The sequence below is a fragment of the Panicum virgatum genome, chromosome 6K (assembly GCF_016808335.1).
Source record: "Panicum virgatum strain AP13 chromosome 6K, P.virgatum_v5, whole genome shotgun sequence".
NCBI classification, from domain to species: domain Eukaryota; kingdom Viridiplantae; phylum Streptophyta; class Magnoliopsida; order Poales; family Poaceae; genus Panicum; species Panicum virgatum.
The window spans coordinates 47,721,638-47,858,961 of record NC_053141.1 but is presented as its reverse complement, the minus strand read 5'-3'; the positions used below and the strand labels follow the sequence as shown (position 1 = coordinate 47,858,961).

At 44.4% G+C, this 137,324-nt stretch overlaps 17 protein-coding genes, 2 long non-coding RNA genes and 1 pseudogene across 23 annotated transcripts in view; 8 read left to right on the top strand and 12 right to left on the bottom strand.

Annotated features, from left to right (window-relative positions):
- LOC120713099 (signal peptide peptidase-like 1) overlaps positions 1-512 on the top strand; it is a 2,695-nt gene extending 2,183 nt beyond the window's left edge. The window contains exon 4 of the mRNA XM_039999085.1: positions 182-512. Within this exon, the coding sequence (XP_039855019.1) occupies positions 182-298 (117 nt within the window). The 3' untranslated portion in view covers positions 299-512. The remainder of the gene's footprint in view (positions 1-181) is intronic.
- LOC120713098 lies at positions 423-2,984 on the bottom strand. Its single transcript, XM_039999084.1, has 3 exons — positions 1,813-2,984; positions 1,602-1,634; positions 423-936 (listed from the first exon to the last, which is right to left on the bottom strand). Exons 1-3 carry the CDS (start codon positions 2,903-2,905, stop codon positions 878-880), a joined length of 1,185 nt encoding a protein of 394 aa, XP_039855018.1. The 5' UTR covers positions 2,906-2,984; the 3' UTR covers positions 423-877.
- Positions 2,985-11,392: 8,408 nt separating this feature from the next.
- LOC120713096 (peptidyl-prolyl cis-trans isomerase CYP18-2-like) lies at positions 11,393-13,709 on the top strand. The gene is made up of 6 exons (XM_039999082.1): positions 11,393-11,566; positions 11,648-11,743; positions 11,880-11,941; positions 12,473-12,606; positions 12,892-12,976; positions 13,344-13,709. Exons 1-6 carry the CDS (start codon positions 11,495-11,497, stop codon positions 13,387-13,389), a joined length of 495 nt encoding a protein of 164 aa, XP_039855016.1. The 5' UTR covers positions 11,393-11,494; the 3' UTR covers positions 13,390-13,709.
- A 40-nt stretch (positions 13,710-13,749) lies between these two features.
- On the bottom strand, positions 13,750-14,430 carry LOC120713097. Its single transcript, XR_005691194.1, has 2 exons — positions 14,126-14,430; positions 13,750-14,051 (listed from the first exon to the last, which is right to left on the bottom strand). It is a non-coding gene; the product is annotated as an uncharacterized LOC120713097 (long non-coding RNA).
- Positions 14,431-26,226: 11,796 nt separating this feature from the next.
- LOC120713095 (probable UDP-N-acetylglucosamine--peptide N-acetylglucosaminyltransferase SPINDLY) lies at positions 26,227-33,161 on the bottom strand. Its single transcript, XM_039999081.1, has 19 exons — positions 32,772-33,161; positions 32,486-32,615; positions 31,994-32,383; positions 31,468-31,629; positions 31,204-31,379; positions 31,012-31,087; positions 30,427-30,555; positions 30,220-30,339; positions 30,080-30,148; positions 29,897-29,978; positions 29,589-29,683; positions 29,171-29,235; positions 28,852-29,050; positions 28,213-28,407; positions 27,991-28,085; positions 27,763-27,898; positions 27,474-27,691; positions 27,247-27,374; positions 26,227-27,029 (listed from the first exon to the last, which is right to left on the bottom strand). The coding sequence occupies exons 3-19, from the start codon at positions 32,360-32,362 to the stop codon at positions 26,617-26,619; spliced, it is 2,727 nt and encodes a 908-aa protein (XP_039855015.1). The 5' UTR covers positions 32,363-32,383; positions 32,486-32,615; positions 32,772-33,161; the 3' UTR covers positions 26,227-26,616.
- Positions 33,162-34,332: 1,171 nt separating this feature from the next.
- On the bottom strand, positions 34,333-35,947 carry LOC120713094 (40S ribosomal protein S25-2). Its single transcript, XM_039999080.1, has 4 exons — positions 35,806-35,947; positions 35,643-35,717; positions 35,410-35,544; positions 34,333-34,706 (listed from the first exon to the last, which is right to left on the bottom strand). The coding sequence occupies exons 1-4, from the start codon at positions 35,806-35,808 to the stop codon at positions 34,593-34,595; spliced, it is 327 nt and encodes a 108-aa protein (XP_039855014.1). The 5' UTR covers positions 35,809-35,947; the 3' UTR covers positions 34,333-34,592.
- Positions 35,948-42,427: 6,480 nt separating this feature from the next.
- Positions 42,428-43,786, top strand: LOC120713092. Of its 3 annotated transcripts, none has more exons than XR_005691193.1 (3): positions 42,428-42,967; positions 43,183-43,318; positions 43,428-43,786. It is a non-coding gene; the product is annotated as an uncharacterized LOC120713092 (long non-coding RNA). The 3 variants fall into 3 exon arrangements; XR_005691192.1 differs by having other exon boundaries at positions 42,431-42,571; positions 42,831-42,967; positions 43,183-43,786; XR_005691191.1 differs by having other exon boundaries at positions 43,183-43,786.
- A 724-nt stretch (positions 43,787-44,510) lies between these two features.
- Positions 44,511-47,319, bottom strand: LOC120713091 (uncharacterized protein At2g27730, mitochondrial-like). The gene is made up of 3 exons (XM_039999079.1): positions 47,045-47,319; positions 46,797-46,889; positions 44,511-44,740 (listed from the first exon to the last, which is right to left on the bottom strand). The coding sequence occupies exons 1-3, from the start codon at positions 47,186-47,188 to the stop codon at positions 44,720-44,722; spliced, it is 258 nt and encodes an 85-aa protein (XP_039855013.1). The 5' UTR covers positions 47,189-47,319; the 3' UTR covers positions 44,511-44,719.
- Positions 47,320-47,762: 443 nt separating this feature from the next.
- Positions 47,763-50,248, top strand: LOC120713090 (multiple myeloma tumor-associated protein 2 homolog). The gene is made up of 5 exons (XM_039999078.1): positions 47,763-47,781; positions 47,819-47,912; positions 48,547-48,636; positions 49,401-49,662; positions 49,816-50,248. Exons 2-5 carry the CDS (start codon positions 47,870-47,872, stop codon positions 50,114-50,116), a joined length of 696 nt encoding a protein of 231 aa, XP_039855012.1. The 5' UTR covers positions 47,763-47,781; positions 47,819-47,869; the 3' UTR covers positions 50,117-50,248.
- A 4,863-nt stretch (positions 50,249-55,111) lies between these two features.
- LOC120713089 (vesicle-associated membrane protein 727-like) lies at positions 55,112-57,969 on the top strand. The gene is made up of 6 exons (XM_039999077.1): positions 55,112-55,275; positions 55,437-55,678; positions 55,834-56,035; positions 56,128-56,248; positions 57,365-57,427; positions 57,515-57,969. The coding sequence occupies exons 2-6, from the start codon at positions 55,483-55,485 to the stop codon at positions 57,656-57,658; spliced, it is 726 nt and encodes a 241-aa protein (XP_039855011.1). The 5' UTR covers positions 55,112-55,275; positions 55,437-55,482; the 3' UTR covers positions 57,659-57,969.
- A 1,607-nt stretch (positions 57,970-59,576) lies between these two features.
- LOC120713086 (kinesin-like protein KIN-5C) lies at positions 59,577-66,087 on the top strand. The gene is made up of 22 exons (XM_039999072.1): positions 59,577-59,746; positions 59,878-60,007; positions 60,429-60,587; positions 60,698-61,047; positions 61,128-61,266; positions 61,372-61,469; positions 61,574-61,730; positions 62,486-62,555; positions 62,634-62,710; positions 62,805-62,939; positions 63,017-63,128; positions 63,218-63,304; positions 63,386-63,561; positions 63,663-63,824; positions 63,910-64,017; positions 64,120-64,278; positions 64,353-64,436; positions 64,556-64,761; positions 64,856-64,957; positions 65,177-65,286; positions 65,382-65,533; positions 65,633-66,087. Exons 1-22 carry the CDS (start codon positions 59,688-59,690, stop codon positions 65,822-65,824), a joined length of 3,024 nt encoding a protein of 1,007 aa, XP_039855006.1. The 5' UTR covers positions 59,577-59,687; the 3' UTR covers positions 65,825-66,087.
- Positions 66,088-66,194: 107 nt separating this feature from the next.
- Positions 66,195-66,767, bottom strand: LOC120713593. The gene is made up of 2 exons (XM_039999523.1): positions 66,733-66,767; positions 66,195-66,627 (listed from the first exon to the last, which is right to left on the bottom strand). Exons 1-2 carry the CDS (start codon positions 66,765-66,767, stop codon positions 66,195-66,197), a joined length of 468 nt encoding a protein of 155 aa, XP_039855457.1.
- A 305-nt stretch (positions 66,768-67,072) lies between these two features.
- On the bottom strand, positions 67,073-70,228 carry LOC120713087. The gene is made up of 12 exons (XM_039999074.1): positions 69,750-70,228; positions 69,612-69,676; positions 69,409-69,487; positions 69,203-69,221; positions 68,985-69,104; positions 68,579-68,648; positions 68,446-68,489; positions 68,131-68,172; positions 67,983-68,042; positions 67,804-67,871; positions 67,492-67,549; positions 67,073-67,399 (listed from the first exon to the last, which is right to left on the bottom strand). The coding sequence occupies exons 1-12, from the start codon at positions 70,052-70,054 to the stop codon at positions 67,298-67,300; spliced, it is 1,032 nt and encodes a 343-aa protein (XP_039855008.1). The 5' UTR covers positions 70,055-70,228; the 3' UTR covers positions 67,073-67,297.
- Positions 70,229-70,405: 177 nt separating this feature from the next.
- LOC120713088 (calcium-binding protein CBP-like) lies at positions 70,406-73,000 on the top strand. 2 transcript variants are annotated; one of them, XM_039999075.1, is made up of 5 exons: positions 70,413-70,977; positions 71,765-71,811; positions 72,224-72,399; positions 72,498-72,516; positions 72,616-73,000. In XM_039999075.1, exons 1-5 carry the CDS (start codon positions 70,623-70,625, stop codon positions 72,718-72,720), a joined length of 702 nt encoding a protein of 233 aa, XP_039855009.1. In that variant the 5' UTR covers positions 70,413-70,622; the 3' UTR covers positions 72,721-73,000. The 2 variants fall into 2 exon arrangements, with proteins under 2 accessions (XP_039855010.1, XP_039855009.1); XM_039999076.1 differs by lacking the exon at positions 72,498-72,516 and having other exon boundaries at positions 70,406-70,977.
- Positions 73,001-78,841: 5,841 nt separating this feature from the next.
- Positions 78,842-81,418, bottom strand: LOC120713085 (60S ribosomal protein L10a-like). The gene is made up of 6 exons (XM_039999071.1): positions 81,309-81,418; positions 81,130-81,168; positions 80,298-80,517; positions 79,854-80,019; positions 79,223-79,428; positions 78,842-79,131 (listed from the first exon to the last, which is right to left on the bottom strand). Exons 2-6 carry the CDS (start codon positions 81,132-81,134, stop codon positions 79,078-79,080), a joined length of 651 nt encoding a protein of 216 aa, XP_039855005.1. The 5' UTR covers positions 81,135-81,168; positions 81,309-81,418; the 3' UTR covers positions 78,842-79,077.
- Positions 81,419-87,428: 6,010 nt separating this feature from the next.
- LOC120713084 (probable uridine nucleosidase 1) lies at positions 87,429-91,495 on the top strand. The gene is made up of 9 exons (XM_039999070.1): positions 87,429-87,878; positions 89,174-89,289; positions 89,367-89,426; positions 89,891-90,073; positions 90,170-90,274; positions 90,350-90,446; positions 90,528-90,635; positions 90,758-90,893; positions 91,115-91,495. The coding sequence occupies exons 1-9, from the start codon at positions 87,815-87,817 to the stop codon at positions 91,221-91,223; spliced, it is 978 nt and encodes a 325-aa protein (XP_039855004.1). The 5' UTR covers positions 87,429-87,814; the 3' UTR covers positions 91,224-91,495.
- Positions 91,496-100,110: 8,615 nt separating this feature from the next.
- On the bottom strand, positions 100,111-103,386 carry LOC120713083 (fatty acyl-CoA reductase 1-like). The gene is made up of 7 exons (XM_039999069.1): positions 103,242-103,386; positions 102,941-103,132; positions 102,708-102,811; positions 101,862-102,064; positions 101,573-101,673; positions 100,646-101,492; positions 100,111-100,521 (listed from the first exon to the last, which is right to left on the bottom strand). Exons 2-7 carry the CDS (start codon positions 103,032-103,034, stop codon positions 100,365-100,367), a joined length of 1,506 nt encoding a protein of 501 aa, XP_039855003.1. The 5' UTR covers positions 103,035-103,132; positions 103,242-103,386; the 3' UTR covers positions 100,111-100,364.
- Positions 103,387-103,824: 438 nt separating this feature from the next.
- LOC120713082 (fatty acyl-CoA reductase 1-like) lies at positions 103,825-108,930 on the bottom strand. The gene is made up of 7 exons (XM_039999068.1): positions 108,520-108,930; positions 108,300-108,403; positions 106,184-106,383; positions 105,946-106,046; positions 105,068-105,837; positions 104,778-104,905; positions 103,825-104,350 (listed from the first exon to the last, which is right to left on the bottom strand). Exons 1-7 carry the CDS (start codon positions 108,608-108,610, stop codon positions 104,197-104,199), a joined length of 1,548 nt encoding a protein of 515 aa, XP_039855002.1. The 5' UTR covers positions 108,611-108,930; the 3' UTR covers positions 103,825-104,196.
- Positions 108,931-120,661: 11,731 nt separating this feature from the next.
- LOC120713835 lies at positions 120,662-123,325 on the bottom strand (annotated as a pseudogene).
- Positions 123,326-129,943: 6,618 nt separating this feature from the next.
- Positions 129,944-136,961, bottom strand: LOC120713834. 2 transcript variants are annotated; one of them, XM_039999820.1, is made up of 13 exons: positions 136,146-136,961; positions 135,888-136,049; positions 135,752-135,808; positions 135,403-135,569; positions 135,251-135,331; positions 135,103-135,186; positions 134,941-135,024; positions 134,504-134,854; positions 133,705-134,415; positions 133,535-133,600; positions 132,143-133,452; positions 130,417-131,896; positions 129,944-130,316 (listed from the first exon to the last, which is right to left on the bottom strand). In XM_039999820.1, the coding sequence occupies exons 4-11, from the start codon at positions 135,428-135,430 to the stop codon at positions 133,055-133,057; spliced, it is 1,803 nt and encodes a 600-aa protein (XP_039855754.1). In that variant the 5' UTR covers positions 135,431-135,569; positions 135,752-135,808; positions 135,888-136,049; positions 136,146-136,961; the 3' UTR covers positions 129,944-130,316; positions 130,417-131,896; positions 132,143-133,054. The 2 variants fall into 2 exon arrangements, with proteins under 2 accessions (XP_039855754.1, XP_039855753.1); XM_039999819.1 differs by having other exon boundaries at positions 135,251-135,569.
- Between the last annotated feature and the right edge of the window lie 363 nt (positions 136,962-137,324).

The following is a 137,324-nucleotide window of genomic DNA, read 5'->3' as shown; positions in this document are numbered from 1 at the left end:
GTAAGTGTTGCCTGGTTAAACAGTCAGGTGTGAGAAATCATTACCATTTTTTGTTCTGTTGAATTCTGCTTCTCTGACTTGGTCATGCCCATCACATAGCATTGAGTCATGGCCTTACAAGCTACAGCACCACGCTTATAACACACTTGATGTAGTTTCTGACAGAGTTTTTGGCTTTCAGGTGCCATCGACACTGGGGCCTGTCATGTACTTGTCATGGTTAAGGAACGAGCTGTGGGAGCTGTGGGAAGGATCTGGGCCGATTCTAAACGAGAAAGCTCGTTTGTTGGAGGTCTAAGATCCAAGAGGACCATAAATCATCGGCGCCCACCATGATGTAATCTAATTTGACATCACTTCAGCTCCTCATACAGAGGAGAGTATTTATAAGCTAGAATTGTCTAGTAATGTAAGTTTGTACGCTACTGTTTTCCTTGCAAGAGGAAGCATATATGTATCACCTAACTGCTTGTAATAGAAAAGTTCAATGCATTTCAGCTTATACCCTTGTATATGCCCTTGAGCGACTGCTTGAATGGTGTGAGGTAGCGCCGTGGCTGTTGCCATCAGTAATGAAGTGTCACTCATATTTTGCAAGATGGTTTTGATATGATATGATGCTCGTTTTTTTTTTTGCCACTTGGTTGTTGGTACACTAGTTATAAACCAGTCGCTAGTCAGAAGTGGTGTTTGGTAGAATTAATTAGAAAAAAAAGCAATGGTGGGTTTTTCACAGCATTTGCTGAAGAGTAGATGGTGGTAAGCATTCGCAGACTCCACTGGAGAAATGTGGAGCATGACTCAGCAACCGTTTGCCTTTACAAGATTATGAGGCCATTACATGCTCATCGTTTCACACTGCAACGCCTCAGAAGATTCATGTACAGCCATGGCCAGCGGAGTGACAACCAGCGGCAAAATTGTGACTTGGTCGACCTGCAAGCAAGATAGATAGTGTAGTTCAGGTATAACTGGAACAGAAGCAGATTGATTCTACTAGATATTAATTTTCTGAGCCTTGATGAAACTGAAGAACATTATTGGCCGTTAGGTGACTGGAGGGGATGACCAGCAATAATCTTGGTCTAGCTGGAGAACTAGGGTCTGTGACCTGGGACAAGTTTGAATTTGATGGAGCAGATTTCCTCGGAAACAAGTTTGAATTGCTACCCAAACACCACAAGAAGTTGAACCGACAAGCTGTTGCAGTGCGCTTTGCTTTGATACGCATGCTCATTTTCCTGAGGAGTGGGTACCACTACTTAATACTAAGACAGAAAGGAGCTGTGTCCATTCCCAAATAAACGGAGAATAGGATGCTTCTGGGACTTTGGGTTACAATCGTGATCTTTTACAGGCAAGAGAAGCAAGCTACTTGTGATTGATGAAGCATCTACGATGCAGCCAGCAGATCAAGACGGCTGGCTGCATTACATTACAGAGAAGGAAGAGGAGCAGCGTGTTGGGGTCAATGGCAGCCTTGCAGGGTGTGCTCTGTGTCCACTGTAATTGTAGGACGCCTCCACTGTCGATGGAGGTGCCGGAGGCCCAGACCACCCCTCTGGAAGACGAACGAAGCAGAGATTTTCATGCATTCGCACCTGATCCCTCATCTGCAGATGCCGTTCCCAGTGCTGCAGAACAGAAAACACACAGCATCAGCAGCAGATGGAGACATCGATTCTCCATCAACGAACATCATTTGTTGGCAATTAAAGCATACTGCTCAACCAGCAATATACTAATATGATATGGGATGGTGTTGTCACTCAAATGATGGAAGAAGCATTGAGCAATGGGTCTGGTCTGTACCTGGAGTGTAGAAGCTCACGTAGGGAACAACATTGTAGAATCCAGGGCCGTCTCCCACCTTGTTGATCCGGCCAGATTTCCGATCCACGGAGAAGAAGCCATCCACCGTCCCCACCAAGATGATGCCCAGGCCATGGGCAAATCCGAGCAAATCGATGACGGGGAGCAGCGTCCTGAGGTCAATCACTCTGCCTCGTGTCCATTCCATGGCAGTGGCACCTCCGCTAGACGACCAGAGGCAGAGCCTGTGGCCCTCCATCCTCGCGAACCCCAGGCCGCCGTCCTCCGTCGTGGTCAGCGCGATGCGCTGGTTATGGGACGCCTCCGGCAGGTGCACTACGGACATGGCGCGCGTGCCGAGGTCGTACCTGAGCACCCTGCTCCTCCTCTGGCAGACGAAGTAGAGCGCATCCCCGACGAGGGCGCCGCGCACCGCGTCGACGTGGTCGCCGCCGCCGCCCGGGTGCTGCTGAGGAGCGTAGGCCGGCTCGCCCCACGCGGAGGGCTCCGGCGACGAGTAGACGCAGGCGAAGGTCCCCTCGGCGTCCGTGCCCACCAGGACGACGCGGAAGGGCCCGTCGTCCGGGTCGTCCTCGCAGAGCAGCGAGGCGTTCCAGCTCCGCGGGCGCCGCGGCAGCACGGGGGCGGGCAGGTCGATGTGGCCGCGGTCGCCGGCGGCGAGCGGGTCCCATACGGCGAGGCGGATCGCCGCATGCTCGGCAGCCGCGGCGTAGGCGGCGCGGCGGAGGAGGACGCGGCCGGCGCGGGCGTCGAGCGCGTGCCAGCCGCGGCGGGCGGCGATGGGCGGGCACGAGGCCGCGGTGCGGACGAAGCGGGCGGAGCAGGCGTCGTCGGCGCCGGCGCAGGACACGTCGTTGCTGAGGAAGCCCAGCATCGGGGCGGGGCGGCGGTGGAGGCCGCGGAAGCGGCGGCGGAAGGCGGGGCCCGCGACGAGGCGGCACCAGCGCTTGCAGACGAACGCGGCGCGGACCAGGCGCGCGGGGTCGTCCGGCGGGGAGCGGAGGAGGATCTCCTCCACGAGCTCGTCCGCTAGCGCCGGCGGAGCGCGTGGCGGCGGCGGCGGCGGCTCCATGGTTGACTTGGTGTGCTGGTGAGTGCCGGGTGTAACGTCCTGCCTCCCCGAGCTCGGGCCGTAACAACCCTCACTAATGCATATTTGATTGCTTCGCACTGAATTGGACGCCGAAGCTGGGCCGGGCTTATTGGTGGATCGGAGCTAGTAGATGATAATTGCACAAAAGATCGATCAGTAACAGTAATGTCTCCCGAATAGACCAGCTAGTTGTTGGTGCAGACTGCAGACTGCAGGTGAGGACATTTCTTCAACCGTTCCTTTTGCTTTACTACTACTGCATTCTTCATGCTGATGGAGTTCCTTTCTATGATCACCACCGATTGGCCTTTTGTCAGAATCGAAAACAGAGGTGAAACCTGAATCCGAGAATGTACGCTAACCATCTAATGACTAAGAATGAGGTCTTCACCTGTGTTTAATTTGTAACTCATCTTTAACTTGTCGACTGTTTTAATTAATTAATCATCAACATAGGAATACAATTTCAGCTTTTCCCCGGAAAAATAAAGGGAGAAGAGAATGCTTCAGTTTCAGCGAATGACTGCGTACAAGAGGTGCTCCCAATGCAATTTTAGATGTTTGTAGTACAGTAGCTCAACCTAATGCTTCTTCGTTTAGGCACTTTACCCAGCCATCTTGAATATTTATATATGTAGTGATGATGTTTTTTTTTCGCGACCGTGCCTGAGCACGTTTTTCATTAAGAGGAGAGAAGAAAAAGTTACAAGAGGCCGAGCTCCAGAGCAAAGGAGCCGACCACAGAGTTCAGATTAGGCGATTACATTATTGTAGAGGTGCGACCTAGCAGCGTTAAGGAACTAGCAAGAGCTAAATCTAAATGTCTGTAACCCGCACGGGACCAAGCTGTTATCTCCTCTATAACAAGATACACGACCTCTTCAATTGTTCGGGTCCGATGATCAAAAGTTCTGTGATTCCTCTCCTTCCAAATCAACCAGCAAATGAGAACAACGAGAGAGTCAAAGCCGCGCCTATAGGTCTTAGGAATTTGTTTCCGGGCCTTGGTCCACCAAGTTGTGAAAAAATCAGTTGGTACATGAAGCAGCATCGTATCCCAACCGACCTTGCGCAGGACCTTGAACCAGACTCCCCGCGAGAATGGACATGCAACCAAAAGATGATCAATAGTTTCCGACGATTGGGCACATAACGCACAGGAGTCATCGTCCTACAGACCATGTCGTTTACGCCGAGCTGCAGTCCAGCATCTCTCGTGTAGCACCAGCCAGATGAAGAATTTGCATTTGGCCGGTGCACGGGTTTTGCGAAGTAGTTTTGCCCCCTCAATTGGGTGCTGTCCAATGAAGTAGGCCGAGTAAGCAGAAGCGGTGGAGAAAATCTTATCTGGCTGATTCTCTAGCAGCTGTACTTCCCGCGTTCGGTCCCAAATCTGCAAGTATTCCAAAAGAACTTGCACGGTCAGTCCCCCAGCGATATCACTAATCCATTGATCACCCTGCAACGCTTGAGCGACGGTTCGCTGCCTTTTGACCCGGGCACCAACAGCATTACAAAGGCAAGGCGCCAGGTCTAGCAAAGATTGCCCCTGGAGCCAACGGTCTGTCCAAAACAGTGCCTTGCACCCATCTCCAAGTTCAATGTAAATCGAGGCTTGAAACATGCTTTCGACAACGCGCTCCTCCTCAGCCGGGAGCTGCAACCACAACCTGTGCTCCTCGGTACGCTTCAACCAGAGCCACCTCATGCGCAGTGCATAACCAAACCGAGTCAAATCAACAATTCCAAGCTCACCAATCTCGGCCGGCATGCATACCCGAGGCCATGCAAGCAAGCAGTGGCCCCTTCTCGCCTCCTTGGCCCCAACAACAACATAGCTTTTTTTTCCAAGCAAGTTGGGTAGGCTAGAGATGAAACCCGAAAGAAATAAGTTCAAGGTTCAGGCACATTGATAGCTAGTCTCCAAGCGCTCCTATCCAAAGCTATCTCTCTAGAGATATTCCAATTCTTAAGGTCTCTCTTAACCGACTCATCCCACGTCATCCCACGTCAGTTTAGGTGTCAAAGAAAATTTCTCCTATAGGTGTCAATACATTTGATCACCCAAGGGGAGAGGTTTACTGCAAGGGCTATGTGTGTTGGTATGGCCGCAGTGGCGGAGCATCCGGTAGGGCAAGATATGGCAGTAGCCATACCTCAAATTTTGCTATGTGTATACATGTTTAACTTTGAGTTGAATTATTTAGAGAAGATTTTAACTCTTTTAGACATTAGAACAAGTATTGTACTGAATCCGCCATACCTCCATTTTGATCCATCCTCCGCTACTGTGTGGCCGAGAGCGTGCTCTTGATCAAAACAGTTCGTCCAGCCTTATTTAAAAGCCCTGCTTTCCAAGCCGAGAGCCTGTTAGCAACCTTATCGACCAACGGTTGTAGATCACTCTTGGACAGCTTCTTGAGACCCAGTGGTATGCCCCAGGTAACGGATGGGGAAAGGATCAATTTTTGCGGGGAAGTTGGTGAGAAGGGTCACCGTGGTCTCCAAATCACACTGAATCGGGGAGATCATACATTTTGAGATGTTAGTCTTGAGCCCCGAAGCTCCCGCAAAAATTTCTAAAATTTTTGACAGGAGCAAGACGTCTTGCTGTTCCGGAGCGAGGAAAACCACCACATCATCAGCATACATGAAAGCCCTTTCCTTGACCTTAGGATGTAGCACACGTAGAAGACCCTTGTCATCAGCCAATTTGAGTAGAGCATTTAATCCTTCCATGACGATCACAAAAAGGAGTGGTGAAAGAGGGTCCCCTTGACGCAGACCCCTAGCATAGCAAATCCTTCTGCCCAACGCCCCATTAAGGATTACTTTTGTGCTTGCAGATGACAGCAAGAGGGAAATCCAGTCTAACCACCGCCTTGAGAAACCAAGGTGCTGTAACAAACTGAGAAAAAACGGCCAATTCACTGTGTCAAAGGCCTTTGCAATGTCCACCTTGATTAGGGCACATGGAATCTTGGCCCGATGCAACAATCTGGATGTTAAGTGAACAGCCCTATAGTTTTCATGTATAAGTCTTGTCTGAATGAACGCACTCTGATTATGTCGGACAATGTTCTGCATGTCGGGTGCCAGCCGACGTGCAAGTACTTTAGTGAACAACTTGGCAAAACTATGTATCAGACTAATTGGCCGGTAGTCACGTATGGCAGACGGGTCTTGTTTCTTTCTTAGCAGAACCATATAAGCCTGATTAACCAGATAAAAGCTACGGCCATCCAGCGACCACAAAGCTGGGAAAGCTCTGAAAATGTCTCCCTTAATTATCGACCAAGCTGTTTTGTAAAAAAGGCCTGTGAATCCGTCCGGCTCCGGCGCCTTGTCCGACGGCATGTCAGCTATGGCCTGCCAAATCTCATCTTCACCAAAACAATGATCAAGGTTTGCATCTTCTAAAGGGCTCAGGTTTAGCTGCTCCAGGTTCAAATGACAGAGTTGTTCACATCTGGTTCCAAGAATGGTGTTGAAATGATTGAAAATAGCATCAGCCATCTCCTCATCTTTTACAAGCACAGTATCATCAAGGCATAACTTACTGATGTGATTTTTCCGACTTCTATGGCATGCCTGCAAGTGGAAAAACCTTGTATTGGCATCCCCTTCAGCCAAGTAAGCTGCCGAACCATGGTCCTTTGCAAGGATGCCAATCCCAAGGAACATAGCTTGGCCTTCCTACGAAGGGCCAACTCATGCGGTGCAAGGGACCTGCTATCCTGCGCCGAATCCAAACGAAACACAATTTCCTTTGCTATCGCCAACTGAAGACGAACCGACCCAATATTCTTGGCACTCCAACTCTTAAGAGCCTTGGCGGTGTTTCGCAACTTAAAATCTAAGCATCTGAAAGCGTCAATGTCCGTGTTCGACCATGGTAACGGCGCATTCCAAGCCTCCTCTACCACCTGAAGATAACCATCACACTTGACCCAGTAATTCTCAAAACGAAACCGCTTGAGATGAGGCAAGGAGCAGTCTGTCCTCAGCAAAAGCGGTGTATGGTCCGGGCATTCCGAAGCCAGGGCCGAGAGGTTGTGGTCCGGGAAGTCGGACACCCAATCCTCGGAAACAAACACGCGGTCGAGCCGCACGAGCGTCGGGCATTCGCGCTCGTTGGACCAAGTGTATCGTCGTCCCTTGAGGTGCAGCTCTTGAAGCTCCATGTCGTCCAGGAATTGCCGGAAGGTGCGCATCAAACGCCGGTTCAGTCTGCCGTTATTTTTGTCTTCGGCTTGGTAAATGAGGTTAAAGTCACCCCAAATAAGCCACGTGCCCGGGCAGGTTGCACGTATCTCTCTAAGCTCATCAAGGAAAAGACTTTTCTCATTTTCCGTTTGTGGGCCATATACACAAGTGCACCACCACGTTTCATTACTTAATTTGCAGCAACGTGACCTTAGCAGTTAAGCTATACGACCGAATTAAGGGGCAAGTTACCGACCATGTGTCTCGCCTCCAAGCAAGGAGGATTCCTCCGCACGAGTTTGCTAGCTTATTGATGAATTTGCTAGCTTATTGATACTAGTCATGATCTGAGTTTCAAATTCATTTTGCAGATAAGGAAGGGCATGGAATCGTTGGCGCTCTTCCCCAAACCAGACAGGAGCGGTCACCAGGCTCAACAAGCTGAAACTAATTCGAAGCCAGATGGTAGTATGTAGTTAAATAAAGTAGTAGTAATTAAGTAGGAGCTATCATGTAGTACTACTAAGTAGGACTAGTTCTTGTGCAAGCTGGATCAGTTTGTTCCCCCTTGTTTCCATCATTTCCATGTTCATGCATGTATCCCTATGCTATATATCGTCAACAGTACGTTTCAGTAATAACTTGTGCCTGCTACATTATTCGAGGCTTTGTTCGGCTGGCTATTGCTGGTTACTGGTGCTGATTTGCTGTGAGAGAAAAATAATGCTGGTTGGCTAGTGGCTGGTGTTGATTTACTGTAAGAGAAAAATACTGCTGGTGGCTGATAGCTGATGCTGATTTGGTGTGAGAGAAAATAAAGCACGTTTCTAGCTAGCTAGGGCATAGGAGAGGAACCCAAGAACCGAAACGTGATGAGGCAGGCTGGCCTGGATCTTTTTTGTTTGCACATCTACTATCTGCTCGATCATGAGGAGAATCAAAGTGCAGAGAACCAACTGCAAATCGCTTTATTTCAAAGGCAGCATGTACTATTAGAGATATAGTCTTGTAACCTTTATAACACGGCTGTGATCATATAGATTTGGCTGTTGTTGTACATTGTAAGAACCGCCCAATTTAACACTGCTTTAAGCAAACCGCCGGTCATCAACCATTAATTAGAGCTATCATAACTCCATCGACCGACATGATATTCACCTAAAATGACATCAAATCCGGCAGTCTCGGTACGTGCTTGCCACATGCCCAGGATTGAGCGCACATACCGTTTACAAGGGTATATCACCAAAAGATCATAGAGAGTAATTTTAAACATAAAGGAGTACAATAATTAAATTATTACAAGTTCGACATAGGAGGGTCCAAATCTGAAAATAAAAGGTTCAACATTCTAATTCAAGTTTGGTTCAAATGAAAGAGACATGAATGATAAAGTTTAGTGTTTGTCATAGTCTCCCAAGAACCCATCTCGCAGCGGAAACGATAAACTTGTAACAACTTGTCGCACAATCTTGAGTATCCTTTTCTCATGCACCTTCCCCACATGTATCTTCCCCTACATAGTTGCATGCACATCTTTCTATTAGAAAAGACCCGAAAACGATGCACAATTAAGATGGTTAGGTTCACTCTCAACCCAGAATGATATATATTTGAGGACAAATTTTAAACCTTAAAATGACATACATTTCAGGACGGAGGGAGTATATATACTACATAATGGCACCGTACCTAGGGGTGGTAATGGGTCATGGTCCTAGTGGCATCTTCACAGTCCAACAAGGCCCTTAAATTATTTAGTTCAAAATTGTATAAGATTAGAGCGAAGCCCTTTTAGGGCCTGTCCCTTACATTTTCTAGTTCAAAATGTTGGGCCCTTTACCACCCCTAACCGTACCACCTGCACGTATAAGTAATACGTGCTTTATTATTATATATTTCAGGTAGCTACTAGCAGGCACAGGTAAATCCGTAAATATATAGTGGCAATAAGGAGGGGAAGAAGCTATAGGCAGGCAAATTGTTGGGATGGATCATGCTTGGTCTTGGTCGAGAAGAGCCGGCGCGAGGCCGCCGGGGCGGTGGTTCTGGAGCAGGGCCTGGAGATCGTGGCCCTTGCCCTCCAGCTTGTCCCGCAAGAAGGCCACCATGAGTCCCCCCATGATGTTCCTGCAGAGCTCCCTGCTGGCGTGGTCATCCTTCCCCGGGCACCAGCGTAGCGGGAATGGGGGCTCGTCGTCGTCCAGCATGTCCACGTGCCCGCAATCCCTGACGACGAAGTGGTATCCTCCTGTACGTACGTGTCACTTGTCATGCATTGTGACCACTCATTGATCCGATTCCTAGGACGATCCGATCCAACGAGCATTGTCTAGATCTGTGTGCTAAGAGATCGATCGATGGATGCATGCATGAGGAACCCAACCGTGAATAACGAAGCACACCAAGGATCCACAAGAGACGACACGCTCGCGTCTGTCTGCTAGCTTTGTTTCGCTATTGGATTGTTCAGTCTTGCTTGGAAGCATGCAGGCAGGCACCGATCCGGCCAATTGAATACTACCAATAGGAGATGTACCTACATTTTGACGAGACACGCGTCGGCTCAAGATCCGTCGCGCCATCATGCAAACGAGAAACACGCGTAAGTCACTCTGTTCTGCTGGCTGCTTCTCTGTCATGGAAAGGGAAGCATCTGTGTAAAATAGATAATGTTTTTTTCCAGGTTCGTTAAGTAGTACTAAATGAGAAGAATAAACACCACAAACAGTTCAGAAAGTTTTTTCTTCGATAAATAATGCTATGCACAGTGCGTCTGATGCCTCCGGACAGACGATTTTTTCAAAATAAAAATGTTATTTTAGTGAAAATATTTTGTAGAAACAAATATCGAAAAACATAATTACGACAATATATAGCAGCCCGTCGGGCGGACGCATGGCGTGACGTGCTCCACGTATTTTTACATCTACTCCCTCCATCCCAAAAAAAATACAACTCTAGTTTCCCGGCTTGATAAGTCAAACAATTTCAAATTTGATAAATAAAACACTACCATTTGTGGCTCGAAACAGACTATATATAAAAATATATTACAAGACTTGTTATTTTAGGGATGGAGGGAATATATCATTTTCCATTCAATTCTCTCACCAGATCTCTCATTCTCCTCCACCGCTTCTTCTCCACTTTTTTCCATGAGCTAGGACTGTCCCACACTCCCACATTTGCATTGTAGTCATTTCTAACTTTCCATAAATACCACAATCTGGTGAGAATCTGAAAAATTATTACTCAAGATAGTCGATATAGTGTCGTATATATTGTCTCCACTCCACAAGAAGGCAGTAAATCTGTTCTCAAAGGAGGGTTAGAAGAGAACCAAACATCTCTAGCGAAAGTAGATAAAAAAAGAGATAAAAATCAGTTTCAGTTAAGCTACAAGTTTTATTTGCAAGAAGCATCAATCTAAGTACCGAAACAGGAAGATATAGCCTCCCAGCAAAGGTCTCGATGCAAGGAGGGAGAGATACCGGCTATCACATTAACTGTATATATACCAAAAAACGGTGTCAACGGATATATGTTTGCAAGTTCATGTTAGAAGAGCCAAAGCTTGAAAAGAATCCCTGATTGTACCATTTAGAAATTCCTCTTCAGATTCCAGACCCCGTCTTTGGGTTTCCAAGATGGCAAGATGTGAAGCGGTGGATAGATATGATATATATAGAGGAAAGCTAAATCTCACTCGAGTGATTTGGATGCTCTCCTCACTCGATTTTTTTCCCCATCTACACCTTCTTCTCCAACTCCGGCGAGGTTAGTGTTCGGGTTCGGGTTCCGGGTTGCTGGGCGGCGGCGGCGGCGGCGGCGGGGGGGGGGGGGGGGGGCTGGTCACCACCGGCCTTAGGAGGGCCGGCGGTGGTGGTGGGCGCGGGGGCCGGCCCGGGCGACGGAGGAAGGCGGTTGGGCGGGGCCAGGGCGGGGCGTCGGCGGCGTGAGGCGGAGGCGCGAGGTGGTGGCGGGCCGAGTCGGCGCGGCGGCCAGCGCGGGCGCGCTAGGGCTGCGCGCGCCGGCGCCGGGGGGTGGCGGCGGGGCTGGGCGGCGGGGTGGGCGGCGGGTGGCATGGAAGGGGACAAGCTGGAGGTAGAAGATGAAAGGAGGTAAAAGATGAAGGAGAGCTCTTGGATATTAATTCATTGGTCCAAAAAATTGAGTGAGAAGAGGGGATACTTGAGGGATAGATACTTGTAACTTGAGGGTTGTTTCTGCAATGTAAACGAAATATCTCCAAAGCCCCCTGTAATCACCTCCCGATTACCGCGCGCCCCCCTAGTTCCCTCTCCCTCTCGCTCTCCCCGCGCCGCCGCCGCCGCCCAGTCCCACCTCTCCGTGCCCAGGATGTGGGGAAGCACCGACGGCGGCACTCCGGAGGTCACCCTCGAGACCTCCATGGGCGCCATCACAGTCGAGGTACCATCCTTCTCTTCTACTTCTCGATTCATGCTGATGCTTCCTTGTTTACTGAATCTCGATACCCTACTCGATCCCTAGATGTACTACAAGCACGCGCCCAAGACCTGCCGGAACTTCGTCGAGCTCGCGCGCCGCGGCTACTACGACAACGTCATCTTCCACCGCATCATCAAGGTTTCCCCTTTTTATCCCCCCCCCCCCCCCCTTTCTTTCTTTCGCTCTTGAGATCCTCTTGCTTGCGTGATCTCATCCGAATCCGAATCCGATACGGTTTGCTTAATGAGTGGATGCTGTTCTTATACCTGTTTAGGATTTCATTGTGCAAGGTGGGGATCCTACGGGAACCGGCAGAGGTGGTGAGTCCATCTACGGGTGAGCAATCTGTACACTTCCCCTGTTTTGGTGGATTACAGTGTTTCTTTAGTCCAGCGAATGCTAGCTTGCAGCAGCAATACATGTGTGTAAAGATTAGTGCTGTAAAGATTCGCTACTCTTTTTGTACCCTGTATTTGGTGGAGTTTAAATAATGTGTAGTGCTGTAAAGATTCACTACTCTTTTCGTACAACATAACATTTCTGTGGCCATGTTACCACTGATTTTAGCCCGCTAGTTATGTGTGCTATCCTTCAATTGCAATGTGCCAATGTCACTCTAGTCGAAGCAAATGCTAGCTTACAGCAGTAAGACATGTATGCTCTGTATTTGGTGGAGCGTTAGCATACATTATGCTGGGAAACATTAGCTACTCTATTTCTTGGGGAAACGCTATTTAGGCAGCCTGTAAATCTAGGGCCATCTGTAAGATGAAATTGTGTGTGCCACTTTTGTTCTTTAGTTGTCGAACTCTTGATCATCCTGTCTAAGATTGGTGTGCTTGCTGCTGTTTCTTTCTTTAATTGTAGAGCAAAGTTTGAGGATGAGATAAAGTCAGAGTTGAAGCACACTGGGGCTGGAATTCTGTCCATGGCGAACGCTGGTCCAAATACAAATGGGAGCCAGTTCTTCATAACTCTCGCGCCTTGTCAGTCACTTGATGGTAAGGCTAGGAACTTTGGTACCACCATTCGCATCTACGCGTTTTGCTTATCTGCCTTATTTGAACTGTGCTGGCCTTTTTTCACTTGCGAGCTTGAAAACATTGCAATTCTGTATTTCAATATTCAACTTGAGGAGGTTTTGCATCTTAGAATGTGGAGTGTCAAAAATTGCTCACGTCTGGATTTCACGTGATAGATATATAGCACTTGCGTTGATTTTTTTTTCTTAATCTCACTGTTTGCTTGCAGTTTCATACAATTAACATGATGCTGTAATTTTACAGGAAAGCATACAATATTCGGGAGGGTATGCAGAGGAATAGAAATTGTTAAGCGCCTTGGAAGTGTGCAGACTGACAAAAATGATAGGTAATACTTGCATCTGATTTCTCCTCAAGAAAGTATTTTAGTGTACTGCATTGCCGCATTGGCATTACAGCGTGTAGTGTGCACGAAGAGGTTCTGTACATGTGTTAATTTTGTGTCTTTAGAATGGAAATGGCACGTCACACAGTTGCTTCCTTACTAAAGAAGAAGAAATGCATGTGTATTATGAAGTTAACATTATTATCGGATACTTGATGTACATAGTAGGTAAAACCCTATATACTCATGCATTCACTTGTCAGGAACTCTTATTTCTCCATTCAATCTAGCAGTGAAACTTGTGTATCCTGCTGTTTTGCTCCCTGTTTGTTTATCCTTGGCTGAGTTTTCTTACCTTTGTTGGTTTCAGGCCCATCCATGAAGTGAAAGTCCTTCGAGCCATCATTAAAGATTGAATCATCACGTGCAGTTCTAGTTTGGCGAGGCGAAATGTGTTTGTGTTAGCTTAGGTTTAATGGTCCTGCAAGCGGTGCCACTCTGGAAAAGATTGAGAAGCTGCATGGTTCCCGGCTTGTACGACGGCCAAGTGACGAATCTCATCTGCCTGACCTGAAAAGCTACCTTATCAGTAGATGATTATGTTGCGGGCACATTGTATTAGCATGGAGTTAAAGCGGCGACATACATGACTTCCTGATCTCTACTATGCTGTGTTGTGTTGTGTTTGTCTCACGAATATCAATAATATTGCCTACTAGAATATGCGGTTTTCTTTTTTTTTAAAAAAAAAAGTTGCTGACTGAGAAAGGTGGTCATTATGCGAATTTGATAGGGGTCAAGTTTGATCCAAAGTTGGTAGGAATTTACTTACTATTACAACTATTCAGGATTGGTGAAACAGTAACCCTGGGAAGTTACTCTTAATAAAGTGATTTGGGAATTGGTCACTTAATTGAGCCGGATGCCCGGGTGCTGGTCTTGGCCATTTCAGAGGAGGGAACCGGACTACTCGGCTGCAGGTGTTGTACATCCTCCAAGAGATCAAACACCAGATATATAGCGCCAAATTTCCTTGGCCGGTCGACGGCGTCGGGGACCACCTCGCCGCCGTCCGTCCCTGCACTGCACCAAATTAAAACCGGCCGGCACGACGTCCTCCGGATCGGAGCCACTGGCAGCATCTATCACCACCCGGCCGTCCTGCTCGGCGGACTCCACAGCGTCCGATATGATCCTCCGGCACCACCTGGCCCGTGGACTCCACAGCCGCCGGCACAGCGTCCACCAGCGCCTGCTATCGCCGCCGTCCCGCCCACTCATCCATTTAGGTCAGAATATAATGGATCCAGAGCTTGGTTCACGAATATAAATGATTAGCATAATGCCCGTGTGTTGCTACGGGTAATATAATAGATTTACGTAGTATCATAATTTGCTTTATTCAATTTGTTGACATTATAATTAATAGGTAATCATATTCGTGTACTACTCGGACAAAGTTAAAATAAGTATCGGATATGTATAACCCTTATGTACCATGAAGCAGACCACCTACGCATGGCCCAATTTGGCCCATAGAGCAGACAACCTACGAACGGCATCCATCGGCAGCTCACAACTGTCATGTCCCCCCTCCCCTCAAAAAAAAAAAACTGTCATGATCCCGTCGCCTCATCCTCTCCCCCACCGCTCGTCTCTCTCGCCGAGACCAGTGCCACATCTCGTCTCTCTCTCCCCCGATGCCGGTCGCCGAGCCGAGGCTGCGCAACAAGTGTGTCCGCGCCGCCGCCACGCGCTTCCCACACGCGGACACGCCGACGCATCTTCGCTCTTCCTCTCCCCAGTCCCAACGCCAAGCGCCGATGCCGTGCGTCTCGTCCTCTCTCTCCCAGTCGCCGGAGGCCGGACCGCCGGACGTCAATGCCCCGGGCCGCGTTTCGATGCCACGCTCCGCACGCCCGTTGCCGCCTCCGATCAGATGACGGCTGCGGGATCCGCCGTTGACGCCCCAACGCCGAGCCAGCCTCTTGGCGCGGCAAACCGAAGAAGAAGAGGAGCACCGAGCGGATGCGCACGCGTTCAGGCCCACACGTCATTGATAGGTGACGGACCAAAATCAACAATAATACCGTAGAAACAGTCTGCTCTTTATAAGCAGGTATAGATATAGATAAACACTGTGCTAAATGCCTAAATCTGAATACGGTTTTCATTCGATCGGTGGAGCAAAGAAGCAGTCATCCAAACTTGTTGACTGAGGAGTCGATCATTATGCAAATCTCATAGGATTTGAGTTGAAAGATGAGATCCAAAGTTGCTAGGAAATTACATTTACAACTATTCAGGATTGGTGAAAAAGTAACCCTGGACGTGACAATATTTTTACAGAGAGATGCCTGCCTATCTGAAAAAACAAGTCTCAGCACCGCCGATGCCATTGAGATAACAACCTATATGCATGACAACTAAAGTCTCAACAACTGCTTTGAGCTGGATTTTGTACGCTTAGTTCTGGTAATAAAGCCGGGAAAGCTTCTCTCAAAAAATATGACAACATACAACTCATAACAAACTTATTTTTAATTGGAAAAAGTCCACTTTTGGCCCCTCAACTATTGGGTTTGTCCAACTTTGACCCCCAACTACGAAACCGGGCACAATGGACACCCGAACTTTCAAAACCAGATTAATTTATACCCTTAGATGGATTTGGGTGGTATTAAGCTGATGTGGCGGCGGTTTTGGACAGGTGGTGCTGAGGTGGCTGACAGGTAGGGGCCGAGGCCCACGTGCCACCTTGACCGCCGCCAAGGCGCGCCCACGGCGCGGCACTCAAGCCCGCGGCGTGACGCCAACGACGGCCCGCGAGGAGAGTGGCCAGGGAGGCTGGGCGGAGGCCGAAGAGCGCGCGCACGGCATAGCCTAGGACGGAGCAAAGCTCACCAGGGGCTCAGGCAGAGGGAAGCTGCAGCGGAGGAGCGGCGCAGAGAGCAACGGCGGCGACGGGCGGAAGCCGACGGCAGGGAGGCGCTGCAGGAGGGGGCCAGCGCAGGAGCTCGGCACGGCTAGGAGGAGGCCAGCACGGGAGTAGAGCAGAGCAAAGCGAGCACTGCCGCCTACTCCAAATCCACCCATAGCCACCTAGAGCAGAGCAAAGCGAGCACTGCCGCCTACTCCAAATCGGCCCAAACCACCCCACCCCGAGCCATTTCCTCACACATGGAGAACCCACGCGACCTTGCTCATCTCCTCGACCACTCGCCCGAGCTCCTCTCTCGCCGGAGAAGCCCCGCGCAGGCCGCATCCACCATTGCCTCCTCCAAAGTCGCCTTCCGCCCCCTTTTGAAATTTGCCCACTCCACTCCACGGAATTTTTATTCCTCTTGCGTAGAGCAACCTCACAACCTCCTCTACACATCCCGCACGCCGGCCAGCCGAGTCCCCCGTTGGGGAGGCCCTGCGCCGTCAACAAAGGCACGTTGCAACTTTGGTTCTATATCCAACCATCTATTCCAAATATAACGTACCTCATTCTTCTCAAAGCAAAGTTGTATCACTTAGTATTTTTCAGCCATTGTGGTCTAGCAAATCCACTAACAAAATTTATTTATCATTTGGACAGTGTGCATTAAACACTGAGCATGCAAAACAACAATTTATGCAGATTAAATTAGAGATTAACATGCACATAATATAAAATAAAGTTTGCATTTTGAACCATTTGAAGTGACATTCATAGTACAGCACCAATACATGGCACTTTCAATCACTTACATTGATAGTCTGACACACTAAATGCTATCGCTTGGCCATTTTGCTTGTACAATTAGGCCACAAAATACTATAGTTAACCCACAAAATACTATAGTCAGCTGTCCAAAATACCATCTAACCAATTTGCACATACTAGAACAAATCATCAACATGGAGAATATCATCATCACAAATTGGAGCCATCACAAGTTGTGTAAAGCTGCCAATAACATTGTACTCTTCAACCCCCACAATTGGTCCTATGTTGCTGCCATCATTCTTCACTTCTGTAACAGAACCGCCCAAATTAAACCGGCTTAAGTACGCTAACTATCATCTTAATGGTTAATCAAGCTACCATGCACTTAAAACGGTGTAATCCGGTCGTCTGTCGGGTTAAGGATCGAAAAACACTGGAAGTCTCGCATGAAGACGAGCACAGATGATTACAAGCAGACAAAAGTTCTCAAATTTAATTTACAATGCGGAGTTTTACAAATAAGTTTACGTAAAATATCAGAGTTCAAAATGCAGCAGAAATTAAATAGAAGTTTAGTTTGAAAACCATGATAACTACGATGACGTGAGGACGTCACATCGAGCCCACCAATGTGAATTCTGGTTAGCTCCAACCAGCAGTAGTTACATAAAAATAGGGTGACAACAAACCCTGAGTATACTAATACTCAGCAAGACTTATCCGACTCGGGTATACTTAGCCCACTATCTAAACATGCAAAACTTTTTGGCTCTGGAGTTTGTTTTGCTGAAAGGCTACTAATACTGGATCCTTACTTTTATTATTTTAGCTCAATTTAAGTTTATCATGTACCAACTATATTTGCCTGACATCTAAAGCAAGCATGGTTGATCACATTAATCTTTACAGAGTACCACAAACATATCTCATCATACTTCTCTTCTCATTTTCACTTCTTTACTACGATGTGACACAGTGATCAAGGTTCTCTTAACCGAGAGAGACGGCGAATCGATCTGATTTAACCTTACAAGGTGGATCTAACTCACACGACACGTGCAGCCACGCCGGACCACATATGTCAACCGTTCCCATCATTACCCCGACGTCTGAATCACGCCTGCCAAAACCCGGGTGAAGGGTCCCTCACAGCGAACTCCCAGAGAACTAGGAGACGACATACACTCCAACACCTGCCATCATCCCACTCCCAGAGTAGCAGGTCGCGATTCAAAGTATCGTTGCAAATCAGGTATTTAGCTTACCGGTTTCGACTACCTCCTACTTCCGGCATGTGGTTAGTACTGTTCAAACTCGGTCAGCAATGCCAACAACGGTACAGTCCTCAATCGACACAGGCGGACCCTTACTTTCCACCCATTTCATATCCAGAACCAATTCATCTCCGCCCGATCTTCATTTCTCTTTCCTCATTGAATCATTCTCAAACCACATTGCCACAAGTAACAAGATCTTAAATCTCGCGAGTGACAGGAATCACTCGACTTCTACTGAGATCCTACTTAGCAGAGCATTTCTAACGACACCTGCATACTAGTAGAGACTCATAGGTACCTAGGGAGAAACATGAATACTAGGGTTTCATACAACTCCTAGTAACGTAAATGCACAATACTTAAATAATAACATTGAATACTAAAATTAAGGATTATGCTCCGGGGCTTGCCTGGGTTTGACACAAAATCAGTTAGTTAGCTTGTAGTCTTGCACCGGCTTGACATCATCCCAGTCCAAGCATGCACTCCAGTCGGTCCTTCCGTCTTCTGGATTGGTCCACCCGTGCACCATCTTCTGGCTCAGCTTTAACATTGCCCTCCAGTTCCACGTGCCACACATTTAGCGTACCTAAATGATATGCAACGATGCAAATGCAATGCAATTAAAGGAAAGACATGACTAGGCAATCATTTATCAAGCAAGCACCGCATACACACTCAAAAGGCAAACTGGGTTGGTGCTACAACATGAGAGTTCATTCAAGTATTTTAGCCTGAAGTGTTTCCTACTAAAAAGCATTACTAGCTTGCTTAGAAAAGGCTAAGCAAGGATATAAAGCAAGAAAGAACAATTTATTTAACCAGCAAGGCATAAAAGTAAAATAAATAAAAGCAACCCATGAACTAGTTCTCAAGCGGTTAACATAACTTATACATGACTAACTTAAATTGTTGGAATTAACAAGCAATCATGATTTTCCAGCATTTATTGATAACATGAGGTAATTAAATTAACCCCAACATGACATACAAGTTAACTTAAATCAAATCATTGCAAGCACTCACCAAATAAGGATTAGCCAAACCTGTCTAGCTAACAAGAGTTAATATACTTCACCCAGAAATAACATAACTTGATGGATTGAAACATGCAGAAAGGAATTGCTTAGCAATGCTTTTGTAAAAAGAAGCTATAGCTGGAAACTAAACAAATACAAAAACTTAACTTGCAGCCATGTTTTATTAACAAAAAAATTAACTGGCATGATAAAATATTGGTAAAGAGTGTAACAAAAAATTATTAACATTTATCGGTGACCGAAAATATTTATTTTAGCCCTAGGATGGAAATTCAACAATAATAGGTCCACAAACATGCACCTAGGCTATGCACCTGAAAATTTTCCAGTGAAATACACATGCAAAGAGTAGGCTACCACAAAATTTTCAGGATTTTTAGACAAACAAAACAGCAGATACAAAATAAACTAGATTAAACACAACCCAAAATTTTAGTAGGGGCAAAATTGACATTTTACATGCATGAGTATTTTTCCTCTGTAGATCTTGATTTAAGAAACCTAACAAAATTTATTTTTCATTTTTTTTTATTTTTCTATGATTTTTAATTGAATTTAGAAGTTCACTGTTTTTAAAACTAAAAAAAGAAAAAGAACTTTGCAAACAGGCCCCTGGAAACTTGCATTGGAGACCCTGGAAATATTTGGGGCCTTGCAATTCGCCCTTGGCCAGCCAAAACAGGGGAGGGGCGCAGGGAGGGCGGCGCCGGCGGTCACCGGCGGCGAGGGGACTGGGGTGGATGAGGTAGAGGGGACCTAGGGCTACCTCTGGGTGGTTTCGGCTCGAGCGGAGGTGGCCAGAAAAGGGCACGCTGGCGAGGACAGGGGACGGCGGCGGTGGTCCACGGCGGCGGCGGCGCTCCAGCGTGGCTGGGCGGTGGTGGCCGGGCCGACGAGCATCAGCGGGCGACGGGGAAGCTCGCTAGCGGGTCAGTGGGGGTGGAGGAGGGTCGGACAGGGGAGCTCCGCGGCGAGCTCGGCGGGGGTGGCAGCCATGGCGTGCGGCGCGTGGCTCTGCAAGGCCGGCGAAGCCGGCGCGCTCGGCAACCAGCACTGGATGGCGCTCCCGCGGCCCGTGACGGCAGTGGTGGTGGCGAGCTCGGCCGGCGCGGCGGCGGCGCAGCTCGGGCGCAGGCAGGCGGCCATGGTGCGCGCACAGGCGGGCAGCGGCGCGGCGATGGCATTTGCGCGAGCAGGGGGTCTCGGCTTGGGGTTCTGGGGAGTGAGGAAGCGAGGGGAAGGAGAAATCGAAGTTGGCTATGTAGACGATTTGAGCGGCGGCGAGCTGCACCGGCGCGGCGACGCGTGTCTGGGGACCGACGTCGAGACGGCGACGGCATTGGCGGCGTGTCGAGCAGAGCACTCGCGGGGGCGCGTGGCGAGCGCGGGAGAAGCCAGGGCGAGCGGTTTTGGGCGATACCGGGGGCGCAAGAGGTGGATTTGGGCGGGGCACGGCGCGTGGCCGACCAGTGGCCGGCGCCGGCGGCGAACGGCGTCGTCATGGCGAGAAACAGAGAGGGAGGTGAGAGGGAGATGGTGGTGCGGGTAGTTCTGTAAATTAGATCAAAGTTCAAAATTTTCTTTTGTAAACTCAATTTTTCTCCATTTTCATGGCCTCAAATGAAAAACTTTTGAATACGAAAGTCATTCAAAATTTTGAGATCTTCAATTTTTGTTTCAGGCAAAACTTTATTTGAGATTTGGTTTGAAAGTTAAATTTGAATTCTGGATGATTGTGCATAATTGCCATATTCCAGTTTAATTTAAATTTTTCTTCACTTTTTTGTATAGAAACTTGAAAATACTTGAAAAATACTTGAACATGAAAGTTGTTCCACATTTAAAATGCTACCACTTTGCTTTTGGGAAAAAAATTCATTTGAGCTATATTTAAGAAATTATTTTAAAAGCAGATTGGTTTGAAATTTGAAGATAGTTTAAATCTTTTTAAACCATGATTCAATGCTAATGATGATGTTAAACATATGATTAATCCTAATTACTTAATAATTAACACCTGGGGTGTTACAACAGTTTTCTTTCATTTCTGCTAATAAAAGAACAGCCAATAAGATTGGCAATAAATGACAGCATCATGTAGAATTTTCTAGAGTGCAAATTTACATACTTTTGCTTCTTTTTTCTTTGGCTCAGCAGTTTTAGTTGGCTTACGCTTACTCTTCTGCAATTTTTCAAGCCAACTTTTTTGCCTTCTTGAATTCTTTGACTTGGCCTCCTTTTTATTCAATTGTGCAGTAGTAAACACTTCATCTTTTTGCTACACATTTGGCTCAACATTTTCTTTGTCATTACACGGATTATTCAAGGAAATAGTAGATGCATTGAGTTTATCCCCCAGCTGTGTACTCAAACAATCAAGTCCATCTTCCAGCAGCAAACAATAATCTGGATAATCAGCTGCTTTATATGCCAAATTGAGAAATTTATGGAAGAGATTTTTGCATCGAAGTTGAGCTTCTAACTTTGGATTTTCCACCACATTCCTTCCTTGACTACCTTGTATACATCGATTGCGAGCTTCTCTAGTCCATCTCTTCAGGACATAATATGTTGGCAATATCTTTATATTCATCAGATCAAGAACTTTCAAACCATGTGCACATAATATTCCTGTTCTATTGAATATTTGACAGCTGCATGATGCTGTTTGATTCAAAGGATCGCCAGTCACTATGCGCTCTTCCTCAAAACTCAAATCACCATGAAAACTCCCAATGGCAATAGCATATTTATTTTCATCCAATACTCTACTACATGCAGCCATGGATCTTTCATACTGACCTTGGAAAGTTTAAAAAATAATTGGAGTGTAAACTTCACTAGCTTGTAGTAACATAGGTGTGCACATTTGTCTTCGTGGTATGTTCTTCCTTGCCTCAAATTCAGATTGCAATTCCTTCTCTCTTTTTCTTGCACTGCCCTCTCAAAATGCTTCAAAAATCTGATTATATCATAACCTGATTTTAAATGATTCTTCAATGCATTGTTGAAGCTTTCACTTAGTTGTGTACTTCTCACTCCTAAACTGAAAATATCTCTCATATAACATCCTGCCCATTTTTCTTTGACCATGTAGATACTATCTAACTAAGTTTGCTTGTGCACTTTCGATCTTATGATGTCAAATGCTTCTTGAAATATTGTTTTGTCCTCGTAGCCATACATACATGCACTGAAATCAGACAGAATATGAGATTCTTCATCTTCATTTTCACCTTTATCTTCTTGTGTGTCTTTTTCTTCAGCTTCCTTTTCACCTTCACCTTCTTGTGTGTCTTCTTCTTTTTCCTCATCCTTCTTTAGAGATGGATGTTTGACAGCGTTCTGCATTATATAAAAGGTGCACAACTCATGATATGACTCTGTGAAAACTTTAGGTATTGCTTTGGCCATTGCTGCATCTTGATCTGTATAAATAGTTCTAGGTTGCTTTCCATTATGTGCAGCTAGAAGAGTCTCAAACAACCATACAAATGAGTCCTCTGTTTCATCAAATAAGATTACAGCACCAAAAATAGTAGTTTCTCTGAATTGATTGAGCCCAAGAAATACCCCAAATGACCTATATTCTTTATTTGTGCCAAAAGTAGCGTTAAATGTGACCACATCACCAAAATATGCACAGTCAAAGATCATTTTGGCATCAGCCCAGAAAATATTTATTATATGCTCCTCACAATCCAATTATAAAGCATATTGAAATGATGGGTCTTCGGCAATTTTATCATGAAAGTACTTCAACATACTACCAGCTTGTCCAAAAACCAACTCCCTTTGTCGTTTTCCACGCAAATAATTTTTACGATCATAGCAAGTGTAGCTAAGGTTAAGTGATCCACCAACTTGACGACTAGCCAATTCATGTGCATCTTTTGGTCTAATTCTAGAATCATCAGCAACCTCAATTTCTAGAGCTTGTAGTTCAGAAATTTTCCTTTGTGATGCCATCAAATGGCGGGTCTCTGGCAAGTGAAGAAAATGATTGTGTTCAAGCACAACATCAGTGACTTCATAATTTTCTACACCTCGATCCAATACAAGAGATATCTGAGCTTTGCAATCGGCTCTTGTCTCAGCTCTAAAACACTTTCTCACATTATTTGTTTGCCCTTTTCTTCGATGACCCTCATTGGAACAAACAAATCTGCATGAAGTCACCTTGCCATCATAGCTGCTTACATTTGCGTATCTTTTCCTCACATCAAAGCCTGTTCGACCCCCATATTCCACCCAAAACTTCCAAGCCTCATCTGGATTTCTGAATCTTAAGCCAACTTGTGGAGTTACTTTCTCAAGTTTTGTCATTGCTTTCCACAACTCTCACAATTGCAGAAATGTGATCCAAAATCAACTAAATCAGATAATTATCCTACCACAAAATCGAACCAATTAACCTTATATAGTCCAGGGAATCACAAATTGGTATGGTTTGGCTTAGACATATACTTTATGGGAAGAAAGAAATCTTACTGATTCAGCTGATGGCGTCTCATCGACGACCCCACGCACCTTCCTCTTCCTGCCGCAGGCCTCCCTCTCCTCCCTTCTCCTTTCTCCAGGCGTGCGGGAACAGGACAGATGCGGGCGACCGGGCGCGCAGGAGACATGCGCGTGCTCGGAAGCCGGCGGCGCGCTGGAGGCGGCGCGTGCGCGCCGGGCGGGCGGGAGACCTGCGCGCAGGCGGTGGCACGCGGGAGGCGGCACGTGCCCGGGATACAGCGCGCGCTCTCCCGCCGCCTGGCTTCCAGGCTTTTGTGGTTGAAAGCGATGGTTGGATAAAATTTTTTAACCGGAAACTTTTCTAGCCTTTGGATCTGCAGTTTACGGTAGATTTGGTAGGTAAAGTTAAGACGTGCCTTTACCAAGCCAAGGCACTGAATCTGCGTCCTGGCCCCCCGGCAAACCTCAAAACTGGAGCCCGCCAATGACCAAAATGGATTCGCATGGGTGCGCTGATCGTGATGCTCTCCTTGGTTTCTTGAGTTTGCAGTTCCACCGCCAGGGAACGCGCCTTGCCACCGGGAGTGCCGTGGTGACTGCACCGCCGGGTTCACTGCCATGTTCTAGCTCGCCGCCACCAAGCTCCTGGCGGACACGGCCCCGAGTGGGTGGGTGGAGAGGCTGATATGGTCCCGGGATCCTGCCGACCCTGCCACCACCGCCCGAGGAGGAGCCACGCCGAGCTTGCATGCAGGCGCCGAGATCCTGCCGCCGCCCGCGCCGTCAAGGCGAAGCGCCAAGTTCGCATGCGCCGCCAAGGCCGAGGAGAACGGCGGTTGGGGCCAGCGAAGGAAGTTACGGCCCCGCGCCGTCGTCGCCCTCGCCTGCACGCTGCAAAGATCCCGCCGCCACCGCCGCCCGCAGCGCCAAGGAGGAGCCGCGCCGAGCTCCTGCGCTAGCCGCCGAGATCCCGCCGCCGCCTGAGACATGCCGAGCTCGCGCGCGCGCCGCGACCGCCACCGTCGACGCTACTGAGGCCGAGGAGAGCTGCGGCTGGGGCCGGCGGAGGAAGCTGCGGCACCGCGCCCTCGTCGTGGTCGTCGCTGGCGTCGGGGAGAAGGAAGTAGTGCGTCCACATGGCCAGTTTCGTCCACGTCATGGTCAATGTAGTCAAAACCGCCGCCACATCAGCTCAATACCAACCAAATCCGTCTCAGGGTATAAATTGATCTGGTTTTGAAAGTTCGGGTGTTCATTGTGCCCGGTTTCGTAGTTGGGGGTCAAAGTTGGACAAATTCAATAATTGAGGGGCCAAAAGTGGACTTTTTTCCTTTTTAATTCAAGTATACCTAAGATACAACCTCTAAAACAACAAAGTCATTTGGTGTGACGTCACTTCCATTTTAGCTAAATCACCCTCTCTGAAATATAGAGATAGAACTCAATTTGAATTCTTGACCTTAGTAGTAAAATCAGATTTCTCTTCTAACTCCTAGTATCCAAATCTAATTTGAGTTCACATTCTTTAAGACCTTTGTATATTCATGATGCATCTCCATATAATGTTCATCAGGAAGGCACAACCACTCTCTATCTCCAACACAATCAATCAAATAGGCGAAAACCCAACAACTAGAATATTATGAGCAGCAAGGATGGTAGTAGCTACATGATGATCATCTTGTTCATTATTCTTTTTGCTTAGGTAGCATTTCCTGCCCGTGTTACTGCAGTTGACTATACTCCACTAGATGAGAGGAAAACCTACTTGAAATTCTGTGTCCAGTCACTTTGCCATTTCAAAATTTGATATTGCTGCATGAACCAAAAGCCGGTAGCTTATTGTTATACCAAGAGGGAAAAATGCGAGGCCGTTTGCCCTGTGTGCAACCCAAAATGCCCACCTACACCATTTCCTTAAATGGTGAAGTAAGGTCAACAATTACATGCAACAACTGATGTTGCCATTGGATTGGCAAATAATAAGAGATTGTACGTTTGATCTTGAATCCAAGTATTGAGCCAAATAATCGATTGGCAAACAAGAAATACAATTAAAAATTGCCATTGGATTGTTTTCTGTATTGTCCTATTATTCTCTAACATTCGTGCTTCATTGTTGCCTTCTTGTCTTTTGCTACTCAATAACATGTGGACCAAGGCCGCAAACCCGGGTTCCACTGCAGAAGTGCAGATTGGTTGGGCTGTGTTTGGTTGTCTCCCGTAAAATTTTTGAATAGACATCTTTCTATATTTGAAGTACTAAACATAGACTAATCACAAAAATAATTACAGAAATCGTCTGTAAATCGCGAGACGAATCTAATAAGCCTAATTAATCCGTCACTTGAGGTTATTTACTGTAGCATTGCTGTAGCAATTTAGCATCTAATTACAGTCTAATTAGGTTCATTAGATTCGTCTCGCCATTTACAGACAGCAGTCGCAATGCGCTTTTTATTTCGTCTAGATTTAAGTCTCCATGCAGGTGTCGGAAATTTTTTTTTTGAAATTTTGATTTATGCAACCAAACACGGCCTTGGTTTATGCAAAGCGGTGCATGTTCAGCCTACACTTGGTCCAGGCACGGCACATTTAAATCGATGGTCAGATGCTAGCACAATTAAATCGATGGTCAGATGCTAACACATTTAAATCGGTTGGCTAAACGGCCACCGCTCGGCCAGCTGCCGCCCGACCTCCGCGCCGCCAGCCCAATCGCTCAGCCTTCCCACAGGTTAGCAGGCTCATAAAAAAAAATGGTTACATGGGGACTGTGACTGCCTATTGAAATTGCCTCGGTTAATCGACTCTATAAGTTGTTTCACTGTCATATTTCTACTACATATACAACCAGTGCCTTTGTTCTTTTGCTTCTAAAGTGTTGCCACTCAAGTTACCATACCATGAACCTACACAGGGAGTAAAGCTCTACAAATCAAACTCTAAGCTTTCCCCCGTTGAATTATCTTACATTTGCTACACGTCACAGGTTACCGCAGATTCACAACCAACTGGCACATGTGTGCTCTTATGTCCATTACCAATGTCCATAAATCAGACACCCAGCCGCGAGCTCTCTAAGCACAGATGTCACCAACATCAATCGTGCATCCCAAGCTACGGTAGATCAGTATTGGCCCGCATCAATGGAGCGCACCATCCTCTTGGTCATTGGCTGCAATGGCCATTTGCTTCACATTTTGCAGAAGCAGGTGAACTCGCAACATTTGCCATTATTGGGGGCTGCTTATCTTCCTCCACAGCCGCATTTTCTTTCTGTGCTTTCAGATCCGCAAGCTTCTCGGCGGGCTTGTCCGAGTCTTGCTTATTGACAATAGGATGTTCCTGTAACAGCTCTAAGCGCCTGAGAGATGGCACATCCCCATCACAATACCTGCGCCACATGTTCCTGTATGCAGCTTCCAGGCCACGTGTGAACTTCTCTCCATCACAGACAGGTGACTTCATCATCAGCTCTCGGAGGCTCATTCTCAGTTCTTGCAAGGCATTTACATCTGATGCCAAATCCAACGCTAAGCTGACATACTCATCTTCTGTTTTGGCAACCAGCCTCCCCAACCCTGCAAAGCAGGGAAAAAAATGTCAATCCATAGTTCATAAAGATAATACCCGTGTGACAGTGGAAAGAAAATGGCCTAGTATGATAGCTATAAGATTTTACTAGTAGCCGCTTCGGTTAACACTATCTATGTTGTATGTTGCGACAAAACATGCTAGATACAGCTAAAACAAAAAGGATAAGCACAATTGATGAGCAAGTAGCGTACAGTTACTTACCAACTTTACTGAGTAGGCTAACACCAACATTATGAGCATGAACTGCACCAGCCATTGTAACACATGGAACCCCCATGTATAAGGATTCACATGTAGTGGTAGTTCCAGCATAAGGAAATGTGTCCAGGCTGCACAAGCAAAGAAAAGAAAATTTTGATACTGTTTAGAGCAACACCAATAATGCTGTTTACAAACTCAGCCTACAATCGTGAAACAACTGTGCTCACCTGATGTCCATCAAGGAATATGCTTGCATGTGATCATGGTTCAGATGGATGAGTGGCAACAAATCGACTCGCAATGACTCCAAACCCAATTCCTCTAGTGTTGATAAAAATTTCTGCCGTATACTGTCACAGCAGAATGGCTTGCACTTAACCACAAGCCTGGAGTTTGGGACAGCACATAATATTCGGGCCCAAACTTGCAATACCTTCGGTGTAATCTGTAAAGGAAAAATAAATTAACTGAGTGATTCAAAAGAAAGGTAAAAGCTTTCAAGTGTTAATGTGCCACCTTTGCTAGATTGTTAAAACTCCCAAAAGTTATGAAACCATTTGAAATTGCTGGAGTTGGACAAACAGGACCAGCTTCCGGGGAGGGAGTGTAACAAAGAAAGCTTTCTGGAAGCCGCACCAACTCTTCAACATGCCTGAAGACAATTGCTGCCATGAGTTTCTAAGTATCTGAGAATAGAAAATTACATGCTGGAATAACTGTAGCTTCAAGATAAGCGTGTCTTACTTTTGTTTTGTACTTGATGGATCAGCCAATGAGTCTGTGATTCTGTAGTCAATTGTTGGCAAACCTGTTGTATTAGGGTAGCCAATCCAGGTAACCTGTGAGGACATAGAGGTCAAGGTTAAAACAAATCCTGCTCATCACATAAAGAATGAATGTTGCTCCTGTGAGAACAGTTCTGAAAATAAGGGAGGAAACAGATAAGTATCATGCAGCACAAAATACCTGAATAGGAGCAGGTCGGCATGCCAATGTTCCTAACTTATTGTTTGCTGTATGACCAGTAAGCTCCACAAGTATGTCCACTTTATCCTCCCTTACCAAGCTAGCAACCTTCTTTTCATCAATACCATATATATCTCTCCACAATCCACCCTTTTTCAACACCTTATCCTTGAATCTAAGTGTCTTGGCATCTGCCTAAATAACAATCAATGAAAGAAAAAATGAGTGAAAAAGGACAGGAAGAAAACAAGGAGCTTGCATGCTCCAAACAGACTAAGCTGCACAGCCCTTAGGTGCCAGGAGAACCATAAATAAATAAAACAAATTTCTCAGCAACACAAATAACACCTGAGAGAAACTAAGATGCCACTAGCATGTGGCACTATACTCCACCAATCAACCTCGCATTGGATGTTATTTTTAAATTTACATAAATATAGAACTGTTGAGCTAAATTTTCTTGCATGAAAATAAGTTCCTGACGGTCAGTAGATATCTTCTGTTTGATAAAAGGGTTATTTTCTATACTTCATTTGACATAAGGTTTGGTTCCTAATAAAGAAAGCAAACTAATAGATTGATGGCTCAGTGCATACAATCCAGAACATAGGTAAGAAGAAAAGGAATAGTTGTCTATACCTTCACAACACCGGAGTAGACAACCACCTTGCAATTTGTGTAGTCATGATGTGTAAGCGGAGCTTCAATGAAGTAGGACACAGAATGAGTAAAGTAATCAGGAGACACATAGCCGATGATCAGTGGACGATCAGCAATTTTAGAGTTATCCCAACTAGTATCTTGTGGATACAATTTCATAAAGCATTTCCCCCACTCCCTGTATATAAGAAATAAAAGACAGTGAAGAATCCTGCCGACTTATAGCTCATGGAAATAAAAGGCCATGCTAACATAGATATGTCAAGTCAAGCCTATTGTGAACAGTGAATAATATGACCTGTGAGCTTCATAAAGCTTGTCATCTGAGCCCTCATCAATATAGTTCATTGCAAGCAAACGGTTCTGTAAAATGAATTAGCATGTAAGTTTACATAAGGGATAAAAGTAGGGCAAAGTAAGCTATATGGTCAGCGGTTGGAAAAAAAATACAACCATAGATTTCACTTAAGTTATAAAAAAACAAGCCAGATAATTCCTAGCAAAAGCAAAGCTTAAGTGATGAAATTCATTCCAGAATGATAAAGAGGTGATATTATTTAGATGTGCGACATCTGCATATGGTTGTTTACCAAACTGGGCAAATTCATTTAAGACTTACTAGTGATAACTTCTCAAAAAATCAAGTTAATGTTATAATAACATAGAGCAGACCCAAAACAAATTTCAAAAGCATTATCGAGGCCAGAGAAGAGTACCTGACCAGCATTTCGTGAATCAGGATCAATCTGAAGGCATCTCTCATAAGCTTGTATGGCTAAAGTAATAATTCCAGCATCTCTATAAAGAACACCTAGGATGACAAATTGACAACAATGGTGAAACGTCAACTCAGATGAATAACTGTAGAGTTATCTTGTATTTTGGAGTTGGAAAAAAAGGTACAATATCACCAAAAAGGCAGGCAGAAAGTCATATATGATTACAAGGTGATTCTTGGCTGGAAATCTAAATCAAACATGACACAATTTAAATGTTTCACTTGGTTTGGTTGGTTGTTCATTACCTAGATTATTATATGCTTCAGCATATGTGGGATTTGCAATTATGGCCTTCTCAATCATACTTGCAGCAGCATCCATCTTGCCCTGTATGAATATAACCATACTTCAGTAGGCTAAAAGTGCAAATTGACCAGAAAAGCAAAATAAGAGTTGTGCAAGACAAATTTGATAACAGAGGAACAGACCTGAACAGTATAAACAACTCCAAGGTTATTTAGTGACTGAGAGAAATTTGGCTTAATTGACAGTGCCATCTGAAAACATTAAAAAATCATATTAGTTCACGAAATAAACTTAACAGAAGAGTAAAATCAATTTCACTTACCTGATAACATTCAACAGCTTTGTCAAGGTTATCCCTATCCTTGTATATTACTCCCAAATTGTTGCATGCTTCCGCACAGCGCGGATTGAAGTGCAGAGCAAGCTCGTAAAAGACATTAGCCTTCATACGTACTCAGGAAAATTAAGTGTCAGCAAAATGCGAATGTTAATGCTAGAATAGAATTAATGAGATTGTCTTATGACTAACCATCTCAAAATTCAACATTTCACCATATGCAACGCCAAGATTATACATGGCATCAGCATAGTGCCAATTATAGAACAGAGCTTTCTTGTAATATGCCACACCTTGTTTGATGTCGCCTTCAATTTTTACCTGATGATTTCCAAATGATTTAAATAATAAGTGAAGATACATGAGAGGTGCCAATAATCACCAATAAATGTCGATTATCATATATAAGAACTTACAAAACTAAAATAATTGCAACATTGAAATTAATGCTGCATAGGTGATGTTCCTATTAAGGGTGGTCAAGACCATTTCTACATTGCCAAATTTAATCTGCAGAAAATCCAAGATGTGTGGACAAGCACTTGTTAAGAGTTAGGTTTGCTTTGAGGAGGAAAACGGATTTGAAAAGAAAGACTTATTTTTACAGAAGGCTTGAGTAGTGGAGTTACAGGTCAAGTAGGTCAGGTATGATCACTACAAACTCGAGAATTGCACAAAAGAAAGGGAAAAAATGGCAAGCAATAGGATGAACACAGCACACACACAAGAAAATAAATATTCTGAGCTGGTTGAAATAATAAGGGGAAAGGTCTGCACCTTTGTTCCCAAGTCAGTTAGTGCTATTGCCATATTATTCTTTGCAATCTCAAAGTTGGGAGAAATAGTCAAGCACCTGCAACACAGTAAGATCACAACAGGAGCATTTCAAGATGTTATTATTGCTGTAAACTACTTAGGAATACTAGAATACTTGATAAATTGATATCTATAAAAAAAATCAAAATTTACCTCTCATAGCAGGCAATTGCTGCTTCTAGTTCTCCCCGATTCTTATAGATAACTCCCATGTTGCAGTAGGCCTCGGCATACAATGGCCTCTCCAATGCCGCTTTCTCATAACAAGTAAGAGCCGTATCAAATTGCATCATCTCTGAATAAACCACTCCAAGGTTGTAATAAGCAGGCTGCATCAGTAAGATGAAGGCATCATCACAATATAGAAAGACAATGATAGCAATATAATATAGATACAGGTTGGTGTGATCATGATACCGCATAGTGGTTGTCTACTTCCAGAGCTTCACAGTATTTTTGAATTCCTTCCTCTGTATTTCCCGCAAGCTTCAAGCTAGTTCCAAGATCGGTCAACACAATAGCAAGAAATTCTGAAGCAGGTTTGTAGGAAGGATCTGCTGTCCGAGCTTTTTGATATGCCTGTCCAATGAGACATTTAGCAAGTGAATAAAACAGTAACAGCAGCAAATTCAAAACTTTCTTCAACATATTTAATTAGGAAAAGATGGAAGAAAAGAACAAAGTCAAGGTACAAAGAAGATAAAATGGCATTACTAGATTTAGAGAAGTGTAAAACTGTAGGGTCTATAACTGGCTATTTGCCTTTAAGTCACATAGACTAAGTACGGTGTTCCATCTAAGACATCTTGTGCTCAGAACAACAACATATTACAAACAAGGTGTATCTTTTCTGCCACATGTCAGCAATTCACCATAACAAGAAAGCCAACAAATAGAAAAGGGAATGTGCATAACATAATGAGCCTCGCAAATAGCCAAATACCTCTGCAGCTTCAACCAAGTGACCCTCATCTTTGTAGATCATCCCACAATGTGTGAGAGCACGCGCGTTTTCTGGCTCAATTTTCACAGCCTCTGTGAAGCACTCAATGGCCTGTCTTGGTAGGTTCTGCGCCTGAAGGCAGATCCCTTTCCCAATAAGGGCCTCCACATTGGCACCCTCCTTCTCAAGCACAATGTTGTACAACTGGATCGCATCGGCAAACTTATTGCGCGACCGGAGGATGTTGGCATACCGCAACGCCTCCTTCCCTTCCAACTGCTGCTTTGCTGGAGAAGCACCCCCATTGCGGTCAGGGGCAACGCCGTTGCTCTCCTTCCCTTGAACAGAGTCCATCCCGGGCTGCCCCATGAATTAGAGTCTCCTTATTACCTGTGAGAAATTGCGATAATCGATCATTTTCTAGGTTTGCCAAGAAACCGAACTGGAAGGCACGAGTAGGGGGAAAACGAGACAATTGAGGCAGGGACTAACCTGGCGTGGGGCATGGGGGGGGGTTCAAACTGAACCCCCAGTACTCTTGGAAAAGGAACTGCACCAAGAAGTCTTATTGTGTGAAGCAATGTCGATCTTGCGCGCCCAAGACGAAGAAAATGAAACCTAACTGAACCATGGAGGAATGGATTGTATTATCAGGGAAGCAGTACCTCGCAGGACAGAAAGACTAGATGAACGAAGAACGAGAAGTAAAGATTTGGTCTCGATTGCGAAACCCAATCATCGAATAAGAAACCCATCCAAGAAAGCTCGGATTACTTACCAACGACCCCCCAAGGTAGGAACCAATCTCCGTCCAGAAAGAAAGATTCCAACAGAAACTCCACTAGGCCAGGAGCAGAGCAGCGCCCTGCCGGAGTCCTTGAGCTGCCTTGCGGCGGCGGCGCCCGCCCGGCCCTCAGCTGCGCTCGGCAGGGAGCCAAGACAAGCTCTGGACCTTCAGAGCAGCCCCGCGCGCCCGGAGCCGGGAGTGGCAGGCCGCGCTTCACCGCCCTCTCGCGGCGCCAGCATAGAGGGTAGCGGTGATCGCCGCCGCGGCGAGGATTTCGGCGGCGGCGGCGAGGGTTTCGGGGAGTGGAGGTGCCGGTGGGGGTAAAGGGGGGAAGCGACGGCGTAGTACTGCTGATCCTTTTGTGTTTAGGCCCCTCTCTTTTTCGGGAAATTCTTGGTGCTTTGCCTTACGCTTTGGCTCGTGCGCTCGCTTTGCTTGATTTGGGGGGGCTTTTCGTACTGCGAGCTAGAGCCCTCCCCTCTGCATCGTGCAGGTGCAGCTTTCTTTCCCAGCCATCTTTTCACTGCCACTCCTTGTGGTTTTGCGTTATTTGTTTCTCTTCTGATGATGACATATATTTGGATTTGATTATTTTCTTTGTTCTCTCGACCTGTTATCCTGAATTTTCTATATACTATGGTTAATGGTTATGCGAAGATAGAGGACTTTTAGCCAAGTCTTTGCGATGTGTAGTTTGGTTTGTTGTGTGTGCTCAAAAGCCATATTCACTCTGTTCGCTGGGCTGGAGCTAGTGGCTAGAGTGGTGTGAGAGAAAAATACTGTTGGCTGGCTGGTCGCTGGAAGCTGATGCTGGAGCGGTGTGAGAGGAAAACACTATTGGGCTGGAGGCTGCTGGAGCTACCGAACAGAGTGATTGAATTGGAGATTGTGTTAGTAGTGGTAGTATAGAGCTAGCTATTTACTACCGCTTTGAATTGCTGACTTCAAATTTGTTGCCTTCCTTAGTAGCCATTTCAGCGCACCCGCTCACTCTACCTAACATGGTCAAATGCCGCTTTGAATCAAAGAACGTTGCTACAGATACAACTTACATCATCTATAATTGTTTTGCTACCTTTGTTATTATCACATCCATGCACCCAATTCATTCTTCTCTCACAAATGATGGCTGCCTGAGAGAAACTCCAACAGCAACACAGAAGTGTTTTCTGAATTGAGTTTGACCCTCTCCAGCTCAAGTTGTCTGACCATAGCATTGGCTTTTTTATTTTGAAATAAACATTGCAGCGGCTTTTATGAACATAACTTTCAGATGACAAAACTCTGATGGGTCTGGAGCAAATCTGCCTTATTGGGTGAAATACGTGCACAATGCAACCCGTCAACAAGCAAAATCAGCTAGCAAAACCAAGTAATTCAGAATGCAGCACCTGATCTCAGACAGAAAAGACAAGCATTTTGACCAGCGGGCCAACGAAGCAGAAGGCGTAGCTTAGCAACAATGGTTTAGATGGAAACAAGATACACACCAACAGCTACCACGCATCAAGGGCATATCAACACAAATTTCCCAAGCTGTGTAGGCATCTCAGATCTCACAATGGGAAAGCCTTGGGATTAACAGTAACAAAACACTGAAAAAACATACAGCTATTGATGCAAGGCAACTTATAATAGGCAAACCATAGTACTGAACTAATTCGCAAAATCTCTGAAATGTTTCAGCCACATGGAGGTACTCATCATAGGTAACATAACATTAGCAAACTCTTAACAAAGATGACAACTGTTCTAAGGCAGAGGAGCTCCTCCTACAGAGGGCAAACAAAGGCATTACAGCTTCCCCAATCCTTAGGTGTTGGTTGCCCTGGTGTAGATCTGCTGGCTTGAGTGCACTGAGACCATTCGGATGAGGCCACGAGCCATCAGGTCCTTGATGGCCCTCCGAGCCAGGGAGCCATTGATCTGCAAGTCAAAGGCAGCATAATTTTAATTACGGAAGGACAAGTCATTGCAAAACATTTATCCAATTCAAATGCCTCTGTGATGAGAGGGTAGAAGTTCAATGCACTGCAATGATCATACAAAATGATAGCAGACGCACAAGCTGAAATGTCCAATCGTACCTTGCATACACCAAGAGTAGGACAATAACTACTAAACTGAGTTTATAGACTCGTACCAACTGTAGGACACAGAGAGTAGTACATGCAGTGAAAGCAGATCGGTAAACACTTGGTAAAACCAGCAGACTATAATACACACACAAGTTTGCACAGCACATTTGATCAAAGTAGCATGTCGGGCACACTTGAGCAGTTGGAAGTAGAATATACACACTAGACAGAAGACAGCACCTATGGCTTGCTCAAGACTTGATATCAAACTAGTGGTCCGCGATATGGTTCACGACATTGCAAGCTGACACAGTACATCTATAAGAGACAGGGACATTGCTGCTATGCAATCGGCCATCAGGCATCAACCGCTATTTATACATAGCGACTAGTCATCAGAGTACAATTTATAGTCCTTGAGAAATTGCAAATTGGCATCATTTTTATATACATTAAATTAAATTAATCGACAGGAAATTGCAATTCAACCATGATCGAGGTTATACAGCAGGATTGCACACACAGTAGAGATCTGGAACGGGGGGATTTACCCTGAGACGCTCGGAGAGGACGGAGGGGGTGATCTGCTTGTACTTGGGCACCTCCGAGAGCAGCTTGTCGTAGGTGGCCTGGTCGAAGAGCACCGCGTTGTTGACCTTCTCCTTTTGCTTTCCCTTGCTCCACTTCTGCAAAAATCAACAAACGCGTACGACGCTATGAGAACCTCTCCCCCAGAAGAGATCCCTCCCTGACTATAAATAAAATCCGAGAGACGAGCGATCACCTTCTTCTTCTGCTTGCCGCCGCCGGACTTGGCCGGCTTCGAGGACGGCGGCGGGGCCTTGTCCTTCTTCGGGGCCTGCAACGGGGCACGCGAGCAGATTAGACAGACGAGCGGAGTAATCAGCTGCGCCCAATGGCGCCGAAAGGAAAGGGAGACAACGCACCATCTCGGCTCCGGCGGCGGTGCGGCGACGGCTGCGGCGGCGGGAGGGAAGGGAGCGAAGGGGCAGTGTCTGCGGCGCCGGCGCTAGGGTTTTGTGGAGTGAGGCGGGGCGGCATTATATAGCGAGCTCGGTGCATCGCGGGCTAGAGGCCCAACTCCAACGTCCGGAAAGGTGCAGCCCGTCTCTCTTGTCCAGTTGGTTCTTCTATTGGGCCGTGCCATCGGAAGTTGGCAAGCAGGCGTCCCCGATGGCAGTTGCAACTCTCCTCATCCATCTCCTGGTGTGTAAGTTTTATACGTTGGAGCTCTTTTTGCTAAGACAGCATCTTATGACATGGCATGACTAGCACCATCCTAGAAGGCTAAACGTTAGAGCTGCCCTTACGTGTATATATACCATAAAGTTCATGATTACCTTGATATCTATTTATCTATCTATCTATACTATAAAGAATTAAAACAATTAAAATCTTCTATACATTATACTATATATAAGGAATCAAAACAATTAAAAAAAATTACCAAGATTAATATAGCCGCACCTCTCACAGTGTCCTCACTTGTCAGACATCAATTTAGGCGGACCCATGGTGGACCTATGGAATTTGATTGATGCAAAATGAATCTCCCCAAAACAAAAAGTTTTTGTCACCACCACCTAGCTTACCCACCCGCCTATACCCACCTACGTTCAAAATTTGAATGAGCCCGCGGCCGGCAATCACGTACGTCCTGTATTTCCTTACATAGCCCACATGAACGTCGATTTCCATGATCACGCCTGGCTTCCATTGATAGCGTCCCTTACCATTGTTCCTCCCTGATCGCACAACGTCGCAGAGCTCGGCGCGCGTCCATCCGTGGCGAGGCAACGTCGCCGGCGTGCGACTGCTTGGGACCGACGGACACGGCGGCACAGCGACGCAGACACTACTACAAAATTCTATTTTGCGAGGCACTAAAAAATGGGCTCGGAGGCGGGCGTAACTGAAAACCGCCTCGGTTAATACATGCGATTAACTGAGACGATTATATAAAACCGCCTCATAAAATCAATTAACAGAGGCGGGGACCCAACAAGTCCCGCCTCGGATAATACTAGCCCATTTTGAAGTCCAAGCAGCCCATCTCGGCCCGATATATTGCTCAGACTATATAAACAAAAGTTAGGGTTTGCTCAACTCATTCCTCTCCCTCTCCTGCTCCTCACTTTCTCAGCCCGTGCCGCCGTGCGCCTCCTCCTCCTCCTCTCCTCTCTTGCGTACCTCCCCACCTCGCGTGGCTCCTCTCCCTCGGTGGGGCGTGTCCGCAGCACCCTGGCGGCGGCCGGATTCGCCGGCGGCGGCCTCCTCTGGCGCGAGCTCGGGCCTCGGCGTGGAGGCGGCGGCGGCGGTACCCGGCGGCGGCGGTACCCGACTGCGGCGGGCGCGGGGGGACCTGGCGGAGCGGGGGCCCTGGGCCCCTCCCGGCGGCGGCGGTGGCGGGGCTCCATGGCGGGGACAGCTCCGAGGTCGCCTCCCTCACGCGGCGGCGCGGCCTGGATCCGCGGGGGCACGGTCCAGATCCGGGGCTCGACGGGGCTCCCTCACACGACGGCACGGCGAGGGGACGGCGGCCTTGGCGGGGCTCGACTGCGCTCGTTCGTGGCCGGGGGACGGCGGCCTCGGATCCGCGACCGTGGTGCTGCTGCGGGGCCAGACCGGGGGCGACGGTGGCGGATCCGGCGGAGGCGGAAGCGCAGGGCGGCGCCCTCGGATCCGGCCTCCACCGGCGGCGCGCGGCGGCGGCGGCGAGCTCCCCGAGATGGGCTCGGCGGGCCCATAGATGGGCTTGGCGGGCCTGTCTGCGGGCTTTTTCTTTTTTTTTATTTAATTTTTTTATTTAATTTGCCGAGGCGGGCACCCAACCGCCTCGGAAAATGCCGCATTTACCGTGACGGATACCCCGAGGCGGTTGGCTTGACCGCCTCGAGAAATCCATTTTGCCCGCCTCTATAAATGTTTTATGTAGTAGTAAGAGCTCGGCGTCTTCATCCACGCCAAGGCAACGTCGCCGGCGCGCGACTACCTGGGATCGGTGGACACGGCGGCGCCGAGCTCAGCATCTTCATCCGCGCCGAGGCAACTTCGCGCGGCTCGCGACTGCCTGGGCGTCTCTGGTCGCACATCCCCTCCTGGCATGTTTCTCTTGCTCCCTTTTCAGTGCTCTCAGCGATTTCAGGGCTCAAGCTGTCAATGTTCGATGAACAACACCATTGTAGGTCGATTTGCTGATCAAATTTGTTGAGATGCATCTGTGATCTGTGATTTTAATCAGAGTTGCAATCCTCTTATTTTAATCTGAGTAGTCTCAAAGGTTTTTAACTTTTTATCGAGATGCATCTGTGCTTTTGGAGATAAACAAAGATCATGAATATACATAAAAAAATTCCAACGAAATGTATGGTTTTTATTTTGCATATTGGAGGTGGTACCTAATTGCTTAAGGCTAATATTGTTGGTTAGTTGTCTTGCTAAACTGATGTTTTATGAATACAGGCTTGGCTAGGCTCAATCCTCAAATGACCTGTTTGAAATATATTAACTTGAGGTATAATTCTTTCTTTATAAAGTTACCAAAAGAACTGAGTTTTACTTTTTTTTCTTTTGTCCACTCTACTGGCAATATTCAGAATGCTAAGACAGATAGCTTACCTTTGAAGTGTGACAGTATTCAAATATCTTAAGGAAATTGGAACTTGCTACAATAGTTTCTGAATGTGCCCTTCTTTCCTTTGCAGGTCACCCAATGGTTGGAGAGATGCCAGATATATTTTCAGCAATCACTGAACTTGCAGTTTTGTAAGAGCACTGGGATTTGGCTAACAATGTTATTCTATACTACCACTAGGTGTATGCTCGTGCGTTGCTACGGGTGCAATACACGGAGCACAAGCATCATGATTTGATCTTAGCCTAACCGTGCTGAACCTGAGGAGGGAGACAATGCTGCTCAGCCTAACCGGCATCCTCCCAGCCCAGCCTCGGCCTTTGTAACACCCGAGTGTTAAACTTGGGATTTAATTAGCTAGTTAGTGACTTAAGACGTTCCATTACAAATCGAGACGGAAATGGATCCAAGTTTAGTTTTCAAATTCTGGAGCCAGAAAAAACCCAGAACCTCCGGAATTGGACCCGGAACTTCCGGAAATATCCGGATACTCCGGGTATTAGACCAGAAACTCCGGATTAACTCGGATACTCCGGGTATTCTTCCGGATACTCCGGACCTGAAGTGCTATATCACGTGTCCTGGGTACGGTGACTGTTTCCAAACGTTACTACTCCGTTTTTCACTCCTCCTCCCTCTCTCCACGAGCTCTTCCTCTCTCCTTAGCCGTAAACTCCATATCCTTCCCTCCCAATACCTTTCCAAGGCCAAATAAGCTCAAATCGACGTGGGGAATCATCTTCTCCAGGTATTCCACCTTGGGGTGGTTTCATTTTCGAGTTTTTCTTGCAAGGGAAGCTTCCTCAAGGTACCCAAGCTAGGGCTAAGTGGTTTGATCGTTTTAGGATGTGTTAAGCGATTTCCTTTGGGTCAATCATCTTCTTATGAATCACTCTATTAGGGTCTAGAAGGGTTTCAAATTTTGTGGGTTGGTTTTGCCTCAATCAAAATTTCAAAATTGGGGGCAAGAGCTGTGTGAAACCCGGAAACTTCGGGTATTTATCCGGATATTCCGGAAATTTCACACCCGGAAACTCCGGGTAGTAATCCGGATATTCCGGTCTGGCAGAATTGTGAACATCGGGTTGTCTTGGGTAGTGATGCGTGTGTACGGGTTAGGATTATTTCAAAGTTACAATCATACTGCATGCATTCTTATGTCATATGCATACGTGTAGTAGCCGCGGCGGAGGAGGTCGTATACGAAGTGGTTGCGGAGCCACAGGAGCCGCAGGGGCAAGCCCCGCAGGAGGAGGTTCGCTGGGAGTCGGCCCAAGGCCCATCTCACCCTAGTACTGAGCAGCAGACGCAAGGCAAGCCCCGGTGCACGTCCTATTATTTTAAATTATGATTCACTATGTATATGTTTTATCTATTATTTGTGCATTACGTATTAGGAATTGATTGGAACCCTAGCTGTATGATGCAGAACCCAAGGCCCATCTCACCCTAGTTCCTGTTGTGTCAAGTTCATCCGCCGGGATGCAGAGGGGTGGCAGGTTGAGGAGCGAGACCCTTAGGCTAGGGCTTTGTTGGGTTGTACACTCGTGGGCAGAGTGTTCAGCCTTTCTGTTTTTGCGCAGGCCGGTCTGGCCGGTCATGGTTAGTCAGGGCTTTTGAAGGCTAGTGTAGTTGTAGGATCTAGTCTATTTGAATTTTAGAACATCGGATGTAAAGTTTGTAAATTATGCAAATCTTGTAAATTATGTGTATGTTTGAACTCGGGTTGTAAAACCTAATGTTTCATACTCCTATAGTGTATGTATTTTTAAGTATCATGTTGTGCTTGTAACATCTGCGCCCTCCTTCGCGGGGGACTACCGGTGTTGTTTCGATTGGGCCGTGGGTTGAGAAAGGATCGCCAAATTAAGCTGTTAAGCTAATGCGCCCGATGTGTTCAAATGACGGCCATTATGCTTAATTAGAGTTTTAATTTGGCGGTTTCGTCACAGCTGGTATCAGAGCCGAAACGCACTGGGGGTGGTACGAGTACGACCAGTTTTAAAATTTCTTAAGTTAAAAGTGAATTTCTGATTTAAAATAAATTGGGTGGGGTTACTCGTACTAAGCCCTATAGAGTTGGTATTAGAGTCGCATGTAGACGGTGGGTTTGGGCTGAGAGGTTACCGTAGGGCGATTATGCATCATGTCATTCATTGTTTTATAATTTTATGCATTTTGGAGGTGGGAACGGTGCGAACCATCGCGAGGGTAACCGGATACTTCGGACATAGGTCCGGATAGTCCGAGTGGGTTGTCCGGATATTCCGGAATAGAATCCGGATAGTCCGGATTGGGGTGTCCGGAGATTCCAGGTGATAATCCGGATACTCCGGATTTGGTTGCAAAAGATTCCTGGCTTTTTGATTTAATTTACGCTTCCTGCATTCTTCCATGGTTGATTGTTTTATAATCAAAATTATGGGACTAATCCAACCATGGCTGGATGCAGAATGGGGGAACCACCGAACCCTCCGGATTTGGCTCAGGCCATTGCGGCCATGTTGACTGGGCGCGACGAGCAGACGGCACTCCTTCGTCGGCTCGTGGAGTAGGGGGCAGCGCCACGGCCAGGACACCACCCACCACCTGTTCCTGGGTACCAAGAGTTCCTGGGGACCCAGCCACCGCTCTTTCACAAAGCAGACGAGCCATTGGAAGCCGACAGCTGGCTTAAGACCATCGAGTCCAAATTCACGCTATACCTATATAATGATGGGGACAAAGCTGCCTTTGCAGCACAGCAGCTCCGAGGTCCCGCACGTACGTGGTGGGACAACCACGTGGCTATGTTTCCTGCTGGCACTCAATTCACGTGGGCAGAGTTCAAGGAAGCCTGCAAGGCACATCATGTTCCAGTAGGGGTAATTAGAAGAAAATTGACTGAGCTCTTGGCCCTAAAGCAGGGCAACAACAGTGTGATGCAGTATGCCCAGACGTTCAACACCCTGTCCCAATATGCTGGTTATCATGTAGACACTGATGAGAAGAAACAGGCGTGCTTCAGGCAGGGGCTTAGCAGCAAGCTCCAGGATCGTCTGGCAATGTTCAAGTTCAACACGTTCAGTGAGCTGGTGAATGGGGCTATCATACAGGAGGACGTCCACCTGGCTCATAAGGCAGAGAAAAAGAGAAAAGCACCGGCAGCAGGATCTTCGAGCAGCGCCCCACAGCGGTTTCGCCTTGTCCAGTCAGGCCCACAGAGAGCCCCCTTTCAGCACCAGCCACAGCAGCAGTAGGGGTATCGGTCACCCCAGTATACATGGCCTCAGGAGACGGTCAGGCCTCCTATTCCTCAACTGAGCGAGCAGAAGGTCTGGGTGCAGCAACCGGGGGTGCGCCCCAATCTGTTTCCGTGTTACAACTGTGGGCAGCCGGGTCACTTCGCACAGAACTGCCCAATGCCACCCAAGCAAGATCAGCAATCGAGCCAGCAAGGTCAGAAGCAGAGTGTGGCCCACTTCAAGCCGGGGCAAGTGCACTACACCACCCTCGAGGGTATTCCTGAGGGAGCTCCAATGATGGCAGGTACGTTTTCAGTAAATGGTCGCCCCGTTAAAGTACTATTTGATTCGGGCGCATCTCACACATTCATTAGCAAGGAGTGTGCTCTTAAACTCGGGCTGGAGATGGAATGTCTGAAAAGTCATTACAATATTCATTCACCTGGGGGTCAAATAATTACAAATTTGATAGTCAGGCAAGTACCCCTACTAGTGCAAGGGAAAATTTATCCCACCTGTTTCATCGTTTTGCCCGCCCAGAAGGTAGATATTATATTGGGCATGAACTGGATGGAAGAACAAGGGGTTCTTTTGGACACTCTTTCACAAACGGTGCACATCAATTCTGCCCTCCATGGCCCTGTGACCGTGTATCTTAGGAATTATACTTCTTTAGCCCAAACACTTATTTCTTATATTCCATAAATTCATTCATCTAATCATATATATGCAGTTTTTTCGTGAGCTGTGAAGCTTCTCCCGGTTAGAGTTCTACACATGATTTTTGTTTGGTGAAGTGGTACTGTCTTCAAGAAACAAATGAAGGATTATTTGGTGGGTTGAGGATATAAGAAAATTGCATTATAGTTGGCAGAACTTCTCCATCAAGCCCATAATAAAAAAAATTAAACTGTAGTTCATCAGATCTCAACCAGTTGCAAATAAGAAAAAAAAAGACAAAGAGATGCATTGCCCATGTTTCGTTAGAAAATTGGACCAGACTATACATCACTGCAGCGTACCAATATCATTTCCTCATTAGCATGCCATAGGGTTAAAGTTTAATGATTGATGCTTGGTGAATCTAATTCAGTTTCAGGATATGTTGGAATTCAGAAGAGCTTTATTCACTGGTTTTGTAACTACAAATGGTTACATGTATGTTGGGTCAGCTACTGTTCTTTTGTAAGAGAGGGCAACTTCAATTTTAACAATATAAGGAGACCAAAGGTAAACTGTCATTTTATTTTCCACCTCCTTGATCATAATTTGAAATCTGTCAAATATTTTTTCTTGTTTTATTTATTTTGATGACAAGATTATACCAGTTCTTTTTATAAGCAAAGGGTATATTGCTGCTTTTTTCTAGCTGTGAAATACATATTCCTGCTTCTCGACTGAATTATTTATTACTCATTAATTTGTTTTTGGGTAACTGTTGCCAGAGCAACTGGCTTGTGGCCAGCTCATGGTACGATGTGTTCTGCTGCAGGTTGGATGAGGAGATGAAGGTCAAGCAGATGAGGAAGGAGCTTGTGCCAAGAGCACATCTGATGCTAGATTGTGCCTAAAAGGTCGCAGGTCTCGAGTCGTCTTCTCTCCTCTTTTAATCTCATTCAGTTTACATGATCAAATATAAGACTTATTTCTTATATTCCATAAATTCATTCATCTAATCATATATATGCAGTTTTTTTGTGAGCTGTGAAGCTTCTCCTGGTTAGAGTTCTACACATGTTTTTTGTTTGGTGAAGTGGTACTGTCTTCAAGAAACAAATGAATGATTGCATCCTATGACATTACAGAAGGTCACCTGTTGTGTCGTGAGCGACTGAGCGCACTTTGACCACTACACTCCAGTGTCCAATTCCTTAAAACTGGAAATGTTTGCCCAATCGCTGATATGATCCATTTGGTCCCCCACTTTTGGATTTTCTAGAACAAAAGGAAGGAATAATATGAAGTTTTATTTGAAAGTTTATCATTTTGATATTTTGCAAATAGTCTTACGATGAAGAAGCATTGCAAACGTGGCCATTTCGGTACTAATCTTGGTCCAGTACGTGTGCAATGTTGGTTTCATATTGAAATGGAGATATGCTTCTAGCTGATGTAAGAAATTGGCCACCGACTTTAAGTTCTTCATATTGTGATGTGAAGCTTTTGAAAGAAGAAATAAGGCAGAAAGGAGAGCAGAAGATTGCCACAACTGAGCTCAAGAGGTCGCACACTTTTTTTTTTTACAATGATCTCCACTTTGCCTTATTCTAGACCTACACTGTTTTTTCTTTCAAAAAAAAAGACCTATACTGTTTTGAGCAATATTCAGTATATAGTTGGATGGTTTTGGCAAATGTGATTATGATCTGAATGAGAAAATGCTACAATGTCTTAATTTGACGGTTTGAGTTAGTAACAGCGAGTACTCATTAGATTACTTTGGAAAAATCACTGTTTACTGTATCTTTTAGTCAGCATTGGGTTTAACACCCGTAGCAATGCAGGGGCATTCAACTAGTTTTCATAAAATGAAAAACCCACCTTTAAAACCACTCAATCAGACAAATACGGCTGTTTTCAACGGTTGGATGGTCCTCACTATCCGAGTTTGTAGTTGAATGTTAAATATTGTATATTTGTGATAGTTCGAGGACGTAAATATCCTTGTAGAATATAAGAACCTTGCACGTACTTGTCACACAATGTCCGTGGCAACACATTTCATCACCAAAATTCGACCAGAAACTGGTTCTCACAAGGCCAGTTTATCACAGAACGGCAAGAAAGCACCACAAGACCAATTTACCGGAAGAAAGCAAACATATATGAAGCACAGTGACATAAGGTTCAACATCGATATTATATGATCTGGAAACACTGATGCAGTTAACGTTTTACAGGATTTTATTTTCTTTCATCGATGGACACGTAGAAACACAGCTATCCATCCGAGGCACGCCTTCAAACAGCACCATGCCAATTCTAGTTAGATCCCTCTGGCTTCTGCATACATCATACAAGCACATAATTAAGTACACAGGCACAAACTGATGCTACAGGGAATTAAGCTTAATATCAACAAACTGTCTTTCAATGATCTTAACAAGTCTGATAATTATATGCAATGCTAGACTACAGTTTCTGTAGTAAAACACCAAACATATTGAAGCCTCTGCCAATATTATTGACAATCTTGTGGGGGTGGTTCCTGCAGGGTTCTGTGGCCAAACGACCTTAAGAGGGGATGCTTCATGATATTTTCTTTTATCTAAACGCATGGAGAAAAGGAACTAACGCAGTATCTAAAAGGTTACTTATTATGTGCAACATATAGCGTGGATACCAAATAATTTGACACTGATACCTAGAGATATCTATGGAGCCGGATTCAGTACCTTTGCTCAATGAAGGCACGTTCAGGGTTATTAAAATGATAAAACGACGAAACGAATAGAGGGTAGATTTTAACGAAACGATGGACGTTTTATCGTTTAAACAGACGTTTTAACGTTTAAACGTCGATTTCACAAGAACGTTTTCTCGTGTTTAAACGTCATTTTAATAACCAGGGGCACGTTGCAACTTTCCCTCCATCTCCAGCGTCCATTTTCAATCCAACGCCTCCATCCTTTCCCAGCAAAAGGGCCCAGCGGTCAGGGAGCATTCCTGACATTCATCTTCTTCCTCGCGTCGCTTCAGCAAGCAGGTGGGATCCCGTTCCCCAATCTGCGCGTGATCCATACTGTTCCTCGCGTCGCTCCGGCAAGCAGCTAGAAGCCATCCGGCAAGCAGCTAAGCTGCGCTTGACCCAGTACACCGTTCCTCCCGTTCCTTGCGTCGCTCCAGCAAGCAGCTAAGCTATCGAGGCAAATGGCATCCACCATTTCGTCCACGAGCCGATCCAGGTACTCCGTGAGGAGCGCCTCCTCGATGTCGGATCAGATGAGGGCATGAGGCAGTACAGTGTGGTGTGCGGCGTGAATGCTATCGGGCACAACACCCTGGATTATTAGCGAATCGGCTATGAAACTGGAAGGACGATGGCTGGAGCTCGCCAGATTCGGGGTGGATGGCGGCAAGGGGCTGTGCGAGCACCACGGCAGTCTGCGAGGAACACCTCGTTTTCCTGCCGGGGCTGGGGTCCGCAGCGCGCGAGCAAGCGCTTTTTTTTTTTGGAACTCAGCACGCGCAGATTGGGGAAGAGTATCGTGCCTACTTGCTGGAGCGAGGAAGAAGATGAATGCGAGGAATGCTCCCTGACCGCTGGGCTATTCTGCTTGGGAAAGGATGGAGGCGTTGGATTGAAAATGGACGCTGGAGATGGAGGGAAAGTTGCAACGTGCCTTCATTGAGCAAAGGTACTGAAACCGGCTCCGATATCTATGGGAAAAGCGGTGTTTGGCTTATGGGATTTATTGGCCATGGGGAAAGCAGAGGAATGTCAACTTAAGTGTTATGGAAATATATACCAGGTATTCTGTCTTAACTGCAATATGACATTAGTTTGTGTTTGAAATTTATGCATAATTAACCTCATGGACCATTCTTTGGCTCAAGTAGGGTCGGCAGTATTATGGTACTCAGCTACTTATTCTCCAAATTACTTAAATCCCTGCCTTTAGTGAATCCTACAGAATTGTACCCAAATCCGTCCCCTAAGCTGAACAGATACTACTGAAACATTGAGTCGAACTAGTGCGTATCCCACATGTAATACATGAGCTGAATATTTACAGCTTCTTCATGGGTGAACCTTTTGCTTGCCAAATGTACTTGTGTAAAAGAAAAAAATTTGCAAAAATGTGCTTCAGTGCCCCCCCCCCCATGACGGCACTGTCCACGTCCATTTTGTTCATTGGATAAGAGGAACCCATCCCAACCCCATTGTAGCTGGATCAATTCGACATCTACCTGTCAGGGAACGGATGGTTTTGGCACAACAAGTTTGCAGTAAATGCAGATCAGAGAACTAGCAATGCAGTTTCCGCAAAACAGATGAGAGAGCTCTGTGCGTGTCGCCCAATGCCCTACACATACAGAAACGATGGAGGTACGGTACCTTGTCGGAGTCGGCGGGCTTGGTCTTGTCGGCGTCGGCCTTCTCCTGCTCGAGCTTCTTCTTGAGCTTCTCCTGCCGCTCCCTCTCCATCTTCTGCTCCAAAGCAGCGCAGCCGTCCGCCGGCCCCAGATCAAACCCAAACATCATCAGTCTCGGTCCATGAGCACACAGCCATGGGCGCGCAACGTGACCGCCACCGAAGGGAGAAATGGTCAACGGGGGGAGGTTGGGGGACGACGGTGACGGACCTGGATGTAGACGCTCTCCTTGGCGCGCTCCTCCTCGCTGAGCACGCGGCCCTTGCCGTCGCTGAGGAGGCGCCGGGCGCCGGGCGCCGCCGAGGGGACGCGGAGGCGCGCGGGGAGGGAGCTCAGCGCGGACCGCATCGCCATCTCGTGCTCTCTCGCCGCGATGTAATCTGCCTGCAGTGGGGATGGGGGGCGTTGGGCTCTTGGAAGGGTGCGTGGACTCGCCTCGACTCGAATGGTCGCGGCGGCGGCTCTAGTGTTCTCCTCGCTCGAGTGTGGGAGCGCAGCATGTGCGCGAGAAAGGTTCTCGAAATGAAATGAAATCCACCTGGATTTTCCTTTCTCCTTTTTGATGAAACAAATCCGAATAAGTTTTTTTTTAAATCATACATACAACGAAGACGCCCACAATACGCACGTACACTCACACTCTATGAATACACCTACGCAAATCCTAACCTACGAGCTCCTTTCGTTTTCCCACCTTGCGCTTTCTCTCGTTCTTTTCTGTGCAATAAATTAAGAGCTTTTTTTAGAGGTATCATAAATTTTTTGAGAGTGGCCCGTTGACTTTACCGGGCCTCCACTCCTCAGCCCATAAAAGATGCCTGGAACTTGACGGGCTCTGCAGTGGGCTCAAATACTGGAGATCTCAGGGCCCGGCCCACGAGTAGCCGTAGCCGACCTCTCCTCTTCCTCGTCGACTCGTCGTCACCGTCTCGCCCTTCCTCCACCAAATCTCCGTCCCCCGACTTCAAAAAAAAAAAAAAAAAAATCTCCGTCACCCCCCGCCCGGACCCGGAGCCGTCTCGTGGAAGCGCCGAGATGTACCACCCCACCAGAGGCGGCGTCCGCGGCGGCCGAGACCGTAAGCCCCCTTCCCCCACCCTCCCTCGTCCCGTCCGCGTCTCGATTCGACCTCCGCTCGCTGAGCGGAAAAGGAAATCCGCCTCGCGATTTGCTGCCTAGGGTTTCGATGCGCGCGGCCGCGGGGAAATTGCCTTCGCCGCGGATGTTTTTGCCGATCCGTGCGGCTCGAGGCCACCAATCGTTTAGCACGTCGTGCTTCTACTCGCATTTCCGTGGCCCCAGGGTGCTGCTTGCACCTTGCACGGTCCTCGGAGATGGGATTTAGTTAGACTCCGGAAGAATTGGTGTTCAGACGAGCTTGTTGCTCCCGCGGATTCTGTGGCAGTTGGGCGATCTCCATCTGGGCTTAATTATCTAGCCAATCTCATCAGTTCTGAATGCTGCTTGGTTTGCTTCATTATGCACTTCGTTTGAATTACAAGTTTGTTTTTGTTAATTGTTTATTCTTCCTTGTGCCAGAAACCCTCACCTGCTACCTTACTTTTTTTATCTTTGCTAGAAACTCTTCTGCATTCTGTTATCATGTGCTACTGTCTCCATTTTCTTGCTTTATTTGCACTCTAGCTTCATCACTATATGCCATGGAACATAAAGTGGGACGGTGGTGCTAAGTGTATATTTTATTCCTGCAGAATTCAAATGGGACGATGTGAAGGTTGACAAGCATCGGGAGAATTACCTTGGTCATAGTGTTAAGGCCCCTGTTGGTAGATGGCAGAAAGGTAAATATTATCATGCCTACTGTCCCCCTTTTTACACGCTGCACTTACTGAATGTTCTGGATGCAATACTGAAATGTTGGTTATCCTATGTTTCTGCTGCTCTGTTATAAGGTTCAAACTGTAGTATTATTATGTCTCGTTCTCTTTTTTCTTGCTCCACTTAGTCCTGGCATGGGGAATGCTTTAACTTGGCACTAGTGCGGTGTTGTGCATGTGTGTTATTAAAGTAAAGGGTGTATTTAATTCTGTTAGATTGAATAAATTATTGACGCTCAGACAGTTTGGGCTGGTACTATTTCTGCTTAGACGAATCACATCGATCATAGATAAAGGGCAGAAACTAAGCTAGCTAGCCTAGTTACCTACTAATGCCTCTAAATTAAGCTAATAGATTCCTGGTACAGTCGGAGTTGAGCATTTACACAATACAGCTTTCTAGTTATTCATGGGTAGGAGGAATATTTTGTGAACATTATATAGGACTGTAGGTCCAGCGAGCGAGGTTCCGTAATGCTGTGTCTGTTTCTGTTCTTTTGCAATGCTTGTACCATAGGGACTCCTGCTTTGGCTATGACAAACTTATTAGCAAAACCTCTGCTTTTATCTGGTAGGACTTGTCAAGCGTTTGATGGTTCTGTCACTTTTGTGCTGCAGTATCCTGTAGTTGATGTGCTTTTTTACCAAGTTCTTGAGGCCTGTGATTTGCTAATTAGGTCGTGTGAATTCTGCATGTTGATAAGATAGATTGTGAATATATCTTCCAGGAAAGGACCTGTTCTGGTATACTAGGGATAAGAAATCTGACACAGAAGATGCTCTGAAGGAAGAAATCAGGAGAGTGAAGGAAGAGGAGGAACAGGCTATGCGCGAAGCACTTGGCTTAGCTCCTAAGCGCAGCAATCGTCCTCAGGGCAATCGCTTGGATAAGCATGAATATGCTGAGCTGATTAAGAGAGGATCAACTGCGGAGGACTTGGGAGCAGGGCATGCTGAAGCTGCACAAGTGCAGGGTCTAGGCTTATACAAGTAAGCATCCCGTTTTGAGATAACCATTCCTCTTCTGAAATGCAGTCTCATGCTGAAATAGTTGTTCGATTAATCTAGTTAATCTTACAGTGTTATATGATGTTATTTGGTGAACATTTTACAAATCTAGCAAACTTATCACCTTGACTACAGGGCTCCACGGGATGAGGGAGAATCTAGTTCTTTTAAGCTTGATCCTCCAGAAGCTGAAATGCCACCTGAGCAAGGTGACCCTCCATCAGCCGCTAAGCAGGAAGATTCGGAGGATGATAGGAAGGGGGAAAAGCGGCGGGAGCGTGAGGAGAGGAGATGGGAGAAGGAGCGAAAACGAGAAAAGCATGATGGAAAGGAAAGAAAGCGAGACAAGTACGAGAGGAGGCACGACTCAGAGGACAGATCTAAGCGCCACCGCAAAGACAAGCAGAGGCGGCGGCATGACTCTGATTCTGAGTGATAATGGTTTTGTGCCTGTATGACTGTATCTTACTATGATATTTCACACCAAGGATGATCTGCTTTTGCTTGTAAAATCAATGGATATGCCTGTGCCTTTTGAATTACAATATTGTCCTTATTCTCTCCACAATTGATGCTCTGTTAAGAGTAGAATGGCCTTTTATACTCCAGTCTAAGGTTTGGGCCTGCATTGCGCTTGGCCATTCACCTGCCCACTTAACATGCTTCACCATTCAGGACAGGGATGTTCTTTCCAGGCTAGTTCATCGCCATACCCGGTTAAAGTATGGAATAACTCCCAACTGCTAAGTCTGTTGCCATGTTTTTTTAATATCTATTCAAGTACAAACATGTATAGAACAACTTTGTATGAGGTGAGCAAAAAAAAAAAAAGGAGGCTTGACTTCGTCTGTGCCTGTGCTGAACTGATGACATTCAGGTCTGTTTGGCAGGGCTCCGGCTCCTTTGAAAGCAGCTCCGGCTCTAACTCTTCCGGTGGAGCGGCTTCTCTGGTGGAGCTGGAGCCGTTTTCGAAAACGTTTGGCAAAACAGCTTCACCATTGTATTGAGGTTGTAAAATGTCTAAATTACTCTTTTTTTTTCCTTTTCTTTCTTTTCCTTTTTTGCTCCTTTCCTTTTCTTTTTCCATGTTGCATCGAAATTGATCAACCTCCATGTTAGGGAGCTGGCGCGCGGGGCAGACCAGATCTCACCGTCCTCAACCTGGGGCCGCAACGCAATTCCAGATCCGGCTGGTGCGCACGTTCGCAGCCTCCTCGAGGTCCCAGAGGCGGCGGCCGCAGACCTCGGCGTCACGCCAGCCCTTGGCGGTGAGGCAGATGCGCGGGTAATCGCCGTGCGCGCGTGCTCCGCACCTCCTCTCCCTGCCGATGTCTCGTCGCCTCGTTGGAACAGTACGGATTGGGCCGTGTCGTCCGTTGGGATAGGGAGCACGCAAGTCCTCTTCCCTTCGCCTACGCTTGCTACCGGCACCAAGATAAGTGCCCCATCCTCCCTTGTCTATCTGCTCCTCACTCCCATTCCCGTTCCAAACCCTAGGTCTGTGGTTTCTCTCTGGGCTGGTCCCTCGAATTGTTCTCCGTTCCAAACCTTACCCTGCAGACCAGTGAGCTCTTACCCTTTGCTTCCATTTTTGAGCTCTGTGTTTGCTTTTCTTTTGCCTGATCTCCAAAATTTTGCTGTGCTGGTGGAGCTGCTGCATCCGGCGATGGTGTCCGTGAGACATGATGTGAGATCAGGAAGGGGCGTAGATACAGACAGGTATCTGTATTTTCTATCTTCCTTTCTTTCCTGATGAAATTCCTATGCTTTTCTGATTAGAGGCATCCTATATTTGACCTTGTCAACTACATCATTTTGACTCCCGATTTTATTTTTTTCTTATGCCTGCAGTGAGGAGTATGAATCAGAGCAACAAGATTAAAGCTTTTCCAGGTGGGTTCCTGCCTTCTTACTTCGATCTTTCCCTGAATCAAGCCCTTTCCTTTACCTTTCTCTAAGGGAGTTGCTCTGCTTATTCAGGTGGTGTGAGCTTCTCTACCTGTATGTATAGGTGCATCCTTTAATTTTCCTCTACTTATTCAGGTAGATGTGTCATAGTAGAGGGGGTATCTTTTCCTTACTTTTTTTTTGGATTAGGGATTGTTCTGGTGCATAAATGTGCTTGTTTGATAATTCCATGTTGTTTGGCTTGGAGTGTTTGCTAGCTACTTACCACTTGCACTACTGTGTTTTTATAAATCCTACTGCAACAATCATTGGTGTTCTTGTTCTGGTCTATGATTGATATTGATTGTGATTTCTAGGCATTGTATGTCTGGTACTCCGAGTGGGAGGATTGCATAGTGTCATGAAAGGAGAGGAAAAAGGCATTTTGTGATGGCACATGGTCTGAACAAATACCTAGCATATTTTTATCGTTGTACATGACTACCCAGCCAATAGCTAATGAGCTTTGTTGCTGGAAATTTGGGGAAAAGCACGGTTTCTTTAAATGACCGATTTTTGCTACCAGCACTAGAGCTTTTGTGTTGCTGGCCAGCCAAACCCTTCTGAACAGCCCACAGGTTCTTACAATCAAGTCTGAGCGAAATTTATATATCTTTCTTTGAAATTCTTATATAATCTGCAGATCACTCCAAAGAAAGGTGCTAAGCTGTCTTTATCTCATACCAGAGGAGGTTATAGAGCAGCTCGATGCTCCAGCCACACATACTCAAGGCACGCCTGTCACCAGGGACACCACATGACAAAGATGACACCATTTTTAGCAAAGGTAAAGCTTAATCTACACTCACGGTAGTTCTAACTAAAGTTAAATGCTCAGCTTTACCATGAAATAGCCATATAGTTTTTCATTAAACATGGTGTAATGGTCTGTTTTTTCACTGGTTTCCTGAATGCCTGAATCATGGTGCAATGATTCTTACAAATACCAAGCAAAGTGAATTATGTAATGATTAATATTTTCGTATTCAACTTTCCCTCTTTTTCCATAGCTCTAGCTTTCAGAGCCACATGTAGAGAGCTAACATCTTAGGAGCCATATGTGTTAGTGCATATTTTTTAACTGCTCGTCAAAATCCCCACTATAATCAGATTGATGTGCACCATGGTCTATTCTTTCAGTTTCAGAAGCACCTATAGATCTCAATCTTCTTTAACTAATGTGTGGTTTAGTCCCCGGTCTTAAGAATTTTCCATTCACTTTGTGATTTTTCTGCATAAACAAGGGAACATGTTTTTTAATGAAACAGGCCAATGTCGCCAGATCCGGAGTAAAGTGGGCGGCTCACGTAAGAGCGCGCGCGCAGCATGTGGAACTAGCAGGCTCTGCGAGCGACGACGAGTTCGAGTGAAACTGCAGTGACTCTCCTTCAGATCCTGTAAGAACCTAACAGCCATCCTGAAATCGACATTATGTTTCATTCCTTGCCACCTGCTTTAATCAATAACTAAAACCATCGTCTATTCATGCTAGGGATATGGATGAATGGATACATACTGAATGAGTTTTGGTTGCAAAGAGCCTGGGAGATGGTTGCCAGCTAGCCATGAAATTGTTGATCGATGTGAGTGGGAATCCTTCTCAGATTGGCAAGGGTTGCAAGCACTTGGAATTGATTCGATTTGTTGGTAAGAAGCCTAACATCCGGATGGATTTTTTCCCCTTGAGAACCTTTGGAATTATTAGTTGTATAATGATACATTAGAGCTGGATTAACCCAACTGATTTATATGTCTGCAGATATTAAAACTTGCATTAAGAGACAAGATGATGGCATACAGTTGTGATAGATTGCTTACCTTTCAAGCATTTATGCCCTTGCTCTCTACTGACAGTATTTACTCATATTTCATGGTATTTATTCTTTTTTTTTGGCAAGCACGCGTTTTAAATCATTTGTAGTGTTTTGCAAGCAATGAAATATTCTATGAACATTTGTAACATAAAGTTATATTGAACTTAGCAAAACTAGAATGCAGTGAAAATTGTCAGTCTACAAAAGTTCTGCAATGTGTTTCATGCAGTGAAGCCTCAAATATCGCTTTGATTTCAGGGCCAATCGCTTGCAAGTCCTACAATCGAAGATGTGTGGTGTCATCCCATCTTTGTTTTTCTACTAAGTTTACCTGAGTCAATATGTTGGTGTCTTGATTTGCTAATTTCGGCCATGGTTAGATATATAACCCTCACTGTCTCACATGATTGATTTTTATCAGGGTATGTATATTCTTCAGTTGCAAATAATGAAAGAAAACAACAATAGCGTTACTGAGCTCAATTGTCGTTTCTGTTCTGGAGAATGTTTGAGCTACAGTTTGGCAAAAAATTGAACACTACTTGCATGAAAATTTAACTGTATGCAGAATTGCAGATTCAAATATGTTCATCTCACTGAGCTCAATTGCCGCCTTCATTCTTTTTCTTTGGGATATATTTGTGGTGTTCAGTGCAGTGAAGATCCAAAAAAGTGGATTACTAATGTATCTCTAGAGATCTCATTTGTTTTCACTTCACTTTTCAGTGAACATTTAGGAAAGCAACATAGAGAGGTGTTTTGCTGGTTGCTGTTAAGAAGCTTCATGATGAAGAACCGTCGTTAATGGCTGATGTGCCAGACTTACAATGACCAAAGGACGTGGCAAATTATTTCAATCATTTGATTGGTATTGCCGGCAGTATCCCTGCTTTAGCTTGGGTTGCATTGTTAGGAAAAGATTGTGATTAAAAGTTGATATTTTTGCACTGGTTGACTATGTAATTTAACAAGTAATGGAATGCATATGCCCGTTTTATTTAGAAAAAAATATGAATGCTATTTAAGATATGGTGTGACTAATCTTTGCTTTATATTCGGACCATAACACATGTCGAAATATCTAAAAGAACATTTAAAAAAAAGCACAAGGAGATTGTTTATATTTTGAGAAAATAAAAAAATTTGTTTCTACTTTGAAAAAAATGATAATTGCATTAGAACCTCTCACATTCCAGTGTCACAACTTTGGCTTATCTATATATAAGCTCAATCTGAAAAAAATTGAATCAAATATGAAATATTTCAACAAATTTCTACTATTGCATGATAGGGCTCGCAACGCGCACCAAATGAGTAAAAGCTGTGGGCGTTTTGAGGGCATCTGCTTCATGGGAAATGCGATTTGTTTTTTCAGTATATTTTGTGGTACAACAGTACACGTTGGCTTCCGAAAATGGTTGAATTGATTTTAAAAAAAACATAAAAAAGCATCTCATCATTTTTTCTACCCTTGTCGTAGCATGTACATACCGACACGTATGCAGCACGGTGAGGTGACTACGACTCGTATCGTAGTATCAAAGGACGGGAATCTACATGGAAGCTGGTTTTGGATTTTTGATAGCACGCGAGTTGAAAATCGCAGAAAAGTTGATGTAAGAAGTGGTTAAGCCAGCGAGTTGAAAAAAAGGCAGCCAGCCAGGGGCGAATTCGTAATTTTGGAAAAGGAGGTTAACTCCCGACGAAGGCAAATGCAAAACTTGGATTAATCCCCACCCAGATTCCATCGAATCCTTCCTTCTAACTCTCCACCGCGGGAAGGAAGGGAAGAGAAGGGAAGGAAGGAGGGAGACGAAGCAGAAGCTTCTCGCAGGTTCGCCCACTCCCCCACCTCCTTCCCGTCCTCTCCCGGTCCCAGATTGACCTCGCCCAATCTGAGATCCGATCGAATTGCTTGCTACCGGTTTGATTTAATTCCCCCCCCCCCTCGGGATCATCGCGTGCTGATTCGGTCGTGCTCTTGTCGATTGCTAGGGCCTTCCCGTTCGGCGGCGTTTGTGGCGGGGCGACTCCGGGCGCCATGAGCAGCAGCAAGCAGGCGCTGATTTACAGCTTCGTCGCCAAGGGCTCCGTCGTGCTGGCGGAGCACACCGCCTTCTCCGGCAACTTCAGCACCGTCGCCGTCCAGTGCCTCCAGAAGCTGCCCCCCAACAGCACCAGATCCACCTACTCCTGCGATGGCCACACCTTCAACTTCCTCGTCGACCGCGGCTTCGGTACCGTGCTTTTTGTTTTGCTTTTTTTTTTGTTGTCGTCCCCCCCCCCCCCCCCCCCCCCCCCCCCCCCCCCCTCCTAATTGATGCGCCCTCTGCGCTGCGCTGTTGAACCGCGAGTTGACCTAGCCACCATTGCACACATGTTGTCTGTGTAGTGTTCCTAGTGGTCGCGGATGAGGCGGCCGGGAGGAGCGTTCCCTTCGTCTTCCTAGAGAGGGTTAGGGAAGACTTCATGCAGCGGTATGGGTCCAGCATCGACGAGGAGGGGCAGCACCCGCTCGCTGATGATGCGGACGAGGATGACTTTCTGTTCGAAGACCGCTTCAGCATTGCCTACAACCTTGACCGTGAATTCGGGTACGAAATCATCCTTCCTGTCAAATAAGACTTTTGAGCTATGTGCCATGGAAGAGGAGTATGTGATTAGTTCTTGTGTTTCATTGCTTTAGCCCGAGGTTAAAGGATCATATGCAGTATTGTGTTAACCACCCAGAGGAAATTAACAAGCTCTCCAAGGTGAAGGCCCACCTGTCAGAAGTCAAAGGGATCATGATGGATAATATTGAGAAGGTATGTGCTCTGCTTAATATTTACCATCTGGAGAGCTACCATGTCGCATGCATTTCACTGTTGTCAAGCAGATTTTGCACAAATGAAGCTCTGGACTCTGCTTTCCTATAGATTTTCGCCCATACTTTCTCTGTTCTGTACAGATGACATATTTGGAGATAGTACCATAGTTTGTTTAGCACAATTAACTTCCTTTTGTGTTTGACCAGTCACAGTAGTGTGGCAATCACATATACTGATATACCTACACCTTTGTAGAAAACTTGAAACATATCCCTTTGAAGTTCCCTGATTACTGAACATCTCGTGGTGTCACTAGGAACAACTTTAACAGGTGTCTCTAGGTACAATTTGATCAGGCAATGGCTGAATCTTGTCTTGTCCTTCTATTCTAGACTGGGACGTACCACTGTTGTTGTTGAGAAATTATTAGTAGTGACCAGTTCATCGTTCTATCTGGAAATCATTTTTAGAAGGTATGTGCTTGGCTTAATATTATCCATCCAGAGAGGTATCGTCGGCATGCATTTCAATGCTGAAGGACAAATATTTTGCACAAACGATGCTCTGAACTCTGCTGTACTATACGCTATAATTTATGGGTTCTGTTCAAAAGGCATATCTAGAGACAATATCATGTTATTTTGAGCACAATTCATTTCATTTTGTGTTTGAGCAACCAGTCGCTTTATGAAAACCTTCTGAATAGCTAGGGGATCACATAAACAAGTTATGGAACATCTAGTTGTCACTAGGTACAGTTCGAGCAAGTAATGGTAGGATCTTTTTAGACCAGGTCATGCCATTGTTGTTGTTGTTGACAAATGATTAGTGCTGACCAGTTCATTGTTCATCTATAATTTTTTTTGGAAGGTTTCCTACTTTTTCATCCCATATGCCATCGACCTGCCAGTGTGGCAAGTATTTTGGGACATAGCTGTAGACTGTAGGGGTTCAGCAATCCATCTCTAGTGTTCCTTGTAATTTGCATTCTGCAGGAGATGAAGTGGTGCAATCAATAGTCACAGCTCCATATATTTAAATTTAACCAGAAGTTCTACCTCTAATGTTTGGGCCATACTAATGAGTCTCTGACTGTGCTGGACTTCTGGGCAGATATTGGACCGTGGTGAGAAGATTGAGCTTTTGGTGGGGAAGACTGAGACCTTGCAATCACAGGTATTTTCTCAGTGTTGATGCGTGTGTTTTGTGCGGAAATATGTGGGCTTGACTTGACTGAGAACTGTTTTGTTAAATTTGCTACAGGCTGACACCTTCCACAGGCATGGCAGAGAGCTGAGGCGAAAGATGTGGCTTCAGAACCTAAGGTTCAAGCTGATGGTTGGTGGAGGCATTGCAGCTCTGATTCTCATCCTTTGGCTGATGGTCTGCAGGGGATTCAAATGTTAGATCGCTCGAAATCATTGCTCGCCCTCTCACTTTTTTTTAAAAAAGAAGTGTTTGTGTTGTTGACCGTTTCACATGCACAGAATGGTCACCGAATCATGTTTCAGTCATGCTGTGGGTATTGGTATCGCGTAGCGGATGTTAATTCCGTGCGGTCCTTGCCGTGTTTCATATGATAATGGTAGGCAGCTATAGTACCTGTGATAGATAACTTTGTGGGAGAAGGGGATATGACACTATGACCTTTATTGTCTGTACATTCTGAAATGCAAACTCTTATTATTTGGAATCGGGTCCGTCTTTGCTGGTGCCAATAATCACTATAAATGCAGAGCGCACTTTGGTGTGGTCTCAAGGCTCGAAGCTGTGTTTCCCTGCATCGATTCACTTGCGCATCTGCATGGGCTAGTAACACCTGGACCACAGCGATTGCATGTTCAATTTGTGAATTACGATGTCGTCTACTACGAGCTACTTACTTCATAAAGTTGATGTCTGTAAATCTGGATGGACTGAAATTCCCAGAAGATAATTGAGCGAGCAAACAGTTTGTTGCCATGTCCAGCTAAAAATCGGAAGCTGAAACATTCTGAGAACAACATTGAATCCCTCTTTCAGAACCGGTAAAGTACACCACCGAAGTTCCAGACTCGCCATGCAAGTTGCAGACTGTATGGCGACAGAACAGGAAGTTCCAGAGGTTAAATATACCTTAATAAAACGTTTTAACAAACCGGGTGTTGCGAGAGGTTGAGAGTTCGATTCTCGCAACACCCCATATTTTTAGTTTTTTAAAGAAAAATCTGTGACCTATGCTATGCTTGCTTTTACAGAACCTTTGTGAGCTGTGATCGATGAACTAACCTTTTGTCGACTTGAGCACATTATCTGGCTGGATGAATGCATATACTCCGCTCTTTGATCCAGACCTTTTGCCGTGCAAGTCTGCGCTAGTTGTATTTGAAGTCATGTGATGTTTCCGTTAAAACTGCTTCCATTGCACGCGACGCTTCACGTGACGGATCGGACGTGATTGGGCTAATTAAAAACCACAAAGCTACCGCCAACTGGAAGAAGATCCCAAGCTGCCGTTGGCCGCCCCTCCTATTCGTAATGGAACACACGCAGGATTTCTAAGTAAAAATAAAACCGCATGTACATAGTGTTTTCTTTACCATGTTTAGCCAATGGTATCTTGAAGAAAATTTTGGGGGCAATAGACATTTTGGTATCTGATAAGTGATATCTCGTTCTGTCCATATAGGTCCCCAAAACACTTTTGTTTCATTGGTTGGTTCAAAGTCCAGAGCAATGATGTGAAGCTGCACCTACAAGGGACGGAGTCATCGAGAAGGAATGGAATAATTTTCTTTGTTTGTTCTCCTCTCCCTCTCCGGATCAAGAGAGGGCAAAGGAACACTTGCACTTGCACCTGCCCGAGACTACTAATGGCAAACTGGTTAATACCTTTGCAGCAGCAGCATGGTAACCAATGGCAAACCAATTTACCACTAATTTCGACTGAAGGAAAAGGGTTTGAGGATTCAAAATGGACCAAATCAGCAATTCAAAGGCCAAATCGAGCCTTGGTGACTCCTTAGGGAAGAATTTGCTCGAATTTTAGGATTTTTTTTCTTTTTCTTTCTCTATTTTACCCAATGATGAAACAAAGCACGGGCACGGCCAGCAAATTCACACGCTGCACCGTTAACAAAAAAGAAATCACACGCTGACACGCTGCCGAGTGCCGAGAGAGAGACAGTGAGACACGAAGCGCCACCATAAGTTATTAACAGGCCTGTTGGGCCGAGCGAGCCCAGTTCACACGGAGCACCTCGAGCGTCGTTTGGATCCAACGGCTGTGACGCCGGGGGCGCGGCCGCATAAATCCTGCAACGCCTCTCTCCGTGCCCCCAAAATTTCGAATTCTCCCTCTCCGTCTCCTACCCCCCGCTCCTCCCCACCTCGCCGTCCAAAATTTGAAATCCCCTCTCCCCCGACCCCACCGCCCCCCTTCGCCGCCGCGTCCGCCATGTCGTCGCGGCAGGACAAGGAGAAGGCGGTGAACGTGCAGGTCCTCCTCCGCTGCAGGTACGCGCCGCGCCGCCCCACCGCCGTTCCCCTCTTTCTCTCCCTCCGTCCCTCTCCATCGGCGCGCAGGTGAAGCGTCAGGTCGCCCTACCCCAGATCCGCGGCGCTAACCCCACGAGTCCTCGCCGCAGGCCCTTCAGCGACGACGAGCTCAGGAGCAACGCCCCGCAGGTCATCACCTGCAACGACTACCAGCGGGAGGTCGCCGTCACGCAGACCATCGCCGGCAAGCAGTTCGACAGGGTCTTCACCTTCGACAAGGTCTGATGCTCTCTGCCCCCATTTCCCGACCCCCATTCCCCGGGATCTGGCAGTTCCAGTGGCTGGATTTGTTACCCTCACCCCTTTGTTTGCTTGCGCATGGTTTTCCGGCGGTTATGCTGTGGGTACTGTTGTTTCAGTGTGACTAACTTAAAAATCAAAGCTGCTGCTACCATCCGAACAAGCTCAATCTGCAGTGGAATTGCCTAGGCTGTGAATTCTAACAGTTATACTTCACTATAGACGTCTGGAGCACTAATGATGTACTCTTATTTAATTTAGCTGGTCTCAGTGGTCTACCTCTATGCTAGAAGCTAGTGCTGGTGCTGGTGCAAGCAACCACGGACTTTATTTAATTTGTTCCAGCTCTGGTTGCCAGGTGCAGGGTTCTAACATGCTGTACCCTCATTTTGTTTTCCAGGTTTTTGGACCGGCAGCAAAGCAGCAGGACTTGTATGACCAGGCGATTATTCCTATTGTCAATGAGGTCCTGGAGGGGTTCAACTGTACCATATTTGCCTATGGCCAGACAGGCACAGGAAAGACATATACCATGGAAGGCGAGTGCAGGAGAGCAAAGGCAAGTCTATACTGCTGATGCTGCATTTCATGACTGTATGTTTCTAGGTTGGCTTCTTGTGTTTAGGAGAGCCAAGGCAATAATGACTTCTTGTGTTCGAATGCTTGCAGAGCGGTCCAAAGGGCCAGTTACCTGCAGATGCTGGAGTCATACCTAGGGCAGTGAAGCAGATATTTGATACCCTGGAGAGGCAGAATACTGAGTACAGTGTTAAGGTCACGTTCCTGGAGCTGTACAATGAAGAAATCACAGATCTTCTTGCACCTGAGGAGATATCTAAGGTTGCCCTAGAAGATAGACAGAAGAAAACCTTACCTCTTATGGAGGACGGCAAGGGTGGAGTGCTCGTTAGAGGTCTCGAGGAAGAAATTGTTACAAATGCAAGCGAAATATTTTCTCTGTTGGAAAGAGGGTCTGCAAAGCGCCGCACTGCAGAGACTCTCTTGAATAAACAATCTAGGTTAATCTCACTTGCTGTCTTCTTTTCAATTGTACTGCTAAGGCAAACTTAAGTGCTCATTATCACCCCTAACATTTCAGTCGGTCACACTCCCTTTTCTCTATCACTATTCACATAAAAGAGGCAACCCCTGAAGGAGAAGAACTGATAAAATGCGGGAAGTTAAATCTTGTTGACCTGGCTGGTTCTGAGAACATCTCACGTTCTGGAGCTAGGGAGGTACTGTTACTGTATAGTATGACTAGCCTGAATGCTGCTGTTTCATACCTTCATTTATGAGTATCAATTAGCATTCTAGAGTAAGAAACTCCCTCTTGATTATAGGGCCGTGCAAGGGAGGCCGGTGAAATCAATAAAAGCTTGCTTACTTTGGGGCGTGTGATCACGGCGTTGGTAGAACACCTAGGACATGTTCCTTATAGGTAAGAAGAATAAGTTAATCATGTTATTTTGTTTAAAGTAGTTGATTATTTTTTCTAAAGTAGTTGATCTTTGCTAACTTGTCTGAAAATTCTCTTGTCTTCAGGGATAGTAAACTCACAAGATTGCTTCGCGATTCACTCGGAGGAAGAACAAAGACTTGCATTATTGCAACTGTTTCACCCTCTGTGCATTGCCTTGAAGAAACTTTGAGTACATTGGACTATGCACACCGAGCAAAGAGTATCAAGAACAGGCCCGAGGTGATTTGCCTCCACTTTCTCATATTTACTGGTGTTCATTATTACTGTTATGTTTTTGTTTACAACGTAAACTTTTTATCCTTATTCTGCTAGATAAATTTTCGACATGTTCTGAGAAGTCAAATGGTAGACCAAACTTGTAGACATAATTAGATGGAAGTTTTGTGTTGGGATACATATGAATGGACTTTACTATGCGAATTTAAAGATTAGTATGTCCAGAAAAAAAGAAAACCCTAACTTCAGTTGCACTATTTTATTCGCTTATCCAGCAACCCACTTAGCCCCTCTTTTAGTAGTTACTCTGTAGCAACTGTTTTTGTATGTATACATGTTAGGTGATCTTCTCAAGTGAAAATTGTGGTCATAGGCTTGTGCTGATGAATGTTTGGCGTGAACTATAGCTGTTGTAGTCTTGACCAGGCAAGCAATTTGTCTGCTTGTGTAGCTTAAAGAAAATGTACCGCTCTCTAATATTTGTTCTTGTTCAGTTGTTCCTAACCTGGATCTATCTATTTGTTTCTGCATTATTGCCATCTCATTTGATACTAGCATCGCAAACTGATTTACTAGTGGCGTGTGTTTATAAAAGAACGAATTTTTCAACATGGTATCTAATGGAATAGTTTAGATATTTGTCAGAGTTATTTCTGAAGGATCCAAATCCTAAAACTCTCTTTTGGACAAGTTCAATGCTGCTAGTTAATACCTGTTGATACCTGGGATTTTTTTTCTTATATACTTCTATGTTGCAGGTCAATCAGAAAATGATGAAAACAACATTAATTAAAGATCTTTATGGTGAAATTGACCGACTTAAAGCAGGTCAGTAGTGAATGCACAATCATTTCATCTCATCAGGATGGTGAAATGATATCCTCATAAAACTTGTCTACTTCCCAGAGGTATATGCTGCTCGAGAAAAAGTTGGAGTGTACATCCCCAAAGATAGATATCAGCAGGAGGAAAATGAACGAAAGGTAGTGTTTGATTTATCATGATTTTTCAAATCTATCTGAAGGCGAAACACCATCCTTGAAATGACTTGTTATTTCTAATTTTTTCTTTATCAAGGCAATGGCTGATCAGATCGAACAAATGAATGCTTCTTCGGAAGCAAACCAGAAGCTAATTAGCGATTTGCAACAGAAGTATGATTCTGAGGTTCAGCATTCTGCTGATTTGAGCAAAAAGCTTGAAGTGGCAGAGGTGAGCTGTATTTTTCTTACTCTGGTTACTTTGGGGTTACTTAAACTTTATTGCTTATAGCTCTGTACTATGGTTAGAAATGTCTGGACCACACAGGCAACCTACTCTCTACGACAAAAGAAGATCTGAAACAGGCACAATATAATCTTAGGGAGAAGGACTTCATAATTTCAGAGCAGAAAAAAGCAGGTATCATTTTATATCTCATTGTCCATTCCAGACATCCATTTAGTTTGAGTTATATGTTTGAACAGTGATCTAACTCGTTCTTGTGGCAGAAAATGCTTTAACACATCAAGCTTGTGTTCTGCGATCAGACCTGGAAAAATCTAGTCGTGATAATGCTTCACTCTATTCGAAAATCGGTAAGCATTTAGGACAATCTCTTTACTGTCTTTCTTAACATTTTCATTTGTACTAACAGGATGTTGATTATGATGAAATAGCTAGGGAAGACAAGCTAAGTGCCACAAATAGGTCAGTTGTGAATACATTCCAAACTGATCTTGCTTCGAAGTTGGGCGTTCTATCCAGTACACTTAATGCATCCATAGACCAACAAAATAAGCACCTAAAGTCTGTGGAACATTTGTGTCAATCTTGTGTTGATTCCCATGACAAGGTACATCTTATTGGTACATTAATTGGCATGCCTAATTCTTGACCGAATTACCTCAATGAATTTATATTGTATATTAACTATGTTTATTTGAACATTTGAAGGCCACTTCTGAGTTGAAAAAGAAAATTTTGGCTTCAAAAGCATTATACATGTCCCATATGGAAGCCTTCCAAAATGTTGTACTGCTACATAAAGCAAGTGCAAATGCCACACTTGAGGACATATCATCACTGTCTGCTGCAAGCTGCTGCAGTCTTGACCAGGCAAGTAATTTTGTTGCTTGTTTGGTTTAAACAAAATGTACTGTCCTTGTTCTATCTATTCTCATGGCAATATCCTTGTTCACAGCTACTAGCTTGTGTGGAGGGAGAGGCACAGAATATATTTAGTGACATCCAGAACTTGTTGACTACCCACCGAAGTGAGCTTACATACTTCACTAAAGAATTAAGAGAGGTCAGTTATAATCTCTGTTGGTTTCACATTTCACTGCAGATATTTTAACATTTTAAAAATGACCACAAGTCTTACTTGGAGTTTGCTCCTGCTGTTTTGTAGAGTTTCCTAATTAGCTTGGACAGAACAAAAGAGATGTCTACCTTTATTATTGGGCTATTTGACAAATATGTTGAGGAAACATCAAAGCTGCATAGCCACTCAAACAACACACATGAAGCACAAATGAAAAGCATTGAAGATTTTCAGATTGCTTATGAGGTGAGACATCTATACTTGTTTTCACTCACTGTCAAAATTCGGTTGGTTTATATCTAATACCATCGTGGTTGCAGGAACAATCAAAATCAGAGGAACAGAAGCTTCTGGTGGACATAAGCAGTTTGGTGTCTAAACACATTACTAGACAAAGAGAGCTGGTGTGTGCATGCTTATGATTTTATTATTGCATTGATTTCGCTAATATCGGTGGAAAAATCTTGAGACCAAGTATATAGGGTCAGTGTTATAATAGGAACTTGATGATGTTTTCCTTCAGGTCGGTGTTAGGTTGAATTCTCTTGGTGACGCTGCTCGTGGAAACAAGGCATTTTTGGATGAACACACATCAGCCATGGAGTGTGTCACTAAAGACGCCAAAAGGAAGTGGGAGATATTTGCAGAGCAGGTGGAGAATGACTGCAAAACTGGTTCCAGCTCTTCTGCAGCTAAGCATTGTCGAATGGAAACCATGCTACAGGAATGGTATGTCTGAACAGTTACATGGAACTTTCTGTTCATTCGCTTATATCTAAAAATTGGATTATCTGAACAACCATTTGTACTTTGATGTACCCAGTGCATGCACTGTTGACTCTGCTGTTCAGCAATGGAAGAAGTCACATGCAGCAGTTAACGATCTCAGCAAAAAACACGTCACTGAAGTTGAAGCTCTTGTCAGGCAAGTAGATTATCCTCTTTACCTTCAGTTCTTAGTATGACAAGACAAGATTCAGTTCTTCACGGTTTGCATGCCAACGTATAATCTTGGAACATAAGAATGACATTCTCAACAAAATAACTCGTATGGTAGCACACAAGCAGTAGTAGCTGTGCATCACCTCTATTTCAAAACTATTTACTGGCCTTAAATATACTTTGGTTGTTGTTGATTTTTCAGATCGGCAGTTGAGAATAATGAGCAACATGAAATGGAGATCGCATCGTCACGAGCTGTGGCTGAAGAACATGCAGCCAATAGCAGCAAGGACATAACCCAGGGCATTGACAGTACTATTCTTGCCACTCAATCTGATCATTTTACTTGGATTTATAGTGTTCCTTATATATGATATTTTAAGTCTTAACACATTGATTTGCTTCAGATCTACTTGAAGAGTTGCGAAAATCGAGTTCAAGAGTAATGTCAACGGTAGAGGCTCACTCTGCCGAGCTGCAACAGCTGCAAGAGAACCACTCGAGCCAGGCTGCGGGCATCAACACGCATGCTGACAAGGCTTTCCAAAGCAGCTACAAGGTGAGACTGAAATCGGTGATGATTCCTTCCAATGAGTTTCTGTTGCATTGACAATTGACATCTCTTGTCTGGACTCCCCTACAAATGCTGCTGTTGCAGGACTACGAGCCGACTGGTGAAACTCCGGTGAGGTCTGAGCCGAACGTACCAAGCAAAGGCACGATAGAGTCGCTGCGGGCAATGCCCATGGAGACTCTAGTGAACGAGTTCCGCGAGAATCACCCGTACGAATCAAGCAAGGAGCCCAAGCCGTCGCTCATCCCTCGCTCGCCCCTCGCGACACTCAACTGAGACTACGGAAGCCGCCACCATCACATCCCTGTGTGCAGTGTAATCTTATTTGTTGGGCATCAATTTGCCGGTTTTGATGTCCTTGTTGTGCTAGGTTAACTGTGGGGTGTGAGCTGCCTTAGCCTTTCCCCCGGGGCATTCTCTGTTTCCTCATTTCATCATCTGTAGCATTGTGTTCATGTGTTATGTGATACTGTTGATGTGGATAATAATCAGAAATTCGCCCAAATGTCTTTGAATCGCAAGGGAATCTGAATGTTCCATTGCATTGTGCAAATAAATAATTGCTAAGGCTTTGGAGCATTGCACAAATAAGTAGGGGTTTTCTACAGAGAGATGATTTGGGTAGAGTCTATCTAGCAAGTAAAATTCAGGCGAGGTAGAGCTGCATCTCCGAGCTGTTCTCCTGCTCGACCACCTCCAGGAAGAGGGGGTCGACGGTGATGTGGCTGTCGATGCGGACGGAGAAGGGCCGGGACCAGAGGAGCACGGCCGCCTCGCCGGCGATCTCGACGGTGGCTTCCAGCTCCATGTGGCGGCGCGCGACGTCGGAGATGATGGAGCGCGCGCGGTGCGCGAGCTCGACGCCGTCGAGGCGCGCCGGGAGGTGGAGCAGGCGGCAGGACGTGGCGGGCTGCCCGCCGGCGTCGAGGCGCGCCGTGCCGAGGTGCGCGCCGCCGTAGAGGATGGAGACGGTGGAGGGCCCGTAGCGCACGGGCACGACGTTTGGGTTGGTGGCGTGCACCGTGAGGGTGAGGCCGATGTCCAGCGCCGCCGGCGGGCGGAAGTGGAAGGTGGACAGGCTGACGGAGATGAGCTCGAAGCGGGGGTCCCGCGGCCGGCACAGCACCAGCGCCGTCGCGGCGGCCGTCGTCGCCGCGCCGGCGAGCGCCGAGGCCCAGCTCCACCGCCGCCGCCGCGGCGGGGACGACGCGCTGCCCATGGCCCGGGCCCTGGGAGAACTGGGGTGTGAGGTAATCTGGTTGGGAGACCGAATCAGGTTGCCGGCGTGCTGGGTTTCTTCTCTGTAGTGTGTTGGCGAGGCTTTGGTGACGGCGACCTGATCCAGACTGGACGGCGAACTCATTCAGCGACGTTGATTTGTGAACCGACGGTTCGATTTGCCTCTCCCCGAATCCAATGGTCGATCAATCACTGACAAGGATCCAAGTAAAGGAACAGTTCATTTCGCGTCTAGTAGTACACTACAACTCTACAAGCATCAGCAGCAGCACATACATCACTGTGTTTCGGAAAGCAACATCACTCGCTATATCTTCTCTTTTATCGACAGAAAGAACATATAATTTCCAGTATCACTTCAGAGTCCAAACTCTGCATACATAAAATCGGCTGTGCATCATACATAATTTGAGGCTCACTGTTTCTTCCCTAAATATTCTCGTAAAGAACAAAATTTAGACGGTCTAGACAAGATTACATATGAGCACTTGAGATATGGCAGGTACAGCACTATGAGCTTGGATAAAGGGCATATGTTGCCTTCAGGTAGTTTATGATTTCAGCGCTCTCGAACATCTTGACTCCGGTGTTTGGATCTTCGATGTAAGGCGCCTGCCAAGACAGTAATACATACATATATCACCCAATAGGCATCCAAATGAAGAATGTTCAGCGTTTAAGGGATCAACCGCAACGATGCAAACCTGGAAAGTTCCCATCTTCTTGAAAAATTCCTGGCGCTTGGGGCTGCCACGCGCACAGCTGCAGGGATGATTTTTGAGTTACTAACACTCTTGTAGAGAACATATATCAAATGAAGAACTATGTAATGCTAGTAAGATGCAGTTTGTCACCCTGATGTTAGCCCATGTGCGATCATGTATTGAGCAGGATTAACATTTTAGTTACAATACGAGAAGCAAGAAGATCAGTTATAGAAGCATTTCAGGCTGTTATGATGGCAGCATAATCAACAAATTGTTTATGGACATGTGGTTTTTGAGCATTTTTAGTACCTGTGTAGCAAATGTGGCAATTCCAACTCAACGAGGGTCTCTCGTACTAATCTGCAGAAGGGCGATCCCTGAGAAAATAGATGGTCAGCCATTCAGACTCCAGAACTGGCACTATAGCTGCAATATGTAGCAACAATGACCTGAACACTATGAATAAGCAGGTGTGGTAAGATTCAGACCTCATATGCCCATATCTCTATCGGCTGAGGTGGAACTTTTGAAGCAGTATAGGAATTTCCCTGTAAGCAATAACAGGTCAGCCCTTGGTCCAAGCAAAACATTCAGGGGGCAACATGTAAGGAGCCTGGTTATATGTTCTCAACATACCTTTCCAATACGACCAAGTGTAGCAAGCCCTGCCGTGATTGCCTACAAACAATGAGTACAAAGTTCTAAAAACTGAACAACTGAATAGCTGATCACTGGTAGGTAATAAAGCACTTGAATCGCCAGATTGGAAAAAAAAAACTGAAGCATATAGAGAGATAAAAATAAACGTGCCATATATTCCTGGATGATTGGACACTCAATTAAATCATGTAATTTGTTCTTTGATAATTGCTTAATTGGGCATATACTTGTGGATTGATGGGTGTGCTGAGCTAAAGCATATCGTATACTTCTGAACATGTAGTTACTTACTGTTAGCAGACCAAGCGACAGCATGATTGGAACCGTTCCATCACCTGAAAAACAAGCACAAGTGAAAGGAGGCTAATGGGAACAACCCTGCAAGGGCAGAGGTAAACGGAACGGAAATACGTTGAATACACACCATATGTGTCAGCCAGGTATTTTATGATGTCATCTGATTCATACATGGCTACCCCTGTGTTTGGATCCACCTGCAATAGACGTGTATCTTATATAACTATAAGCACTGAAATGATTTTGCTTTCGTCACATAAATTTTTATTTATTTATAGGGAAATGTCAGAAGAACACCCTGTTTCCCACAACAAAGGAAGAATGGCACACTAATCTGACAAAAACTATCTTGCTGTCGATTGAAAAGTCTATACACAATGGTAATTCTATGAACATAATTATTTATGAGATATAGTTCATACACAATATTTCCGAATTCAGATGCGGAAGGAGGGAGCATAGAAATTTAATATGACCTAAAGTGATACTAGGACACCACAGAGTATCTGAATTTATCTAGGATGGCGGTGTACCATGTAAGGAAATTGTTTCTTTCCACCCATCTCGAGGACTTTTGGTCGGAATGTTGGGCCTTTTTGAGGACAAGGATAAAACAATACATCTAGGTCCAAGACGGACACCATCTCCCTGACCTGGTAATTTTTCATGGCGAATATAAGTAACAAAATTGTTCATGTACATGAAGAATGACAGGTGCAAAACGCAGATGCAGGAGACTGGAAATATTCACCTTTCGACAAAACGGACAGCTGAAAATTTGGAAGAATACACCAACAATTGAAGAAGAAAACAGGTCAGCACAGATGCTAATGAAAAATAAAATATTAGGGATTGATACAGAAAAAGTAGGTACAGTTAGACATAGAGGGGAGGCAGAAGGATCTAAATATATTTCTTTGTCAAAACTCAAACGGTCAACAGAAAGGAATGCCGTACCCTTCGAATTCATAAATCTCGATAGGCTTTTCTGGTCGTTTGCACTGTCCTATCTTTGATTCCTCCTTCACCTTCCAAGCTAGAACAAGAAACACGTGTGTCTAGTTGCGCAGCATTTGAATGGCTTCCAAAAAAAGAAAGGAAAGGAATTGTGCGTCGTTTACAAAATGGAAAGGAATTTGAATATAAATTGAATAATTCACCTCCGAATTCGAGAGCGTACTGGTCTGATGGTATCTCTGACGGAGAAACAAGTGACGGCGAGTACCTGCACATTATATTGAATAATTGATGATTGATGGCTCCATGGTTACACAAAAGGAGAAGGGTGTGCTGCTCACCCCAGGACGAAGACGCCGGTGCCGAGGCGGAGGGGGATGGCGAGCGAGGCGCCGAGGACGCTGCCCTGCTGGCCCTCCTTGACCGCGAACCTCTTGGGCTCGGGCGGCTGGAACCCCTGCGGCGGCTTGAACTCCGGCGGCGGGTCGGGTGCGGAGGTGGCGACGGTGTCCGGCTGGGCCCTGACGGCGACGAGGGAGGTGGCCCTGGCGCGCGCGGCGGCGGCACTGGCGGAGGCGGGGCGGCGCGGGCGGAGGAGAGGCGCCGCGGGAGGCGCGGCAGCCGGTGCCATGGATTGCATATGCATTGGAGCGCGACGGCGACTGACTGGTGATGGTGAGGACTGAGGAGGCGTGGTGATTTTTGTGGCGCCAAGCGGCGAGCAGGAAGCGATTAGTGGAGCTGGAGTGGGTGGGGCCCCTTGGTCCACTCGTTCGTTCCCCTGCGATCTGCACCGTGGAGATGAGGTCGGACGGGCAGTGGGCGAGTGGCTCGCTGACATGTGCTGGATTTCGTGGTCAGGTCCGTATAATAAAAAGGAAGAGAAGGAGAAAAACGCAGGCGACGGCGACGGCGACGGCGACGGCGATGGACGGTTGGCCGGCGGCGATCGGGAACGCAATCAAAAGGCTCCAACCAACCAACGGTGGTCGCTCACGGCCTCCTCCTAATCCCTGATTTATCAGAGAGGTTTCTTCTTCACATCTTCCTCTTGCCTCCTGAAGGCAACGGAAGCTTCTGACTTGTGCTCGTCTCGTCTCCATGACACGTCGCGTGCATCATCTGACCAACACGCGCAAACAAATGCCGGATAAATACTGCTCCTGTTCCATATATTCCTCTTCACCACCACCACCACCAACAAGGAACCCCCCATGGCCGACTACAACCGCTACGGCCACACCTACGCCGGCGGATACACCAGCCACGCGCCGCCGCCCTCCTCGTACGGCTACGGCGGTTACCCGTCAGCCTACCCGCCGCCGCCCTCTCAGGGGACGCCGGGGGGATTCGGCGGATACGGCTTCGTCCCCGTCGCCTTCCCGCCGGGGACGCACCCGGACGTCGAGCGCGCCTTCCGCGCCGCCGACCGCGACTGCAGCGGCGCCATCGACGAGCACGAGCTGCAGGGCGCGCTCTCCACCGCCTACCACCGCTTCAGCATCCGCACCGTCCGCCTGCTCATCTTCCTCTTCAACGACCCGGCCGCTTCCTCGCCGTCACGGATGGGTACGTCTATGACCCCCACCATCCCTCAATCAATTCTTCTCCTTTCCTTCCATGCTTCGACAGGTAGGATAGGACTAGGAATACAAATACCAAAGATACGTATTCAGATTGACACCCATTGTTCCAAATGATGGATGGTGATATAGTCTAAAAGTGGCCGGTTCCTTTTTCTTCTGATTTCGTTAGCGGGAATATAATTTTTTTCTTTTTTCATTCCAATTAACCAGAGACTTGCAGAAGCCAAATATTTGCATTGGCTATCAAGCCCATCTTACAAATTGGAATACTTTCAGCAGTCAACCCTGCTAGCTCCTTGATTCGCCTCCTCATTACAGTTTCTTCTGATTATTTGGTGTTTATACCTGTTTCTAGTTACATGTACACTGTTAGCTATCTATTCTCTCCGGAGTTGCTTTACTGCCATTGCCGTCTACAAATGCTTCAAATTTATTTGTTAGAATTCGTTACTTCCTTAGTTCGCTGGGCAACTTGAATTTGGATACAAGATTAAGCTTAGTATGCGCTTCAACCTGAAATGGTACAACACTAGCTTCCTGTATTTCTGCTTCTTCAGGTGACTAGCTTCCTGAATGCTCAGCCATGCCAAGAAAAATAAAATAGCACGCCATGGTAGCTTACTTTAATTACTGTTCTTTCCTATTTTAGGGGACTTGTTCTTTCTTACTACTATCGTTCTGTTGCCTGCACCTGCTACCAACTTAGCATTCATCTATTCTTTCCAAATCGCATATACAAGCACTGATTTCATGATGCTTTCATCTTGCAGGACCAGCACAATTTGTATCCCTCTGGAATTGCCTTGGGCAATGGCGGGTGAGTAATTGCACTTCAATTTACAAACACAATGTGCAGCTGCTAGAGGTCTCATTGTGCTGTGCTCCACTTTTTTTAGGCTTACATTGTTTTTAGATCTATGCCGCTTAGAATAACAAATGGTTCATACATTAAAAGTAGCAACTTGTCTTTCAATATAGAGGAATCTTATGCATAATCAAACGGAGAGCTGTCTGGTTATTAAGAAAAGAACAGTCTGAGTGGAGACCATGTTTCTGTAACTCAAAACAGCTGGTGCTCCAATCATGTGTGCTGATGAAAGAAGTCAGAAAGCAAAAAAAAAATAGTATCAGCATCATGGTCTGTTTCTATTATTGCACCATCATCTAGCTGTTTTGATCCAAAGCTAGTAGATCTACTTACGATTTTTTTTTATCATGCCACCATCTAGGGTATTTTTGACAGATACGATAGGGATCGGAGTGGAAAAATTGACTCACGTGAGTTGACAGAAGCTCTTCGCAGCCTTGGATATGCCGTTCCACCTTCTGTCATCGAGCTTCTTATAGCGAATTACAACAATGGTGTGCCTAGCAATGGTGCACTAGACTTTGACAACTTTGTGGAGTAAGTAATTTGTTGTGAAAAAAGAATATTTCTATTACTTATTATCCTCGTTAATTTGAGCATGTGTGACCTGACTTGATATCTTTCTGCTTTTGTAGATGTGGCATGATTGTGAAAGTATGTTAGTTTTCTTTCTTGCATGCTACATCCTATGGAGTGAAACAAGGATCTGCTCTCGTAATTACTGATACATATTTGTTTTACACTCTCATCCAGGGGTTAACTGAGAAATTCAAGGAAAAGGATACCCGATACAGCGGCTCAGCAACTCTTACATACGATGGATTCTTGTCAATGGTCATCCCCTTCATAGTCCCGTAGATTCTTTGGTTGATTTTGATCTTTAGACCAATCAAGCTGCTGTATGTTTGTAGTCTAGTCACCGTGGTTCTCCAATAATTTGTGCATATGAAAACTTCTGTAACTAGTGAGTGGTTGTCTAGCAAATTGATTTCGTAATGCATATCTTGTTGGTTTTGTACATTAGAGGTAGGGTTTCAGTATCATGGAATTTACATAGTCTGGATTATGAAATATTTCAAGGACGATAAGTAAGGCCTGGTTTTGTCTCTAGACCTACCAGGTGTTGTGCCGTTTTCAATAAGACGTTTGTCACAACATTATGACCAGGTTCATTCTGATCATAAGAATATCAGATGCCTATTCAACCCTGGATGCCAGGAATGTAAATGATTGGTCCGTTTATAATTGAAGGGGCCGGGGCTTCGGCACTTGAACTCTAGAAATGAGGCTAGAATGGAGTGAACAGTGTGTGCATCAATCTATAAAAGTCATCCAAGCACACTTGGTCTTTTTTTTTCTCAATTATGTAATTGCATTCTTCTAACTACAATACAAAGACTACATACGAATCAACCATCCTCAACAGCCAGCATGAAGTCTCAATCGATGCAAAAGAAAAGGAAGAAGAAAAAAGAACCCAAACATTAATCAGTAGAACAATAAGTGGACCCAGGATTTAGAAGAAATAAATTAACTCCATGTGTACAGCATTATTACAAGGACATGCTACTGCTGTCAACTCCATGTCGTCAGGTCAACCCTGAAATTTTGCACATTTAACTTTTGTGACGGCTTCAAAATATGCTATTGCTGACAAAACGAGAAACCAGAACTTCTTTTGTTACAAAACGCGAGACAAAACTATCCAAAAAAAAAAACGCGAGACAAATGCAAGGCCATATGCCCCACATGCAACCCCTCTGTCGATCCGTCGCTGTCGGCACGCATCAAGGCGGACGGGGCGGAAGGAGAGGGGCGGCGGCCGCTGCTCGCCCTCGTGGATCCGGCTGCACGCCTCCTCGACGAGCCATCGCCGCTTGCTAGGTCTTCTCGAGGCGGCGCTGCAGCTCAGCGGGAGCTCCACAAGCGCCTCTGCGGCGCGGCGTCCGTCGGCGCGATCCGCGTCGCCGTGGCCGCCGGCCACCTTGCCGAGAGGACTCTCACGGTGGACGCGCGATCAAATTTGAATGAAGGTGGGTGCGGTGGGCGAGTTAGAGAGACTCGAGGTGAAAAAATATTTTGGATTTTGGCACGTCTCCCTCCATGTTTAGGATTAGGAAGTTTTTTGTTTTGAATCGCTGAGGTCCGTTGGATGCGGAATGGACGCACAAGATAAAGCTAAAGGTAAGACGTGCCTTGGAGGAGCAAAGGCGCTTGCTCCGGCTGCCAAAACCAAAATAATGTTACCTGAGACATGCCTGGTTGTCTGCCCCCATATGCAACCTTACATGCCTGCTTGTGCCATCTCCTTAAGTAGCATCAACAATCACATAATGTTACCGGAGACAAATAACAATTGAGTGAAATAAAACATTCATGAACAAGGTGTAGTACAATAATTCACATATCTGTTATTGGGTTTTTTCTCTCCAAACTTTTCCAAATTCTTTATGCATCCTCAAATGTTTAATTCTGCATGATTGTTTTTTTGCAGAGGCACTGTCATCATATTCTTGAAACTATAATGCAAATTAGAAATGAGAAAATGAGGCCTAGCCCGCGCTCTAGTGGGGCCAGGTGTGGCGGTAATTTTGCTGGCCAAAAAAAAAATGCCAGGGCTGAGCCTGTTGGCCCGGTAACGAACAAAAAATTCTAGCTCGACGCCTCTAGTGGACAGGCGTGTGTGCAATTGTTTGGCTTGAATTGTTTCAAGCTTTCCATTGACCCAGCCCGAGCTCGGACCATGTTTTGCTCAAGTCCAATGCTGATAATATATATATGAATTCCATTCTCGTGTATGACGAATCCTCCTCAACAACTAGCATGAAGTTTGAAATCAATGCCAAAAAAACCCAACCACTAAATATTAGTAGAGTAAGATGAGATACATGATTGAGAAGAAATGAATAAATGTGAGCAGAGGATACATTAATGTGTGCCACAAAAGGATTACTATAGGAGATATAGTAATGATGAAGAACTGTCACAAAGATAGCAGTTCGGGTGGAGAGAAGTAGATCATCAGTACCCACTAAAAGTGGGATCACTATTTAGTTGGGAGGAGAATAATTTGCAGGGAAGTAATTAATTAAATTTCAATGTGATAAGGTAGTACCTAACAAAATGGACTAAAATTGGGTTATGTATAGTATTACCCAATAATTAAGTAGTAAGATTAGAGGCCCTGTGTGGTTGGGCACCCTCGACATACATGCCTATCTACTGCCCCTGCTGCCTCTCTCTATATAAACTGCAGTCTATCCTACTCCATATGGTGAAGCAATAAGTTAAAATACAATCACTATAGATTAATATGAGGAACAACGATTGTGGTGGCTTGGTGTACACGATGGTCCTCATCTTTGCTGTGTTTTTAGTTTGTATAGCATGGTCTGGACATGCTACTACTGTCAACTCCATACCATTAGGTGAGAGGAAGATCACCCTGAAATTTTGCACATTCAACCTTTGTGACGGCTTCAAAGCTTGCTACTGCTGCCAAAACGAAAAACCAGAACCTCTTTGTTACAAAACAAGGGAAGAATGCAAGGCCGTCTGCCCCACATGCAACCCCACATGCCCGCCTTCATCATCATCTCTTCCTCATGTAGCGAAGTAGGGTCGCTGTCGGATCCTAAACATTGAGTGAAATAATGATGTATCCATGAATCAAGGTATGTAGTAAATAATAGTTATCCATATATACATAGTCATTGACTCATTGGATTGCTTTTTTATATTGTGCGATTCTGGACTAAAATTTATTTTGGTGCTCCATTAATGTTTCTTGTCCTTTTTTTGAATTCTTTTTGTATCAGTTTTTTTTATACAACGAGTGTGTTTTTAGTTTCGGGCGTTTTTTGTTTGGTGCCAAAGAGGCGGGACACAGCCTTGACTTGTTTTGGTTCCTTGGGCCAAACTCTTTAGCCCCATGCATCGTCGCACACAGGGCTAGGCCCCAGGCGGAGGGCAGCGGCAACTGAAGGGTTACTCCCATGTGTGTATATCTTATAATGTATGATGTATATGATCCAACAAAAAGTACGCATATGGACAGTGGCGGGCTCAAAGATTAAATTGAGCATGGGCAAAGACTACAACAACAATCTATTCCTACCCCACGGAGTCCAATTTGTGCCCAGGGTCGCCAGACCCTGGGTCCGCCACTCCACATGGAGTATATGATCACACTAGAACATTTATGATGATATATACGTTGAGTATGCGACCATACATAGAGTATATGAGTATACTTATTTTTATATACTAGTAATAAGATATAATCAATAATGTATATTTAAAAAATAGGAATGTTTTTGAAAATTTTCATATATATATCCCTTTGAAGTAGTGAATATACTCAAAGTGATAAATGAGTATGTGAACATACGCACGGTGGTATTGTGACGGTGAGAATAGCTACGCACGAGAATAGCTGCCGTTCCTGTTTCTCAGAGCGGCGGAGGCGGCGGACGGTTCCACGGCGATCCAATCCTCCCCCTTCGTCCCTGACCACGACAGCTTTCCACCCGCTACGATCGATCTGCATAATCCCCCAATCTGCCGCCGGCCGAGGCATCCCAATCTGCCGGTAAGCTTGCGATTACCTGCAGGTTAGTGAACCTGCGCAGCACATATAGATCTTTAACATGCACACAACTGGCTTGATAGATTGCCTTAGAGAGAAAACTTATGTCCTATTAATTTATTCATTCACAATAATTCCTGAGAAAAATTTTACTAGGAAATTAACCATGATGGAGCATACCTGGACCCGGAATGGGAGATGGAGTACACAGGCCCTTTTGGAGCATACACTAGGAATCTAGGATTTTACTTGGATGCTTTGCAATATGATCAAAGAGAATAAAATTTTGTAGTAAGCTCTTATATTTGTAGCAGCAATCTGTGATAGATACTGAATCAGCGTGTTTCTTGTCCTTTTCTAGCTAGTAATGTCCAATACATTTTTCTTCGCGTGTAAACAGTGTGTTTTCGGTCAAATATAATTTGTGAGATAATTCCCCGGTCTAATGCAAGGAACTATTTATATTTCCGGTCTGTGACCTGTTGTCAATTTAGATAATGTTTACCAGAGGCACAATTAATTAGTATTTCGGGTCTGCCAGGTCTCCGGTTGCATTTTTCCATGGTCAAGCATCTGCCACTTTCCGGTTTGAATAAGTACCTTTCCGGTCAGAGGACAGTACCCAAGACAAGTGAAGGATCAGTTCTCCATTTTCTGGTTAAAACAACACTTTTCCGGTCCCAGTAGAATTTGTTTCTAGTAGCAATCGGATCTGTTCAGCTTTTCCGGTCCCAGTAGAACTTGTTTCTAGTAGCAATCGGATCTGTTCAGTTCAGCTTTTCCGGTTAGAAAAATGTTCTCTCTGGTCAGGGCAGCGTCTTATCGAGTCACTGATTAAAACTAGCCTTTTCCGGTTACGGAAGCTGTTTTGGGATTGTGGGAGCATGCATGGCTCGGGGCATTACTATCGATATAACATAAACGGACCTCATCAGGTTTGCAAATAATCATCCTCAATTGCTCACTGCTGGTGGCATCTCATGGCACATAATTAAGAGCAAAAATTTTCACAGCAACTGAACCATCCCATCATCCATGATGCAATGCAATCGGTTGTTTAAGCCAGCAGTGCAGCGTACGTACACTGTGTACATCTCTGAATATTCCCCAAGAATTTATGGAAGTAGGTCAGCTGATGTTGTTGCATTGCACACGCATGGTGTAGCTTTCATACTAAATCAGCCTTTTGACAGATAGATGGTGTACCCTCTTGATGCTATGGCTACATCGTCAGTATTGTATTAGAGCTTTCAGCACCGTGATCGTGATCGATGCATACAGTGCAACAGTATAAACGTGCTCCTACCTAGCCAATATAATGTAGGATGTAGTAGGTGAGTGGAGATACTTGTCGGCGTCAGTAGTATAATGAAGAATTTCACTCCAAACCATATATACTGAATATAAGGAAAGAAATAATAAAGTTGGACGGCTGGGTTTTGCTCGTTTTTGGCTCTGCCCCGCACCCGCTGGATGAGATCATTGATCATCTCTCCCGCTTCTTTTGTGCCAATATGCATGTACACTGCCATGGCTGGTCTCCATCGATCCCTGCCCGATGATCCTGCAGCTTTATAATAGCAACTATAAAGTGCATGTGCATCACCATCAGGACGACTTGGAAGCGCAGCTGCAGCACCAGGTCGGGGGCGTCGAGCCGCAGCAGACGACGACGACGCCGCCTCGCCGTCCCAGCCAGTTCGTGGTCCCGCCGCATCCGTCATCTGCGTCCAGGTGACACATTGGGATGTGCAGCACCTGCGTCCGGCGGCCGTATTCCCCCATGTATCGTTGTTTTGGACGATCCACGGCGGACCCCACACTCTCTCTCTCCGAGCGCCCCTGGGACTTTGCAGGGTGGGAGCGCCCTGCTGCTGCTGCGGGTATTTTTTATCTTTAAATTGCAGCAGGACCTGACCGGCCCCGACGGCAGTCGGGAAGAGGAGATTGTTCGGGAGATCACCGACAACGACGAGGACAACGACGACGCTTGGTCTACTCGAGCCAACGCTGGCTCGTCCTCCGGCGCTGCCGCTCGTGACACCGCCCGTTCGCCAAGCGGACAGCGCCAGATCAGGATAAGAATTCAAGACACTCATGCACGGGTCGACTTCTACTACTTGTCCAACTGAACGATTTGTAATTGCGGGTAGCTGAACGTATATGTACTATATGTTATTTGCATTGTAATTCATAGTGGAACACGCTGCTCGTCTTGTGGTCTACTTACACTTCAGGCTGGTACTGTCCAGTTCGTAATACAAACGACGCATCAGATTCGACAAAGCCAATTGATACAGCCAATATCATAACTAACGCCCCGTCTTCAGATAAAAACATGCATATGAATGCAGTTCATAACCAACGTTCTCATTCTCATACCAGTCGGAATGACAATAATATCAAAACTGCGGAGCGGCCAAAGAACCTTAACAAAAGTTGCAACTGTGTAATCCCAAAAGCATTCCTCCAAAAGTTCTATTAAAGGAAACACTAGATTAAGGACCAAATACTTCAACATTCTCAGTAACAGGTACAGAATTGATGGGTACATATCTAAGTTTTAAGACAAGCCCAGCTGGAGAGGCCTTAGTATTTTATCAACTTCACAAGAATCGCGGCAAGACTTAGAACACCCTGTATGGCTTCCCCATGGTGCTCTTGATGTATAGGCATCTCACCTGGAAATCAAAAGTCACATCATGTTATAAACCGTTACTACATGGACCAGGAACAGTAATATTACAGACTTATTAGAAACTCATCACTCACATTCTGCCAGTTTTTCTTCAGAAGGGACACAAGGAAGTTGACGCTCATCTGGATGTTCTGCTGGATCTGCTTCTCCTCCATGGACAGGTTACCCACAGCAACACCCATGCAAAGAACTTTCTTCAACTGGAACTTGACTGTAGCTTTTGTCTCGTTCACTTTGGATTCAAGAGACTCCTGGTGGGTAACCAGTGTAGGGAACTTGCCTGCAGAGACATAATAAGCAGATAGTCAAGGTAGACAATACATAGCAAAAAGAAAAAAAGTACAAAGCTGGCATGCACAGCTCAGTTAACAGGGATACTGTGATCACTGATCATAAAGTAAAAGATACTTCTTAGGTCTCAACTAATTTTTTTGTAAAGATAAATACCAAAGTAAACAAGTTGATATTACCACAATGAAATGGCATGGCCTGGCAACAAGTGTGTAACAGTTCGATTGATTTCATTGAGTGCAGGTAAGACAACATTTTGAAGAATGTTCCGTGCAGATCTCAAAATAATGTTAAACACCATGCAAATCCATATTATTTTTGTTTAATATGAAACTAGCATTATATCGAACAGCATGGTAGTAAAATAGCAATTAGATGAAAGAAACAGTCATGTCAGAAAATGAGGTTACTTGCCTGCCTTGTTGAGACCAGGACCAAGGAGACGGGGAATCTGCTTGATGATAGCCTCTGATGCTAAGAAAGCATGGTACTTCTTAGCAAGCTTCTTGACAAGCTTCTTGTTCTTGTTCATTTTCTTGAGCGCCTCGACATCCATGTAGTCAAGTCCAATCTTCTCAGCCTGCACATGAGTTAGCACGGCATATTTGCTTTAGACAGAACAGCGAAACTGATAATTTATCTAAGGAAAGTTTACACGGTCAAAGCAAAGTAAATATAAATATTTAAATGCTATGGAATTGAAGACAGCAAGCCTGCGATGGGCTACCATCTCATAATGCATTGCCAAAGTTAAGCAATACAAAATAAAAAACGCACCTATTTTCAACTCAATAAAACAAGTACCATAAGCATGCCAGATATGAAAGTAGATTACTATGTAAATTAATCATATCTTACCTCCTCAACGTGCTGGGCATCACCAAGCATGCACACTTTCATCTTTGGGCGGGGGATGTGAGGCAGCTTAACAGAGCCGCTGAAACGCTTGTCCTTCTGCGGGTCGTAGTTCTTCAGACCAATCTGAAGCTCAACGGTCTCGGTGAACTTCCTATTCTTCTCCTTGGCATCCCCAACGATCTGGGAGATGGCATCCTTGAGAGCCTCGGATTGCAACTTACTGCAGCAGATTTGCAGTATGGTGAGTACACAAAACTTATACTAGAAGAAAGTACAGTTATCCTAGCCCTGGACAGCAAATCTTCTCTAGCATGATCCAACATTCAATTATCCCTTCTAATAAGGAAACTCCAGAGAGCATATAGCAAGGGACAGTTGGTCATAACAAAAGCGAAGCAACTTAACCATATGCACGTGTAATTTCATTGTTTGAATTACTACAAGCATTAGGTAATCAAGCATCCCAATTGAACTGTTCTCTAGAGTTTCAAGCATCCTCTCAACAGGAAGTAGAATTCCAAAAAGGCATAAATGACGGGATAGTCAATCATAACACAAGCAAAACCAGCTGAATGCTATGTGGCATGTGGATTCATTACGTGGAGGACTAATTTTCAATGGAAGCAAGTAAGCAATCAACTATCTAAACAAGCAAGCGATCTCCTAACTGAGCATTTCAGCAGGTAAAAGCATCTTCTAAAGCAGCAAACCATAACATCGCAATCGACAAGACAAATAGACGATTACACTAGAGAGGGAGCAAACCATTTATTGCAAGTAATCCATGTAATATAGCATGAGATGCGACGAGAGGAAAAGAAATCAGCAGTACCTCATGGCTGCAACCGGTGACTCAACTCAACTCGACTCCCTGCAGGAAGAACACATAGAACGCGGGGTCAGATCCGGTGAAATGCAGTACAAACACGGCTTGCGAACACGAGACGGCGCGAATCGAGGCCCGAGCACAGGAGAGGCCGCGGCCTCGCCGGCGGGCGGGAGGACGGATACCTTGGTTAGGGTTCGGCGCGGGGAAAGAGAAGCGGCGGCGGCGGCGGGAGTTATTATATATTATATACGAAAGAAAACCCTAGACTAGAGCGAGCTCCCGATGGACGCCCAACCGTCGGATGCGGGCGGGCCCCGAGGACGCTCGCTCGCTCGCTATGGGCCGCGGCCGGAGAACATGGGCCACCATGTGGCTTCTTTTGCCACACCGCGGGCGGGCCCTGCTCTGCTCTGCTCACAGTCTCACACCCACAAGAAGAAAAGGTAAGAAGACGGCCTTCCTGCTTTTGGGCCTACGACTACAGGCTGGCATATTGAAGTTTTTTTATTCCACTTACCACTCGTTGAGATTTGTGCGATCCGCTGGGCCATGCGATCTCTTTCTTCCTCCTCTGGCTCACACCGCACGCTGTTCCATCTCGCATCGCCACCGGTCGGAGGAGTGCGAGCAATGAGAGGGTGGAACGGTCGCTGGCGAGGGGTAGGGGAGCCGCCGCTAGCAAGGTCGCCGGTGGGCGGGATGATGGTCGAGACGGCAGATGTTAGAGTTTCGAATTTTCGAGGCTCCAATAGCCACCGGCCTTAGAGGAGGAGATCGGTGGCGGAGGCGAGGTGGCGCTCGGGCGGGGCTGGACATTCAGTAGGCGGTGGCCGGCGACAGGGGCGAGGAACGCTAAGGTCGAAGGCGGCGGCGGGTGGTGGGCAGGTAGCACGGCGGCGAGAGGATGACCGGGCACGAGAAAGAAGACGACATGAGAAGATGAGTTCTCATGGGCTTTATAGATACATCCCTTGCGCACCTTCTAGAAGCTCTCTATATAGAGATCCTTTGGTATGCACTAGGTGCCCTAATTCTTGTTGATGGTATCAACATCCTCTTCTTATAAAAAGAAAAACATCCAAGCAAGAAGACTGATGATGCAAATGCAAGATCCACGTGTTTTGACGAACAAAAGATGACCAATCAATGGTTAAGGGTGCCTTATCCAAGAATAAAAAGGTCAAGGGTGGCTAGTTGCGAAGTATGACAGGTACGTATGACGACTAATAAGCAGGTCTGAGAGAAAAGAAATGCATTTTTTTGGTAGAACAGTCTCAAAGAAGAGTTGGGTGGACTCACGCAATAACATGATGGTGCACGAGACTTGCTAAGAAAAGAAATTTGTCTGCGTGCCGGCTGCCAACCATCATTAGTTTTGGACGCAGATTAAAAACAAATCAATCTACTACTAGTACTGCCAGCAGACGATTAGCTGACGTAAGGAGGGATGGTATAAAAGGTCTCAAATTTTAGCTTAGATAATCTAAGAATCGGACTAAAGAGATCGTGCTCTTATACATCTTATACAATTTAAGCTAAAATTATACTATGTAAGAATCAAGTTGAACTGCGAAGAGAGTAGGACCATGATCGGTTAACACCCATATGCGAGTATGGCGTGTGGAAAAGAACACGTATGGCGCATGGAAAAGAAAATGGCGCAGGCATATGCAGGAAGGAATATGCTCTGCTCCCGTTGGGTTTGCTTTGGATCCACCATCGGTGTCACACCCTGAAATTTTTAAATTTCAGGATGTGATTAAAATTAAAAATAAAACAATAATTTTCTCATAATTTTAAAATTTTCTCAACATTTATTTTTCTTCACAGGGAATTTAGTAAAAATAAATAATAATTGGTTGTTTTTTTTAAATCTAAATGAGGTTGTTTGTTTGCATTCATGCAGCTTTGCATTGTTTTATTTCTTGTGGTTTGATTTGAATTTAAATTCGTGGAGTTTAAATTCAAATCGAATTTGTTGAATCTTTTTGCAAAAAGAAAAATAGGAAAAACCCTTTTCGGCCCAAACCAGCAGTCCGGCCCATTTTTTTTTCCTTGGCATGCAAGCCAAGAACTCTCGACCACCCCTATATAAGCACCGCCCCTCCCCCTCCTAATCCCCTGCTTATTTTCCTTGCGCCGTGCATCTGCAATGCCGCCGGCCCTAGGCCCTCCCTTTTCCCTCCTGCGCCCTCCTGCATGCGCCGCTTTTCCCTGTGTGTCATGCATCTGTCTGTGCTCTGCCCCTTTGCCTGCATATACACGCCCTGCGCTGCTGCTGTGCATGCTCCTCCCTGCCGTGCAGGAGCCTGCCGCCCAGGACCAGCTGCCCCCCTGATTCCCTGCCTCCTGCATGCTGTGCTCTGCCGCCTGCTGCTCCTGTGTTGTGCTGCCGCCCCTGCTCCTGTTCTGCTCTGCCCACGTTCTGCACTTGCGTTCTTCTGGTCACAAAGGACAGCAGCACGTCACCCCCTGCATGCATGTGCGTTTCATCTGCCTCCAAGACCGGACAGAGCCATCGCCTCTCCTTTCGATTTCGATTCCGGTCGCCTCATGCACCTCAGCCTTGGGTAAGCGGTTTTCCCCTCGATCTCATCGTTTTAGATCCGATTTGACCCGTTCTTGTTACATTAGTTTTGTTTTAGCGTAATCTATCGTTTAATAGCGCTTTTGTATCGTAGTTCCTGTTTTAAATTAAATATAGATTTAATTTGATTAAATGTTTTCTCATCCAGTTTTCCTAATTAAAAGCTAATTAGAGTTGTACACCGATTTTCATAATTAATGTTAATTGGATTAATACAAATATAAATGTTTCTTTTAATGTAACTTGATTAGTTCAAATCACAGATCATAAAGTTTTACGCTAGACGTTCACAACACTCTTTTATTTGCTAGTTAAATAGTTAACTAGTTTAATTCATACTAAAAATTGATAAATAAAATGTGACTAAGTGTACTCGCCTTTACAAATATAAATCAATATGATTTAGTTAATATGGATATTTCTTTCAGATATCGTTTACATGTGTTTCCTAATTAAAATAAATCAAGCTTATAGTTTTCTATTCGGTTATAATATAAATCTTCCGATAGCTGTTTCTTTTCAACCGTAGCTTTGTTTTCCGCGTTTCTTGCGTTTTCGTAACCGTAGCACCGAGCCCTATCCTTTAGTGTGTTCTTTTAAAGCCTTTCTTTGTTTTGGTGTATTGTTCTTAGATGTATCTTCTTGTTTGCTTGTATGTTTGCTCCATGATTGCTCCGAGTAGAAAAATCGTCGTTCGAAGATTGAAGATCAAGAGTTCCAACTGAGCAAAAGCTGAAGAGCAGTAAGAGTAGCTTTTCGTTGGAGAAAGGCAAGTGACCCTAACCATCTTTCTGTCTATGCTTATTTACAAGAGTATTATGATGATTTAATTGGAACATGGAGAACCACCCAAGAAAACCGTACAACCACAATACTATATGGCTCTGGTCTTGGCTTATTAATTAGAGACTCTAGCTTGTGACAATCTTACCGAAAGGGCAAGAGGGGATGCATCGACGGGTATAGCTCGGTCCTCTTGGGGCAATTGGTATTGTTTAATGGTCCTTTGGCAAGGTACCACCTCATTAGGACAGTGTTATGACTGCTTTGGCTTGAAACCTTAGCGGATTGTCATGGGTTAGGGAATCTTTGTAAAGGCCTCGTAGCATCCCTATGCAATCACACCTCGGAAGTGTGGTATTGTGCCTAGCTAGCACATTGCGTGGTTGGGTTCAAAGTTCTTCGGAACTTTTACGCGAATTGTGGTGAAAGTGTACAACCTCTGCAGAGTTAAAACTAACCGGTTAGCCGTGCTCACGGTCAAGAGCGGCTTGGACCCTCACATGATTAATAAACTTAAAGATGGAATTAAATCATTTTCTGGTTATTTCTTATGGCCTTGCTGAGTACCAACCATAAGTGTACTCACCCTTGCTTACTGCTGCTCAGAAGGGAAAGTTGCTGTGGAGTATTTTGAAGATGTTGCTGAGTTCTAGGCGTACGCAACCCCCAGTCGATTGCCTGTGAAGTTTGGAGCCTTCGTTTCCAGGATAAGCTGTAAACTCTGATAGTCTTTTATCTGTTGTTTTTTTTTCTTTTTCGTGATACTGTACTGATTATTCACTTATGATGTCTCTATATGTATGAAACTTGATCCTGGCATACATATAGCTATGCATTCGGTTTTGTCCTTAAAATCGGGTGTGACAATCGGGCCAGCATCCCAGCCTCCGATCCGGATCCGGACACACATGCATGAAGTGCAGGCAGCAGCAGCAGCATCATCTTGGTTGGAATAATTAGCAGAAATATAATCATCTTTCCTGTAAATGGAGAATCGAGCAGTCATCACATGTGGCAAATATAATTAGGATACCTATTGCACATATTACGTCTCGGCAGGCAGTCACCTTCTCGTGTCATCGCCATCGCCATCGCCGTCCTTGTTAATACGCAAGTTAATTATATATTATGAGCTTCAGTTATGGATGGCGACGCTGGCGAAGGTAGCAGCGTGCACAAGTATGTCCTTGAGAAATAGGTGAGACAAAAGCAAATGAAGCAAAAGTAGGACTCTGCATGCATCCATCCTGGTTGTGGTCGTAGGAAAGCACATGCATCGTCGGTGAGGCAGCCTGCTGTCAGTCATGTGATGCATGTGTTCCACGAGCTAGCATCCAACAAGCTTCTTTCCTAAGTACTATTCTTGTTTTATCCTTAATTATTGTTGGATCATGCATCCGGCTCACCGCACACGCATCATCTCATCTGCTTGTTTTGTTGGCGATCATATTGACAGCAGATCAGATCAGATCAGTTTCCATCCATGTAATGCCATGATGGGGTTGGGATGGGAATGGGGGTTCATTATATTGTTCTCTAGCCACTAGCCTAAACAACAAATTGCGCTGGTGATTTCCAGGGATGAATATTCTTGTCGTGCATATATACTGATCGAATATGTGCTGTTAGATCCATTCGTTCCAGTTAGCTGGCAACGAAATCTCGTTAGGAGCGATGCAGGATCCTCCATCGCAAGGAGGTATGTTAATTTGGATTCAAGTAGTAATGCTTAGAATTGCTAAAGTTTAACATTATTAGCTCATCCAAACAAGAGTGCTACTGGGTGGACTAAAAAAAATTAAATTTAATCAAGGTTTAAGTCTTTTTGCATGAGTTAAAGTTGAGTGCTAATAAACTTTATCACATAGTAGCACTCGTATATGTACTATAAGTCTTAGCTAAAGTACTTGCACATATTAGCACTCTGTTTGGATGAACTAATGCTAAAGTTTAACATTGCACGTATTAGCACTTGAATCCAAATAAGATGTTAAAATATAAGTGCTAATATATTTTAAAGTTTCACACTTTTTTTGCGAAGGGCTATGGATTCATTGAAGTGTGCTAGTACATCCCTGAATTACATCCGTACCGTACCCTGGGAAGAAAATAAAATTACAAAAAAGTGCCAAAAGATCTTGTTTGTAAAAAGTGCCAAAACGTCGTGGAGCAGGAGATTGAAAAACCTAAGACCTAGGTACTAGCTATACAAGTGGATCCGCGCGCCGGATCCCCACTTCCACCGGCCCGGAGCGGCCGGAGGTGGGGAATTGGAGAAATCGACGGCAGAACAAGGGTGTCGCCTTTCCACCGCGCTCTGGACCGTAGCAGGGGAAGGGAAAAGGTTTAGCAAAGTTTAACACTTAACCCATAGATCTATATACTGAAACCCCATAGATCTATATACTGAAACGAACCGGCAACTGCATGCCCACCACTTAAAAAGTTTACCATTATTCAAACACTCTGCGAGCGGCTGGTCTAATCCCGACCACACCAAGCCTAATTTGACCCGGCCGTGTGGGGTGTGTGTGTGTGTCATTGTGTGGCAACTCCATCGCTTCGTTCTTGCCTTCGTCGTCTAGGTGGTTTTGTAAACAGCAACATTAAGGATTACACTAGTTTGTTTATCTTGATCCACAAATTTTGCCATTTTGGTACACGGCCGGACAACACACTGTGAGAGGATCCGAGTCACATTGAGGCCATCCACGTGTCATGTGACCTGTGTGCATCCACTGTCCGTCGGCATCCGACGGCTGCGCCACCACCTCCCCGGCGACCACACCACATGGCTCAGCTGCCCTTTGCTTGCTGCAATCAACCTCCTCTTGCTCTGCCGGTCTGGCGGTCTGCCCTGCTTGCTGTGGTGGAGTAGTTTTTTTTAGGGGTATTGTGGTGGAGTAGTAATAATTAAGTACTCCAGTATAATCCGACTCTAATCTAGCGGAGCCTGCTAATCCATCCAATGATCGTCATCATCATCTCCACGTCCTGACTGACGCCACCGCCTACTTGTCGTCACCCCGCACTGGCACTGCAACTCCTCCGACTCGTCTTCCTCCTTGTCTCGTCTTCAGCTTATCGTCTCATCTACACTCCTATAAAGCAAGTCAAGCCTCCTGTCCTGACAAGAACAAGAGGAAGGCCAAAAGGGTGCCAAAAAGGCCTTGCCGTCTCCCTCTCCCGCTTCGCGCTCTTCGTCATCTTCCTCTTCCTCCGCTTGGGGGCTGGGCTCTCCACTCCAGGGTTCGGTTCAGATTCAGATTGGGGCGCCGCCGCAGTCCTACCGTGCTGCTCTCCCTCACCACGACGAGGATGGGGCAGGACGGCCACCAGATCCGCCGCCACAAGCTCATCATCGACACGGATCCCGGCATCGGTGCGTCCCCGCTACCAATTCAACTCAGCCTCTAATTTTCTCCCAACTCCTCCTCCATTGCGTCCCTGCCGTCCATCGTTGCGTTCGCTCAAAGTTTCGATTTTTCCTCTTCTCGATCGACATCAGCTTCGATTTTTGTTTTCTTCTTCTAAAGAATTCGTAGCCAACCCCCAACAACAGTGGAGTTGTTGTGGAGGCAGGCACAGGGAACAGACAAGAAACAGACTGTAGGATAGGGTGTGCCAGCACCAGCAATTTCGTTTCTTGTTCCAATCCCCTAGATTTTTTTTAATTCTACTCACACGTGATGAGGAGATGATGATGGGCGTTTTTTGGCCTTTGGGATCCTTCCTAATCCTACCCGTCGATGAAAACGATGGTCTCGTGGCACCCACCAACTCGATCACCACGTGTCATCTTCTCTACTGAGTAATCAATCTCTCTAGAGTAGTGTCGTAGTAAAGCTGCAATCTTGGTTCGCTAATCTGCTAATTGACGAGATCTCCTAATTGACAGTGCTGGCCTGTCCTAGTAAATTTTGCAGCCTTGGTCATGCTGCCATGATTTTCGGTAGACTCAACCTCACAGCAAAGTAATTCATGGATGCTATATGAGGGAACCCGTACTGTGACATGTGACAGTTGTAATTGTGCCTAATGGCAATGATCCTGGCGTTGACAAGTGTCATCACACACAACCTGTCTGTTTGCTCCTACCCCAATCATATTGCTGAACATGTTATGTTAAAACAAGCAGCCGTATGGGAGTGATGCACTGTCAGCTCAGTATATGAACTAATATACTAGTACATGGTATATCAGAATCAGACATGGTGAACTGTCACAAGCAATTTCAGCTTGTTGACTGCATAATCGATATGCCTATTTGATATAGTAGTAATAATATGCCTGAGTGATTATGTGAGCTTTAACGTTGCCAAGTAAGCTTCTTTCATTCAGGTTCTGAATAAATCAATAGCGAAGTTTCAAGGATGACTAAATAATCTTACGTCTTTGGCCTTCCTGGCAAATCCAAACTTAACCTGTTACGACTAAACATTCAATGACATGACTAACAGCTTTAGAGCTGGAATACTAGTATGCATTATTTGCAAATGCTACACTGACTTTAAAAGTTGAGAGATGAGAACTGAAAGGTTGTCCTGTCGTATCCCATATTCATTTGTAATAATATCTGAATTCTTTACTGTAAATCTTGTTCCCAGAAGGCATTCAAGTTGTAAGGAATTAATATACTATTCTCACTGTCTGTTCGCTCCACAATCCTGTTTCTAGATGATAGCATGGCAATCCTAATGGCGTTCAGAGAACCAAGCGTGGAAATCATTGGGTTGACGACCATATTTGGCAACGTTAGCACGGAGGGTGCAACACGTAATGCGCTGTTGCTGGTGAGAATTTGAGATGATCGAATTTTGTCTCATTACTTTTTTGGATCTGCTAACAGTGCTGAATTATACATCGACAGTGTGAGAGAGCAGGGCATTCTGAAGTTCCAGTAGCAGAGGGAAGCCCTGAGCCCCTAAAGGTGTGATAGTTCATGATATTCCCTTGTATCATTTTCATGACAACTGCAAGAAACTCGCTACTCTTTCCAAACAAATCTGAACTTTGCTACTTGACCTTGGTTTACATTTCATATTATCAATTTAAAATGTCTGAAACCACTGACGTGATCTGCATCCATCAAGATTAGATAAGGTTAAAGTTTAACACTACGACAAAGTTGTCTTTCTAATTTATTTGAGGGAAGCACACGATACAATACATTTTATTTTATGCTGGCGTGTGTTAGGGCCTAATGTAACCATCTGTTTTCTTTAATAATACAACCCACATCTTTTGCTTTTTGGTACTTGTTACATGTTGCATGAGCCTCACATTTTACCTGTAACAATACTATGGTACTTGCTAAGTAATTATAGTATAGTTCCAATCCACATAGCATTGCATTGTTTGGATGAACTGAATGATCGATACTTTATGTTTTAGGGAGGAAAACCCCGTATTGCTGATTTTGTTCATGGGTCAGATGGCATTGGGAATCTGTTTGTTCCTGAACCCACTACTAGGAAGGTTGAGGAAAGTGCTGCTGAGTTCTTGGTCAATAAGGTCTCTGAGTTTCCTGGAGAGGTCTCTGTACTCGCTTTGGGGCCCCTGACAAATGTAGCATTGGTATGCTTACAAGCTACAGTCATATGATTAAACCTATTTATTGTGCAGTCTATGCTCTGCTATATGTTATAACTCAGTGTTTCTGTTCTTGCTTAGGCTGTCAAAAGAGACCCTTCCTTTGCAAGCAAGGTGAAGAAAATAGTTGTACTAGGTGGAGCTTTCTTTGCGGCAGGAAATGTCAACCCTGCAGCCGAAGCAAATGTATGTTAACCTACTGCATTGTACTTGAGCAGGCAACTACCTTAAGCATTGACCCTTGATTGCATAATTATGCAGATCCATGGAGATCCAGAAGCAGCTGACATAGTTTTTACCTCAGGAGCAGATATTGTTGTGGTTGGCATTAACATAACGACTCAAGTCTGCTTTACAGGTTTGGTCATTGATACTCTGATCTGTTTCAGTCAAGTTCAGGGGTTAACTATATTCACCATGTGAAGTTCTGTTGTTTTAGATGAGGATCTGTTGGAGCTAAGAAACTCGAAAGGGAAGCATGCACAGTTCTTGTCTGATATGTGCAAGTTCTACAGGGATTGGCATGCCAAGTCTGATGGTTTCCACGGTACATGAAAATAATCTGTTTTTGTTATGCTTTTGTCAAGTGCCATCGGATCTGCCCCCCCACCAAAAAAAAAACCCAACCCCCCCCCCCAATCTTGGGACCTAATGTTGTGATCGGTACAGGAATTTTCCTTCATGATCCTGTGAGCTTCATGGCTCTAGTTCGTCCTGAGTACTTCACGTTCAAGAAGGGTGTGGTGAGAGTGGAGACCCAGGGCATTTGCACTGGCCACACTTTGATGGATCAGGGATTGAAAAAGTATGCCACTCTACTATTTCTGCATACCTCATAACTGATTGACCTATCTAATGTTTTTGAGTTTCAACATCCTTGCATATGCATCGATATGATTTAAATTTCACCAAATTACTTTAGAAGTCTGGGAATAAGCAAACCTTGGTAAAAGTTATCCCAGAGGGTCAATATGTTTCAGCATATTTAACAGTTGTTTCTGACTGCTTGTTCCCATTATGGTGCAGGTGGAATTCAGAGAATCCATGGTCAGGCTATAAACCGATTTCAGTCGCATGGACCGTCGATGTGCCAAAGGTTATTAGCTTTATAAAGAAGCTGCTCATGGCACCATGAGAAACTGCAAGCATTTAACAATTTCTTCGCTTTCTAATGTCCAAGAAAATTTGTCAAGTACAGAGCCTTCTATCCCAGCTGCCTAGTAACTAGTTCCTGGACAGTAGGAAGCTTTCTTCAGTGTCCTGAGAAGCATAGGAAGCTTCCTTGTGATAGGTTATGCAAGTAAATTCTGCATAGGACAGCATTGTTCCACATTGTTTCACATATTTGTACCAATATATTCGAGTATGAAATGAAGTTTCCCGTATGCACCGCATACTTTTTTCAAAGCTCTTTGTCCTTGTTTTCATGCGCCGGTCTTTTGCGTGTGTTGAGGCAAAGAAAATGGGTAGTTTGGCTTGACTCCCCAGCACTATTTTAATTTTGAGCTGCCAAAATTAAAATACATTCGAGTATGAAATGAAGTTTCCCGTATGCACGGCATACTTTTCTCAAAGCTCTTTGTCCTGTTGAGGCAAAGAAAATGGGTAGTTTGGCTTGACTCTTCAGCCCTATTTTAATTTTGAGCTGCCAGTCGCAGTCTTTCTTAGGAGTAAATCATCATGTTAAGCAAATAATAGAAGAAGTGCATATGCCTTTGTATTGATAGAAAGAGCGATCCAGCGCACACAATTATATTACACATACATATTACAAAAGAAATACAGCTAGCGCATACTATTAATTTGAAGGGGACAGTGGTTGCACTGAAATAACTGTATGCGAGATGTCAGGCAACGGCGCCCCAAACAAAGTAGACCGGCTAGGTAGCTAGCTTATTCAGACAAGGAGCGAGCCAGCAAAATAAAACTGCATGCATGAAGATGAGGCAGCAGTTCCCTACGGCTAGAGCACCCAGTAAGTCTCGTCTTCGTTGAACACGTAGCGTTGGGAATTGCGCTCAACCATGGCGACGGACTTTCCTCCATGGCTGCTGGGTATGAGTATGACCTGCACGCCGGCCATGACAGCAAATTGCTCCGGCTCCTTGTCCTCATAGAGGCTTATTCGCATGGGCGGGGCGAAGAACCTGGCAAGGCAGAACTTACCGGACCCCAAGTAGATTGCACGTGCTGTTACGAGTTCAAACCCATCCGGCGCTCTGGCTGCTGTGTCCTCCAAGGCCGTGTGCAGCGAAGGCGGCTGGGTCTTGGAGGCGCCAGAGAGGTCGGAGGCGCACAAGAGGCAGCCATGCTCCCTGGATGAGATGCCAAACCACAGCTTGTTGAGCTGGGGAACGTACTGGGCGCAGCCGTAGAATGGCAGCACCCAATCCGCACGCTCCTCCTTGCACCACGCCAGTTTCTCCGCGTCGAACAGGTGGGTGCACCCCTTGACGTCGCCGCTGCCCGTGGCGGAAACCCAGATCTTATTGGAATCATCTCCTGCCGCCGCCGCGAAGGAGGCGATGCGGGTGGGATCGTTGGCGGCGAACTCCACGCCAGGGGGCGGCGGCGGCGGCGGCGGGAGGGTTCGCCAGTGCCATGTTACGTGCTGGTACGGCGTGTACACGAGCGCTTCGAAGGCTCGGGTGCCCGTGCCGTTTGTGAGCCTGTCCATGACGTAGAGGGTGTTGCCGATGGTGTGGGAGAGGACATTGTTCTTGAGCCACTGATGGCCGGGTAGGGGGCGGACGGCCTGCTTGTCGGGTCGTAGGCGACGGCACCGCCGGTGGTGTCCGTAGCGACCACCTTCTTGTCCAAGAGGTGGAACGCCATGTCACCACAGTCGTCTCCAGTCGTCACCGAGGTGCGATTGTGCGAAGAGCACAAGTTGACGGCAGGCTCAGGCAGGCAGCAGTCAGCCTGAAACCTCCCACCATTAATGGTGCTGGTGCTGGTGGGGGGAAGGAAGAGGCCCGACATGTCGATGCGGCGCGCGGGTGTAGATGCTTTTCAAGGAATCGCTCGACACCAGGTTTAAGAATGTGAACGGGTCGGGTTCGGATCGGGTGGAGTCTCCGTGCACCCAAAACCGAAACCCGAAATCGAAACCCGAACCCGAAACTGATTCGGGTGGAAATCCATCACCAAAACCAAACCCGCGGATACCCGAAACCCGAATAGATACCCGAAACCCGCAGATAAATATACACATATTCACATGTATAAACAAGAGGCAACAAATAATAAATATTTTCATGACTCAACTTTCAATAAATTTAATAGTCTAAGTAAACAAATTATCATTAACATATTATAAAACATGAGTTTTAATTCTAAATAATTTATTTCGGATATCCACGGGTGGAAACCAAAACCCGAAACCAAACCCAAACCCGAACCTGAAAACCGTGGGCGAAAAACCAACACCAAACCCGAAACCCGAAAAACCGAAACCCGCGGATACCCGCACCGAACCCGATCCGCTGCCATCTCTAGTCGAGGTTCACAAACCTCCGGAAACAAGTCATCTTTCTGCTTCCGTAATAAAAAACAAAATAATTGGGAAGAAAATCATGCCTTTAATCAGTCCATTGGATCATCATCATCAATAAACAAAGAGTACTGGTTGGTTAGATCTATCTATTCTATCCGGGGCAGGGAGGGGAGGGGAAGAACTGGATGGAGGATAAGGAAAAGTAACTAGTACCAGATGCACGGCAACTCCCAGCGGATTTTGAGACCAGCAGTGGATCGATCCACTCATAACCGGCGGCGGCGGCTGAGGTCCCCTCGGGTACAGAGAAGAGGGTCGGCGGCGGCGGCGAGGAGGGAGGGGAAGTGGGAGGGAGCTTTTTTTATTATTATTATTTTAAACCTATTTTTAAGTTTTATTTTAAAAATAACCCATTCAAACAAATATTTGCAGATCTAATTCTTTTGATCGAACCAGTCCGTGTGGCGTGACAAAAATATGCTGTCGTGCCACATGTATTTTTTTTGAATTCTCGTGCCATATGCATTGGCGTGACAAGATGTGCCACGTTGGCATGCTCTGAAACACTCGGAAGGGGTTTGCTTGTCACGCCACCCCACCGGCACAACAAGATCTGATTTTAGAAAAATCAAATTCTTTTCATACAAGCTCGGATGAAAATGATTTTTATATAAAAATTATAGCTCTCAACGAAATCTATAACTTTGTATTTTTGAGTCGCCTTAATGTAGATGGGACTGATCTCGTTATATGGACTTGCATATGGGCGTAGATTGGCAGCATTGTTCCACATTGTTTCACATATTTGTACCAATACATTGGAGTATGAAATGAAGTTTCCCGCATACGCGCCTCCTCGCCGCATACTTTTCTCAAAGCACATTGTCCTTGTTTTCGTGTGCCGGTCTTTGCGTGTGTTGAGGTAAAGAAAATGGGTAGTTTGGCTTGACTCCTCAGCACTATTTTAATTTTGAGCTGCCAATCGCAGTCTTTCTTAGGAGTAAATCATGTGAGGCAAAGCGCCAACAAGGCATATGACAAGCTGCGCAGAGTATTCTTGAGCATCACACTGCTGTTATGCTTCTCAATTTCATTGTAACTGCAGACAAAGGTTACAGATCCTCTTTATTGTAATTGACAGACAGAGACTACATATTGAGGCTGCCGGATAAGACGATCACAGAGCACACGTTTCATCAATATTATTTCATATATATGGTGCTTCATCAATACATTTAGGTCATGTTTAGTTCCCACCCCATAAACTCCGTAAACACAAAAAAATGTTACATCGAATGTTTCGACACATACATAGAGTACTAAATGAAGTCTATTTACAAAACTTTTTGCATGGATGGGCTGTAAATCGCGAGACGAATCTAATGAGCCTATTTAATCTATGATTTGCAACAATAATGCTACAGTAACCATCCACTAATTATTGATTAACCATGAATTAATTAGCATCATTAGATTCGTCTCGCGATTTACAACCCATATGTACAAAAAGTTTTGTAAATAAACTTCATTTAGTACTTCAAATTAACAAGATTCCAACACAAAAATTTTTTGCGTTGGAACTAAACACGGCCTTATTAACAGCCAATTCAACTTGTAACATCCATTGTACTGTAATTAATTACAACATAAAAGAAACAATTAGTGTGTCTTTAAGTATGAACAGAGTTTGGTGCGGCCCCTGGGAGCTGTGTAGGCACGCGATGGTGCGCAGGTTTAGGCCGTGGAGGGCTGTGGCGTGCGTGCAAGGGTGGCCGCCACGAGTGAGGAGGTCTGGGCGACGGGTGCAGCGGGGATGGAGGTCAGCGGCATGGTACGTGGAGGCGCAGCGGCGGAGCCGCTCTGGACGGGCTGCCGTGTCAACGGTCGGAAATGCCAAGCCATGAACGTGTAGCGAGGGTTTGAAAGCTCTGGGCGAAAGCCCTTGCCGGCATTCTTGCTGGTAGAGATGACGGCGGCGCCCTAGGGCGTCGTCTGTTGGGGGCGTCGTCTTGAAGCAACAACCTGGTTACACGGGGTTCTCGGGGTGAAAACCCAGTCCAGTTCCTGGACAAGTGACGGTGGCGCCTTTGGCGCTGTGTCCTCCTTGGAGGCATCGTCTTCTGAGGCCTATCTTGACTTTCCTGATCCATTGATTCATCGGCAGCTTCGGACGGAGTTCATCTTTCTGCCGCGTGCCGAGCTGAACGGGTGTTGATGAGCTCTCGTGTGTGGCGTTTGCAGCTATGGTGGTGGCCGGTAGTTGTCGCATGGTTGTCGGTTGTGGTAGCTTGCAGTGGACCGCGGCGGCTGGTGTTGCTTGGCAACCGTTAGTACGGCGTGGGACTGCGTCGAAGGACGGCGCTGGCGACTTCGGCATCATGGACGACTTGGCTTGCAGCAGATCGTGGCGGGCTGCTCAGCTTGGTTGGGTTTCTCGGTGCGGTACATCATCGTAATACGGCGCAAGTGACTTCTCCGGCTTCCTGGCATGGTGGCGGAGGTTATGTGCGCGGGTGAAGCAAGTAGGTGAGGCCGGCCTGCGGCGATGGCTCGGCTTTGATAGGGACAAGGACGTGGGGCAACATTGCTCACCTCCTCGACGGCAACAAAGAAAACGAAACCGTGGCGTGGAGTACTCTGGCGGGCATGGCAAGGCCCCCCGCGCGTGGTGATTCTTCGAGACGACGAGAGCGAGGTCCAACGGCGGAAGTCGTGAGTCCCCCGCGCGTTGTGTTATCGTGGTGGTGACTGCGAGGCAACCTACGAGAGGTTCGGTTTCATTGGTATCACTCCGTCAGGTGGTCGGTGGTGTTGCAGCGGCACGGCGGCGGTGGATCCCGCATGGCGGTGGTCTTCCCGGTGCGGTGCGGTCTGCATCTTTCGGTTCCCTATCGACGCAGGGTCATGTCTGGAGTTCTCGGCAACTACATGAGTGTGGATGGTTCGGTGAGAGCCGTGAGCTCTTCTTCTCCTGAATTTGTCGCGTGGAGTTGTTGTGGTGTTGAGTTGTGCGGCTGCATCGATGCTCCAATCCGACCGGCCTGATCTGTTGAGTAGTGTTGAGTTCGGCTTGTTGATGCCCCAATCCAACCCGCCGGTGTAATTTTTCTTTTCTTTTTCTCTTTTTGTTGCCTGGTTATGGCCTCCTAGGTCGTAACCTTGTATTTTTTGCTATATCAATAGAAACGCACTCGTTGAGTGTCGTTCGTTCAAAAAAAAAAGGTGCACAGGCAATAAAACAAGTCTTGATCACTTGCAGACGTACTTGAGGACATCAGAAATGTGAATTCTGTAAAAGTAATCGTCCCAGTCGATGATCTTGGGATCAAAGTTGAACATCTCATCTTCAGGGCTCTTGCTCAGTACCATTGTTGACCTCAGGCTCTCAAGTTTCGTGTCGTCAAAGCTTCATTCCTTCATTACATCACTGATGAAATACTAAGTTTTGTAAATGGTGGAGTTCAATACTATTGAAAATAGCAATGCATACTTGTGAGAAGCTTCTAGAAGATTAGAGATTTGGTATGAACCATGGTTGTCATGTTTAATGGTAAAATGTGGAATACTCTAGAAATTAGATATTTGTATAGTTAGATAAGCATGAGGAAAATTCTAAAGTTAGTATTTTGTAGAAAGTATGTAGAAGACGGACACATGACAAAATCATATGAGCCATGGAGTGTGATTTTATCCTCTCTTGTCATACTATGGTATAGGAGGTCTCAAGTAGAAGATGGCTTGACCAATTTGAAAGATCGTTTGGTGTAAGATTGTCATGCAGAGTATTAGTGTTATGGTAGGATAAAAATTTGTGTAAGAGTCTTGTGTTGTACTAAGTTATGGTGAATAAAAAATTGAATCTTCAAATTGATTTGGTCTCCCATACTCGCTCTATCAGAGTGATCAACCCCTCCCCCCTCCTCTCCGCCCTACTGAATGAAAGATAGAGTGATCCGGCCTCTTGTAGTTGAAACACTCAAATAGACCTATTGCGTCTTGCGTGGGAAGTTTTCCTCCATTTTCAGTTTCTTTATAAGCATGCTATGATCCACATTATTTCACAAGCCTTATTGAAACCCGCACATCATAGGAAATAGCACATATATATAAGACAATTCACATGGACCGAATACATCTCCTTATGGCAATAACAGTTACGGTGTAGCTAAATCTGGGTCTGCAATTGAAGTACGTCTTGTGTGTTAACCACAGTTGAATTGCACTATTTCCTATCGCGATCTTGTGCCAAGAGTCACTGTAGCCAAAGTCAACTTCATAGCTTACTGCTGGGATACAACGAGTTACCTTTTTTGCTTTGTCTAGGTGAAGATTTATGAGGTGGTTTTAAAATTTTAGAAACACATCTGACATGTTGTTCATGGGCAGCATAAATGTGTGGCGACGAAGAAGATAACCACCCCCAAATACTTCTACAAGTCTTCATCTCATTGAACCACCACCTCATATCCCCTAGCAACTGCTGAATAATAAATGTGCTATTTGAGTGCTTCAACAAGTCCTTTAACAGAAGAAGCGCATTCCTGTAGTCAGCACCGACACCACTAGCACACCCACTCTTCACTTGAGAAGCCAAAATAGTAGCCTCACCCTCATTTCTCACTAGGTAAATCATCTTTATATATTCAACCTGGATGCAAATCTTCCCCTCATTCCAAATTGCAATGTTATCTAGAGTGAGTGGAGTGAAAGGGGATATGCAGCACCCATTGTTGTGCAGACCACTCAAGAAATCCATGAGGGACCTCATGAGGATTAATCCAGCATCAGTTGCCCTTATATAGAGCAAGTAGTACCTGTTACTAGCACATGCTCCATCATTAGGTACTCCTCGGCATAATCACACAGATTGAATTCATATGAAAATCTTCTCCATCAATACACTAGCCATGAATGGCACTGAAATTCTGCTACAGAAACCTACATATAACAAAACATGATAGAAAAAACTTGGTTATTACAATAATATCAATATATTTGATTTTATTAAAGAAAGCTAATGAATCTAGTCTGTTTATTTCATTTTAATCATTTTTAATCTAAAATTTTAATAGTAACATGTTTGGATCTAAATTTCCAAGAATTAGTCATTTTCATCACGCCACAACTCGTGAGGACATGAAAATAGCGCCATGTTTTGATCTGCGCTTCCAGCAGCATCACAATTCACAAGCGTTACAATTGAGCTAGAGTGTTAAAGCTTGTTCGGTGAAATAAAAAACTAGGAGTATTTATCTTAAATCATGAAAATAATTGTGTGTTTGTCTTATCTGTCAGCCTTAACATGTAGTCTATGTCTGTCAATTATAATGAAAAGGATATGTAAGTCTTTGTTTGCACTCTGCAGTGATAGTGAAATTGAGAAGTGCCGGGCAATTTGGACAACCAGAAATGGTCTCATTTTCGAGGGACAACAACCAACATTGGAATGATGCCGATTCCAATCAAGAAAGAACTCTACCTGCTTCAGCATCGAGTAAAGAGCAAGCACAAACATCGCCTCGAAAAATGGAGAACCCTTTTTGCATAGCTTGTGTTTTGTTTTTAGTTTTCTGTGTCTCCTTCTTTGTCTCTTTAGTTTTTTTTTCTATACGAACTCTGTTTCTCTGTTTACATTTATATAAACAGTAGGGGATAAACACCCCTCCTGTTTCATAAAAAAATGAAATTGAGAAGCATAACAATCATAGAGTAGTGTCATGCTCAATGATGTTCTGTACAACTTGTCATATGAAATTGAAAAGACTAATTGGCTAGAATAGAGAAGTTACCTTCAATGGTCGATTTTCCTTCCTTCCCCCTTCGAACTGGGTGGATGATGGAGTGGATCTAAATGGGGAGGGGGAGGGGCGGCGCCATGGAGGTCGGGTCTGGTGGGAGGAAAAAAGAAAGGGAGGAGCAAGAAGAGGAGGTCGGCCGGTTGGACAACTTGTATTAAGTTGAGTCGCACCACGCCGTATGGCACGACTCAGTCGCGCCAAAGCATGTGGCGCAACTCAACTTTGCCATATCAGTCAAGCGTGGCGCTAGCTTGGCATGTTGGTCGCGCCGAAGCATGTGGCATGACCCTTCAGGGAGTCGCGCCATGAGTTGGGGCTTTTTTCGCTACCTACCTGAGCCCACCGTCAACTTCTTCGAGTGCCCGGATGACTGTGGCTAGCGGCAATTTCTATACTTCCTCCATTTTTTATTCCAAAAAAATACAACTCTTCGTTCTCAAGAAGTCTAATATTTTAAATTTAACAAAATTTGTACAAAAATTACTGACATTTAAATCTCCAAATAGATTTAGTATGATAATATAATACATGATTATCTTTTTGAAAAAGATTAATACATGATTAATCTAATGATACTTAATTTGTAACATAAATGGTAATACTGTTTTGTATAAATTTGATCAAACTTGAGATTGTTTGACTCCTCGGGAAGCGGGAGTTGCATTCTTTTGATGGAGGGAGTAGTGAAAATTTAAATAGGCTGCCAGCTAAACAGAGAACACGTTTCATCAATATTATTATTTCATATATATATATATGGTGCTTCATCAGTACATTTATTAACAGCCAATTCAACTTATAACATCGTTTGTACTGTAATTAATTACAGAATAAAAGAAACAATTGGTGGGTCTTCAAGTGTGTGTGTGTGTGTGTGTGTGTGTGTGTGTGTGTGAGAACAGAGTTTCATATATTCTTTTGTCCATGTATGTATACGTATGAACGAGGTGCAGGAGCAAGAAAACAAAGTCTTGCTGCTTGATCACTTGCAGACGTACTTGAGGACACCAGGAATGTGAATTCTGTAAAAGTAGTCGTCCCAGTCGATGATCTTGGGATCAAAGTTGAACATCTCATCTTCAGGGCTCTTCCTCGGTACCATTGTTGACCTCAGGCTCTCCAGGTTCGTGTCGTCGAAGCTTCATTATATTATCACCAAAACATCGAAGCAGGAAACAGATTGATTAATTATATTCAGAAATTAACATCATCGATCGAGAATATATATATGAAACTAGCTAGACGAATGAAAATGTCCTATACCATCCTTTGAAGAATGCGAAGGGGCCGTAGACGTCAACGAGATGCATGACGAACTTGTACTTTCGGTTGGAGTCGTTGTAGAGCTTGGAGAAGGTCCCGCAGAGCAGCAGGTTGGCCGCGTGCAGGAGCTCCAGCGGCAGCTTGTAGGTGAGGATCATGTAGAGGCGGAAGCGCGGGATGGTGGAGAAGAAGCGCATCTCCCTGTTGGGGATGACCTCGCCGTTGTCCCGCACGCGCGGGTGCTCGATGAAGTGCCGGGCGCCGGCGCGGTAGAGCACCGCGTAGGTCACCGGGTTGCGCAGCGACGAGGTGGGGTGGTAGATGGCCGGCGGCGCCCCCTTCTCCCCCGAGCGCGCCGCCGCCAGCATGGCGTTGACGACCATGTCCCCCGGGATGACGTCCATGACGACGCGGAGGTCGGCGAGGAAGCAGGAGATGTTCTGCTTGGCGTAGCCGATGATGAGCGTGTCGATGGTGCGCGTGCCCTGCATCCACCCCGGCAGCGGGTCCGCCCGGACGCTGGTGATGATGCTGGGGCGCATGATGACCACGGGCATGTCGTCGCCGCGGTGGAGCTCCAGCGCCATCTCGCCCATGGCCTTGGTGAAGACGTAGGTGTTGGACCAGCCGAAGTGGCGGGCACGCCGGAGGCCGAGCTCCTTCATGGCCTTCCTCTCGTCGTCGCCGGGGGCGGCCGCCGTCAGGTCCTTCTTGACGTCGCCGACGAGGCGCAGCTCGGCGTCGATGTCGAGGCGCAAGCCTTGGCGCAGCGACTCGCCGGGCGTGATGGGCTTCTCCGGGATCGCCTCCGCGCTGTCGCCGGACACAAAAGCTGCACGCACAAAAGCTGCAGGCATGCATGCGTGCGCGATGAGTGATTCGCCGCCAATATAAATAAATATAGTATAATGCAATGCAAGAACTGACCCGTGGAGACATGCATGAGCATCTTGAGGTTGGCGCACTGCTTGGCGAACTGGCAGAGGTGCTTCACCCCCATCACGTTCACGTCCAAGGACACGTCATACCTGCAGTGCAGTGCAGTGCTGATCTGAGAGAGTTTTGCTTCATTCCGATCCTATCCTTTGCAACTAATTAATGATCATATCCTAGAAGCTAGCCAGTCTTAATTTGAAGAAAAATATTGCATGCATGCATGCATTGATGAATATAATATCTATAAGCAAGCAATGCAAGAGACGATCGATCGAGTTGCCTTTCGTAGAAGTTGGTGGTTGCAGCGATGTTGACGATGACGTCCATGTTCTTGGCCAGGTGGCGCAGTGTGGGTGCGTCGAGGCCCAGGTCCTCGCGGGTGATGTCTCCGGCCAAAGGAACAATCTTGTCCTCGATCAACGAGTCGAACCCCTCGCCGCCGTACTTTTCTCTCAGGAGACCGAACAGCTCCGCACCGATCACCTGCATTATTACTTATTATTTCATTGCACTACAAAATAAAATCACTTTCCATTCTACTATATATAGGTATAGTCCACTACTTTAGCTGGTCAAAGAGCGTCACCATCCACCCCACATCGATCAGCTTGCTTGGTTATATATTAGATATATAGTTAGCTACTCCGTCCATCCATCCACGTCCAAAAAATCAAACTGTTCGAAACTATGACTCAATAAAGTTATATAAAAAAATAATAATATCCATGATACAAAATAAGTACCAATAGATTAGTTATAGAATATATTTTCATGATAAATCTATTGGAGAAATAATTAAATGCTGATACTATTTACTATAAATTTGATCAAATTTTGAACTAGTTTGGCTGGGACAGATCCCACAATTGCATTCTTTCTTTTATGGACTGAGGAAGCAGTCCTACACAACCACACGCAATATATATAAAAAAATCCATGGATAAGAAGCTAAGCGGCAGCTGATCCTTACTTACTACCAGTGAGTAATACTATATATGTACTCTCCATAAGCTGACGGGAAAGTAGGTAATTTCGTGAGAGAAAGATTGAGTGTGAATTTGGCTGACTGATGGACACTGTAACCAACACTCTTTTTTATTATTATATATATAATTAATTAATTAACCTCTTGCTGGACGCGGTGTTTGGCGGCCTGCGCGTCGATGGCTCGTACCAGGAGGTACATCTTGTGGACATGAGGCTGCACCCGCAGGATCTTCTCCACAAGAACTGCATGCATGCCAAGCTTGATCGATCAACTACTGATCCATGCATGATATATATGATCTAGCTAGCTACTACATGTAATTTGATCTTTTTAATTTGTAATACTGATCGATCGATCGATATACTACTTACTCTTTCCAAGAAAGCCAGTAGAGCCGGTTATGAGGATGCTCTTCCCCTTCAAGTACCCTATGATCCTTGCAGCGTCCATGCCCCCCTCCATCATCTGTCTTTCTCTGTTGGCGGTTGCTTTTCTAGTCTCTTAACAACTGATGATGATCTTGCTTTTGTTTAATTAATTTGCTTGAGACACAGGGATCGGAACTGAAAATTAAAGGAGACTGTTTTAATTTGTTGTCGGATGACTATATATGCAGGACAGCAGACACATGCACAGAATGGAACGAGGGACAAGGTATGGCAATACTAGTACCTGCCTGTCTTGCAGCTATGGCAGCAGGCTGCTAGCAGCAGCCAGTGATCGAGAACTGATCAGAAGATGAATGTAAAGAGGAGACGCGCGCCAAGAGGAGGTCCCCTGTGCACTTACATTTATACACACACAGGTTCAGTCAGGCCTGGAGTACGTGGATTCAGTGTGGTGGGCACAAACAATTTAAAAAGTGAGAGGACGGACAGTCGTCTGCACGAAATAAAAGTTGGCCAGCACAAGATATTTTACAATAATTAACAGCTAGCTAGCGTCAGAAGCACTCAAGATAGCACAGTAACATGTACTGTGTGTCTATGTGTGTATATCACCTTCTAGCAGTGGCTAGCACAAATAATAAACAACACTTTTGCATGAACTTTTACAATAATCATGGACCATCCTCCTTTACAATTGTAATGAAGTACAAGTATGCATGCTTAGCGTACTCTGAATGCACCACACTGTGCAGGCCTTCAAATAGTTAGAAGTATTATTAATCCTTAACTGAGGAGCTACTCATTTCAAACACAAGTTGGGTCCGATCGAGAACATTCTTCTTCAGCACCACATGCAAATTAAGTACTTTCTGATATTAGTTTTTCCTTCAATTTCACTGGCATTGCAGATAGATATTACAGATCTTTTTCATGCTCACTGACACGTACATATCAGCAAACAGATTACAACTTCATACTCATGCTCATGATAGGCTGCCACCTAACACAGGCACACGTTTGGCCACTATTAGAGGTATATGGAGCTTCTCCAATACAACTATATATATCAATCTACTCGTCTTATTTTCTTTTCTTGATAATCGATCACCCGGTCCATAGAGCAGGTACAACAAACGGGATGGTATTCGCTTTCCATAAATTAAGAATAAGAGCCTTTTTTCTATAGCAAGAAGGTGAAGAAGCAACAAGCAAGTTGAGAGTAATTAACGTAGCAGCCTTCACTTGCACAAATACTTGAGAACACCAGGTATGTGGATTTTGGTGAAGTAGTCGTCCCAGTCGATGGTCTTGGGGTCAAAATTGAACATGCGATCTTCGGGGGTCTTCATCGCCATCGTCAACCTCAGCCGCTCCAAGTTCATGTCATCGAAGCTTCATGGCCACCAGGAAAGGAAAGGAAATCAGAAATCATGAGTAGTACTACTAGAGATGTATGGCCCTGGTGTAATTTACTGAATCAAGCTTGATTAACTAGCTAGTCACTTTGCTCAACACTTGGTGCTTTAATTCTAACCTATTGTGGTATTATTCGAGCAACTACTATATATATATATATATATATATATGACCATAATTTCTATTAGAATGTTTACAAAATCTAATAATTTGTGATATCATGTAAATATTATTGAAGACGATCGATGTAAGCATATTATTTCCAAGTTTACGAACCATATACACGAAAAGATATATACTGAATTTTAAAATTTTAACTAATCTTTGTCAAAACTGACGTCAACTTTTTATAACCGAGGGAGTAGAGTAATTGTTATACTATGAATAATAGCTTTAATTTTACCATCCTTTGAAGAAGGCGAAGGGGCCATAGACATCAACAAGATGCATCACAAACTTGTACTTGCGGTTGAGGTCATTGTAGAGCCGCGAGAAGAACCCGCAGAGCAGCAGATTCACCAAGTGCAGAATCTGCGCGCGGCATAGATCATCATCATCATCATCATCATCACATAACAAATTAACAATTAGTCAATAATTGATGATGATATATACCAAAATTAAATAAACTTAATTATATATATTAGCAAATGATAAAAAGACACAACGGAACATAATATAAGGCAACAATACCTCTAGTGGTATCTTGTACGTGAAGATCATGTATAGGTGGAAGCGCGCGATGGTTGGGAAGAAGTACATCTCCCTGGTAGGGATGACCTTGCCGTCCTTGCCCACCCGCGGGTTCTCGTAGAAATGGCGGCGGCCGGACTGGTAGAGCACGTTGTAGGTGGCCGGGTTGCGCAGCGACGAGGTGGAGTGGTAGACCACCTGCGCGCCCTTGTCCCCCGAGTGCGCCACCATGGCCGCCATCATGGCGTTCACCACCATGTCCCCCGGGATGACGTCCATGACGAAGTTGAGGTTGGCGAGGAAGCAGGAGAGGTTCTGCTTGGCGTAGCCGATGATGATGGTGTCGATGGTGCGGGTGCCCTGCATCCACCCGGGCGCCGGGTCCTCCCGGATGCTGGTGATGATGCTGGGGCGCATGATCACCACCGGGATGTCGCCCCGGAGCTGGCCGAGGAGCACCTCGCCCATGGCCTTGGTGAAGACGTAGGTGTTGGACCAGCCGAAGTGGCGAGCCCGCTGGAGGCCCAGCTCCTTCATGGCCGTCCTCTCTGCCTTCTTCTTATTATTGTTATTGTGGGCGTCGTCGCCGTCCTTATCGCTGCTGCTGCTGCTCGAGGAGTTGGAGTTCATCGCCGTCATGAGCTCCTTCTTGACTTCTCTGACGAGGCGCAGCTCGGCGTCGATGTCCAGGTAGGTGCCTTCGCGCAGCGACTCGCCGGGCTTGATGGGCTTCTCCAGGATCAGCCCCTCCCTGAAGCCAGACACGAAAGCTGCATACCATGCATGATCGTTCAGTAGTTACGTTGTTGGCCAGTATGTATAACAAATAATTAAGCAGCAGATAGCAGATGATCACTGATGATGTATTAGGTACTGACCGGTCGAGACATGCATGAGCATCTTGAGGTTGGCACACTGCTTGGCGAACTGGCAGAGGTGCTTCACCCCCATCACGTTCACATCCAAGGAAACATCATACCTGCAAGCCATCATCATCATATATATGTGTCAGCAAATTAATTACAGATTTTTCATGTAATAACCATTACACATACAAATAATACAACTAAATACAGTTGTGTCAGCTGATGATGATCGATGAGCTAGACGATCGACCTTCCGTAGAAGTTGGTGGTTGCTGCAATGTTGACGATGACGTCGATCTCCTTGGCAAGCGCCTCCAGCATGGGTGTCTCCAGGCCCAGGTTCTCGTAGATGATGTCTCCGGCCAATGCAACCACCTTCTCCTCCACGAACTGCTGGAAGCCCTTGCCATGCTTCTCTCTCAGGAGGTCAAACAGCTCCGTGTCTATCACCTGCATGCATGCATACTCGATCAGTGCATTAATATATAATATATATTGACTTATTAGGTTCTATTTGCATTGGATCCATGGACTAAATTTTAGGTCAAATAGGTGGACTAAATAAAATTTAGTTTCATCCCCACTAAAGTTTAGTTTCATCCTAACTAATAAAGTTCAGTCACCTAAGTTTACTCAGGATTAAATTTTAGTCCTAGGTGATCCAAACGGGGAGTGCAAATCAGAAGTCTATATTAGAGGATGACGTGCTAGAGCACTCTAGCTAGGACAAGTGTGGTTTATGAACAAGGCCATTAATTAGTTAATTATCACCAAATAAAAGGCATCCTTCAATGTTGTATAGGATGGTAAATAAGTGTGGTAGCTAGGTATGAGATGAAAACAAGCATCTATATGTATGCTAGCTGGGACTACTAGAAGCAAATAAATAATTCTGTACTAGTACAGTACATACTTGGGAATATATGTTTTCTTTAACTTTTACCTTATTGAATTATTGGAGGTACTACTATATGTGTGGATGGACTTATGGACCATCCAAGGCAGCAGGCAGGCAGCATTAGTATAAGTCAAAACAAGAAATGAATTCCCATTTACACACATCAACAACCAACAGGCCATATGGGCCATTCATTAATACACCACTGCACATAATATTTGTCTTAGCTTGACCGGCAGTACAGTGTATATATAGCTAGCAGAGTCGTACTGTACTAACCACTGATGAGCTAGCCACCAGCAGGTCATTACTGCTAGGATAGGCAAAAGGACTAAGCTGCTCAACTACTAGAATAATGACTAGACATAAGCAAGGCTGGTAAATCATGCATGGATGAACAAAGATCCCTATTTTTTCCACCTCTCTTGCATTAATTGTACTATGTCATGTCTTAAGTCTATTATCTTTCACCATGTCTACCTTTCACCCGATCGGCTGATGGGAAGTCAGATCTGGCGACTGAGATGAAGCTAAGAGATGCATGTGGCACGGATCGGATGGAGATGGGCGTTTAATTAATTAGATCCAGGCATGCATGGTTGCATGGATCGGAACCTGCCGGCCGGCCGGCCGGAGTAGGTGTGGCGCCATGAAGGGTCGCCGGAGTCACCGCCGGCAAGCCCCATGTGCACCTGATCAGTCGCAATTACTGCAGCCCAGATCGATCATTCGATCGGGGTGCATGGATATATATATGATTGCAAATTAAACTGAATTCCTATATATACTAATTGTGGATTATCACAAGGTAGCTCATAATTAATAATGATGTTAAATCATATGGATTCCTCATCAGATGCATGGTTTGGATTGTTTGGTTGTTGGCATGCATCATGATGCTTGCTGCACACAGTAGTGCTTCATAGTACGCAGCAGCAACGTCCTCATGCCGGCTTGCCAACAACAGCAGCTTATTATTTTCTATTTTTTCTATCTATCTATCAGAGAGATGGATATGATTCAGAGTGAGAGCGAGATGCAACAACCGAAGCAACTTCGTCAGTATACATGCATGCATGGAGTGTTGCATTGTTTGTAGTTGAAAATATTATAATCAATCCATCGATCAGGTCGTCGTCTCGCCGTACCTTATCTGCTATGTCATCAACTACGTACCCATAAATAAATAAAACTGTACGTTTATTCTTTCTTTAATTTGTACTGTTGTCACCAGTTCAAGTTGCTGTGCATGACCACGTTGATGCAGAGCTAGTCGATCTCAAGTCGACACTGTAACTAACCTACATACGCTCCCTTGTTTCCTAAGTTAAGGAGCTAGCACAGGCTCAATAACAGTGGATCGGAGAAACAAATAGTAGGATATTATTATTGGTACCAATGCAATTATTCATAAGCTTAGCTAGCTAGAGGCTGCTAGTTCACTGTAGGATGGAGTATGCATGTGTACCTCTTGCTGGACGCGTTGCTTTGCAGATGGCTCATCCATCGCTCGGACAAGAAGGTAGATCTTGTGGACATCAGGCTGCACGCGCATTATCTTCTCCACAAGGACTGCATCCATCATAGCTAGCTTATTATTGTCTGATTATATTTGAAACAAGATCATATCGATCGATGATACACAGCTGCTAGTAGTAAGTAGTAAGCAGTACTAGGACGACACATACTCTTTCCAAGAAACCCAGTTGCGCCGGTGACGAGGACGCTCTTGCCCTTGAAGTAGCCTATGATGCTCGCGGCGTCCATGGCATCCAGCATCTCCGATCCGACCCCTTTCTCTGCTAGCTGCTGCTGTGCTGCTGCTCTATCTGCTGCTTGAGGCGGCAGAGATCGTCGAGAAAGAGATCGAGAGACTACTCTTTTTGTGTTGTGTTGTGTTGTGTGAGACTAGCTTATTACCTAGCTAGCTAGCTATTGTGTGTAATATGCGTGCTATATATATATAGCTAGAGATCGAAGAGACAAGGGAGAGCGAGGCCTGGATGGAGAGGAGGCTATATATATGATGGACAGTGCTGCTGCTGGGAAAAGTGAGTAGTGATCGATGGTCGATGGAGATGCAGGCAGCAGGCGCCAATGCAAAAGAGGATCGCATATGCACCCTGTATTTATACACGCATGCAGAACTACTAGCAGACAGTATATGCAATGCTCGCAGCGGCACTGTACATGGTGGGGACAGCCCAAATTTAATTCAAACGTGCGAGGACCACCATCTGCACCAAACTTAAATTTTGGCAGAAGATAGCTGCATCGGATTTTTTTCTTTCGAGAAAGGGTTCACCCTGCTTTTATAGAAAGTGAATAGAGTTCTTACAGACACGCAAGTACCAGGGATACCGGCTTTGATCAGGCAACGTAACCAAAAAATTTGTATTAATTAGACGGAAAAATAGCTCAAAACCGGGATTTGTACCTTGCGACAAAAAATATTAGACCAAAATTATGTTAGTTTTTTTGTCCATATGCTCTGATCACGCCTAACCGTGCGCTGGTTTGAATGTAGGCTGTCCAAAGCTGGAAAGCTGGAAAACGTAACCCGTGCATGATTAGAGCATAGCCGACCTTGCTCGCACTTAACAACATCATAACCACACATCCGTACTATTTTCTTTCTAGTGACTTACCAGGCATCACAAAGTGTATGTGCGGTTTTGCGATGTGTGTAGTTGAAGTGATTATTAATAACCTTCCTCTATCAAAACCATCATTAAAACTGCACATGTGGAAGACTCTGGAAAAGTATAAACTAGGTGATATCCTGCACGTTGCTGCGGAGTTTTTTAAACAAAATTTTAAGGTGAAATTTATTTGAAAGTAGAAACACTAAGATGATTGATGGCAACATTTACAGAAAAAAACGATAGAAATTAAACCAGCCTTTAATTATTCAATATATAGCTGCTGCATATGGTATCCCCACACCACTGATAGATGGGTGCTGTGTGCTTTATTTCACGAAGGATGGGAGCATGGCAAGCCATGACGACATGGTTGGAAGCTGGGAGATGAACAATATCATCGATCGATTATTCAAGCCAACCCATGACTTGATTGGTTATGGTTGCATTAATTTGTAACGTAGCTACATATATAAATCATCAGCAGATCTAGAGGAGGAACAATAATATGTGTGTGTGGTCGATCGTTATCTTTTCTGTTGGGATCTTTTATTTTTTTTGAGAGGTTCTGTTGGGATCTAGAGGTAGGGCTAGTATAGTACGGTACCACACTTGAGGCCGGGCCGGGCCTCATCAAACGGCCAACGCAGAAAATGTCAACAGGCCGGATATATTGGCCCAACCAACAGCTCATATAATGCATTATCAAGATTGAAGCCGTGCTTTGCCTAGCTACTCATTATCGTACACAGCTCTTGTTATTTTGTGTAACTGAAAATAATTAAAGTGAATCGATCTGTTTATATATCAAAGTTTTAAATCTCTCGCTATAGCTGTTTGAGGCATGATACCGCTATTTGAACTCATGTGTAATTTGACCGTTATAGTCTCGTTTAGCCCGCTATTATTAGCTCTTTTTTGAATTCACCCGCTAAACCCCTTAGCCCGCTATTTAGAATCATGCCCAATTAATACATGGTTACGGCCTTGAAAGGAATTGAAAGGTCAGACACTGAAAACAGATTCAAGAAATTAAAGCATAATAATGTTGTCACAGTCAGATATATATACTACTATACTCCATCCGTTCCAAAATGTAGGTCGGTTTAGATTTTTCTAGATTCATATAATTATGTATCTAGACATATGTTATATCTAGATGTGTAGCAAATACTATAAATTTAAAAAAGCCAAAATGATCTACATTTTGAAACGGAAAAAGTACTATGTAAGCAGCAGATGGAGATAAATATCGAGCCGGCCGGCCGGCCATGCTGTATGGGCGCTGCATGCATGTAGGTCTACATACACGATAACCAACAGTGTTTGATTCAGTGTATCTTATTACTCATGCATAATATAGGATGAGTATCACGCACTGTATCCTATACCCATCCCTACTGCTGGTGCATTAATGGAAATATGGAGAGGGTGAGGGAGAAGAAGATGTGGAAGAAAGAAGAAAAAATGGAGAGATGGTGAAAGAAGAGATCAGCCCCTCCTTCAATTCTGTTCAACATCCGCCACTGACCCATCCTACACGATAACCAACAGTACTTACATGCCGTCTAATGAATGAATTGAATGAATTCTGCGACACGTTGATGCAAAGACCCACACTTAGCTTAACTAGCTAGGGTGGTGGGGAGCTAGGCTAGCATTCATTATATATAATCATTTGCCTTACTAGTAGTTTTTTTTGGCAATAATGATGAAACACTGATGACTGTCGGCCGATATCTATCTATCACACGCCCTGAGAAATAATTTTTTTTAGACCAAGAAATTAAGTCTATCTTCCAGCCTCTGCCTCTACTGGCTAGGATGCGCACAGCCATTAAACTGCACCGTACCAATCGCTTTAATTTTCCAAACTCTAAGAAAGTTGCGATGCATTTTCTCAAGTGCCAACAAGTTTAATTACTATTTACTGCTACTACTAGTTCGAGTAGATAGTCAAGATCAGGATTGTAAGGGCACATACAACGGGTCTTTTTAGCTCGTCTCCATGATAGATTTTTTGTAAAAAAACCCAGCCGATCCTTGGAGACGAGCTCTCGTCGTCTCATGAGGCGACGGGACAGGCCCGTAGCCCGAGACTGAGTCGCCGGCTCCAACAGCGCTGTACCAAGAATCGACGGTATTAAATTAATTTTTACTTCATGCAAAGCACTAAACTGATCTTGACTCATTAAATTGATTAGAGACAGTCTCTTGTCTATGTGTTGTACGACCGGTCATTTTAACTGTCTGTATCTTAAATTTCAGTCTCTTAGAGACGATCACCTGTCTCTGGTTGTACATGCCCTAACAGGACTTGTCATTACTGTTGCCCTGCTTCGTCGTCGTCAATCTTTTCTTTATTCCCCCCTCCCTTTCGTGTGTTTGGCTAATGATGCTCTTGTCAGGATTATCATTCTGTATGTGAGGGAGAAGTTGAGGCTGCCTGAATCTCACGGTTAATTTGCATTGGAACGTTTATTTGTGGCTGATAGATGATACAGATAATGATGCAGGACCCTCACATTGCATCAGGGGAGATATATATGATGCCGAACAAGTAATAAGCTGTACTTGTGCCATCTTGCTCATCCCACCAGCAACCAGCTGCAACAACAACCAAACATCTGATGCGAGAATTGCATTGGTGGGATGCTTCTGCTATGATCTGCTGAGATGACCTATACCCGTCCGGCGTTCATGCATTCGCGTTATTATTGGACGTACGGCGGCTAGCTCCTCAAACAGCAGAAACCCCGCTACGGGACGGGCATCATCAACTGCAGGCCTGAAAAGAAGGTGATGAGTCGAGCGTACCAAAAAGCTAGCTCATTGGGGCCGGGCGGGGGTTGCTGAAGACAAGCAAGTCCTCGATAATTCTTAACAAAAGGCACATGGTCGTCACATGGTATATATATGATCGCTCGTTCAAGTCACGTTGCCGTTGGGGAAGCAACTGGTAATCCACGCCCATAATACCCGTAGACTATCCATGCCCAATTAATCTATACCCAAATGAGTGGATAATTGTCCACGAGTATCTTACTATTAATTACTAATTGGAGGTTCCTTTAAAACCACCACATGAAGCCACCTAAGATCCTAGGTGGACACCCTAAAAATTGAGAGAATCATAAAAAACCTCACGTGAAGCCACCTAGGATCCTAGGTGGACACCTAGGAGATATGAACGGGTACGTGCAGGCACCTGAGCTGAACGGGCAAAAGGGAGATCCCAAAGTAACGAATTGAATGTTTTTTTTAGATCTCTTCGTTATTTAAATATAACATAGAATCTTTATCTACAGGGCTCGGTACGTACCTAATGCAACTAAGAAACATATAAAGAGAGTTAGCATCCTTCCAAAAAAGATCCTATCTCTGCTTTGTACTCTACTCCCAAAACCATATCACGTACACCACTAACCGTTCTCACGTCGACTCCGCCGGCCAGAACAAACGAGAGCCGTTCTCACGTCGTACATAGGCTTCTGCAATATTCAACGCAGGTAAGCATGTTGATTCCTAACCAGAACTAAGAATCAAAACTGAATGTAGGACTTATGCAACCAGTTTAGTGTCAACTAATATAGCTTGCACTTTTAGATTCGTTTCATCATCTCAAGATCAAAAGCTTGTGAAATCTCATATTTTCTATCTGTAACAAATCTAAATACTATGTTTTCCTACCGATGCGTGTGCAAATCTTCAATTACATTATTTAATTTTTTTACTTTTAAATTTGCAGTGATCAAGAAGTTAAAGTTAGATTCTGGGGAGACAAAGTTGAGGAAGTCGATGATAGGATAAAATCCCAAGTCATCACAATAACATCTACAACTGTGAGGAAATTCGGCAGTAAGTCTTCAGTCAATCTAAGTTATTCAATAAGCTAACGTCCTAGAAAAATAAATAATTGATACGTCCACGGGGTATTCTTTGTCATCAACCAATGCAACAAAGGTTTTGTAAATTTACCTATTCCTGAAACTAGGTAAAACAAATTTAGACATTTGTATTTCTATTTTGACCAATGTAGCATGCAATCTGACATGATAAATTTTTTGTGGCAAAAAACATTTTTTCAAGTGATAATGTTGTCAAAGAGATACATATTGAGGAGCATCTAAAAGGGACAATGGAGGACCAGATGAAGTACAATATATAGAAGAGCTTTAGAAGCCTTAAATTCAATATTGTTTGATTCATCGAACCAGGTATGTATTAACCTTTTCATTATAGACTATGCAGTTTAAAAACTTATGTTACATAGGGATAATATTGTTCCTACTTACAGGATAAAATATTTACCGTTGAAGCAACAATAGATGCAATTAATTAATGCAAGATATGGCTGCTGGTACTACATCTCATGTAGTAGAGGTGGCTGTAAGAAGCAACTTGAAAAGAAGTTTGATCACTACTATTGCAACAAATGTGACAAGAGAGCTGAACCTAAAGCACGATAAATGATTTAGTAGTTTACAATTTTGCTGTAACATTTCTATTTCTAATAGGCGAATAATGTTTGCAGATACAAAAATAAAGCTTGAAATAAGTGATCCAACAGCAGCTGCAACTTGCGTACTTTTTGACAAGGAAGCTCAAATAGTAATTAATGACTCATCAGGTTCCATGATCAACTCAATTGATCGTGATAGTAAGGAGCTACCAAAATTAATTCAGAAAATATGTGGACAAACATTGATTTTTCAGTTTAGATTGACCGAGTACAACTTGACAAGTTTTAGACCCGACTAAACAGTTTCAAGGATCTTTTTCCCAAACGAAAAGAGTCGTTTAAGAATTGATAAAGAAAATTTCAAAATGGTAACATTTCTTATAGAACTATTTTTATTTAAGTTCTTATTCTTTTACAAGTTCACTCGATCGATCAAATAGTGACATAATTTTTTTCTACTTTTGATTATTTCAGGAAAGTAACATATCATCAATCCAGATGTGATAGGATCGGAGATGAAAGCCTGAGTTCAGACAAAAGGTAAAAAACACAGTTAAAGAAAGACGTTCGGCCAAAAAGGAAAAGAAGGAATGATATGAAACAGACAAATAATTCAGCTGCACTGGTATTTAAACAAACAGAAATTTCATTTTGACTTTTAGCTTAATCGAACCATATAAACAATTTTGTCATCTCAGGAAGAATGTACCAAAACCTCAAAGGTAACCATAGGTGATATTGTAAGTTTAGGCAAAGAGATAAAAGGAAATCCAAAGAAAGTTGACCGAGGAAGAAGAAAAAGCAAAACACTTAAGAGTAAAATTTCAGCTACGCAGGTATGCTAACTAATAATTGTTTCATCTTTCTTTTTATATTTAATAGGTATTCTAACTTACAATGGTTGCATCTTTCCCTTAATACTAGCATAGACGCACGTGCGACACACACGTGATTAAAAATGTAATGAATTATATATTAATTAAATTAATATTCAAATTAAATTCTAAAATTATGTACTATGATAGATGCCACTGCTATCTCGAAACTTTAGTCGTTACGAACTTATTGGCCAAGCACCCAGGAGTGGTTGGCCATGTGGGTGGTGGCGTGGGCAGGCATGTAGGTTCTCGGCGTGGTCGCGGGAGAAGGAGGCGGCCATAGGTAGCCTGATGGCACCATTGGCTGATGCAGGTGGGGATGCGTGCTGCGGGAGTAGGATGGAGAGGGAGGGGGGACGGCGCGGAGGTGGAGGTCATGCGGAGGAGGGAAGACCTTGCAGAGCAAAGGGGAAGGAGACGGAAATGGCGGCCGCAAGCGGGGTGCACGAGCGTCTTCTTTGGTGGAAGGGTATGCACGAGCTAAACATAGCAACATACAAAATTTGCGGATATAGACTTCATACATATGTATCTGTGAGCAATAATTTATATCCGTATCTGCGCCCGCGATCCGTCGCAGGGATAAATCTGTATCCGTACCCATTATCCGCGGGTACTACATGTCTTCAGGCACAATACCCGCAAACTTTAGAAAATCAAGCATACAAGCACATTTTAACAGCAAGCAAACAATCAAAAAGATGAGAAATCTCGACCGCGACAAAACATTATCATTTTGTATTTTATTAGGAATATCATTGCAGATCTAGCATGACATTCTCACTTCACATTTTATCAGATATATCACTACCGATCTAGCATTCTAGCTCATGCTGTAATAGATATGCAAGAGCTAGCCCATAAAAAAAAACTTCGTATGCTACTTATTGGTGCATTGGAGGAGCATATCAGCGCATTGAAAGAGCAAATCAGTGCAGAGCAGAGCAGATCGGGCTGGAAGTGTAGAGAAGAATTTGAAGATTGGGCTCCCAGCGGTCGGTGTAGCTTGAGTGCGGGCACGACGCACTCGCCGCACGGAGTGCCAGGCAGCTGGGAGCTCGAGGCAGCACACCGGTCGCACCGAGCGCCGGACGACCGGGAGCCCAAGGCATGAATGCAGTGCACCGGCCGCACGGGGTGCCGGGTAGCTGGGGGCGCCAGCAGCCTGGTCTCCGGGAGATCGGGACGGCCGAGGCCCGAGGGCACTGGGGGTGCGGGAGCGGCGCCTAGGCTGCCGGGAGATTTAGAGGGAGGAGGAGGGCGGCCGGTCAGCCAGCGCACAGGGAGAAGCGGACGAACCGGGAAGGTGGGGGCGGAGCTTAGGGAGGACCTGAGACCGAGAGAGGAGGGTGTGCTCATTGCTCAGAGAGGAATCGGCAGTCGCAGTGGGGCAACCAATCATCCGATCGGTCGCCGGCGAGCGGCTGTAGGGGGAGGGGGGCGTGCGCCGAGCACCTGGAGGGGGAGGAGGCCATGCCGCCATGGGCCATGGCGGCGGCGGCCGGTCAATTCAGTGGCAGCCGGTCAATTTGGTAACTGAGACACGGCGGGTACGTTCGGAGGGGGTGAGAAAAAAAAGTTTTTGGCAGAAACATCTTCCTCCCACCTCCCTCTGGCTGTGACACGCGGGTCCAACATGAGGGGTATAGAGGAAGAAATGTGATTGCATACTAGACTCTGATGAAGAGTGCATGAAAGCCGAGAGCCTGATTGCAAGGAAAATAATATGTAGAATAGAAGATTCAGATGAAGAAAAAGAGCAAGATAATCATGAGGAGGTATGGAAATAAACATATACTCTGCATTTACTTCCTTTATAAACACCTTTGTGTACGTCTAAAATATTTGCAAATTTTGTAAAATCAAGATGACCTTATTATAAAAGGAATTTTATTAATCAAAATGAACAAATACTCTAAGAAGAAATCAGACCATACTTCATATATGTTAGTTGATACTATAATGTTATGTTAATTTTTTGTAGGAAGAGGACCCAGATGAGTTTGATGATGAAAGTAAGACACAAAGTACACAGAAATCTAAAAGGAGAAAACAGAATTAAAGACAATTCAAAGAAGATGAAGATGAAAGTGTCTGATGAGGAGTTAATTCAATTCACAAATGTGGTTTGTCATTTACTAATCTTTAGGATTACTAACAACAATTTGAACATTCATAGAACAAGCATGAAACTGATGTAGAAATAAATGATGACAACAAGTGCAATGAGCAATCAACTGTATACAGGTCAACAAGGCTTAGGAGAAAACCTGCGAAATATATGTAATAGGTATACAATTATTTTTATATAATATAATTACGTGTTTCATCTTTTTATTCACACAAGTTAACCAACCCTCATTTTCTTACTTACTTACATCTCAAAATGACACTTATAGAACGTAAACCTTTTTTATTGTCAAACACAATACTAGATACTTGCATACAAAATCATTTATATGAAAATACGCACGCAACACTACACTTATGAGCACCTCCGAGATATTTAGCTATCAAGTCGTCAAGATTGACAAAGTCGCAATAGGCACCTCACTCGTCTTCTACTAAAATAATAGTGCCGGTTAAATCCTAAAATAAATATAGGAAAATGCAAGCATCATGTAGAGTCGAGAATTCGAATATGGACAGATAAATTCAACCATAAGGAATCTTATCATTATGCTACACTTAGTATGCAATTACAGAACCTAAACTATATCACCAATATCATATAACCTTAAAAGTAAAGTTCAAAGTTTGTAAATATGTTGATCCTATGACATCTTATCAACTACCGGTGCAAATTAATATATCATTTACTATTAGAATATTATGGTAGCTACTATTAATGAATATGTACTACTTCTTCAAATTGTATGGAGCAAGCTACCAAGAATAAAATAATCATTAATATATTATTTACTATTAAAATATTATGGATCTATGTTGCAAAATTTAATATATTTTAAAAAGTCTAATGTTAATGTCACCAATAAATGCTAAGTCCGTGCAGTAGCACGGGTTGATGGACTAGTAGATAATCCAATGGGTAGGCAATAGGCCTCGAAGTGGAGTGGGTTGAAATGGATCCCACATCAAGAGCTAGACCCTGAAAATAAAATATCGCGCTCACACTATAAAATTTTATCGAAATTGACTGAAATTTGTTGGAGATGACTCAGTATGACCAACAGTTACTCTGTGCAAAGCAGTGTGGCTAGACCTACACATGGGCCCACGTCAAGAGCCAGACCCTGGAAATAAAAGCTCGCGTTCACACTATAAAATTTTATCAGAATTGACTGAAATTTGCTGGAGATGGCTCAGTATGACCAGCAGCTACTCTGTGCAGAGCAGTATGGCTAGACCTACACATTGGCCCCACGTCAAGAGCCGAACCCTGGAAATAAAAGCTCGCGTTCACACTATAAAATTTTATCAGAATTGACTGAAATTTGTTGGAGATGGCTCAGTATGACCGGCAGCTACTCTGTGCAGAGCAGTGTGGCTAGACCTACACGTGGGCCCCACGTCAAGAGCCGGACCCAGAAGTAAAAGCTCGCGTTCACACTATAAAATTTTATCAGAATTAACTGAAATTCGTTGGAGATGACTTAGTATAATCGACAGCTACTCTGTGCAAAGCAGTGTAGCTACACATATACGTGGGCCCCACGTCTAGAGCGGAGCTACGCAACATAAGAGAATAAAAAAACTAACTAATGGGTACGTGGGTAAAACGGGTATTATTCATATATACCCTACCCATATCTAAGTTGAGATGCCCAAATACAATGGGTATGAATTTGGGTAAGGATAGTGGGTACCCATTGGCAACTTGACGTTCAAGGTTTAATTATTTTCGTCCATATTCTGGAGGCCGGTCCATATTCTGTTATATATATATATATATATATATATATATATATATATATATATATATATATATATATATATATATATATATATATATATATATCTTGCCCGCGTTTAGCACAGTGCCGCCCAAATATGCTTACATGATCAGAGCAGGTCCTGGGCTCCCTGTTTCTCTCAGTGCCAATTGCAATAGTTCTCGTCTTCTCGATAACCGTTTTGTCTAATTTTCAGATTCAACCGATAGTTATAGCTGTAACTCATCTTTTTCACCTCCCATGTTCTTGGTGCTCCTGTTCTTCTTACATTCATTATTAGAGAAGTTTTTTTATCAAGCATTTCTTTGCTATGGCAATGACCTTCTGTCCGTAGTGTCAAACCTGAGTGATTACTAATTAATGGAAATTTTATTTGTGTTATTAATTGAATCTGTTATAATGCTTTAGATTGAGCTACAAGACGAGGCTATATCTGCAGTGAGGTAGCTGTCGAGCTACTAGATGAGCTGTCAAACAAGGACGTGAAGCAAGTGCTTGTTGGTGGCCCAAAAGTGGGTATAGCAAAAGCGAGATTTTGGTCGATCCAGAACTGTTCTGGTTACCTAGCTAATTAATGTTGATACTCATGTTGATAATGCATTTTGCCTGGATTAATGTTGATACTCGTGTCGATAATGTATTTTGCTACCTGTGATTCGATGAACGTGAGTTTGAACATTCTGATTTTGCTACCTGGCATTTGGACAAAAATATGATTGGGCTTAAATAACTGACCTGACATGACCTGATATGGGCTAAGCCCATAACGAGATGGGCCTTTTTTTAATCACATGAGGCTTGATGGGCTATTCAATCTTTTAGAACGAGTCAAATCATCACAAATAGGTTTGCCACCTAGGATCCTAATTATAACCACGTCACACGATGATAAAATTTTGTGACGTTTTTTTATCCTATACGTGGCACTTGCTTAGTTATCCATGGTCGAGATTTTGTGACAATTTTCTAGTTTGATAGTTATGAAAGATAAGTGTTATAAATCAGTGATGATACAAAAATCATAACAAAGTTTGTGAAAAAAACGCATTTTCGTCGCTGAACATATTTTGCTATGCGTGACAGGTGCCAAACGGTTTTTTTATCACGCATGCATCATAAAATGCGAAACATGATAAAATTTTAGTTTTTCTGTGATGCAAATAAAACATCACCTATCAAAGGATTTCTTGTGGTGTGGGGATTCGCGCCATCGCTGCCTTTTCCTCGTACCACGGGCATCCTGATCGCCACCTAACCAGGCTGGGCGCTCTAGGTCTTGCCACCACCGCTCCTCACTTCCCCGCTGCCCGGCGCAAGTGAGGGGTGAGTGGAGGGGGAGGGGAAGGGCGGCAGATGGGGGGAGCGGATGGATTCGCCGACCGCTGCGCATGGGTGCCGCTGCTCCCGTCATCACACTATATCCTGGCGCGCTCACAACGCTGCCCCATGAGAGATTGAGTGAGAGGAGAGGGGCAGGAAGGAGAGAGAGGGATCGAGGGAGAGGAGAGCTCGACGAATACATAGAGAAGGCTGGGAAAGAATAGTAATGGATAAGAGATGGAGAGAAGGGTGTGGGGTTTTTAATTGGTCTGTTGGCTTTTTACCGCTGGATTATATTTGTAATCGGCGGTGATAGTAGGCATCACGTCTGTTTCAAATGGAACTGGCGGTGTAGCCTATCACCACCAGATCAGTTCAAATTAAACCGGCGGTGATAGAGCGTTTGGGATGAACTCTTCGGTAGTAGTGGTTGCTTACTTCAAAGATGGATCAGCTAACCCACGGCGGGACTCCTCCCGCTCCCTTATCATTGCAAGTCTACGGGATATGTGTATGTGTTTTTTGTGTTCTAGTCCAGTTTTGATTCGATGCAAGAGGCGTGAATCACGTATTTTACTCATCATATTTATTTGATCTATATATTATTTATTCGATGAGTAAACATTTTCCAATTTTGACAGATACAAAGTACAGTACAAAGTTCAGACTGCAGAGATGTAGGCTGCTTCCTATTACATGCATACATTTGTCACTATTTAGTGGACTTGTAGTAATATTTCCTTGATAATCACCCATACAGCATGTACGGATTGGCATTTTTGTCACAACATATATGAGCTTTATTTTGTATATGAAGAAGGCGAAGACACAACAATATGAGGTCTCACTTGCACAAATACTTGAGAACACCAGGTATGTGGATTTTGGTGAAGTAATCATCCCAATCGATGGTCTTGGGGTCGAAAATGAACATGTGATCTTCAGGAGTCTTCATTGCCATCTTCAGCCTCAGCCGCTCCAAGTTCATGTCATCAAAGCTTCAATTCATCATCACCAGCCAAAAAAACATTTGTAAGCATATTAATTGTTAAAGATCGAGTTAGTATATTTCCCCCCTTCAATAACGGAGCTAGGTAATAACATCCTATCTACCCTCTGCACCAATATAATCAGGGATGACCACTGCCATTTTATCTAGCAACTTGGATGTGTGCACCAGGATTTTACAGACGTGCCGTCAATTTAGTTATATTAATTAATTTGCACATCAGTAGAGTTTAATTAATTAATTTTAAGTTGTTCGTCCAGGTAGTAGTTAATTATTACCGTCCATTGAAGAAGGCGAAAGGTCCATAGACATGCACAAGATGCATCACAAACTTGTATTTGCGGTTGAGGTCATTGTAAAGCCGCGAGAAGTGCCCACAGAGCAACAGGTTCACCAAGTGCAGAATCTGTACACAAATCCATTTCTTTCAAAATTATTCACACACACACACACACACACACACACACACACACACACACACTAGACTCAAAATAACACGGCACAATAAAGAAGCCAGCCGGGGCTGATAGTAATATAATTTATATAAAAGCATGCATATATAATTAATTAGCCTAGCTACCTTCAAAATGGTTTGACCAAGTATTATTATATTAGAAATTAGGTTTGACCGGCCGGCCAGCAAGCTAAGGATCTTAATTAATTATTATCTGATCGTCTGACCTCTAATGGCAGCTTGAAGGTGAGCAACATGTAGAGGTGGAACCGCGCGATGGAGCTGAAGAAGCACATCTCTCTGGTGGGGATGATCTCCCCGTTCTTCCCCACGCGCGGGTTCTCGTAGAAGTGCCGGCGGCCGGCCTCGTAGAGCACGGAGTAGGTTGCCGGGTTGCGCAGCGACGAGGTGGCGTGGTACACCGGCACCACCGCCGCCGCGCCGCCCTTCTCCTCCGAGTGCTCCACCATGGCCGCCATCATGGCGTTCACCGCCATGTCCCCCGGGATGACATCCACGACCACGCTGAGGTCGCCAAGGAAGCACGAGAGGTTCTGCTTGGCATAGCCGATGATGAGCGTGTCGATGGTGCGGATGCCCTGCATCCACCCCGGCAGCGGGTCCGCCCGGACGCTGGTGATGATGCTGGGGCGCATCACCACCACGGGCATGTCGCCGCGGAGCTGCCCGAGCACCATCTCGCCCATGGCCTTGGTGAAGACGTAGGTGTTGGACCACCCGAAGTGGCGAGCCCGCTGGAGGCCGAGCTCCTTCATGGCCTTCCTCTCGGCCGTCTTCTTATTACTGTGGGCGGCGTCGTCGCCGTCGCTGGAGGTGTTCATCGTCGTCAGGTTTTTCTTGGCTTCTTTGACGAGCTGCAGCTCGGCGTCGACGTTGAGGTAGGTGCCTTCCCGGAGCGACTCGATGGGCTTCTCCAGGATGAGGCCCTCCCTGTCGCCGCATACATAAGCTGCAGTGACCATATATATGATGCATCAGTGAGTTGCTGCTAGCTAGTGTGTGTTCGTCAAAGATATTATATTAATTAATTCATGAAAGGAAATTAATTACTGACCCGTGGAGACCTGCATGAACATCTTGAGCCTCCAGCAGCCCCAGGTTCTCGTAAATGATGTCTCCGGGCAGAGCAGCAACTTTGTCTTGGATCAACTGCTGGAACCCGTCGCCGTGCTTCTCCCTCAGCAGGCCGAACAGCTCGGTGCCAATCACCTGCACCATTGCAATGCATTGCATTGCATTGCATGCACAGAATGAATGAAGTAGTACATCATGCATGATGTGATGGACTTGCTTGACGACTACTAGCAGCAGATGACGCCTCTGTCCCTCGGACCAGCAGGTACAGCTTGTTGGCATCAGGCTGCACCCGGAGTATCTTCTCCACAAGAACTGCAGCATGTATGCATATATATAACAATTGAAACATCATTAATTATATTGTGCAAGATCGTATATATATATATATATATGATATATATATATATATATATATTATATATATATATATATATATATACTTACTCTGTCCAAGAAAGCCAGTTGAGCCAGTGATGAGGATGCTCTTGCCCCTGAAATACCCCACGATCCTTTCTGCGTCCATGCATGCTATCGCCATGCATCATGGACCGCCTACCAATAATACCGTACTTTAGGTAGGTATAGTATTGCTTAGCTTGCTTGCTTGCTTGTATGTAGAGGGGCTATGGCAGCAGCATCAAGCAGTGATGTGGGAGAGATACAAAAAGGAGGCCACAAGTGCACATCTATTTATACACAACAAAAAAGACATGTGATGATCTAGGCAATTTATTAATTAGGCCCGCCGAGGCATCAACAATAACTCCAATGTCGACCTCCCTGCGGCCACACTCCTCATGAGAAGCACATGTCCTGGACCATTTATTTATTATTTCTTGACCAATACCTGATCATGATTAGACTGCTTGTGGTGATGACTTTGTCAATTGCTACATTGACATTATAGCGCAAAAAAACATTTATTCAGGTGGAGAAATAATAAAAGTTTATTCGAGTGAAACAAAATATTATCTAAGAGGACCAGAAATCTAAGATCAGGTATAGTATATATACACAGTAACCTCTGGCATAAAAGTATATTTTTCTTATATGCATGGTAAGCAAGATCGACCTGATGAGATGGAAACCTTTGCCTCCTCCATATAGCTGTGATCCCCACACCCTTCCCTGTACATTATATTAGGACCATGCCATTGTTATTCCACTGTCATGGATAGAGAGGTCCCGAGATAGACAGTTAGATACCCGGTCATCAAATCCATGGTTGTATGGATTATGATTGGTCGGTCTCGCCGACATAAATCAGCAGGGCTAATAAGAGCTAATTAATATATAACAGATCCGCCAAGGCATATTAATTAAAATAGCAGAAAAAGGGTAAATAAACATACTCTGGATCATGTATAACTTAGTTATAGATAAAACCTAGATTTAACAAGCATAAACCTAAATAAATCTAAAACTAAGTTATACATGATCTAATGAGTATATAATTTTTACTATGGTTCAAACATACTGTAGCCACCCCACCACAAAAATTTCACCACGATTAGACTATAGAAACTGCATCTATGAATTATTTTGATTAATTGCAGAAAAGCATAGATCTAAAGTTACAATAAAAATTTTGTACTAAAGTATATTGTATTATATGTTCACTGTATAGATCTACTCATGTAGAGTTCAATAAAATTGGATTCTTTATTTTATGATTTTATTGTGATTTACAATGATTTTTCAAAAATTCATCAGAAATAAATAAAAAAGATGCAGCAAAACCGGACTGCAAACCACCTTGGGGTGTTAAACGTCTGGTTTTTATTTGCAAAGGTGAGGGGGCTAGAAATCTGGTTTTGTTGTTCAGGGGGGCGATGTGATCCACCATTAATACATGGGGGGGGGTATATAGACTTTTTCCTTCTGGGAATCAGACACCACTAACATGTATGGCAACATGTGCATCTTGTATCATGTAGTTTAAATTAATTAATATGGTACATTCTGGAAACAGGAGGGGAGGTGGTAATTGCCTATGATGCACTTTTCATGTACATTTTTCATATGATGAACTTTCCATGATCAATTTCAAAGGTCCTATGGTACACTTTCCATGTACATCATTTCGAAATCGCCATTGCTTTCTTAGATCTCCATATTCTTTGTGGGGTGCCCTCCACCCCTACCCATCACTATCGCCATCAACGTCTCCATTGCCATTGCCATCGCCATCGCCATCGTCATCGTCATTGCTACTCTGGCGGCATATGCTTTGTCATCACCACCATTGCTTGAAAGTGGTGTTGTCGGTGCTCGTGGACTGGTTTGGGTTCAAAGCACATCAAGTTTCATTTTTTATCTCCCGTTTACTTATGATTTTACGTTGCATGTAAAATCAGAGATACAGCCTACTGAAAACAGCCTAGCTACTAAATCCCTTCTATTAGAGATACAACCAAGCTATTGTTTGATCTTTTTATGAAGTATATCCTTTGGGCATTCTGAATTTGGATGAATATAGGTTTGAATTTGATACCTCTTGTGCAAGAATAGTACCTTCGATCGACCTTTAATGGTGGAGGCTGTAAGAGAACCATCGTGTTGTATGTTCTTGATCCTTTGGTTGAGGGCAAAGTAGTTGCTAGCTTCGACGGTGGTTCATCCTTCCTGTATTTTCAATTTGGCATGTTGTAAAAACTTGTACGGTAATATGATATGATCTATAGAATTTTATTATACCATATAAATCTTTATGTGGTACCTGAATAGAAAATATAGACTCAAGTTATGAAAAGGAGAAAAAAGAGGAGAGAAAGATACACAAGTTTGACAGAAGAGCATAAGAAGATCAGGCATGCAAAAGGCTGGGAGAACTACCATAGCAAGAAATCTGCATCCAAATCAAGCATAACGACTTAATACACCTATGGTAATAAACGGAAACTATGGATGTTAGATGGCAATTTGGTCTATGCACATTGTTTATTGATTTGCTAATGGGTTGTATGTCCATGCACACTGTTTATTGATTTTAACGATTTGCTAATGTGTTGTTCGCATGTACAGGGGCCATGCTCAAACATCTTCTGTTGAGTGACACAATAAAACGCCGCTCTGTCCTAGGGTGTTTCTCATAAGACTACTATTGTCGCAAGGACAAACAAGGCTATTGATCTAACTGGAAATAGCACCAAGAATGTTGTCTATAGGGATGTGTTGGAGTCATGAGGTGTGTTTGGTTTTATTTTTGTTGTCCATAACTAATTAACTATAAGTATTTGCTCCCCACATCATATTATATCTAATATGTTAATATTAATTATTTTTTGTGCACAATTTAAGTAGACAACATTCAGATCAAATTGATGTTTGTGTGGTACAACTGATATACTTTTTTCTATGGTTAGCATATTGAATAAAAGACATCATGGAATAACATGAGCACAATTGTCTCCTTCTAAATATAGTTTCTAAATGATTACGGAAGTATTGAACAATTATGTAGCTTTATAGCACATAACTACATATATATTATATGTATATAAAGTCTATATGTAGATTGAAAGATACCTACGAATGTGGGGGAAATAAATTCATGTTAGCCTTCTAATATTGCACCAATTTAATTGGAAATGTATTGGTTGGCTATATATGTTTGTAGAAGGAAAAGAAATTTTTATTTTTAGTATATTATATTAGTATTATTTAACTTTCCATACAGTACTCCAATATATTTAGGAAATATATATTGATCGGCCAATCAATCACACTAATTGATTCAACTCCATTTAGAACGGTATTAGCTAGCCAATAGATCTTCATAATTAATTCAACTCGATTTGAAAAAGTATTGGCCGGCCAATAAATCTTCATAATTGATTCGACTTGACTAGGGGAAGGTATTGGCTGGTATTGACAGGCCATTGAATATATTCATAACTGATTCAACTCGATTAGGAAAGGTATTGGCGGGCTATATTTGAGGATTAACTTCTATAATTTTAGTCCCATCCAATTAGGAAATATATTGACCAGCCAATAAGTTGATCCATATAAGGGCCAATAATAATGCATGGAGCTCCATGTATAGGTATGTGTCTTTTTCTCATTCACTAAGAAAATATATAAAGAAGTTAGCTTCTCAGTAGCCGTTGATGTAATAATTTTTAAAACACGTGCCACATCCACTAGTAACGGTGTAAAAACATAGATGAGTTATGGTACGACTTGCATCCTAATCAATGCTATGGAAACAACCACCTTATAGGGCAATCCTAACCTATAGTGTCCATAAGTAGTGTCTATGTTGTCGTATCATCAAGACACCACCTTTGAAAACTAAGCTCTACAATGAATGATGTCTTGGTGTGGTTTCCTATTAAATTGATTCTCTTTTCTCCGCCTACTATCATCTTTATTCTTTATTTTGTTATTAGGACATCGCCTCACTCTCAATGCACAAGTTAACAATATCTAGTGCATAGGTTCTTGTGTCAACACTGGATCTTATATGGGACCCAATTCTCTCTCTCTCTCTCTCTCTCTCTCTCTCTCTCTCTATCTATCTATCTCACACACACACACACATTTTTTATGGTGCCACATAAGCTAAAATTCCTATATATGTGGCACTATATTTAATGCTATGAAAATCATCTTACTCTGGAATGTAGAGCATCATGGGTTTCTGGAGATAGATTATGGAGGTAAAAAAAGACACATGCATGTACCCCTCATTAGTGCATTGTTCAGTTAATCAATTGCTTAATTTTCAGCTACCCGCACCAAAACCAATGAGAGTAGTATGCCATTTTTACTCCCCCAACCCACCGCAATTGATTTCTTTACAAAACTAGCACTAAAACTAAAAAGTTTAGCATGCCTTTTTATCCAAAGGATCCTAGGATGCCTTACATTGGGGTACAAATTTAACCCTCCAATTGTGAGGGAGTACATGCATGGAGGGTGTTGGGGATGCCCTAAACCCTTACCTTAGTAATATATTACTATAGCTGGGGTAGCAGGGGATTGAAGCGCATCTAGGCCGATAGATGCATATGTTAAGTTTCGGTGATTAATGACAACCGTATGCGACTAACATTTGTTTTGAAGGAAAAATCAATGATTAGTTAAATCTCATATGAAATATGAAAGGAGACCCCCAAATTCAAAACAAGCATGCGTGCTAAGGACTCATTTTCAAAGATTAAGGACCTTTCTAGTGTCAAGTGTCACAAGGAGATGAAATACGCTTGATTTAGTTGAGGTTTATAGTGTTTAGTTCTTGACCGTACTATTAAGAGGGGTTTTTGAGTTAGTAGCTTGATCGAATTTGAGTTGACCTTAGAAATATTGCACACTCGCTCAAACTCAGTTCAAGACAGCTCAAAGAAGCCAAAACAACACTTGGAAAAAAGCAATCAAAGAAGAAATCAACTCCAAGTCAATTCATTTGCAAAACAAGAAAAATAACATCACCGGTTTAACCGATGCCTGACCATCGGTGCTTCCGATGGATCTCGGATAAACCGACGTCTTCACGTCGGCTCATTTTCTCAGTGCAAAATGGAATCAAGTATAGATATCCTAGGTCACCGGTTAAACCGACGCTTCCAATACAAGCATCGGTCTAATAAACATACTATTACTCAGAGAGCATGTTTTGGATGGACAAACTACGCTTCAGCACTGGTTTAACCGATGGCTAGGAAGAGAAGCATCGGTGCATTGACCATATCATTACTTAGAGATGATGTTTTGGTGAAACCAAAACTTCCTTCAGCAACGGTTTAACCGATGCCCATCGAAGCAAGTATCGGTACAATGACGCAAGCCCGTGCACAGTGTCAGAACTTCCAACGACTACTATTTGGACTGTGAGAGACCGGTTTAACCGATGCCACCCCGTCAGTTCTTCCGATGGTCCCGAATTTTATGCAATGGGTTTGCAACGGCTATAGGGTCTTCTCCAATATAAGTTGACCCCCTGGCTCATTTATGATACCTTTGATGCATTGAATACCTGAGGTCACCCAAGAGAAGAGAAGAGAGTGCTTTGAGCCATGAGATGAAGATCTAGAGCTATAAATTGTTTCAAACTTGAAGATTTCAATCCTTTGAAGTGTAGCAAGTGTGCTTGAGCTTAGGGCCAGCTTAGCGAGGGTCAAGTGAAGTCTTGAGAGTTTGTTACTCTTGGTGTTTGACGACACCTAGATAGTCTTGGTGATCGGGAGGTTCTTGGTGAGCTCTTGGAGTTTGTGGGATCCCCAAGAAGAGAAGATTATACACGGTGTGAAGCTTGCCGTTCTGAAGATGGAGAAGGAGCATTCTTAGTGACCACTTGCTTTTTGGTGGAGTAAGGGAGCAATACCCTTAGGGGGGAGCGTCAACTCCTCGATACCACGGGAAAAAATGCGGTTGTCTTGTGTTCCTTGCATTTACTTTCAAACAATTAGATTTCCTTATATTTATTCTTGCTTTTAATTGCTTGTTGTTTGACTAGGACACTTGCATGGTAGTGTGATCTTTTAATTAGGATTCGTTATTATTAGTGTGTTTCTTTCTAGGCAAGATGAGCATGTTAGTGTGTTTACCCACCTAAGAATCCTTTGCTAGTATGCTCTAGTCAATAGGTTTCAATATATTTTGTAGGTTGGGCAATACTAGTGTGGGTTAAGGACTTGTTAGAAATTTAAAAAAGTCCCAATTCAACCTCCCTTCTTGGGTCTCGATCCTGAAACTTTCAGGAATTCGAGCTAACTTTGAAAATTTTAGCTCGGACGTAACGATTTGGAATTTCTATGTAATTTGAATAAAATTTATAAAAATCATATCACCGGTAGGTTTCGTACTGTGAACACCGGCAAGCAAAGCATTCATTCAATGTCGCGCTGCCCTTATATGGTCATGGCATACTCATACAACAAATGTACTAATAATTAATGCTGATAAGCACTAGACTTAGGGACGCAAGTGGTACCCAATGATGTGTTATGGGTCAACTAAATAATTACAATGATATGCCATCTTAGTTCATTTCTCCTCCTAAATTAATTACGCACAATGCCATCCTAGTTTATTTTATCAAAGTTTTGGGTCGACCCAATGACCCAAAATAAATATAACTTGCATCCCTAACTAGACTGGTTGAAGGATCTACGAGAAAAATGCGACAGATTTTTGCCAAAATGATTACAAGTGACTGGGGTCTCTACGTTAGAAATATATATAAGCCGTTTAGGTGACTAGTAGGGTGCACGTGCGGCACGCGCGTGTTTTTGAAGAACGATGTTGCGATAAAAATAACCACCCTAAATTTTAGCTGCATCAAGCATCTTTAAGAACACCTCTAATTCAATCGGTGTATCAAAATCAAAATAACATGCATGACCGACTTTTGTATTGATCAAATAAAGTCCAGCAAAGGGAGAGAAATTTGTCCACATATAGCAATTATCCATACCATGGGGAGCTACTAAAAAGGCATCTAATCCAAACTGTCACAATATCATTATTATTATTACATGTTAGTTCTAGCGGCTGAACCATCATAAATAGCACTGATCATGGTTCAACTCTCAGCAGGTCTTCCTTCTTTCTAATCTGGCATATCGATTACCGAGTAGGCAAAACAGCAACTATTGCACCATGAACAGGGTAGTTAGATTAACATCAGCATAGACACACAGATAGAGCCTAAAATCGAACCGGTGGAGAACTTAGCTCATCAGTGCCGTTTTCCCCTGTCATCCTGAGAATATAAAAAATGATTGCTTTTCAATCAAGGACAAAAAAATAATATAAGACCATAAGAAAATAAACCAGATTATTGAAAGTTGTATTGAGCTAACCTTCATCCACTTTGCAGTACATCCCTGAATACAATATTTTTTTGTTCTTCTACCAGTAGGATCAGCATCCTTGTTAGGTTTAGCCAACAACCATGTTGTCTGTCTCGATACTCCTCTGGAGAGCGCCACATATAACTGACCATGTGAGAATACTGAATCAGGGAGGTATATACCAACATTCGGGATGGTCTGACCCTGTGCCTTGTTAATTGTCATGGCAAAACTTAATCTGATTGGAAACTGCTTTTGTTTGAATTTGAACGGAAGTGTAATGTCTTCTGATGGAGACATCGGTATACGAGGTATAAAAATCTTGTTACTAGCATATTACCCATTCACAATCTCACAATCAATTGCGTTGTTGTCAAACCCTTTGACAACCAAACGAGTACCATTACACAGTCCATTATGAGGGTCAATGTTGCGAAGAAGTATAATCGGGCAATTTTTTTTATTTTAAGCTCATGAGGAGGAAGGCCATTTGGGGTTATTGAGTTGAGAAAATCAAGGAGATAGTTGTTATGGGAGTCATCATCAACAGAATCATGACTATAGTAAACTTTTTCTTTACCAGGAAACTTGTCAATCATCAAAGCGTTGAGAGAGTCCACATGTTCATTCCTTGTTGAAAGAATTGCACACTCACGCATATACGCTGCTGAAGTCCACTTGGATTCAAGGTCAGGGAAGACACGATCAATCAGTATGTGAATTGATTCTTCAGATTCATACTCAATCAATATGTCGTTTGGAAGTTACACGTAGTCATTGGCGAAACTTTCTTCAGTACCATTACCAATGCGTAACAAGAATTCCGAGAACCAGATATCACTTTGAGCTCTCATGTTCTGTTGTAGTTTGATAATTTTTATATTGTCCCATATGTACGACTGTAACAATGTGGCATCCATGATCTGTGCTCTAGTACCCCTAGGAACAACCGGTAAGACTTGTCTAAAATCGCCTCCAAAAACAATGAATTTGCCTCCAAATGGCTCAAACCTTCCAGTAATATCTTGCAATGATCTATCCAGAGTTTCAACTGACTATCTCCGTGTCATGGCAACTTCATCCCATATGATGAGTGATGCCTCACGCAATAGAGTAGTTGTTCCACTTTGCTTTGTGAAATTGCAAACAGAATTTTCCTCAAGCTTGATTGGAATTTTGAACCTGGAGTGAGTTGTACGACCACCAGGCATAATTGATGCAGCAATACCAGACGTAGCGGTGGCAACTGCAATCAAGTCCATTGACCGAACCTTAGCTAATAATGCCCTATATAGGTACGTCTTGCCGGTCCCACCTGGACCATCCACGAAGAAGATTTTTCCTTTATTATTAACAGCATGATGAAGTATTTCTGTAAAACCCGCTCGTTGGTCCGAATTCAGAGTTTCTATTAATTTCATATCCTCATCCCGAACTTCAATCTTTCTCTCCTCTGTAAGCTCTCTATAGTGGTCCCTGGTCGTGTGATCTGCATGTGTTTAGATTATGATTAGTCCACTTTAATTTTATAAAAGAAACATAAGTGTATAGTGTATCAGATACACTTTACCACTTCCAATTAGCCATATTAATGAATAGAAACTATTTTAAACAGAAATGATTGCGTTCAAAGTCACATATATGTCAAATAGAAAACATGAATTGAACTAACAAAATTGTTTATTATTATTTATTAAAAGAAATAAACTCAGCGTCTCCATAGTAGTAAACCCACCTGATTCATCGATGTTAGGAAGACCATAACTTTTAATATCCTTTCCCATAGAGCGTATAATATCAGCTATGTCACGCAGCACTAATTGCTCAACATATGCTGAGTTTGCATGCACACGATGGTAGTCCTCACCCAAAGCTTCCACATGTTTATCCCATAGAACACGAATATTGGTGTACTCACAGAACACAATAATGGTGGCAAACATCCTTCCAAGAGCAGAAGGCATTTGAAAGGCTGTAGCTTCAGTTAGTGCTTCATCTAGAGACCTATCAGTCTCAACAAGGCCAAGTTCCTCACATGCATCTCTAAAACATGCTTTCTCTACCCCACGAACAGATCTAATTGACTCAAATGAAGTTGGGCCTCTGACATGGTTTAGAAGCACTCATAGGTAATATCTTTCACCTTCAGAAGGATATGCATAGACCAGCCTACCGATCTGAAAACGTCTTTTCCTAGGCTTCCAAAGTTTCTTAGACTTATTCCAAGTATAATGTTCCGGGAATTCTCGGTATAGATATTTTCGTGCTTCAGGATCTTCCACATTCATTCTGAAAAACTCAGTCAGCATTGATCTCTGGAATTTAGCTCGCTCAAGAACATCTTCAAGGTTGTCATCATGATTGAATGGAACCATATGCATACCAGGGAGGTGCACCTGCATTTGCAAGACAGGTGGTGACACGGAGTACATCGGAAATCTAAACAACCGATATACTGCTTCTATAGCTGTGATGCATCTAGCCTTCCTGTACTGCTTGATCTCATTAACCTCTATAAGACCATCCTCTCCACTGTCCTGGACCGCAAACGATGCACAGTCAGTTCCCTTGTATATGTATTTGTAGATGTACTTTATAGACTTTATACTGCAGCACACCTCTACATTAATATGGCAATTATACCGCATTAGTAAGGTAGGGTTATATGGAACAACCCATCGGTTATCCAACCATTTTTCCTGATATAAACCTTTTGTCCATCTTGTCTCCTTCTATATATAGGATATGTGTCTTTCCCTTGTTGAGTAGCCTCACAAAACTGACAAGGATATTTGAAACGACATGCTCCATCTACCATGCATCCACAATTTTTGTTAAGAACACCACATGGTCCATGCATTTTCTGATGTTCCGGGTTGGAATACCAGTCCAAACGCATGGATTCAATTTTCACATATACATCAACAAGCCATTGTTCGAATAGCCGGCCACCATAAAAGAAAATAACAAAAACACCATCTCTAATCTGAATGAGGTATGTGTAATATTCTCGAGCACTTACGTGAATGCGTGATCCTCCATCACCTGCATAACAACACACATTGAAGTATCATGATTAATCAACATATATAATATTTTCAGCAAAAATGGTACTGAAGAAACTGACCTCCATCCTGATCACCAGGCTCATGTGTTTCGTCATCACCATCACCATCTTCGTGATCATCAATGTCTATATAGCAAAAGTATATATTCAATTAGATAGTGTAATTGGCCTCACGCATAGCTTCTCTACTTGTATAGATTGTATATACATTGTACATGCATATGCCCGACCTGGATTTAGATCCACAACAGTCCTTTTTGATCCCCTGGGTGTAGCCAAAACCACAGCTGCATATTTTCCATGAATTATATTATACCCGATTATATATCTAAAAAATAACAGCAACATCACTTGAAAAAAAATAAGATGGACAAAACATTTATATTTCCGTTTAGTGTAGCTCCTTTTCTTTCTAGGAAAGCGTATAACAGGATTTTGTTTGAGTAATATACTCTTGTCTTCCCAACCAGTCTCACCCCTAGGATACAATACCGGATAAGCCATCGGATCATAACATCCATAATACGCCCTTATGAAATGCGGGTGTCCACTATTTGGATATACCATAATACTCCGAGTAAACTTTTGTTTCTCATCAGTACCATCTTCCCAAATAGCAGCGACCTGCTCCATTGCAGGCGCATTGTATCTGCGTTGGTCAACTGATATACTTGTGTTTAGCTCAATCTTAAACTCGTCCAATCTCTGCATTTGTCCCAAACTTCTAAACACCCGTACATATGGATTGTCATCAAGAATTCTTAATACGGATATTAACACCTTTGAATCAAGATGCGGAGACCACTTGATTCTGTGTGCCATAGTCTGATCTGTGTCATAAAAATAGAGCTGCATATGCCGTGGTCCATTTCCTCCAGGCTTCAATTGATCGAGTTTATGGTAAATCTGTCCATGCACCTTGAAACAGTAAACCCCAGTACCTACATGTTATTTTAAAATTTAGAAAATTAATTATTGCTGCTATATCAGATGTAATGGAATAATGCATACAAAAGGTACTTGGATTACCAGCAGCAGTGGCCACACGTCGATCAATAGAGACCCCAAAGCTGGTGAACGAGAAATGTGAGTTGAAGTACCGAATATTTTTTCTAAAATATTGCGCGTCGCTATCATTCTGGCTTGTGAACAGACGTCGTAGTTCATCAGGAATCGGGGCACTAAATATACTAACCTTGCCCTTTCTGCAACAGAATCCAGGACCTTCCCCAGGAAACCTTTTTGCTCCACAGTACTCGCAGATAGGAACCTTGCGTAACACAAAATGTGTAGTAGGCAGGTCCTTATAAACTGCATCATATGTTTCATTGTTTATAGGTATCACATCAGGATCCCTACAAGTCTTGTAGTGTACATCAGCTATGAACGAATACAAAGAAACCAGTTGTTAATGAATTATATGGCCCAATTAAAGATGCATATCCACCAATGTAAATATTTTGTACCTTGTTCGTGGAATACCCTGGCTTCATCGTCTTCATAAGTTGTCTGATCGTATTCATCCGGTTGTCTACAATCCAAATCTTCTTCTGCAGGTAAAAGACAATATTATTATCCTTCATGTATTTTTATAACCGCAATAGATTCATGCATCGGAGTTGACTCACCTTCTAGAGCATCGGGAGCATTATCGGAATCCCAAATAGCAGAATCATAAGTTGCATTTATATTGGAATTCACAAATGAAATACCTATTTCACGAAGGTGTTAGTTTAATAACAAATCTTTAGATAACCAAGGATACACATTCACTACCTTTTGATGCGCTTCGGGTGACGGGAAGATTGGTCAATACAGATTGAGCAGATCCAATAAGTTTTGAAGTTGAGAACGAATCTATAAACCATTGTGGATTAATTAAAATATTTAACATCCCAGAAGTAAAACTAAAAATACTACATAATTACCTTCATAATTCAAGTTTCTAGATGGCATATTATTATTAAGATTACGGGCCAAATTTTTTTTAGAGATTTTCTCCTTCTTGCATCCTCAGACATGTTAGCATATCTCTTCCTATCCCTCTCCCTTTTCAGTTCTTCTGGTGTCTTCTCGTAAAAATCGCCACCATTATCTGGCATTGTAGTACACATGCATCATTACATGATTGTTTCCAGGATACCATGCATAAGTTATCAAAATGTATTGCCCTCTATTAATTCTAACCTCAAAAAAAATGTATAAATGTAAGAGGTGCACGACCATTGATATCTATTGGAAATCAAAGAGTTTCATAAAACCAAAAACCGGTGTTACCTGATGTTGTGTTGTTGGACGGCAGCATGGCCAAAACCGGTGTAGCAAACGTGTCGCCTTCGTTCACATATAAAAGGTAAGAAAAATAAGTAAATAAATTATGTGTATTCAAATTTTCAAGTAGGTGAGACATTACCAGAATTAGCTACGAGGGTATGCATCTCAGTCGAACGGCTCGCATTTTTTTTCATTGCGTAGGCCTCCCTTCTCTTTGCGTTCCTTTGTGCTTTCTGCTCAACAGTTAACTTTGCATACCTATCTTTGGCCTTTTGACGTTTCGTTTCCAACACAGTAAGAACTGAAGCATGGACTATAATCAGGGATCTAACTTGCATCATAATCAATCCGTGCTTATAAACATTTTTACCAACAATCAGATACACTTGACATTTACCATGACTATGATCGTCAGGCAGTGCTGCGTCCGTCTGCGCTCTTGATCTTTTCAAGCCTTGTCCGCTATGTCCGCCGAGTTGATTGGTGACATCACGTAGGGGTGGCCGATGGTCCATATTAACCTATATTTGCATACCAAGAACTGAAATCGAGGCTGAAAGACAAACGAATGAAAATGTCAAACAGGAAAGATGCATCGGTGTTTTCTAGTATGTAAGATGCATCCCCAACAGGGTGTTTTCTTTAAGTTTGGCAAGGGCCAATATGAATCAACCAAATTACAAATACATCCACGGACTAATATGCATTAGCTCGGGCTTGTCCAACAATGGTGGCCGGGGTTACTGTGCGAGGGAATCGCCGGTGATATAGGGCATGATAGGGTCCAAGCCATAGGAGAATACAGAGAGGAGGTCGTCGGGGTTCCATTTTACTGCTTACCGGTGCCGCGGCTGCGAAGGCTGCAGTCCCCGCGTGGCCGCAGTCCGACACCGGCGTGCAGACACGATGCCGAGGAACCTGGCGCGCGCGTCTGCGAGCGATGGAGCCAGAGGACAGCGGCTCCGGCGGCTGCGGCGCCCGCGTCGCACCACACTCCGGCGCGACACCGGCATCGAGCAGGCGAAGGAGTCAGAGGACGGCGGCTGGCAAGGCTTGTTTCACGGATCAGTGGTGGCGATGAAATCAGGATCCTAAAGGACATGCGTAGGGGTGCATGACATGCGGATGGAAGGCTAATCCCATGCGGATGGAAGGCTAATCCCGTGATCCCGTGATGATCGCTTTAAATTTTCAAAGGATGGAGGGCTCCTCGGGCGGGTAGGGTGCCGCACGGTGTAAAAAAAATTAGGAACTGGCGGAACCATTTTGTAGCGATCATTTTTGATCGGTCTGCCGTTCTGTGGGTGGGTTCAGGGTCTGACAGTTGGGGTCAAGGTACTGGGTGTTTTTTCTAGGTGCATGACAATTTCAATTCTTTTGGTTTTTTATAGTATAGATAGAATTATTAGCATGGCGTTTTCAGTACTACTCAGCATGGCACCAACTTATATATTTTTTAAAAAAACGTACACCATATTTTAGATAAAGAAATTTATATCACATGAAGGTATCTTTTTTCATGATGTTATTAGCAGTATGTATTTATAAATTTTTTATATATTGATGGATCAAAGGT

Coding starts and splice junctions, on each gene's coding strand:
- LOC120713098 (XM_039999084.1), bottom strand. CDS start 2,905: ATGGAGCCGCCGCCGCCGCCGCCACGCGCTCCGCCGGCGCTAGCGGAC. Junction 1,635..1,812: donor CGTGAGCTTCTACACTCCAG/GTACAGACCAGA, acceptor TCTGTTCTGCAG/CACTGGGAACGGCATCTGCA. Junction 937..1,601: donor ATCTGCAGATGAGGGATCAG/GTGCGAATGCAT, acceptor TCTTGCTTGCAG/GTCGACCAAGTCACAATTTT.
- LOC120713094 (XM_039999080.1), bottom strand. Junction 35,545..35,642: donor GCGGCAAGCAGAAGAAGAAG/GTGATCGCTCGT, acceptor TGATTTTTGCAG/AAGTGGAGCAAGGGAAAGCA. Junction 34,707..35,409: donor TCCTCTCCGAGCGTCTCAGG/GTAAATCCCCCC, acceptor TTTGACTTGCAG/ATCAATGGCTCCCTGGCTCG.
- LOC120713088 (XM_039999075.1), top strand. CDS start 70,623: ATGGCCGACTACAACCGCTACGGCCACACCTACGCCGGCGGATACACC. Junction 70,978..71,764: donor TTCCTCGCCGTCACGGATGG/GTACGTCTATGA, acceptor TTCATCTTGCAG/GACCAGCACAATTTGTATCC. Junction 71,812..72,223: donor ATTGCCTTGGGCAATGGCGG/GTGAGTAATTGC, acceptor GCCACCATCTAG/GGTATTTTTGACAGATACGA.
- LOC120713091 (XM_039999079.1), bottom strand. CDS start 47,188: ATGGCGATGCGGTCCGCGCTGAGCTCCCTCCCCGCGCGCCTCCGCGTC. Junction 46,890..47,044: donor AGGAGAGCGTCTACATCCAG/GTCCGTCACCGT, acceptor GCTTTGGAGCAG/AAGATGGAGAGGGAGCGGCA. Junction 44,741..46,796: donor AGCCCGCCGACTCCGACAAG/GTACCGTACCTC, acceptor TGATGTATGCAG/AAGCCAGAGGGATCTAACTA.
- LOC120713087 (XM_039999074.1), bottom strand. CDS start 70,054: ATGCATATGCAATCCATGGCACCGGCTGCCGCGCCTCCCGCGGCGCCT. Junction 69,677..69,749: donor ACCGGCGTCTTCGTCCTGGG/GTGAGCAGCACA, acceptor TATAATGTGCAG/GTACTCGCCGTCACTTGTTT. Junction 67,872..67,982: donor TAGAGATATGGGCATATGAG/GTCTGAATCTTA, acceptor CTATTTTCTCAG/GGATCGCCCTTCTGCAGATT.
- LOC120713085 (XM_039999071.1), bottom strand. Junction 79,429..79,853: donor TCCTGGTCTCAACAAGGCAG/GCAAGTAACCTC, acceptor ATGTCTCTGCAG/GCAAGTTCCCTACACTGGTT. Junction 79,132..79,222: donor TGAAGAAAAACTGGCAGAAT/GTGAGTGATGAG, acceptor TTTGATTTCCAG/GTGAGATGCCTATACATCAA.
- LOC120713095 (XM_039999081.1), bottom strand. CDS start 32,362: ATGGGGCAGCCCGGGATGGACTCTGTTCAAGGGAAGGAGAGCAACGGC. Junction 31,630..31,993: donor ACTTGGTTGAAGCTGCAGAG/GTATTTGGCTAT, acceptor CTCATTGGACAG/GCATATCAAAAAGCTCGGAC. Junction 28,408..28,851: donor TCTACTCCGGTGTTGTGAAG/GTATAGACAACT, acceptor ATTGTTATTTAG/GCAGATGCCAAGACACTTAG.
- LOC120713593 (XM_039999523.1), bottom strand. CDS start 66,767: ATGGGCAGCGCGTCGTCCCCGCCGCGGCGGCGGCG. Junction 66,628..66,732: donor TCCCCGCCGCGGCGGCGGCG/GTGGAGCTGGGC, acceptor CATCTCCGTCAG/CCTGTCCACCTTCCACTTCC.
- LOC120713084 (XM_039999070.1), top strand. CDS start 87,815: ATGGGGCAGGACGGCCACCAGATCCGCCGCCACAAGCTCATCATCGAC. Junction 87,879..89,173: donor CGACACGGATCCCGGCATCG/GTGCGTCCCCGC, acceptor TCCTGTTTCTAG/ATGATAGCATGGCAATCCTA. Junction 90,636..90,757: donor CAAGTCTGATGGTTTCCACG/GTACATGAAAAT, acceptor TGATCGGTACAG/GAATTTTCCTTCATGATCCT.
- LOC120713096 (XM_039999082.1), top strand. CDS start 11,495: ATGTGGGGAAGCACCGACGGCGGCACTCCGGAGGTCACCCTCGAGACC. Junction 11,567..11,647: donor TGGGCGCCATCACAGTCGAG/GTACCATCCTTC, acceptor CTCGATCCCTAG/ATGTACTACAAGCACGCGCC. Junction 11,942..12,472: donor GGTGGTGAGTCCATCTACGG/GTGAGCAATCTG, acceptor CTTTAATTGTAG/AGCAAAGTTTGAGGATGAGA.
- LOC120713086 (XM_039999072.1), top strand. CDS start 59,688: ATGTCGTCGCGGCAGGACAAGGAGAAGGCGGTGAACGTGCAGGTCCTC. Junction 60,588..60,697: donor GCGAGTGCAGGAGAGCAAAG/GCAAGTCTATAC, acceptor GAATGCTTGCAG/AGCGGTCCAAAGGGCCAGTT. Junction 62,556..62,633: donor AATTGACCGACTTAAAGCAG/GTCAGTAGTGAA, acceptor TCTACTTCCCAG/AGGTATATGCTGCTCGAGAA.
- LOC120713083 (XM_039999069.1), bottom strand. CDS start 103,034: ATGATGGAGGGGGGCATGGACGCTGCAAGGATCATAGGGTACTTGAAG. Junction 101,674..101,861: donor ACCACCAACTTCTACGAAAG/GCAACTCGATCG, acceptor ACTGCACTGCAG/GTATGACGTGTCCTTGGACG. Junction 100,522..100,645: donor TTCGCATTCTTCAAAGGATG/GTATAGGACATT, acceptor AATATAATGAAG/CTTCGACGACACGAACCTGG.
- LOC120713082 (XM_039999068.1), bottom strand. CDS start 108,610: ATGCTGGATGCCATGGACGCCGCGAGCATCATAGGCTACTTCAAGGGC. Junction 104,906..105,067: donor CGTACAAGATACCACTAGAG/GTATTGTTGCCT, acceptor TGCCGCGCGCAG/ATTCTGCACTTGGTGAATCT. Junction 104,351..104,777: donor TTCGCCTTCTTCAAAGGATG/GTAAAATTAAAG, acceptor GTGGCCATGAAG/CTTCGATGACATGAACTTGG.
- LOC120713089 (XM_039999077.1), top strand. CDS start 55,483: ATGAGCAGCAGCAAGCAGGCGCTGATTTACAGCTTCGTCGCCAAGGGC. Junction 56,036..56,127: donor AACCTTGACCGTGAATTCGG/GTACGAAATCAT, acceptor TCATTGCTTTAG/CCCGAGGTTAAAGGATCATA. Junction 57,428..57,514: donor CTGAGACCTTGCAATCACAG/GTATTTTCTCAG, acceptor AATTTGCTACAG/GCTGACACCTTCCACAGGCA.
- LOC120713834 (XM_039999819.1), bottom strand. CDS start 135,368: ATGTTAAATATTTTAATTAATCCACAATGGTTTATAGATTCGTTCTCA. Junction 135,187..135,250: donor CACCCGAAGCGCATCAAAAG/GTAGTGAATGTG, acceptor TTCGTGAAATAG/GTATTTCATTTGTGAATTCC. Junction 133,601..133,704: donor TGTTGTGGATCTAAATCCAG/GTCGGGCATATG, acceptor TTTGCTATATAG/ACATTGATGATCACGAAGAT.
- LOC120713090 (XM_039999078.1), top strand. CDS start 47,870: ATGTACCACCCCACCAGAGGCGGCGTCCGCGGCGGCCGAGACC. Junction 47,913..48,546: donor CGTCCGCGGCGGCCGAGACC/GTAAGCCCCCTT, acceptor TTATTCCTGCAG/AATTCAAATGGGACGATGTG. Junction 49,663..49,815: donor CAGGGTCTAGGCTTATACAA/GTAAGCATCCCG, acceptor CCTTGACTACAG/GGCTCCACGGGATGAGGGAG.